Raw genomic sequence first — 144,179 nt, 5'->3', positions numbered from 1 at the left:
ACATGGGTTTGAAGGTGATGTGCTGAGATTTACAAGAGTGCACAGCAGATGCTTGGCTGAGAGAACTCAAAGAAACCAGCGCAAAATATCCCCACAGTTAATTCTGAGACCAAGATCCCAGCTGCCAAATTTGAGGTAGCAGAGGCAACGGTCAGTGAGGCATAGAGCTACGGATGATGGCACACGCTGAGTCTCAGGGATCTGGAGTGCGTTGTGGGATGTGGTGGGTCGAATCAAGAGAGCAAACCGAACTGTGTACCAATAATAAATCAACCACACTGGTCGCGCGGTTGCGATTACCGATATGTCCCATGGCCACACCCAGTACATCTGCAGGACCAGGGACCAATTGGGAATTTTGCCAATAGAGCACGTGTGGGGCTGAATCAGAGATATCGTGCATCTGGTCTGCGGGATCCAGGGGGCCTTGAATTTGAAATCAGAATGAAAAGCCTTAGGATATGCTACATTCATAACCTGGGCTGGGATTATGGTTTGGTTTGAGTCACAGGATGCGCAACAACTCTGTGGTTGCCTTCGTGCAACCGTGCCACAAGGATGAGAGGACAAGGAAGAGTGGTCCAAGTCCACAGCGCGAGAAGAGGAAGCATTCCCTTCAGCACTATCTCCCAAAAGCGGATGCTACATTTTGGATGGCACCGGCACGGTACGGCACCTAGGACAACAAGGAAGTTCTGCGGGATCATTCCAGCAGGCCCTGATATGTGACATCCATAGATATGCTTCCACTGGTGTTTCTGTAGACAGAGAAGCTCTGGAAAGAACTCATTTCATTGGGACATTCCCGTGGCAATAAAAAGCAGAAGAGCACTCTCAGTTTGCTGTTTTGGAAACACTCCAAAATGACATAGAGAAGAATGCAGAGCTGAGAACTTTTAGAAGCTTCATTTCCACAAGAGGAAGTGTCCTGTGCACTTTCAGAAGTGTGAGATAAGTATAATCAAAATGAAGTTATGCTAATCGAAGTAGAATGGGTTGTTCATCACAACTAATGCAACACCAGCAATTGGAGATATACCAAACAACACACACAGGTACAGGTTATGGCATCAATGCCTAGGAGAAATTGTCCTCACAGAAATCCCATGGAATTGCGTAGAGACAATAGTCTAAATTTTTCAATTAACAAAGCCCTAGAAGTCTACATTAGATACCTGATATTACCTGACCAGTAGAGATGAAGAAGAACAGTAAAAGAAACAGGAAGTACCATTTTCAGTTCCAAAGATATTGAAGGCGCAAAAGATAAGCTTTCAAACAACTAGTCTGCAAAACGCTATCCAGAACAAGTGTTGAAAATGAAGGTCAGGAAAACACTGAAGAACACCAGTGTCTCAGAATCACAAAAGGCAGAATACCAGAAAAGGGGAAGAGAAAGTCTCAACACGAGCCAAAAATATCAGGAAACTCAATGGTTGTCATAATATCAGGGCTAAAATTCAGTCCTTAGCAGACTAGATAATGCAGAGGGACGCGTGAATGACTGTGAAGACAGGGGAAGAGAAAAACCTCGGTCAGAAGCAGACATAGGAAAGCAAGTGCAAACAAATGAAAACATTGCAGTTGAACCCTGGGTTAAGACAGGGCATGAAAGAATAGAAATCATGAGTCCCAGATGGAAAAGCAAGAGATAAAGAAACAAAAAGTGTCTGAAAATTTATCTGTAGAAAAATCAGACTGAAACTTGCTGAAAGCCAAGAAAGAATCATCTATGCGAATTCAGGAATTACACAGCATCCGAAGGAGGTGGAATCCCAATAGAACTACCAGCAGCTGTATGATTCAAATCAACAAAGTTCACGAATACCCGAGTGATTTAAAATGCACCTGGAGGAAACAACATAGTCACAAGGAAACCTCCAGAGGGGTTTCAGCTGATATCTCGGCAGCAATATTGCAGGACAGGGAGGAGTGCCAGGACACAGACCATATCCTGAATGGCCAAATGCTGCCACCTAGGGTAGCCTATGCCACATGAACACCATTTCAAATAACGGCAGAGCTAGAGAATTCTACAGACCGGCAAATCTTAAAAGAATTCAGCAGTTCAAAAGTTTTTCTAAAAGAAAGGTTGAGAAAACTCCCCTGAATAGAAAAGCAGCAAGATGGAATGGAAAGAAGAAACCATTATTGGAAATGCAAGAAGAGCATATGTGGCAGAGAAGAAAGAAGAAGAACTTAAGGAGGACATCAAAACCCTAAAGATGGGAGAGGGAAGCAGGAAACCATAGGTGATTGGAAGCACTCTCTTAAGTGAATCAGCTTATTTGACTCTGTTTGAAGTGAAAGGAGAGATGCATGGCCTGACGTGTTTGCAAAACACGCAAGAAGAAGACCAACAAAGAATCAAACCAACAAACAAGCACCAAAATGGTATGGTTGGCTGACGTATACAAAGGGAACCATGATTATTCAAAAGAAAATACTCAAGGTGAGGTCAAGGGTCATTCAGAACGCATCGACCCAGTATCGTGGCTTGCATGTACTCAGCACACTTGTATTCGGAAATCAGATGCGTGCATTCATATTCGTAAATTTTGATTCATAAGAGCATATCGTGACCTAACACTAATGCCGATTTGGAATCAAATGGTTTCCTAGTCCGTGATGTAGACTTGTATGTCTTCCAACAGGATGAAGGAATGCCCTATTCTAGGCTACGTAGAGAAGAAATGTAAGAAGCCTATAACAAAGGCAAGTAGCTCTGCCAAAGTGTACTAAGTGCAAAAGAGACCGACAGCAAAGTGCACATTGGGGTTGGTTTCATTTCTTGGAATTTCAGCCCCCATGAATCCAATGGATCCATGTCCTGAGAGTGTGGGTGTTTCAGCAGAAATCAGGCGACGCATATGTATTCCGGGTGTACGGATCTTATAGGAACATAAGTCTCCTTTAGTGGGTCCCTGTGTACTGTGAACTGTTAGAAAGTTTAAAGACGTGTGAAACCATCAACTGAAAAGGGACACACTTCCCTCCATTGGTACGGTGCATAGAGCTCTGAACAAAAGGAAAGAGGGAAGAAGAAAGGCCCATGGGACGCTAGTGGGTAGAATCACATTTACCTTAGGAACCTCTCGTCGGATGCAGCCCCTCCCCCAACACTGACAAGATGCAGCAGCCATTGGGGATGGCAGTTAGCGGTTGGATTCCAGGTGGAATGTTGGTGTTGTCCGCGAGGCTTGTTGTGGCTGTTGGATCCTAGGTAACCGGGCAGAGTTCTGTGGGTGGATCAGTGTGATGGAGGGGCTGCCGCCCTCTGTGGAGCTTGGCTTAGGTGTTTGGTCCGGGAAGCTGTGTAAGTTCGAGATACTGCTGCTGCCCAAAGACCTGAGGTCACAGGTCAGTTTCCAGAACCTGAAAGGGCAGACAGTGGAAGATCTGCCTGTCATCAGCTTACTGGTCAGGCTCCGAGGTACTTTTAGACTTGCCCAGTCCTGGTGAAGTCGACTTTAGGGGAGACACGAAGAGAAGCTGGCCGATAAGCTGGCTGCAGGGATTGAGGAGAGATGCGAACACATGGATGAGAGATGTTCTGCTACAATGGAGAATACTGGCGTGGAGACAGCTGTAGAGGATACCAGGCTCAAAAGACATTCATGAGACATATTGAAACTCACTGATACAGGCAGAAACATACGGAGTGCCAACGTGGACTTGAGGAAGTTCCTCAATTCTCTTCTCCAAGAACGGGTCCAAGGTCCCTGACGTCTGAAGGAGAAGAAATGGCAGAGATGATCAAAACGCTCCTGTTCTTGGAAGAGGTCGTGAGAATCCACACGTCCCAAGGGGCATTCCCAAGCCATTCAGACCAAAATTCAACAAGCCCAGGTAAGCCTTTTCCCAGGTTTGGGCCTAGCTAGTGAGCACTTGCCCTTGCCTCCCCTCCACTCAGGCATCCATTTTGAAGGATCAGTACCTGAGCTGCAATGAAGCCATTACGAGAAGAGCAAGCCCCTCCTAGAATCAGAGTTCCTCCAGCTTCACTCTCTGTGAACAACAGTGAACACCTTAAAGGTCAAATAGTCTCGGCTGAAATAGATAAAATTGAATACTTAGCTCACACCTAGAAACGATGTCCTTCCGCTAGATTCAGCAAATGTTGTGTTTCTGTCTTCCCTGGGGTGAAGGGAGTGTGGTAAGTGAGGGGAATCTTTGACTGAACATGAATCTGTATTAGGCTTCAGTTTTTCAAGACAGTGAAGGTAAATAGTACAAGTCAGAAAGTGAACTGAACTGTAAAAGTCGCCAATGACATTAAAGACACAGCTTATGTGGATCGTCTTTCACTTGAGTCAAGCCCCCGGGGGCACTATATCATGGGGGTGCAGACTTGGTTGCGTTAAATGGCTTTAAACTACAGGATCGGATGATTAAGCGTTCTCAACACTGATAGAAAAACACCTGGTTCTCAATAGACTAGCATAACTGCAGCAGGATTCTCCTAGCTAGAATGCCTCTAGGTGCTTTTGGATTCAAACCTAAATGTATATATTTGGTTTGTTTCCTCTTGTATTTTCCTAGAGAGGGATGTTACCCCTTGAAATGCCAACATTGGCCAGTAGGTGTCATTGGGATACAGGGCACCACATGCACAAGTGTATCCAAGGTTGGGGGTTATTCCATGTTTCCAAAAGTTATTTCATGATTCCTGTTGGTTTCGGAGGCTTCAACCTTAAAGAGCTGACATGACCCCTTGAACAGTTTGGACTGCTAGTTTGCATTCTATCTGTCTAGCTTTTCCGTCGAGCTGACACAATGTTACCAAAATTGACAAGTCTGGCTTCTAGGTCGATTGAGTGTGTTTCAAAAAATAACTCCATTTTCGTATAACTCCCAAAACATGTAAATGAGTTCTGTTAAAATTCTTAAAGACTGCAAATGGGATATCAACACAATGTCAAAATAGTTGTCTTGGGACAATCCCTCCCACCACGGCTGTATAGAAACAAAGAGTTAAGCAAATATCACATTTCTGTGAAATGTATCTGGATAGTGTTGATTCATCGATGCCCAGTTGGCAGAGAAGAAGTGCAACCTGCACTCACTCGCTCCCATGTACAGAGCAATGGAAACATCCACTCACCCAGCCCTTAGCATAGGACACTGGCCGAAGCGAGGTCTGTTACTCCCAAAGACAGGATGAGGCCTCAGGACACCTGGAAGCAGGAGAATGCAAAGCAGGGAATGGAAACCAGTGCAGGTTCGGACCCCTGGTGATGGAGCAACAAGGGTGAAACTCTGTTTAACTTGGACGCACACTCTCAAGCGGACAGGAGACATGGGTTTGAAGGTGATGTGCTGAGATTTACAAGAGTGCACAGCAGATGCTTGGCTGAGAGAACTCAAAGAAACCAGCGCAAAATATCCCCACAGTTAATTCAGAGACCAAGATCCCAGCTGCCAAATTTGAGGTAGCAGAGGCAATGTTCAGTGAGGCATAGAGCTACGGATGATGGCACACGCTGAGTCTCAGGGATCTGGAGTGCGTTGTGGGATGTGGTGGGTCGAATCAAGAGAGCAAACCGAACTGTGTACCAATAATAAATCAACCACACTGGTCGCGCGGTTGCGATTACCGATATGTCCCATGGCCACACCCAGTACATCTGCAGGACCAGGGACCAATTGGGAATTTTGCCAATAGAGCACGTGTGGGGCTGAATCAGAGATAAAGTGCATCTGGTCTGAGGGATCCAGGGGGCCTTGAAATTGAAATCAGAATGAAAAGCCTTAGGATATGCTACATTCATAACCTGGGCTGGGATTATGGTTTGGTTTGAGTAACAGGATGCGCAACAACTCTGTGGTTGCCTTCGTGCACCCGTGCCACAAGGATGAGAGGACAACGAAGAGTGGTCCAAGTCCACAGCACAAGAAGAGGAAGCATTCCCTTCAGCACTATCTCCCAAAAGCGGATGCTACATTTTGGATGGCACCGGCATGGTACGGCACCTAGGACAACAAGGAAGGTCTGCGGGATCATTCCAGCAGGCCCTGATATGTGACATCCATAGATATGCTTCCACTGGTGTTTCTGTAGACAGAGAAGCTCTGGAAAGAACTGATTTCATTGGGACATTACCGTGGCAATAAAAAGCAGAAGAGCACTCTCAGTTTGCTGTTTTGGAAACACTCCAAAATGACATAGAGAAGAATGCAGAGCTGAGAACTTATAGAAGCTCCATTTCCACAGGAGGAAGTGTCCTGTGCACTTTCAGAAGTGTGAGATAAGTATAATCAAAATGAAGTTATGCTAATCGAAGTAGTATGGGTTGTTCATCACAACTAATGCAACACCAGCAATTGGAGATATAACAAACAACACACACAGGTACAGGTTATGGCATCAATGCCTAGGAGAAATTGTCCTCACAGAAATCCCATGGAATTGCGTAGAGACAAGAGTCTAAATTTTTCAATTAACAAAGCCCTAGAAGTCTACATTAGATACCTGATATTACCTGACCAGTAGAGATGAAGAAGAACAGTAAATGAAACAGGAAGTACCATTTTCAGTTCCAAAGATATTGAAGGTGCAAAAGATAAGCTTTCAAACAACTAGTCTGCAAAACGCTATCCAGAACAAGTGTTGAAAATGAAGGTCAGGAAAACACTGAAGAACACCAGTGTCTCAGAATCACAAAAGGCAGAATACCAGAAAAGGGGAAGAGAAAGTCTCAACACGAGCCAAAAATATCAGGAAACTCAATGGTTGTGATAATATCAGGGCTAAAATTCAGTCCTTAGCAGACTAGATAATGCAGAGGGACGCGTGAATGACTGTGAAGACAGGGGAAGAGAAAAACCTCGGTCAGAAGCAGACATAGGAAAGCAAGTGCAAACAAATGAAAACATTGCAGTTGAACCCTGGGTTAAGACAGGGCATGAAAGAATAGAAATCATGAGTCCCAGATGGAAAAGTAAGAGATAAAGAAACAAAAAGTGTCTGAAAATTTATCTGTAGAAAAATCAGACTGAAACTTGCTGAAAGCCAAGAAAGAATCATCTATGCGAATTCAGGAATTACACAGCATCCAAAGGAGGTGGAATCCCAATAGACCTACCAGCAGCTGTATGATTCAAATCAACAAAATTCACGAATATCCGAGTGATTTAAAATGCACCTGGAGGAAACAACATAGTCACAAGGAAACCTCCAGAGGGGTTTCAGCTGATATCTCGGCAGCAATATTGCAGGACAGGGAGGAGTGCCAGGACACAGACCATATCCTGAATGGCCAAATGCTGCCACCTAGGGTAGCCTATGCCACATGAACACCATTTCAAATAACGGCAGAGCTAGAGAATTCTACAGACCGGCAAATCTTAAAAGAATTCAGCAGTTCAAAAGTTTTTCTAAAAGAAAGGTTGAGAAAACTCCCCTGAATAGAAAAGCAGCAAGATGGAATGGAAAGAAGAAACCATTATTGGAAATGCAAGAAGAGCATGTGTGGCAGAGAAGAAAGAAGAAGAACTTAAGGAGGACATCAAAATCCTAAAGATGGGAGAGGGAAGCAGGAAATCATAGGTGATTGGAAGCACTCTCTTAAGTGAATCAGCTTATTTGACTCTGTTTGAAGCGAAAGGAGAGATGCATGGCCTGACGTGTTTGCAAAACAAGCGAGAAGAAGACCAACAAAGATTCAAACCAACAAACAAGCACCAAAATGGTATGGTTGGCTGACATATACAAAGGGAACCATGATTATTCAAAAGAAAATACTCAAGGTGAGGTCAAGGGTCATTCAGAACGCATCGACCCAGTATCATGGCTTGCATGTACTCAGCACACTTGTATTCGGAAATCAGAAGCGTCCATTCATATTCGTAAATTTTGATTAATAAGAGCATATCGTGACCTAACACTAATGCCGATTTGGAATCAAATGGTTTCCTAGTCCGTGATGTAGACTTGTATGTCTTCCAACAGGATGAAGGAATGCCATATTCTAGGCTACGTAGAGAAGAAATGTAAGAAGCCTATAACAAAGGCAAGTAGCTCTGCCAAAGTGTACTAAGTGCAAAAGAGACCGACAGCAAAGTGCACATTGGGGTTGGTTTCATTTCTTGGAATTTCAGCCCCCATGAATCCAATGGATCCATGTCCTGAGAGTGTGGGTGTTTCAGCAGAAATCAGGCGACGCATATGTATTCCGGGTGTACGGATCTTATAGGAACATAAGTCTCCTTTAGTGGGTCCCTGTGTACTGTGAACTGTTAGAAAGTTTAAAGACGTGTGAAACCATCAACTGAAAAGGGACACACTTCCCTCCATTGGTACGGTGCGTAGAGCTCTGAACAAAAGGAAAGAGGGAAGAAGAAAGGCCCATGGGACGCTAGTGGGTAGAATCACATTTACCTTAGGAACCTCTCGTCGGATGCAGCCCCTCCCCCAACACTGACAAGATGCAGCAGCCAATGGGGGCGGCAGTTAGCGGTTGGATTCCAGGTGGAATGTTGGTGTTGTCCGCGAGGCTTGTTGTGGCTGTTGGATCCTAGGTAACCGGGCAGAGTTCTGTGGGTGGATCAGTGTGATGGAGGGGCTGCCGCCCTCTGTGGAGCTTGGCTTAGGTGTTTGGTCCGGGAAGCTGTGTAAGTTCGAGATACTGCTGCTGCCCAAAGACCTGAGGTCACAGGTCAGTTTCCAGAACCTGAAAGGGCAGACAGTGGAAGATCTGCCTGTCATCAGCTTACTGGTCAGGCTCCGAGGTACTTTCAGACTTGCCCAGTCCTGGTGAAGTCGACTTTAGGGGAGACACGAAGAGAAGCTGGCCGATAAGCTGGCTGCACGGATTGAGGAGAGATGCGAACACATGGATGAGAGATGTTCTGCTACAATGGAGAATACTGGCGTGGAGACAGCTGTAGAGGATACCAGGCTCAAAAGACATTCATGAGACATATTGAAACTCACTGATACAGGCAGAAACATACGGAGTGCCAACGTGGACTTGAGGAAGTTCCTCAATTCTCTTCTCCAAGAACGGGTCCAAGGTCCCTGACGTCTGAAGGAGAAGAAATGGCAGAGATGATCAAAACGCTCCTGTTCTTGGAAGAGGTCGTGAGAATCCACACGTCCCAAGGGGCATTCCCAAGCCATTCAGACCAAAATTCAACAAGCCCAGGTAAGCCTTTTCCCAGGTTTGGGCCTAGCTAGTGAGCACTTGCCCTTGCCTCCCCTCCACTCAGGCATCCATTTTGAAGGATCAGTACCTGAGCTGCAATGAAGCCATTACGAGTAGAGCAAGCCCCTCCTAGAATCAGAGTTCCTCCAGCTTCACTCTCTGTGAACAACAGTGAACACCTTAAAGGTCAAATAGTCTCGGCTGAAATAGATAAAATTGAATACTTAGCTCACACCTAGAAACGATGTCCTTCCGCTAGATTCAGCAAATGTTGTGTTTCTGTCTTCCCTGGGGTGAAGGGAGTGTGGTAAGTGAGGGGAATCTTTGACTGAACATGAATCTGTATTAGGCTTCAGTTTTTCAAGACAGTGAAGGTAAATAGTACAAGTCAGAAAGTGAACTGAACTGTAAAAGTCGCCAATGACATTAAAGACACAGCTTATGTGGATCGTCTTTCACTTGAGTCAAGCCCCCGGGGGCACTATATCATGGGGGTGCAGACTTGGTTGCGTTAAATGGCTTTAAACTACAGGATCGGATGATTAAGCGTTCTCAACACTGATAGAAAAACACCTGGTTCTCAATAGACTAGCATAACTGCAGCAGGATTCTCCTAGCTAGAATGCCTCTAGGTGCTTTTGGATTCAAACCTAAATGTATATATTTGGTTTGTTTCCTCTTGTATTTTCCTAGAGAGGGATGTTACCCCTTGAAATGCCAACATTGGCCAGTAGGTGTCATTGGGATACAGGGCACCACATGCACAAGTGTATCCAAGGTTGGGGGTTATTCCATGTTTCCAAAAGTTATTTCATGGTTCCTGTTGGTTTCGGAGGCTTCAACCTTAAAGAGCTGACATGACCCCTTGAACAGTTTGGACTGCTAGTTTGCATTCTATCTGTCTAGCTTTTCCGTCGAGCTGACACAATGTTACCAAAATTGACAAGTCTGGCTTCTAGGTCGATTGAGTGTGTTTCAAAAAATAACTCCATTTTCGTATAACTCCCAAAACATGTAAATGAGTTCTGTTAAACTTCTTAAAGACTGCAAATGGGATATCAACACAATGTCAAAAGAGTTGTCTTCGGACAATCCCTCCCACCACGGCTGTATAGAAACCAAGAGCTAAGCAAATATCACATTTCTGTGAAATGTATCTGGATAGTGTTGATTCATCGATGCCCAGTTGGCAGAGAAGAAGTGCAACCTGCACTCACTCGCTCCCATGTACAGAGCAATGGAAACATCCACTCACCCAGCCCTTAGCATAGGACACTGGCCGAAGAGAGGTCTGTTACTCCCAAAGACAGGATGAGGCCTCAGGACACCTGGAAGCAGGAGAATGCACAGCAGGGAATGGAAACCAGTGCAGGTTCGGACCCCTGGTGATGGAGCAACAAGGGTGAAACTCTGTTTAACTTGGACGCACACTCTCAAGCGGACAGGAGACATGGGTTTGAAGGTGATGTGCTGAGATTTACAAGAGTGCACAGCAGATGCTTGGCTGAGAGAACTCAAAGAAACCAGCGCAAAATATCCCCACAGTTAATTCTGAGACCAAGATACCAGCTGCCAAATTTGAGGTAGCAGAGGCAACGGTCAGTGAGGCATAGAGCTACGGATGATGGCACACGCTGAGTCTCAGGGATCTGGAGTGCGTTGTGGGATGTGGTGGGTCGAATCAAGAGAGCAAACCGAACTGTGTACCAATAATAAATCAACCACACTGGTCGCGTGGTTGCGATTACCGATAAGTCCCATGGCCACACCCAGTACATCTGCAGGACCAGGGACCAATTGGGAATTTTGCCAATAGAGCACGTGTGGGGCTGAATCAGAGATATCGTGCATCTGGTCTGAGGGATCCAGGGGGCCTTGAATTTGAAATCAGAATGAAAAGCCTTAGGATATGCTACATTCATAACCTGGGCTGGGATTATGATTTGGTTTGAGTCACAGGATGCGCAACAACTCTGTGGTTGCCTTCGTGCACCCGTGCCACAAGGATGAGAGGACAAGGAAGAGTGGTCCAAGTCCACAGCGCGAGAAGAGGAAGCATTCCCTTCAGCACTATCTCCCAAAAGCGGATGCTACATTTTGGATGGCACCGGCACGGTACGGCACCTAGGACAACAAGGAAGGTCTGCGGGATCATTCCAGCAGGCCCTGATATGTGACATCCATAGATATGCTTCCACTGGTGTTTCTGTAGACAGAGAAGCTCTGGAAAGAACTCATTTCATTGGGACATTCCCGTGGCAATAAAAAGCAGAAGAGCACTCTCAGTTTGCTGTTTTGGAAACACTCCAAAATGACATAGAGAAGAATGCAGAGCTGAGAACATTTAGAAGCTTCATTTCCACAAGAGGAAGTGTCCTGTGCACTTTCAGAAGTGTGAGATAAGTATAATCAAAATGAAGTTATGCTAATCGAAGTAGAATGGGTTGTTCATCACAACTAATGCAACACCAGCAATTGGAGATATACCAAACAACACACACAGGTACAGGTTATGGCATCAATGCCTAGGAGAAATTGTCCTCACAGAAATCCCATGGAATTGCGTAGAGACAAGTGTCTAAATTTTTCAATTAACAAAGCCCTAGAAGTCTACATTAGATACCTGATATTACCTGACCAGTAGAGATGAAGAAGAACAGTAAAAGAAACAGGAAGTACCATTTTCAGTTCCAAAGATATTGAAGGCGCAAAAGATAAGCTTTCAAACAACTAGTCTGCAAAACGCTATCCAGAACAAGTGTTGAAAATGAAGGTCAGGAAAACACTGAAGAACACCAGTGTCTCAGAATCACAAAAGGCAGAATACCAGAAAAGGGGAAGAGAAAGTCTCAACACGAGCCAAAAATATCAGGAAACTCAATGGTTGTGATAATATCAGGGCTAAAATTCAGTCCTTAGCAGACTAGAAAATGCAGAGGGACGCGTGAATGACTGTGAAGACAGGGGAAGAGAAAAACCTCGGTCAGAAGCAGACATAGGAAAGCAAGTGCAAACAAATGAAAACATTGCAGTTGAACCCTGGGTTAAGACAGGGCATGAAAGAATAGAAATCATGAGTCCCAGATGGAAAAGCAAGGGATAAAGGAACAAAAAGTGTCTGAAAATTTTTCTGTAGAAAAATCAGACTGAAACTTGCTGAAAGCCAAGAAAGAATCATCTATGCGAATTCAGGAATTACACAGCATCCGAAGGAGGTGGAATCCCAATAGACCTACCAGCAGCTGTATGATTCAAATCAACAAAGTTCACGAATATCCGAGTGATTTAAAATGCACCTGGAGGAAACAACATAGTCACAAGGAAACCTCCAGAGGGGTTTCAGCTGATATCTCGGCAGCAATATTGCAGGAGAGGGAGGAGTGCCAGGACACAGACCATATCCTGAATGGCCAAATGCTGCCACCTAGGGTAGCCTATGCCACATGAACACCATTTCAAATAACGGCAGAGCTAGAGAATTCTACAGACCGGCAAATCTTAAAAGAATTCAGCAGTTCAAAAGTTTTTCTAAAAGAAAGGTTGAGAAAACTCCCCTGAATAGAAAAGCAGCAAGATGGAATGGAAAGAAGAAACCATTATTGGAAATGCAAGAAGAGCATGTGTGGCAGAGAAGAAAGAAGAAGAACTTAAGGAGGACATCAAAACCCTAAAGATGGGAGAGGGAAGCAGGAAACCATAGGTGATTGGAAGCACTCTCTTAAGTGAATCAGCTTATTTGACTCTGTTTGAAGCGAAAGGAGAGATGCATGGCCTGACGTGTTTGCAAAACAAGCGAGAAGAAGACCAACAAAGAATCAAACCAACAAACAAGCACCAAAATGGTATGGTTGGCTGACATATACAAAGGGAACCATGATTATTCAAAAGAAAATACTCAAGGTGAGGTCAAGGGTCATTCAGAACGCATCGACCCAGTATCGTGGCTTGCATGTACTCAGCACACTTGTATTCGGAAATCAGAAGCGTGCATTCATATTCGTAAATTTTGATTCATAAGAGCATATCGTGACCTAACACTAATGCCGATTTGGAATCAAATGGATTCCTAGTCCGTGATGTAGACTTGTATGTCTTCCAACAGGATGAAGGAATGCCATATTCTAGGCTACGTAGAGAAGAAATGTAAGAAGCCTATAACAAAGGCAAGTAGCTCTGCCAAAGTGTACTAAGTGCAAAAGAGACCGACAGCAAAGTGCACATTGGGGTTGGTTTCATTTCTTGGAATTTCAGCCCCCATGAATCCAATGGATCCATGTCCTGAGAGTGTGGGTGTTTCAGCAGAAATCAGGCGACGCATATGTATTCCGGGTGTACGGATCTTATAGGAACATAAGTCTCCTTTAGTGGGTCCCTGTGTACTGTGAACTGTTAGAAAGTTTAAAGACGTGTGAAACCATCAACTGAAAAGGGACACACTTCCCTCCATTGGTACGGTGCATAGAGCTCTGAACAAAAGGAAAGAGGGAAGAAGAAAGGCCCATGGGACGCTAGTGGGTAGAATCACATTTACCTTAGGAACCTCTCGTCGGATGCAGCCCCTCCCCCAACACTGACAAGATGCAGCAGCCATTGGGGATGGCAGTTAGCGGTTGGATTCCAGGTGGAATGTTGGTGTTTACCGCGAGGCTTGTTGTGGCTGGTGGATGCTAGGTAACCGGGCAGAGTTCTGTGGGTGGATCAGTGTGATGGAGGGGCTGCCGCCCTCTGTGGAGCTTGGCTTAGGTGTTTGGTCCGGGAAGCTGTGTAAGTTCGAGATACTGCTGCTGCCCAAAGACCTGAGGTCACAGGTCAGTTTCCAGAACCTGAAAGGGCAGACAGTGGAAGATCTGCCTGTCATCAGCTTACTGGTCAGGCTCCGAGGTACTTTCAGACTTGCCCAGTCCTGGTGAAGTCGACTTTAGGGGAGACACGAAGAGAAGCTGGCCGATAAGCTGGCTGCACGGATTGAGGAGAGATGCGAACACATGGATGAGAGATGTTCTGCTACAATGGAGAATACTGGCGTGGAGACAGCTGTAGAGGATACCAGGCTCAAAAGACATTCATGAGACATATTGAAACTCACTGATACAGGCAGAAACATACGGAGTGCCAACGTGGACTTGAGGAAGTTCCTCAATTCTCTTCTCCAAGAACGGGTCCAAGGTCCCTGACGTCTGAAGGAGAAGAAATGGCAGAGATGATCAAAACGCTCCTGTTCTTGGAAGAGGTCGTGAGAATCCACACGTCCCAAGGGGCCTTCCCAAGCCATTCAGACCAAAATTCAACAAGCCCAGGTAAGCCTTTTCCCAGGTTTGGGCCTAGCTAGTGAGCACTTGCCCTTGCCTCCCCTCCACTCAGGCATCCATTTTGAAGGATCAGTACCTGAGCTGCAATGAAGCCATTACGAGAAGAGAAAGCCCCTCCTAGAATCAGAATTCCTCCAGCTTCACTCTCTGTGAACAACAGTGAACACCTTAAAGGTCAAATAGTCTCGGCTGAAATAGATAAAATTGAATACTTAGCTCACACCTAGAAACGATGTCCTTCCGCTAGATTCAGCAAATGTTGTGTTTCTGTCTTCCCTGGGGTGAAGGGAGTGTGGTAAGTGAGGGGAATCTTTGACTGAACATGAATCTGTATTAGGCTTCAGTTTTTCAAGACAGTGAAGGTAAATAGTACAAGTCAGAAAGTGAACTGAACTGTAAAAGTCGCCAATGACATTAAAGACACAGCTTATGTGGATCGTCTTTCACTTGAGTCAAGCCCCCGGGGGCACTATATCATGGGGGTGCAGACTTGGTTGCGTTAAATGGCTTTAAACTACAGGATCGGATGATTAAGCGTTCTCAACACTGATAGAAAAACACCTGGTTCTCAATAGACTAGCATAACTGCAGCAGGATTCTCCTAGCTAGAATGCCTCTAGGTGCTTTTGGATTCAAACCTAAATGTATATATTTGGTTTGTTTCCTCTTGTATTTTCCTAGAGAGGGATGTTACCCCTTGAAATGCCAACATTGGCCAGTAGGTGTCATTGGGATACAGGGCACCACATGCACAAGTGTATCCAAGGTTGGGGGTTATTCCATGTTTCCAAAAGTTATTTCATGGTTCCTGTTGGTTTCGGAGGCTTCAACCTTAAAGAGCTGACATGACCCCTTGAACAGTTTGGACTGCTAGTTTGCATTCTATCTGTCTAGCTTTTCCGTCGAGCTGACACAATGTTACCAAAATTGACAAGTCTGGCTTCTAGGTCGATTGAGTGTGTTTCAAAAAATAACTCCATTTTCGTATAACTCCCAAAACATGTAAATGAGTTCTGTTAAACTTCTTAAAGACTGCAAATGGCATATCAACACAATGTCAAAAGAGTTGTCTTCTGACAATCCCTCCCACCACGGCTGTATAGAAACCAAGAGCTAAGCAAATATCACATTTCAGTGAAATGTATCTGGATAGTGTTGATTCATCGATGCCCAGTTGGCAGAGAAGAAGTGCAACCTGCACTCACTCGCTCCCATGTACAGAGCAATGGAAACATCCACTCACCCAGCCCTTAGCATAGGACACTGGCCGAAGAGAGGTCTGTTACTCCCAAAGACAGGATGAGGCCTCAGGACACCTGGAAGCAGGAGAATGCACAGCAGGGAATGGAAACCAGTGCAGGTTCGGACCCCTGGTGATGGAGCAACAAGGGTGAAACTCTGTTTAACTTGGACGCACACTCTCAAGCGGACAGGAGACATGGGTTTGAAGGTGATGTGCTGAGATTTACAAGAGTGCACAGCAGATGCTTGGCTGAGAGAACTCAAAGAAACCAGCGCAAAATATCCCCACAGTTAATTCTGAGACCAAGATCCCAGCTGCCAAATTTGAGGTAGCAGAGGCAACGGTCAGTGAGGCATAGAGCTACGGATGATGGCACACGCTGAGTCTCAGGGATCTGGAGTGCGTTGTGGGATGTGGTGGGTCGAATCAAGAGAGCAAACCGAACTGTGTACCAATAATAAATCAACCACACTTGTCGCGCGGTTGCGATTACCGATATGTCCCATGGCCACACCCAGTACATCTGCAGGACCAGGGACCAATTGGGAATTTTGCCAATAGAGCACGTGTGGGGCTGAATCAGAGATATCGTGCATCTGGTCTGCGGGATCCAGGGGGCCTTGAATTTGAAATCAGAATGAAAAGCCTTAGGATATGCTACATTCATAACCTGGGCTGGGATTATGGTTTGGTTTGAGTCACAGGATGCGCAACAACTCTGTGGTTGCCTTCGTGCAACCGTGCCACAAGGATGAGAGGACAAGGAAGAGTGGTCCAAGTCCACAGCGCGAGAAGAGGAAGCATTCCCTTCAGCACTATCTCCCAAAAGCGGATGCTACATTTTGGATGGCACCGGCACGGTACGGCACCTAGGAAAACAAGGAAGGTCTGCGGGATCATTCCAGCAGGCCCTGATATGTGACATCCATAGATATGCTTCCACTGGTGTTTCTGTAGACAGAGAAGCTCTGGAAAGAACTGATTTCATTGGGACATTCCCGTGGAAAGAAAAAGAAGAAGAGCACTCTCAGTTTGCTGTTTTGGAAACACTCCAAAATGACATAGAGAAGAATGCAGAGCTGAGAACTTTTAGAAGCTTCATTTCCACAAGAGGAAGTGTCCTGTGCACTTTCAGAAGTGTGAGATAAGTATAATCAAAATGAAGTTATGCTAATCGAAGTAGAATGGGTTGTTCATCACAACTAATGCAACACCAGCAATTGGAGATATACCAAACAACACACACAGGTACAGGTTATGGCATCAATGCCTAGGAGAAATTGTCCTCACAGAAATCCCATGGAATTGCGTAGAGACAATAGTCTAAATTTTTCAATTAACAAAGCCCTAGAAGTCTACATTAGATACCTGATATTACCTGACCAGTAGAGATGAAGAAGAACAGTAAAAGAAACAGGAAGTACCATTTTCAGTTCCAAAGATATTGAAGGCGCAAAAGATAAGCTTTCAAACAACTAGTCTGCAAAACGCTATCCAGAACAAGTGTTGAAAATGAAGGTCAGGAAAACACTGAAGAACACCAGTGTCTCAGAATCACAAAAGGCAGAATACCAGAAAAGGGGAAGAGAAAGTCTCAACACGAGCCAAAAATATCAGGAAACTCAATGGTTGTCATAATATCAGGGCTAAAATTCAGTCCTTAGCAGACTAGATAATGCAGAGGGACGCGTGAATGACTGTGAAGACAGGGGAAGAGAAAAACCTCGGTCAGAAGCAGACATAGGAAAGCAAGTGCAAACAAATGAAAACATTGCAGTTGAACCCTGGGTTAAGACAGGGCATGAAAGAATAGAAATCATGAGTCCCAGATGGAAAAGCAAGAGATAAAGAAACAAAAAGTGTCTGAAAATTTATCTGTAGAAAAATCAGACTGAAACTTGCTGAAAGCCAAGAAAGAATCATCTATGCGAATTCAGGAATTACACAGCATCCAAAGGAGGTGGAATCCCAATAGAACTACCAGCAGCTGTATGATTCAAATCAACAAAGTTCACGAATACCCGAGTGATTTAAAATGCACCTGGAGGAAACAACATAGTCACAAGGAAACCTCCAGAGGGGTTTCAGCTGATATCTCGGCAGCAATATTGCAGGAGAGGGAGGAGTGCCAGGACACAGACCATATCCTGAATGGCCAAATGCTGCCACCTAGGGTAGCCTATGCCACATGAACACCATTTCAAATAACGGCAGAGCTAGAGAATTCTACAGACCGGCAAATCTTAAAAGAATTCAGCAGTTCAAAAGTTTTTCTAAAAGAAAGGTTGAGAAAACTCCCCTGAATAGAAAAGCAGCAAGATGGAATGGAAAGAAGAAACCATTATTGGAAATGCAAGAAGAGCATATGTGGCAGAGAAGAAAGAAGAAGAACTTAAGGAGGACATCAAAACCCTAAAGATGGGAGAGGGAAGCAGGAAACCATAGGTGATTGGAAGCACTCTCTTAAGTGAATCAGCTTATTTGACTCTGTTTGAAGCGAAAGGAGAGATGCATGGCCTGACGTGTTTGCAAAACAAGCGAGAAGAAGACCAACAAAGAATCAAACCAACAAACAAGCACCAAAATGGTATGGTTGGCTGACGTATACAAAGGGAACCATGATTATTCAAAAGAAAATACTCAAGGTGAGGTCAAGGGTCATTCAGAACGCATCGACCCAGTATCGTGGCTTGCATGTACTCAGCACACTTGTATTCGGAAATCAGAAGCGTGCATTCATATTCGTAAATTTTGATTCATAAGAGCATATCGTGACCTAACACTAATGCCGATTTGGAATCAAATGGTTTCCTAGTCCGTGATGTAGACTTGTATGTCTTCCAACAGGATGAAGGAATGCCCTATTCTAGGCTACGTAGAGAAGAAATGTAAGAAGCCTATAACAAAGGCAAGTAGCTCTGCCAAAGTGTACTAAGTGCAAAAGAGACCGACAGCAAAGTGCACATTGGGGTTGGTTTCATTTCTTGGAATTTCAGCCCCCATGAATCCAATGGATCCATGTCCTGAGAGTGTGGGTGTTTCAGCAGAAATCAGGCGACGCATATGTATTCCGGGTGTACGGATCTTATAGGAACATAAGTCTCCTTTAGTGGGTCCCTGTGTACTGTGAACTGTTAGAAAGTTTAAAGACGTGTGAAACCATCAACTGAAAAGGGACACACTTCCCTCCATTGGTACGGTGCATAGAGCTCTGAACAAAAGGAAAGAGGGAAGAAGAAAGGCCCATGGGACGCTAGTGGGTAGAATCACATTTACCTTAGGAACCTCTCGTCGGATGCAGCCCCTCCCCCAACACTGACAAGATGCAGCAGCCATTGGGGATGGCAGTTAGCGGTTGGATTCCAGGTGGAATGTTGGTGTTTACCGCGAGGCTTGTTGTGGCTGTTGGATCCTAGGTAACCGGGCAGAGTTCTGTGGGTGGATCAGTGTGATGGAGGGGCTGCCGCCCTCTGTGGAGCTTGGCTTAGGTGTTTGGTCCGGGAAGCTGTGTAAGTTCGAGATACTGCTGCTGCCCAAAGACCTGAGGTCACAGGTCAGTTTCCAGAACCTGAAAGGGCAGACAGTGGAAGATCTGCCTGTCATCAGCTTACTGGTGAGGCTCCGAGGTACTTTCAGACTTGCCCAGTCCTGGTGAAGTCGACTTTAGGGGAGACACGAAGAGAAGCTGGCCGATAAGCTGGCTGCACGGATTGAGGAGAGATGCGAACACATGGATGAGAGATGTTCTGCTACAATGGAGAATACTGGCGTGGAGACAGCTGTAGAGGATACCAGGCTCAAAAGACATTCATGAGACATATTGAAACTCACTGATACAGGCAGAAACATACGGAGTGCCAACGTGGACTTGAGGAAGTTCCTCAATTCTCTTCTCCAAGAACGGGTCCAAGGTCCCTGACGTCTGAAGGAGAAGAAATGGCAGAGATGATCAAAACGCTCCTGTTCTTGGAAGAGGTCGTGAGAATCCACACGTCCCAAGGGGCATTCCCAAGCCATTCAGACCAAAATTCAACAAGCCCAGGTAAGCCTTTTCCCAGGTTTGGGCCTAGCTAGTGAGCACTTGCCCTTGCCTCCCCTCCACTCAGGCATCCATTTTGAAGGATCAGTACCTGAGCTGCAATGAAGCCATTACGAGAAGAGCAAGCCCCTCCTAGAATCAGAGTTCCTCCAGCTTCACTCTCTGTGAACAACAGTGAACACCTTAAAGGTCAAATAGTCTCGGCTGAAATAGATAAAATTGAATACTTAGCTCACACCTAGAAACGATGTCCTTCCGCTAGATTCAGCAAATGTTGTGTTTCTGTCTTCCCTGGGGTGAAGGGAGTGTGGTAAGTGAGGGGAATCTTTGACTGAACATGAATCTGTATTAGGCTTCAGTTTTTCAAGACAGTGAAGGTAAATAGTACAAGTCAGAAAGTGAACTGAACTGTAAAAGTCGCCAATGACATTAAAGACACAGCTTATGTGGATCGTCTTTCACTTGAGTCAAGCCCCCGGGGGCACTATATCATGGGGGTGCAGACTTGGTTGCGTTAAATGGCTTTAAACTACAGGATCGGATGATTAAGCGTTCTCAACACTGATAGAAAAACACCTGGTTCTCAATAGACTAGCATAACTGCAGCAGGATTCTCCTAGCTAGAATGCCTCTAGGTGCTTTTGGATTCAAACCTAAATGTATATATTTGGTTTGTTTCCTCTTGTATTTTCCTAGAGAGGGATGTTACCCCTTGAAATGCCAACATTGGCCAGTAGGTGTCATTGGGATACAGGGCACCACATGCACAAGTGTATCCAAGGTTGGGGGTTATTCCATGTTTCCAAAAGTTATTTCATGGTTCCTGTTGGTTTCGGAGGCTTCAACCTTAAAGAGCTGACATGACCCCTTGAACAGTTTGGACTGCTAGTTTGCATTCTATCTGTCTAGCTTTTCCGTCGAGCTGACACAATGTTACCAAAATTGACAAGTCTGGCTTCTAGGTCGATTGAGTGTGTTTCAAAAAATAACTCCATTTTCGTATAACTCCCAAAATATGTAAATGAGTTCTGTTAAACTTCTTAAAGACTGCAAATGGGATATCAACACAATGTCAAAAGAGTTGTCTTCGGACAATCCCTCCCACCACGGCTGTATAGAAACCAAGAGCTAAGCAAATATCACATTTCTGTGAAATATATCTGGATAGTGTTGATTCATCGATGCCCAGTTGGCAGAGAAGAAGTGCAACCTGCACTCACTCGCTCCCATGGACAGAGCAATGGAAACATCCACTCACCCAGCCCTTAACATAGGACACTGGCCGAAGAGAGGTCTGTTACTCCCAAAGACAGGATGAGGCCTCAGGACACCTGGAAGCAGGAGAATGCAAAGCAGGGAATGGAAACCAGTGCAGGTTCGGACCCCTGGTGATGGAGCAACAAGGGTGAAACTCTGTTTAACTTGGACGCACACTCTCAAGCGGACAGGAGACATGGGTTTGAAGGTGATGTGCTGAGATTTACAAGAGTGCACAGCAGATGCTTGGCTGAGAGAACTCAAAGAAACCAGCGCAAAATATCCCCACAGTTAATTCTGAGACCAAGATCCCAGCTGCCAAATTTGAGGTAGCAGAGGCAACGGTCAGTGAGGCATAGAGCTACGGATGATGGCACACGCTGAGTCTCAGGGATCTGGAGTGCGTTGTGGGATGTGGTGGGTCGAATCAAGAGAGCAAACCGAACTGTGTACCAATAATAAATCAACCACACTGGTCGCGCGGTTGCGATTACCGATATGTCCCATGGCCACACCCAGTACATCTGCAGGACCAGGGACCAATTGGGAATTTTGCCAATAGAGCACGTGTGGGGCTGAATCAGAGATATCGTGCATCTGGTCTGAGGGATCCAGGGGGCCTTGAATTTGAAATCAGAATGAAAAGCCTTAGGATATGCTACATTCATAACCTGGGCTGGGATTATGGTTTGGTTTGAGTCACAGGATGCGCAACAACTCTGTGGTTGCCTTCGTGCACCCATGCCACAAGGATGAGAGGACAAGGAAGAGTGGTCCAAGTCCACAGCGCGAGAAGAGGAAGCATTCCCTTCAGCACTATCTCCCAAAAGCGGATGCTACCTTTTGGATGGCACCGGCACGGTACGGAACCTAGGACAACAAGGAAGGTCTGCGGGATCATTCCAGCATGCCCTGATATGTGACATCCATAGATATGCTTCCACTGGTGTTTCTGTAGACAGAGAAGCTCTGGAAAGAACTGATTTCATTGGGACATTCCCGTGGCAATAAAAAGCAGAAGAGCACTCTCAGTTTGCTGTTTTGGAAACACTCCAAAATGACATAGAGAAGAATGCAGAGCTGAGAACTTTTAGAAGCTTCATTTCCACAAGAGGAAGTGTCCTGTGCACTTTCAGAAGTGTGAGATAAGTATAATCAAAATGAAGTTATGCTAATCGAAGTAGTATGGGTTGTTCATCACAACTAATGCAACACCAGCAATTGGAGATATACCAAACAACACACACAGGTAAAGGTTATGGCATCAATGCCTAGGAGAAATTGTCCTCACAGAAATCCCATGGAATTGCGTAGAGACAAGAGTCTAAATTTTTAAATTAACAAAGCCCTAGAAGTCTACATTAGATACCTGATATTACCTAACCAGTAGAGATGAAGAAGAACAGTAAAAGAAACAGGAAGTACCATTTTCAGTTCCAAAGATATTGAAGGCGCAAAAGATAAGCTTTCAAACAACTAGTCTGCAAAACGCTATCCAGAACAAGTGTTGAAAATGAAGGTCAGGAAAACACTGAAGAACACCAGTGTCTCAGAATCACAAAAGGCAGAATACCAGAAAAGGGGAAGAGAAAGTCTCAACACGAGCCAAAAATATCAGGAAACTCAATGGTTGTCATAATATCAGGGCTAAAATTCAGTCCTTAGCAGACTAGATAATGCAGAGGGACGCGTGAATGACTGTGAAGACAGGGGAAGAGAAAAACCTCGGTCAGAAGCAGACATAGGAAAGCAAGTGCAAACAAATGAAAACATTGCAGTTGAACCCTGGGTTAAGACAGGGCATGAAAGAATAGAAATCATGAGTCCCAGATGGAAAAGCAAGAGATAAAGAAACAAAAAGTGTCTGAAAATTTATCTGTAGAAAAATCAGACTGAAACTTGCTGAAAGCCAAGAAAGAATCATCTATGCGAATTCAGGAATTACACAGCATCCAAAGGAGGTGGAATCCCAATAGACCTACCAGCAGCTGTATGATTCAAATCAACAAAGTTCACGAATATCCGAGTGATTTAAAATGCACCTGGAGGAAACAACATAGTCACAAGGAAACCTCCAGAGGGGTTTCAGCTAATATCTCGGCAGCAATATTGCAGGAGAGGGAGGAGTGCCAGGACACAGACCATATCCTGAATGGCCAAATGCTGCCACCTAGGGTAGCCTATGCCACATGAACACCATTTCAAATAACGGCAGAGCTAGAGAATTCTACAGACCGGCAAATCTTAAAAGAATTCAGCAGTTCAAAAGTTTTTCTAAAAGAAAGGTTGAGAAAACTCCCCTGAATAGAAAAGCAGCAAGATGGAATGGAAAGAAGAAACCATTATTGGAAATGCAAGAAGAGCATGTGTGGCAGAGAAGAAAGAAGAAGAACTTAAGGAGGACATCAAAACCCTAAAGATGGGAGAGGGAAGCAGGAAATCATAGGTGATTGGAAGCACTCTCTTAAGTGAATCAGCTTATTTGACTCTGTTTGAAGCGAAAGGAGAGATGCATGGCCTGACGTGTTTGCAAAACAAGCGAGAAGAAGACCAACAAAGAATCAAACCAACAAACAAGCACCAAAATGGTATGGTTGGCTGACATATACAAAGGGAACCATGATTATTCAAAAGAAAATACTCAAGGTGAGGTCAAGGGTCATTCAGAACGCATCGACCCAGTATCGTGGCTTGCATGTACTCAGCACACTTGTATTCGGAAATCAGAAGCGTGCATTCATATTCGTAAATTTTGATTCATAAGAGCATATCGTGACCTAACACTAATGCCGATTTGGAATCAAATGGTTTCCTAGTCCGTGATGTAGACTTGTATGTCTTCCAACAGGATGAAGGAATGCCCTATTCTAGGCTACGTAGAGAAGAAATGTAAGAAGCCTATAACAAAGGCAAGTAGCTCTGCCAAAGTGTACTAAGTGCAAAAGAGACCGACAGCAAAGTGCACATTGGGGTTGGTTTCATTTCTTGGAATTTCAGCCCCCATGAATCCAATGGATCCATGTCCTGAGAGTGTGGGTGTTTCAGCAGAAATCAGGCGACGCATATGTATTCCGGGTGTACGGATCTTATAGGAACATAAGTCTCCTTTAGTGGGTCCCTGTGTACTGTGAACTGTTAGAAAGTTTAAAGACGTGTGAAACCATCAACTGAAAAGGGACACACTTCCCTCCATTGGTACGGTGCATAGAGCTCTGAACAAAAGGAAAGAGGGAAGAAGAAAGGCCCATGGGACGCTAGTGGGTAGAATCACATTTACCTTAGGAACCTCTCGTCGGATGCAGCCCCTCCCCCAACACTGACAAGATGCAGCAGCCATTGGGGATGGCAGTTAGCGGTTGGATTCCAGGTGGAATGTTGGTGTTTACCGCGAGGCTTGTTGTGGCTGTTGGATCCTAGGTAACCGGGCAGAGTTCTGTGGGTGGATCAGTGTGATGGAGGGGCTGCCGCCCTCTGTGGAGCTTGGCTTAGGTGTTTGGTCCGGGAAGCTGTGTAAGTTCGAGATACTGCTGCTGCCCAAAGACCTGAGGTCACAGGTCAGTTTCCAGAACCTGAAAGGGCAGACAGTGGAAGATCTGCCTGTCATCAGCTTACTGGTCAGGCTCCGAGGTACTTTCAGACTTGCCCAGTCCTGGTGAAGTCGACTTTAGGGGAGACACGAAGAGAAGCTGGCCGATAAGCTGGCTGCACGGATTGAGGAGAGATGCGAACACATGGATGAGAGATGTTCTGCTACAATGGAGAATACTGGCGTGGAGACAGCTGTAGAGGATACCAGGCTCAAAAGACATTCATGAGACATATTGAAACTCACTGATACAGGCAGAAACATACGGAGTGCCAACGTGGACTTGAGGAAGTTCCTCAATTCTCTTCTCCAAGAACGGGTCCAAGGTCCCTGACGTCTGAAGGAGAAGAAATGGCAGAGATGATCAAAACGCTCCTGTTCTTGGAAGAGGTCGTGAGAATCCACACGTCCCAAGGGGCATTCCCAAGCCATTCAGACCAAAATTCAACAAGCCCAGGTAAGCCTTTTCCCAGGTTTGGGCCTAGCTAGTGAGCACTTGCCCTTGCCTCCCCTCCACTCAGGCATCCATTTTGAAGGATCAGTACCTGAGCTGCAATGAAGCCATTACGAGAAGAGCAAGCCCCTCCTAGAATCAGAGTTCCTCCAGCTTCACTCTCTGTGAACAACAGTGAACACCTTAAAGGTCAAATAGTCTCGGCTGAAATAGATAAAATTGAATACTTAGCTCACACCTAGAAACGATGTCCTTCCGCTAGATTCAGCAAATGTTGTGTTTCTGTCTTCCCTGGGGTGAAGGGAGTGTGGTAAGTGAGGGGAATCTTTGACTGAACATGAATCTGTATTAGGCTTCAGTTTTTCAAGACAGTGAAGGTAAATAGTACAAGTCAGAAAGTGAACTGAACTGTAAAAGTCGCCAATGACATTAAAGACACAGCTTATGTGGATCGTCTTTCACTTGAGTCAAGCCCCCGGGGGCACTATATCATGGGGGTGCAGACTTGGTTGCGTTAAATGGCTTTAAACTACAGGATCGGATGATTAAGCGTTCTCAACACTGATAGAAAAACACCTGGTTCTCAATAGACTAGCATAACTGCAGCAGGATTCTCCTAGCTAGAATGCCTCTAGGTGCTTTTGGATTCAAACCTAAATGTATATATTTGGTTTGTTTCCTCTTGTATTTTCCTAGAGAGGGATGTTACCCCTTGAAATGCCAACATTGGCCAGTAGGTGTCATTGGGATACAGGGCACCACATGCACAAGTGTATCCAAGGTTGGGGGTTATTCCATGTTTCCAAAAGTTATTTCATGGTTCCTGTTGGTTTCGGAGGCTTCAACCTTAAAGAGCTGACATGACCCCTTGAACAGTTTGGACTGCTAGTTTGCATTCTATCTGTCTAGCTTTTCCGTCGAGCTGACACAATGTTACCAAAATTGACAAGTCTGGCTTCTAGGTCGATTGAGTGTGTTTCAAAAAATAACTCCATTTTCGTATAACTCCCAAAATATGTAAATGAGTTCTGTTAAACTTCTTAAAGACTGCAAATGGGATATCAACACAATGTCAAAAGAGTTGTCTTCGGACAATCCCTCCCACCACGGCTGTATAGAAACCAAGAGCTAAGCAAATATCACATTTCTGTGAAATATATCTGGATAGTGTTGATTCATCGATGCCCAGTTGGCAGAGAAGAAGTGCAACCTGCACTCACTCGCTCCCATGTACAGAGCAATGGAAACATCCACTCACCCAGCCCTTAACATAGGACACTGGCCGAAGAGAGGTCTGTTACTCCCAAAGACAGGATGAGGCCTCAGGACACCTGGAAGCAGGAGAATGCAAAGCAGGGAATGGAAACCAGTGCAGGTTCGGACCCCTGGTGATGGAGCAACAAGGGTGAAACTCTGTTTAACTTGGACGCACACTCTCAAGCGGACAGGAGACATGGGTTTGAAGGTGATGTGCTGAGATTTACAAGAGTGCACAGCAGATGCTTGGCTGAGAGAACTCAAAGAAACCAGCGCAAAATATCCCCACAGTTAATTCTGAGACCAAGATCCCAGCTGCCAAATTTGAGGTAGCAGAGGCAACGGTCAGTGAGGCATAGAGCTACGGATGATGGCACACGCTGAGTCTCAGGGATCTGGAGTGCGTTGTGGGATGTGGTGGGTCGAATCAAGAGAGCAAACCGAACTGTGTACCAATAATAAATCAACCACACTGGTCGCGCGGTTGCGATTACCGATATGTCCCATGGCCACACCCAGTACATCTGCAGGACCAGGGACCAATTGGGAATTTTGCCAATAGAGCACGTGTGGGGCTGAATCAGAGATATCGTGCATCTGGTCTGAGGGATCCAGGGGGCCTTGAATTTGAAATCAGAATGAAAAGCCTTAGGATATGCTACATTCATAACCTGGGCTGGGATTATGGTTTGGTTTGAGTCACAGGATGCGCAACAACTCTGTGGTTGCCTTCGTGCACCCATGCCACAAGGATGAGAGGACAAGGAAGAGTGGTCCAAGTCCACAGCGCGAGAAGAGGAAGCATTCCCTTCAGCACTATCTCCCAAAAGCGGATGCTACCTTTTGGATGGCACCGGCACGGTACGGAACCTAGGACAACAAGGAAGGTCTGCGGGATCATTCCAGCATGCCCTGATATGTGACATCCATAGATATGCTTCCACTGGTGTTTCTGTAGACAGAGAAGCTCTGGAAAGAACTGATTTCATTGGGACATTCCCGTGGCAATAAAAAGCAGAAGAGCACTCTCAGTTTGCTGTTTTGGAAACACTCCAAAATGACATAGAGAAGAATGCAGAGCTGAGAACTTTTAGAAGCTTCATTTCCACAAGAGGAAGTGTCCTGTGCACTTTCAGAAGTGTGAGATAAGTATAATCAAAATGAAGTTATGCTAATCGAAGTAGTATGGGTTGTTCATCACAACTAATGCAACACCAGCAATTGGAGATATACCAAACAACACACACAGGTAAAGGTTATGGCATCAATGCCTAGGAGAAATTGTCCTCACAGAAATCCCATGGAATTGCGTAGAGACAAGAGTCTAAATTTTTAAATTAACAAAGCCCTAGAAGTCTACATTAGATACCTGATATTACCTAACCAGTAGAGATGAAGAAGAACAGTAAAAGAAACAGGAAGTACCATTTTCAGTTCCAAAGATATTGAAGGCGCAAAAGATAAGCTTTCAAACAACTAGTCTGCAAAACGCTATCCAGAACAAGTGTTGAAAATGAAGGTCAGGAAAACACTGAAGAACACCAGTGTCTCAGAATCACAAAAGGCAGAATACCAGAAAAGGGGAAGAGAAAGTCTCAACACGAGCCAAAAATATCAGGAAACTCAATGGTTGTCATAATATCAGGGCTAAAATTCAGTCCTTAGCAGACTAGATAATGCAGAGGGACGCGTGAATGACTGTGAAGACAGGGGAAGAGAAAAACCTCGGTCAGAAGCAGACATAGGAAAGCAAGTGCAAACAAATGAAAACATTGCAGTTGAACCCTGGGTTAAGACAGGGCATGAAAGAATAGAAATCATGAGTCCCAGATGGAAAAGCAAGAGATAAAGAAACAAAAAGTGTCTGAAAATTTATCTGTAGAAAAATCAGACTGAAACTTGCTGAAAGCCAAGAAAGAATCATCTATGCGAATTCAGGAATTACACAGCATCCAAAGGAGGTGGAATCCCAATAGACCTACCAGCAGCTGTATGATTCAAATCAACAAAGTTCACGAATATCCGAGTGATTTAAAATGCACCTGGAGGAAACAACATAGTCACAAGGAAACCTCCAGAGGGGTTTCAGCTAATATCTCGGCAGCAATATTGCAGGAGAGGGAGGAGTGCCAGGACACAGACCATATCCTGAATGGCCAAATGCTGCCACCTAGGGTAGCCTATGCCACATGAACACCATTTCAAATAACGGCAGAGCTAGAGAATTCTACAGACCGGCAAATCTTAAAAGAATTCAGCAGTTCAAAAGTTTTTCTAAAAGAAAGGTTGAGAAAACTCCCCTGAATAGAAAAGCAGCAAGATGGAATGGAAAGAAGAAACCATTATTGGAAATGCAAGAAGAGCATGTGTGGCAGAGAAGAAAGAAGAAGAACTTAAGGAGGACATCAAAACCCTAAAGATGGGAGAGGGAAGCAGGAAATCATAGGTGATTGGAAGCACTCTCTTAAGTGAATCAGCTTATTTGACTCTGTTTGAAGCGAAAGGAGAGATGCATGGCCTGACGTGTTTGCAAAACAAGCGAGAAGAAGACCAACAAAGAATCAAACCAACAAACAAGCACCAAAATGGTATGGTTGGCTGACATATACAAAGGGAACCATGATTATTCAAAAGAAAATACTCAAGGTGAGGTCAAGGGTCATTCAGAACGCATCGACCCAGTATCGTGGCTTGCATGTACTCAGCACACTTGTATTCGGAAATCAGAAGCGTGCATTCATATTCGTAAATTTTGATTCATAAGAGCATATCGTGACCTAACACTAATGCCGATTTGGAATCAAATGGTTTCCTAGTCCGTGATGTAGACTTGTATGTCTTCCAACAGGATGAAGGAATGCCCTATTCTAGGCTACGTAGAGAAGAAATGTAAGAAGCCTATAACAAAGGCAAGTAGCTCTGCCAAAGTGTACTAAGTGCAAAAGAGACCGACAGCAAAGTGCACATTGGGGTTGGTTTCATTTCTTGGAATTTCAGCCCCCATGAATCCAATGGATCCATGTCCTGAGAGTGTGGGTGTTTCAGCAGAAATCAGGCGACGCATATGTATTCCGGGTGTACGGATCTTATAGGAACATAAGTCTCCTTTAGTGGGTCCCTGTGTACTGTGAACTGTTAGAAAGTTTAAAGACGTGTGAAACCATCAACTGAAAAGGGACACACTTCCCTCCATTGGTACGGTGCATAGAGCTCTGAACAAAAGGAAAGAGGGAAGAAGAAAGGCCCATGGGACGCTAGTGGGTAGAATCACATTTACCTTAGGAACCTCTCGTCGGATGCAGCCCCTCCCCCAACACTGACAAGATGCAGCAGCCATTGGGGATGGCAGTTAGCGGTTGGATTCCAGGTGGAATGTTGGTGTTTACCGCGAGGCTTGTTGTGGCTGTTGGATCCTAGGTAACCGGGCAGAGTTCTGTGGGTGGATCAGTGTGATGGAGGGGCTGCCGCCCTCTGTGGAGCTTGGCTTAGGTGTTTGGTCCGGGAAGCTGTGTAAGTTCGAGATACTGCTGCTGCCCAAAGACCTGAGGTCACAGGTCAGTTTCCAGAACCTGAAAGGGCAGACAGTGGAAGATCTGCCTGTCATCAGCTTACTGGTCAGGCTCCGAGGTACTTTCAGACTTGCCCAGTCCTGGTGAAGTCGACTTTAGGGGAGACACGAAGAGAAGCTGGCCGATAAGCTGGCTGCACGGATTGAGGAGAGATGCGAACACATGGATGAGAGATGTTCTGCTACAATGGAGAATACTGGCGTGGAGACAGCTGTAGAGGATACCAGGCTCAAAAGACATTCATGAGACATATTGAAACTCACTGATACAGGCAGAAACATACGGAGTGCCAACGTGGACTTGAGGAAGTTCCTCAATTCTCTTCTCCAAGAACGGGTCCAAGGTCCCTGACGTCTGAAGGAGAAGAAATGGCAGAGATGATCAAAACGCTCCTGTTCTTGGAAGAGGTCGTGAGAATCCACACGTCCCAAGGGGCATTCCCAAGCCATTCAGACCAAAATTCAACAAGCCCAGGTAAGCCTTTTCCCAGGTTTGGGCCTAGCTAGTGAGCACTTGCCCTTGCCTCCCCTCCACTCAGGCATCCATTTTGAAGGATCAGTACCTGAGCTGCAATGAAGCCATTACGAGAAGAGCAAGCCCCTCCTAGAATCAGAGTTCCTCCAGCTTCACTCTCTGTGAACAACAGTGAACACCTTAAAGGTCAAATAGTCTCGGCTGAAATAGATAAAATTGAATACTTAGCTCACACCTAGAAACGATGTCCTTCCGCTAGATTCAGCAAATGTTGTGTTTCTGTCTTCCCTGGGGTGAAGGGAGTGTGGTAAGTGAGGGGAATCTTTGACTGAACATGAATCTGTATTAGGCTTCAGTTTTTCAAGACAGTGAAGGTAAATAGTACAAGTCAGAAAGTGAACTGAACTGTAAAAGTCGCCAATGACATTAAAGACACAGCTTATGTGGATCGTCTTTCACTTGAGTCAAGCCCCCGGGGGCACTATATCATGGGGGTGCAGACTTGGTTGCGTTAAATGGCTTTAAACTACAGGATCGGATGATTAAGCGTTCTCAACACTGATAGAAAAACACCTGGTTCTCAATAGACTAGCATAACTGCAGCAGGATTCTCCTAGCTAGAATGCCTCTAGGTGCTTTTGGATTCAAACCTAAATGTATATATTTGGTTTGTTTCCTCTTGTATTTTCCTAGAGAGGGATGTTACCCCTTGAAATGCCAACATTGGCCAGTAGGTGTCATTGGGATACAGGGCACCACATGCACAAGTGTATCCAAGGTTGGGGGTTATTCCATGTTTCCAAAAGTTATTTCATGGTTCCTGTTGGTTTCGGAGGCTTCAACCTTAAAGAGCTGACATGACCCCTTGAACAGTTTGGACTGCTAGTTTGCATTCTATCTGTCTAGCTTTTCCGTCGAGCTGACACAATGTTACCAAAATTGACAAGTCTGGCTTCTAGGTCGATTGAGTGTGTTTCAAAAAATAACTCCATTTTCGTATAACTCCCAAAACATGTAAATGAGTTCTGTTAAACTTCTTAAAGACTGCAAATGGGATATCAACACAATGTCAAAATAGTTGTCTTGGGACAATCCCTCCCACCACGGCTGTATAGAAACAAAGAGTTAAGCAAATATCACATTTCTGTGAAATGTATCTGGATAGTGTTGATTCATCGATGCCCAGTTGGCAGAGAAGAAGTGCAACCTGCACTCACTCGCTCCCATGTACAGAGCAATGGAAACATCCACTCACCCAGCCCTTAGCATAGGACACTGGCCGAAGCGAGGTCTGTTACTCCCAAAGACAGGATGAGGCCTCAGGACACCTGGAAGCAGGAGAATGCAAAGCAGGGAATGGAAACCAGTGCAGGTTCGGACCCCTGGTGATGGAGCAACAAGGGTGAAACTCTGTTTAACTTGGACGCACACTCTCAAGCGGACAGGAGACATGGGTTTGAAGGTGATGTGCTGAGATTTACAAGAGTGCACAGCAGATGCTTGGCTGAGAGAACTCAAAGAAACCAGCGCAAAATATCCCCACAGTTAATTCAGAGACCAAGATCCCAGCTGCCAAATTTGAGGTAGCAGAGGCAATGTTCAGTGAGGCATAGAGCTACGGATGATGGCACACGCTGAGTCTCAGGGATCTGGAGTGCGTTGTGGGATGTGGTGGGTCGAATCAAGAGAGCAAACCGAACTGTGTACCAATAATAAATCAACCACACTGGTCGCGCGGTTGCGATTACCGATATGTCCCATGGCCACACCCAGTACATCTGCAGGACCAGGGACCAATTGGGAATTTTGCCAATAGAGCACGTGTGGGGCTGAATCAGAGATAAAGTGCATCTGGTCTGAGGGATCCAGGGGGCCTTGAAATTGAAATCAGAATGAAAAGCCTTAGGATATGCTACATTCATAACCTGGGCTGGGATTATGGTTTGGTTTGAGTAACAGGATGCGCAACAACTCTGTGGTTGCCTTCGTGCACCCGTGCCACAAGGATGAGAGGACAAGGAAGAGTGGTCCAAGTCCACAGCACGAGAAGAGGAAGCATTCCCTTCAGCACTATCTCCCAAAAGCGGATGCTACATTTTGGATGGCACCGGCATGGTACGGCACCTAGGACAACAAGGAAGGTCTGCGGGATCATTCCAGCAGGCCCTGATATGTGACATCCATAGATATGCTTCCACTGGTGTTTCTGTAGACAGAGAAGCTCTGGAAAGAACTGATTTCATTGGGACATTACCGTGGCAATAAAAAGCAGAAGAGCACTCTCAGTTTGCTGTTTTGGAAACACTCCAAAATGACATAGAGAAGAATGCAGAGCTGAGAACTTATAGAAGCTCCATTTCCACAGGAGGAAGTGTCCTGTGCACTTTCAGAAGTGTGAGATAAGTATAATCAAAATGAAGTTATGCTAATCGAAGTAGTATGGGTTGTTCATCACAACTAATGCAACACCAGCAATTGGAGATATAACAAACAACACACACAGGTACAGGTTATGGCATCAATGCCTAGGAGAAATTGTCCTCACAGAAATCCCATGGAATTGCGTAGAGACAAGAGTCTAAATTTTTCAATTAACAAAGCCCTAGAAGTCTACATTAGATACCTGATATTACCTGACCAGTAGAGATGAAGAAGAACAGTAAATGAAACAGGAAGTACCATTTTCAGTTCCAAAGATATTGAAGGTGCAAAAGATAAGCTTTCAAACAACTAGTCTGCAAAACGCTATCCAGAACAAGTGTTGAAAATGAAGGTCAGGAAAACACTGAAGAACACCAGTGTCTCAGAATCACAAAAGGCAGAATACCAGAAAAGGGGAAGAGAAAGTCTCAACACGAGCCAAAAATATCAGGAAACTCAATGGTTGTGATAATATCAGGGCTAAAATTCAGTCCTTAGCAGACTAGATAATGCAGAGGGACGCGTGAATGACTGTGAAGACAGGGGAAGAGAAAAACCTCGGTCAGAAGCAGACATAGGAAAGCAAGTGCAAACAAATGAAAACATTGCAGTTGAACCCTGGGTTAAGACAGGGCATGAAAGAATAGAAATCATGAGTCCCAGATGGAAAAGTAAGAGATAAAGAAACAAAAAGTGTCTGAAAATTTATCTGTAGAAAAATCAGACTGAAACTTGCTGAAAGCCAAGAAAGAATCATCTATGCGAATTCAGGAATTACACAGCATCCAAAGGAGGTGGAATCCCAATAGACCTACCAGCAGCTGTATGATTCAAATCAACAAAGTTCACGAATATCCGAGTGATTTAAAATGCACCTGGAGGAAACAACATAGTCACAAGGAAACCTCCAGAGGGGTTTCAGCTGATATCTCGGCAGCAATATTGCAGGAGAGGGAGGAGTGCCAGGACACAGACCATATCCTGAATGGCCAAATGCTGCCACCTAGGGTAGCCTATGCCACATGAACACCATTTCAAATAACGGCAGAGCTAGAGAATTCTACAGACCGGCAAATCTTAAAAGAATTCAGCAGTTCAAAAGTTTTTCTAAAAGAAAGGTTGAGAAAACTCCCCTGAATAGAAAAGCAGCAAGATGGAATGGAAAGAAGAAACCATTATTGGAAATGCAAGAAGAGCATGTGTGGCAGAGAAGAAAGAAGAAGAACTTAAGGAGGACATCAAAACCCTAAAGATGGGAGAGGGAAGCAGGAAATCATAGGTGATTGGAAGCACTCTCTTAAGTGAATCAGCTTATTTGACTCTGTTTGAAGCGAAAGGAGAGATGCATGGCCTGACGTGTTTGCAAAACAAGCGAGAAGAAGACCAACAAAGATTCAAACCAACAAACAAGCACCAAAATGGTATGGTTGGCTGACATATACAAAGGGAACCATGATTATTCAAAAGAAAATACTCAAGGTGAGGTCAAGGGTCATTCAGAACGCATCGACCCAGTATCATGGCTTGCATGTACTCAGCACACTTGTATTCGGAAATCAGAAGCGTGCATTCATATTCGTAAATTTTGATTAATAAGAGCATATCGTGACCTAACACTAATGCCGATTTGGAATCAAATGGTTTCCTAGTCCGTGATGTAGACTTGTATGTCTTCCAACAGGATGAAGGAATGCCATATTCTAGGCTACGTAGAGAAGAAATGTAAGAAGCCTATAACAAAGGCAAGTAGCTCTGCCAAAGTGTACTAAGTGCAAAAGAGACCGACAGCAAAGTGCACATTGGGGTTGGTTTCATTTCTTGGAATTTCAGCCCCCATGAATCCAATGGATCCATGTCCTGAGAGTGTGGGTGTTTCAGCAGAAATCAGGCGACGCATATGTATTCCGGGTGTACGGATCTTATAGGAACATAAGTCTCCTTTAGTGGGTCCCTGTGTACTGTGAACTGTTAGAAAGTTTAAAGACGTGTGAAACCATCAACTGAAAAGGGACACACTTCCCTCCATTGGTACGGTGCATAGAGCTCTGAACAAAAGGAAAGAGGGAAGAAGAAAGGCCCATGGGACGCTAGTGGGTAGAATCACATTTACCTTAGGAACCTCTCGTCGGATGCAGCCCCTCCCCCAACACTGACAAGATGCAGCAGCCAATGGGGGCGGCAGTTAGCGGTTGGATTCCAGGTGGAATGTTGGTGTTGTCCGCGAGGCTTGTTGTGGCTGGTGGATCCTAGGTAACCGGGCAGAGTTCTGTGGGTGGATCAGTGTGATGGAGGGGCTGCCGCCCTCTGTGGAGCTTGGCTTAGGTGTTTGGTCCGGGAAGCTGTGTAAGTTCGAGATACTGCTGCTGCCCAAAGACCTGAGGTCACAGGTCAGTTTCCAGAACCTGAAAGGGCAGACAGTGGAAGATCTGCCTGTCATCAGCTTACTGGTCAGGCTCCGAGGTACTTTCAGACTTGCCCAGTCCTGGTGAAGTCGACTTTAGGGGAGACACGAAGAGAAGCTGGCCGATAAGCTGGCTGCACGGATTGAGGAGAGATGCGAACACATGGATGAGAGATGTTCTGCTACAATGGAGAATACTGGCGTGGAGACAGCTGTAGAGGATACCAGGCTCAAAAGACATTCATGAGACATATTGAAACTCACTGATACAGGCAGAAACATACGGAGTGCCAACGTGGACTTGAGGAAGTTCCTCAATTCTCTTCTCCAAGAACGGGTCCAAGGTCCCTGACGTCTGAAGGAGAAGAAATGGCAGAGATGATCAAAACGCTCCTGTTCTTGGAAGAGGTCGTGAGAATCCACACGTCCCAAGGGGCATTCCCAAGCCATTCAGACCAAAATTCAACAAGCCCAGGTAAGCCTTTTCCCAGGTTTGGGCCTAGCTAGTGAGCACTTGCCCTTGCCTCCCCTCCACTCAGGCATCCATTTTGAAGGATCAGTACCTGAGCTGCAATGAAGCCATTACGAGTAGAGCAAGCCCCTCCTAGAATCAGAGTTCCTCCAGCTTCACTCTCTGTGAACAACAGTGAACACCTTAAAGGTCAAATAGTCTCGGCTGAAATAGATAAAATTGAATACTTAGCTCACACCTAGAAACGATGTCCTTCCGCTAGATTCAGCAAATGTTGTGTTTCTGTCTTCCCTGGGGTGAAGGGAGTGTGGTAAGTGAGGGGAATCTTTGACTGAACATGAATCTGTATTAGGCTTCAGTTTTTCAAGACAGTGAAGGTAAATAGTACAAGTCAGAAAGTGAACTGAACTGTAAAAGTCGCCAATGACATTAAAGACACAGCTTATGTGGATCGTCTTTCACTTGAGTCAAGCCCCCGGGGGCACTATATCATGGGGGTGCAGACTTGGTTGCGTTAAATGGCTTTAAACTACAGGATGGGATGATTAAGCGTTCTCAACACTGATAGAAAAACACCTGGTTCTCAATAGACTAGCATAACTGCAGCAGGATTCTCCTAGCTAGAATGCCTCTAGGTGCTTTTGGATTCAAACCTAAATGTATATATTTGGTTTGTTTCCTCTTGTATTTTCCTAGAGAGGGATGTTACCCCTTGAAATGCCAACATTGGCCAGTAGGTGTCATTGGGATACAGGGCACCACATGCACAAGTGTATCCAAGGTTGGGGGTTATTCCATGTTTCCAAAAGTTATTTCATGGTTCCTGTTGGTTTCGGAGGCTTCAACCTTAAAGAGCTGACATGACCCCTTGAACAGTTTGGACTGCTAGTTTGCATTCTATCAGTCTAGCTTTTCCGTCGAGCTGACACAATGTTACCAAAATTGACAAGTCTGGCTTCTAGGTCGATTGAGTGTGTTTCAAAAAATAACTCCATTTTCGTATAACTCCCAAAACATGTAAATGAGTTCTGTTAAACTTCTTAAAGACTGCAAATGGGATATCAACACAATGTCAAAAGAGTTGTCTTCGGACAATCCCTCCCACCACGGCTGTATAGAAACCAAGAGCTAAGCAAATATCACATTTCTGTGAAATGTATCTGGATAGTGTTGATTCATCGATGCCCAGTTGGCAGAGAAGAAGTGCAACCTGCACTCACTCGCTCCCATGTACAGAGCAATGGAAACATCCACTCACCCAGCCCTTAGCATAGGACACTGGCCGAAGAGAGGTCTGTTACTCCCAAAGACAGGATGAGGCCTCAGGACACCTGGAAGCAGGAGAATGCAAAGCAGGGAATGGAAACCAGTGCAGGTTCGGACCCCTGGTGATGGAGCAACAAGGGTGAAACTCTGTTTAACTTGGACGCACACTCTCAAGCGGACAGGAGACATGGGTTTGAAGGTGATGTGCTGAGATTTACAAGAGTGCACAGCAGATGCTTGGCTGAGAGAACTCAAAGAAACCAGCGCAAAATATCCCCACAGTTAATTCTGAGACCAAGATACCAGCTGCCAAATTTGAGGTAGCAGAGGCAACGGTCAGTGAGGCATAGAGCTACGGATGATGGCACACGCTGAGTCTCAGGGATCTGGAGTGCGTTGTGGGATGTGGTGGGTCGAATCAAGAGAGCAAACCGAACTGTGTACCAATAATAAATCAACCACACTGGTCGCGCGGTTGCGATTACCGATATGTCCCATGGCCACACCCAGTACATCTGCAGGACCAGGGACCAATTGGGAATTTTGCCAATAGAGCACGTGTAGGGCTGAATCAGAGATATCGTGCATCTGGTCTGAGGGATCCAGGGGGCCTTGAATTTGAAATCAGAATGAAAAGCCTTAGGATATGCTACATTCATAACCTGGGCTGGGATTATGATTTGGTTTGAGTCACAGGATGCGCAACAACTCTGTGGTTGCCTTTGTGCACCCGTGCCACAAGGATGAGAGGACAAGGAAGAGTGGTCCAAGTCCACAGCGCGAGAAGAGGAAGCATTCCCTTCAGCACTATCTCCCAAAAGCGGATGCTACATTTTGGATGGCACCGGCACGGTACGGCACCTAGGACAACAAGGAAGGTCTGCGGGATCATTCCAGCAGGCCCTGATATGTGACATCCATAGATATGCTTCCACTGGTGTTTCTGTAGACAGAGAAGCTCTGGAAAGAACTGATTTCATTGGGACATTCCCGTGGTAATAAAAAGCAGAAGAGCACTCTCAGTTTGCTCTTTTGGAAACACTCCAAAATGACATAGAGAAGAATGCAGAGCTGAGAACTTTTAGAAGCTTCATTTCCACAAGAGGAAGTGTCCTGTGCACTTTCAGAAGTGTGAGATAAGTATAATCAAAATGAAGTTATTCTAATCGAAGTAGAATGGGTTGTTCATCACAACTAATGCAACACCAGCAATTGGAGATATACCAAACAACACACACAGGTACAGGTTATGGCATCAATGCCTAGGAGAAATTGTCCTCACAGAAATCCCATGGAATTGCGTAGAGACAAGAGTCTAAATTTTTCAATTAACAAAGCCCTAGAAGTCTACATTAGATACCTGATATTACCTGACCAGTAGAGATGAAGAAGAACAGTAAAAGAAACAGGAAGTACCATTTTCAGTTCCAAAGATATTGAAGGCGCAAAAGATAAGCTTTCAAACAACTAGTCTGCAAAACGCTATCCAGAACAAGTGTTGAAAATGAAGGTCAGGAAAACACTGAAGAACACCAGTGTCTCAGAATCACAAAAGGCAGAATACCAGAAAAGGGGAAGAGAAAGTCTCAACACGAGCCAAAATTATCAGGAAACTCAATGGTTGTGATAATATCAGGGCTAAAATTCAGTCCTTAGCAGACTAGATAATGCAGAGGGACGCGTGAATGACTGTGAAGACAGGGGAAGAGAAAAACCTCGGTCAGAAGCAGACATAGGAAAGCAAGTGCAAACAAATGAAAACATTGCAGTTGAACCCTGGGTTAAGACAGGGCATGAAAGAATAGAAATCATGAGTCCCAGATGGAAAACAAGTGATAAAGAAACAAAAAGTGTCTGAAAATTTATCTGTAGAAAAATCAGACTGAAACTTGCTGAAAGCCAAGAAAGAATCATCTATGCGAATTCAGGAATTACACAGCATCCGAAGGAGGTGGAATCCCAATAGACCTACCAGCAGCTGTATGATTCAAATCAACAAAGTTCACGAATATCCGAGTGATTTAAAATGCACCTGGAGGAAACAACATAGTCACAAGGAAACCTCCAGAGGGGTTTCAGCTGATATCTCGGCAGCAATATTGCAGGACAGGGAGGAGTGCCAGGACACAGACCATATCCTGAATGGCCAAATGCTGCCACCTAGGGTAGCCTATGCCACATGAACACCATTTCAAATAACGGCAGAGCTAGAGAATTCTACAGACCGGCAAATCTTAAAAGAATTCAGCAGTTCAAAAGTTTTTCTAAAAGAAAGGTTGAGAAAACTCCCCTGAATAGAAAAGCAGCAAGATGGAATGGAAAGAAGAAAACATTATTGGAAATGCAAGAAGAGCATGTGTGGCAGAGAAGAAAGAAGAAGAATTAAGGAGGACATCAAAACCCTAAAGATGGGAGAGGGAAGCAGGAAACCATAGGTGATTGGAAGCACTCTCTTAAGTGAATCAGCTTATTTGACTCTGTTTGAAGTGAAAGGAGAGATGCATGGCCTGACGTGTTTGCAAAACAAGCGAGAAGAAGACCAACAAAGAATCAAACCAACAAACAAGCACCAAAATGGTATGGTTGGCTGACATATACAAAGGGAACCATGATTATTCAAAAGAAAATACTCAAGGTGAGGTCAAGGGTCATTCAGAACGCATCGACCCAGTATCGTGGCTTGCATGTACTCAGCACACTTGTATTCGGAAATCAGAAGCGTGCATTCATATTCGTAAATTTTGATTCATAAGAGCATATCGTGACCTAACACTAATGCCGATTTGGAATCAAATGGTTTCCTAGTCCGTGATGTAGACTTGTATGTCTTCCAACAGGATGAAGGAATGCCATATTCTAGGCTACGTAGAGAAGAAATGTAAGAAGCCTATAACAAAGGCAAGTAGCTCTGCCAAAGTGTACTAAGTGCAAAAGAGACCGACAGCAAAGTGCACATTGGGGTTGGTTTCATTTCTTGGAATTTCAGCCCCCATGAATCCAATGGATCCATGTCCTGAGAGTGTGGGTGTTTCAGCAGAAATCAGGCGACGCATATGTATTCCGGGTGTACGGATCTTATAGGAACATAAGTCTCCTTTAGTGGGTCCCTGTGTACTGTGAACTGTTAGAAAGTTTAAAGACGTGTGAAACCATCAACTGAAAAGGGACACACTTCCCTCCATTGGTACTGTGCATAGAGATCTGAACAAAAGGAAAGAGGGAAGAAGAAAGGCCCATGGGACGCTAGTGGGTAGAATCACATTTACCTTAGGAACCTCTCGTCGGATGCAGCCCCTCCCCCAACACTGACAAGATGCAGCAGCCATTGGGGATGGCAGTTAGCGGTTGGATTCCAGGTGGAATGTTGGTGTTTACCGCGAGGCTTGTTGTGGCTGTTGGATCCTAGGTAACCGGGCAGAGTTCTGTGGGTGGATCAGTGTGATGGAGGGGCTGCCGCCCTCTGTGGAGCTTGGCTTAGGTGTTTGGTCCGGGAAGCTGTGTAAGTTCGAGATACTGCTGCTGCCCAAACACCTGAGGTCACAGGTCAGTTTCCAGAACCTGAAAGGGCAGACAGTGGAAGATCTGCCTGTCATCAGCTTACTGGTCAGGCTCCGAGGTACTTTCAGACTTGCCCAGTCCTGGTGAAGTCGACTTTAGGGGAGACACGAAGAGAAGCTGGCCGATAAGCTGGCTGCACGGATTGAGGAGAGATGCGAACACATGGATGAGAGATGTTCTGCTACAATGGAGAATACTGGCGTGGAGACAGCTGTAGAGGATACCAGGCTCAAAAGACATTCATGAGACATATTGAAACTCACTGATACAGGCAGAAACATACGGAGTGCCAACGTGGACTTGAGGAAGTTCCTCAATTCTCTTCTCCAAGAACGGGTCCAAGGTCCCTGACGTCTGAAGGAGAAGAAATGGCAGAGATGATCAAAACGCTCCTGTTCTTGGAAGAGGTCGTGAGAATCCACACGTCCCAAGGGGCATTCCCAAGCCATTCAGACCAAAATTCAACAAGCCCAGGTAAGCCTTTTCCCAGGTTTGGGCCTAGCTAGTGAGCACTTGCCCTTGCCTCCCCTCCACTCAGGCATCCATTTTGAAGGATCAGTACCTGAGCTGCAATGAAGCCATTACGAGAAGAGCAAGCCCCTCCTAGAATCAGAGTTCCTCCAGCTTCACTCTCTGTGAACAACAGTGAACACCTTAAAGGTCAAATAGTCTCGGCTGAAATAGATAAAATTGAATACTTAGCTCACACCTAGAAACGATGTCCTTCCGCTAGATTCAGCAAATGTTGTGTTTATGTCTTCCCTGGGGTGAAGGGCGTGTGGTAAGTGAGGGGAATCTTTGACTGAACATGAATCTGTATTAGGCTTCAGTTTTTCAAGACAGTGAAGGTAAATAGTACAAGTCAGAAAGTGAACTGAACTGTAAAAGTCGCCAATGACATTAAAGACACAGCTTATGTGGATCGTCTTTCACTTGAGTCAAGCCCCCGGGGGCACTATATCATGGGGGTGCAGACTTGGTTGCGTTAAATGGCTTTAAACTACAGGATCGGATGATTAAGCGTTCTCAACACTGATAGAAAAACACCTGGTTCTCAATAGACTAGCATAACTGCAGCAGGATTCTCCTAGCTAGAATGCCTCTAGGTGCTTTTGGATTCAAACCTAAATGTATATATTTGGTTTGTTTCCTCTTGTATTTTCCTAGAGAGGGATGTTACCCCTTGAAATGCCAACATTGGCCAGTAGGTGTCATTGGGATACAGGGCACCACATGCACAAGTGTATCCAAGGTTGGGGGTTATTCCATGTTTCCAAAAGTTATTTCATGGTTCCTGTTGGTTTCGGAGGCTTCAACCTTAAAGAGCTGACATGACCCCTTGAACAGTTTGGACTGCTAGTTTGCATTCTATCTGTCTAGCTTTTCCGTCGAGCTGACACAATGTTACCAAAATTGACAAGTCTGGCTTCTAGGTCGATTGAGTGTGTTTCAAAAAATAACTCCATTTTCGTATAACTCCCAAAACATGTAAATGAGTTCTGTTAAACTTCTTAAAGACTGCAAATGGGATATCAACACAATGTCAAAATAGTTGTCTTCGGACAATCCCTCCCACCACGGCTGTATAGAAACCAAGAGCTAAGCAAATATCACATTTCTGTGAAATGTATCTGGATAGTGTTGATTCATCGATGCCCAGTTGGCAGAGAAGAAGTGCAACCTGCACTCACTCGCTCCCATGTACAGAGCAATGGAAACATCCACTCACCCAGCCCTTAGCATAGGACACTGGCCGAAGAGAGGTCTGTTACTCCCAAAGACAGGATGAGGCCTCAGGACACCTGGAAGCAGGAGAATGCACAGCAGGGAATGGAAACCAGTGCAGGTTCGGACCCCTGGTGATGGAGCAACAAGGGTGAAACTCTGTTTAACTTGGACGCACACTCTCAAGCGGACAGGAGACATGGGTTTGAAGGTGATGTGCTGAGATTTACAAGAGTGCACAGCAGATGCTTGGCTGAGAGAACTCAAAGAAACCAGCGCAAAATATCCCCACAGTTAATTCTGAGACCAAGATACCAGCTGCCAAATTTGAGGTAGCAGAGGCAACGGTCAGTGAGGCATAGAGCTACGGATGATGGCACACGCTGAGTCTCAGGGATCTGGAGTGCGTTGTGGGATGTGGTGGGTCGAATCAAGAGAGCAAACCGAACTGTGTACCAATAATAAATCAACCACACTGGTCGCGCGGTTGCGATTACCGATATGTCCCATGGCCACACCCAGTACATCTGCAGGACCAGGGACCAATTGGGAATTTTGCCAATAGAGCACGTGTGGGGCTGAATCAGAGATATCGTGCATCTGGTCTGAGGGATCCAGGGGGGCTTGAATTTGAAATCAGAATGAAAAGCCTTAGGATATGCTACATTCATAACCTGGGCTGGGATTATGATTTGGTTTGAGTCACAGGATGCGCAACAGCTCTGTGGTTGCCTTCGTGCACCCGTGCCACAAGGATGAGAGGACAAGGGAGAGTGGTCCAAGTCCACAGCGCGAGAAGAGGAAGCATTCCCTTCAGCACTATCTCCCAAAAGCGGATGCTACATTTTGGATGGCACCGGCACGGTACGGCACCTAGGACAACAAGGAAGGTCTGCGGGATCATTCCAGCAGGCCCTGATATGTGACATCCATAGATATGCTTCCACTGGTGTTTCTGTAGACAGAGAAGCTCTGGAAAGAACTGATTTCATTGGGAAATTCCCGTGGTAATAAAAAGCAGAAGAGCACTCTCAGTTTGCTGTTTTGGAAACATTCCAAAATGACATAGAGAAGAATGCAGAGCTGAGAACTTTTAGAAGCTTCATTTCCACAAGAGGAAGTGTCCTGTGCACTTTCAGAAGTGTGAGATAAGTATAATCAAAATGAAGTTATTCTAATCGAAATAGAATGGGTTGTTCATCACAACTAATGCAACACCAGCAATTGGAGATATACCAAACAACACACACAGGTACAGGTTATGGCATCAATGCCTAGGAGAAATTGTCCTCACAGAAATCCCATGGAATTGCGTAGAGACAAGAGTCTAAATTTTTCAATTAACAAAGCCCTAGAAGTCTACATTAGATACCTGATATTACCTGACCAGTAGAGATGAAGAAGAACAGTAAAAGAAACAGGAAGTACCATTTTCAGTTCCAAAGATATTGAAGGCGCAAAAGATAAGCTTTCAAACAACTAGTCTGCAAAACGCTATCCAGAACAAGTGTTGAAAATGAAGGTCAGGAAAACACTGAAGATCACCAGTGTCTCAGAATCACAAAAGGCAGAATACCAGAAAAGGGGAAGAGAAAGTCTCAACACGAGCCAAAATTATCAGGAAACTCAATGGTTGTGATAATATCAGGGCTAAAATTCAGTCCTTAGCAGACTAGATAATGCAGAGGGACGCGTGAATGACTGTGAAGACAGGGGAAGAGAAAAACCTCGGTCAGAAGCAGACATAGGAAAGCAAGTGCAAACAAATGAAAATATTGCAGTTGAACCCTGGGTTAAGACAGGGCATGAAAGAATAGAAATCATGAGTCCCAGATGGAAAAGCAAGGGATAAAGAAACAAAAAGTGTCTGAAAATTTATCTGTAGAAAAATCAGACTGAAACTTGCTGAAAGCCAAGAAAGAATCATCTATGCGAATTCAGGAATTACACAGCATCCGAAGGAGGTGGAATCCCAATAGACCTACCAGCAGCTGTATGATTCAAATCAACAAAGTTCACGAATATCCGAGTGATTTAAAATGCACCTGGAGGAAACAACATAGTCACAAGGAAACCTCCAGAGGGGTTTCAGCTGATATCTCGGCAGCAATATTGCAGGAGAGGGAGGAGTGCCAGGACACAGACCATATCCTGAATGGCCAAATGCTGCCACCTAGGGTAGCCTATGCCACATGAACACCATTTCAAATAACGGCAGAGCTAGAGAATTCTACAGACCGGCAAATCTTAAAAGAATTCAGCAGTTCAAAAGTTTTTCTAAAAGAAAGGTTGAGAAAACTCCCCTGAAAAGAAAAGCAGCAAGATGGAATGGAAAGAAGAAACCATTATTGGAAATGCAAGAAGAGCATGTGTGGCAGAGAAGAAAGAAGAAGAACTTAAGGAGGACATCAAAACCCAAAAGATGGGAGAGGGAAGCAGGAAACCATAGGTGATTGGAAGCACTCTCTTAAGTGAATCAGCTTATTTGACTCTGTTTGAAGCGAAAGGAGAGATGCATGGCCTGACGTGTTTGCAAAACAAGCGAGAAGAAGACCAACAAAGAATCAAACCAACAAACAAGCACCAAAATGGTATGGTTGGCTGACATATACAAAGGGAACCATGATTATTCAAAAGAAAATACTCAAGGTGAGGTCAAGGGTCATTCAGAACGCATCGACCCAGTATCGTGGCTTGCATGTACTCAGCACACTTGTATTCGGAAATCAGAAGCGTGCATTCATATTCGTAAATTTTGATTCATAAGAGCATATCGTGACCTAACACTAATGCCGATTTGGAATCAAATGGATTCCTAGTCCGTGATGTAGACTTGTATGTCTTCCAACAGGATGAAGGAATGCCATATTCTAGGCTACGTAGAGAAGAAATGTAAGAAGCCTATAACAAAGGCAAGTAGCTCTGCCAAAGTGTACTAAGTGCAAAAGAGACCGACAGCAAAGTGCACATTGGGGTTGGTTTCATTTCTTGGAATTTCAGCCCCCATGAATCCAATGGATCCATGTCCTGAGAGTGTGGGTGTTTCAGCAGAAATCAGGCGACGCATATGTATTCCGGGTGTACGGATCTTATAGGAACATAAGTCTCCTTTAATGGGTCCCTGTGTACTGTGAACTGTTAGAAAGTTTAAAGACGTGTGAAACCATCAACTGAAAAGGGACACACTTCCCTCCATTGGTACGGTGCATAGAGCTCTGAACAAAAGGAAAGAGGGAAGAAGAAAGGCCCATGGGACGCTAGTGGGTAGAATCACATTTATCTTAGGAACCTCTCGTCGGATGCAGCCCCTCCCCCAACACTGACAAGATGCAGCAGCCATTGGGGATGGCAGTTAGCGGTTGGATTCCAGGTGGAATGTTGGTGTTTACCGCGAGGCTTGTTGTGGCTGTTGGATCCTAGGTAACCGGGCAGAGTTCTGTGGGTGGATCAGTGTGATGGAGGGGCTGCCGCCCTCTGTGGAGCTTGGCTTAGGTGTTTGGTCCGGGAAGCTGTGTAAGTTCGAGATACTGCTGCTGCCCAAAGACCTGAGGTCACAGGTCAGTTTCCAGAACCTGAAAGGGCAGACAGTGGAAGATCTGCCTGTCATCAGCTTACTGGTCAGGCTCCGAGGTACTTTCAGACTTGCCCAGTCCTGGTGAAGTCGACTTTAGGGGAGACACGAAGAGAAGCTGGCCGATAAGCTGGCTGCACGGATTGAGGAGAGATGCGAACACATGGATGAGAGATGTTCTGCTACAATGGAGAATACTGGCGTGGAGACAGCTGTAGAGGATACCAGGCTCAAAAGACATTCATGAGACATATTGAAACTCACTGATACAGGCAGAAACATATGGAGTGCCAACGTGAATTGAGGAAGTTCCTCAATTCTCTTCTCCAATAACGGATCCAAGGTCCCTGACGTCGGCAAGAGAAGAGATGGCAGAGATGATCAAAACGCTCCTGTTCTTGGTCGTGAGAATCCACACGTCAAAATGGGCCTTCCCAAGCGACTCAGACCAGAATTCACCAAGCCCAGGTAAACCTTTTCCCAGGTTTGGGCCTAGCTAGCAAGCACTTGCCCTTCCCTCCCACCCACTCAGGCATCCATTTTGAAGGATCAGTACCTGAGCTGCAATGAAGCCGTTATGAGAGGAGCACGCCCCTCCAAGAATCAGATTTCCTCCCGCTTCACACTCTGTGAAAAACACTGAACTCTTTAAAGTCAAATAGTCTCAGCTGAACTAGATTGGAATTGAATACTTAGCTCACACCTAGAAACGATGTCCTTCCGCTAGATTCAGCAAATGTTGTGTTTATGTCTTCCCTGGGGTGAAGGGAGTGTGGTAAGTGAGGGGAATCTTTGACTGAACTTGAATCTGTATAAGGCCTCAGTTTTTCCAGACAGTATAGGTAAATAGTACAAGTCAGAAAGTGAACTGTACTGTAAAACTCGCCAATTATATTAAAGACACAGCTTATGTGGATCGTCTTTCACTTGAGTCAAGCCCCCGGGGGCACTATATCATGCGGTGCAGACTTGGTTGCGTTAAATGGCTTTACCCAACATGATGGGATGATTAAGCGTTCTCATCACTGATAGAAGAACACCTGGTTCTCAATAGACTAGCATAACTGCAGCAGGGTTCTCCTAGCTATAATACCTCTAGGTCCTTTTGGATTCAAACCTAAATGTATATATTTGGTTTGTTCCTTCTTGTATTTTCCTAGAGAGGGATGTTACCCCTTGAAATGCCAACATTGGCCAGTAGATGTCATCGGGACTAAAGGGCACCACATGCACAAGTGAATCCAAGCTTGGGGGTTATTTCATGTTTCCATTAGTTATTTCATGGTTCCTGTTGGTTTCGGAGGCTTCAACAGTAAAGAGCTGACATGACCCCTTTAACAGTTCGGACTGCTAGTTTGCATTCTATCTGTCTATTTTTTTCTTAGAGCTGACAAAATGTTACCGAAATTGACAAGTCTGGCTTCTAGGTCGATTTAGTATGTTTCAGAAACTAACTTCATTTTCGTATAACTCCCAAAACATTTATATCAATTCTATTAAATTTTTAAAGACTGCAAATGTGATATCAACACAATGTCAAAACTGTAGTCTTCGGACAAACCCTCCCACCACGGCTGTATAGAAACAAAGAGATAAAAAGAAATCACATTTCTGTGAAATGTATCTGGAAAGTGTTGATTCATCGATGCCCAGTTGACAGAGAAGCAGTGCAACCTGCGCTCACTCGCTCCCATGAACACAGCAATGGAAACATCCACTCACCCAGCCCTTGGCACAGGACACTTGCCGAAGAGAGGTCTGTTACTTCCAAAGACAGGATGAGGCCTCAGAACACCTGGAAGCAGGAGAAGGAAAAGCAGGGAATGGATACCAGTGCATGGTCTGAGCCCTGTTGATGGAGCAGTAAAGGTGAAACTCTCTTTAACTTGGACGCACACTCTCAAGCGGACAGGAGACATGGGATTGAAGGTGATGTGCTGAGTGTTAGAAGAGTGCACAGCAGATGCTTGGCTGACAGATCTCAAAGAATCCAGTGCAAAATATCCCCACAGTTGATTCTGAGACCAAGCTCCGAGCTGCCAAATTTGAGGTAGCAGAGGCAGCGTTCAGGGAGGGATAGGGCTACGGATGGTGGCACACGCTGAGTCTCAGGGATCCGGAGTGCGTTGTGGGATGTGGTGGGTCCTATCTAGAGAGCAAACCGACCTGGGACCCCAATGAGCAAGCAACCACCCTGGCGCGCGCAGTTGAAATTATCGATATGTCCCATGGCCACACCCAGTGCATCTGCAGGACCAGAGACCAATTTGGCATTTTGCCAATAGTGCATGTGTGGGGCTGAATCAGAGATATTGTGCATCGGGTCTGAGGGATCCAGGGGGCCTTGGGTTTGAATTCAGAATGAAAAGCCTTAGGATCTGCTACATTCATAACCTGGGCTGTGATTATGGTTTGGTTTGAGGCACAGGATGTGCAACAGCTCTGTGGTTGGCTTCGTGCACCCGTGCCACAAGGATGAGAGGACAAGGAAGTGTGGTCCAAGACCACAGCGTGAGAAGAGGAAGGATTTCCTTCAGTTTATCTCTCAAAAGCGGATGCTACATTTTGGATGGCACCGGCACGGTTCGGCAGCGAGGACACCAAGTTCGGGCTGTGGGATCATTCCAGCAGGCCCTGATGTGTGACATCCATAGATATGCTTCCACTGGTGTTTCTGTAGACAGAGAAGCTCTTGGAAGAACTGGTTTCAGTGGGACATTCCCGTGGCACTACAAAGCACAAGCGCACTCACACTCTGCTCTTCTGGAAACACTCCAAAATAACAGAGAGTAGAATGCAGAGCTGAGAACCTTTAGAAGCTCCATTTCCACCAGAGGAAGTGTCCTGTGCTCTTTCAGATTTGTGAGATAAGCGTAATCAAAATGAGGTTATCCTAATCGAAATAGTATGGGGGGTTCATCACAACAAAGGCAACACCAGCAATTGGAGATAGACCAGGCAACACACACAGGAACAGGACATGGCATCAATGTCTAGGAAAATTTGTCCTCACAGAAATCCCATGCAATTGTGTAGAGCCAAGTGTCTAAAGTTTTCACTTAACCAAGCCCTAGAAGTCTACATTAGATACCTGAAATTACCTGACCAGTAGAGATGAAGAAATACAGTAAAAGGAAAAGGAAGTACCATTTTCAGTTCCAAAGAGATTGAAGGCCCTAAAGATAAGCTTTCAGACAACTAGACTGCAAAACGCTCTCCAGAGCAAGTATTGAAAATGGAGGTGAGGGAAACACTGAAGAACAACAGTGTCTCAGAATCACAAAAGGCAGAATACCAGAAAAGGGGAAGAGAAAGCCTAAAGACGAGCCAAATAATATCAGAAAACTCAGTGGATGAGAAAATATCAGGGCTAACATTCCGTCCTAAGCAGACGAGATATTGCAGAGGGACGCGTGAATGACTTTGAAGACAGGGGAACAGAAATCCCTCGGTCAGAAGCACACATAGGAAAGCAAGTACAAACCAATGAAAACATTGCTGTTGAATCCTGGTTGAAGACAAGGCATGAAAGACTAAAATTCGAAAGAGTCCCAGATGGAAAAGCAAGAGATAAAGAAACAAACAATGTTTGAAAAGTTATGTGTAGAAAAATCAGACTGAAACTTGCTGAAAGCCAAGATAGAATCATCTAGGCGAATTCAGGAAGTACACAGCGTCCAAAAGAGGTGGAATCCCAATAGACTTAGCAGCAGCTGTATGATCCAAATCAACAAAGTTCATGAGCATCCCAGTGATTTAAAATGCGCCTGGAGGAAAGCAACATAGTCACAAGAGAACCTCCAGAGGGGTTTCAGCTGCTATCTCAGCAGCAATATTGCAGGACAGGGAGGAGTGCCAGGACATAGACCATAGCTTGAATGGCAAAATGCTGCCATCTAGGGTAGCCTATGCCACATGACCACCATTTCTAATAACAGCAGAGCTAGAGAATGCCACAGACCTGCAAATCTTAAAAGAATTCAGCAGTTCGAAACTTATCCTAAAAGAAAGGTTGAGGATTCTCCCCTGAAGGGATAAGCAGCAAGATGAAATGGAAAGAAGAAAACCCTTATTGGAAATGCAAGAAGAGCATGAGTGGAAAAGAAGAAACAAGAAGAAGGCAAGGAGGACATCAAAACCCTAAAGATGGGAGAGGGAAGCAGGAAATCATAGGGGATTGGAAGCACTCTCTTAAGGGAGTCAGCTTATATGACTCTCTGTTGGAAGCAAACGGAGAGATGCATGGCCTGACGTGTTTGCAAAGCAAACGAGAAGCAGACCAAGAAAGAATCAAACAAACAAACAACACAAAAAGGGTAGGGTAACATGAATATTCAAAAGAAATTACTCAAGGTGATGTCAAGGATCATTCAGTACGCATCGACCCAGTATCGCGGCTTGAATGTACTCAGCACACCTGTATTCGGAAATCAGAGGCGTGCATTTATATTCGTAAATATTGATTCATATGAGCATATCGTGACCTAACCCAAATGCCGATTTGGAATCCAATGGATTCCTAGTCCGTGATATAGACTTGCAAGTCTTCCAACAGGATGAATGAATGCCATATTCTACACTACGTCGAGAAGAAATGGCACAAGCCTATAACAAGGAAAAGTAGCTCCACAAAACTGTTCTAAGATCAAAAGAGACAGGCAGTAAAGTGTACACTGGGGATTGTATCATTCCTAGGAATTTCAGCCCCCTTGAAACAAATGGATAGATATCCCGTGAATGCGGGTGTTTCAGCAGAAATCAACCGACGGCTATGTATTGCGGGTGTGCCCATATTACAGGAACAAGAGTTTCCCTTAGTGGGTCTCTGTGTACTGTGAACTGTTAGAAAGTTTAAAGACGTGTGAAACATTCAACTGAAAATGGACACACTTGCCTCCGTTGCTACAGTGCATACAGATCTGAACAAAAGGAAAGAGGGAAGAACAAAGGCCCATGGGACGCTAGTGGGTAGAATCACATTTACCTTAGGAACCTCTCGTCGGATGCAGCCCCTCCCCCAGCACTGACAAGATGCAGCAGCCATTGGGGATGGCAGTTAGCGGTTGGATTCCAGGTGGAATGTTGGTGTGTACCGCGAGGCTTGTTGTGGCTGGTGGATCCTAGGTAACCGGGCAGAGTTCTGTGGGTGGATCAGTGCGATGGAGGGGCTGCCGCCCTCTGTGGAGCTTGGCTTAGGTCTTTGGTCCGGGAAGCTGTGTCAGTTCGAGATACTGCTGCTGCCCAAAGACCTGAGTTCACGGGTCAGTTTCCAGAACCTGAAAGGGCAGACAGTGGAAGATCTGCCTGTCTTCAGCTTACTGGAGAGGCTCCGAGGTCCTTTCAGACTTGCCCAGTCCTGTTGAAGTCGACTTTATGGGAGACACGAAGAGAAGCTGGCCGAAAACATGGCTGCACGGATTGAGGAGAGATGCGAACACATTGATGAGAGATGTTCTGCTACAATAGAGAATACTGGCCTGGAGACAGCTGTAGAGGATAGCAGGCTCGAAAGGCATTCATGAGACATATTGAACCTCGCTGATACTAGCAGAAACCTACGGAGGGCCACCGTGGACTGGAGGAAGTTCCTCAATTCTCTGCTCCAAGAACGGGTCCAAGATCCCTGACGTCTAAAGAGAAGAGATGGCAGAGATGATAAAAACGCTCATGTTCTTGAAAGAGGTCAGATAATCCACACGACCCAAGGGGCAATTCCAAGCCATTCAGATCAAAGTGCACCAAGCCCAGGTAAGCCTTTTCCCAGGTTTGGGCCTAGCTATCAAGCACTTGCTCTTCCCTCCCCTCCACTCAGGCATCCATTTTGAGGGATCAGTACCTGAGCTGCAATGAAGCCAGTAAGAGAAGAGCAAGCCCCTCCTAGAATCAGAGTTCCTCTAGCTTCATCCTCTGTGAACAACAGGGAACCCCATAAAGGTCAAATACTCTCGTATGAAATAGATAGGAATTGAATACTTAGCTCCCACAAAGAAACGATGGCCTTCCGCTAGATTCAGCAAATGCTGGGATTATGTCCTCTCTGGGGTGAAGGGAGTGTGGTAAGTGAGGGGAATCTTTGACTGAACTTGAATCTGTATTAGGCCTCCGTTTTTCAAGACAGTCTAGGTAAATATTAGAAGTCAGATAGTGAACGGAACTGTAAAAGTCGCCAATGACATGAAAGACACAGCTTATGTGGACCGTCTTTCAATTGAGTCAAGCCCCCGGGGGCAATCTATCATGGGGGTGCAGACTTGGTTGCATTCAAGTGCTTTACCCAACATGATCGGATGATTAAGCGTTCTCATCACTGATAGAAGAACACCTGGTTCTCAGTAGCCTAGCATAGCTGCAGCAGGGTTCTCATAGCTATAATGCCTCTAGGTTCTTTGGATTCAAAGCTAAATGTATATATTTAGTTCGTTTCCTCTTGTATTTTCCTTGAGAGGGATGTTACACCTTGAAATGCCAACAATGACCAGTAGGTGTCATCGGAAGTAAAGGGCACTACATGCACAAGGGAATCCAAGCTTGGGGGTTATTTCATGTTTCCATTAGTTATTTCATGGTTCCTGTTGGTTTCGGAGGCTTCAACAGTAAAGAGCTGACATGACCCCTTTAACAGTTCGGACTGCTAGTTTGCATTCTATCTGTCTATGTTTTCCTTAGAGCTGACAAAATGTTACCGAAATTGACAAGTCTGGCTTCTAGGTCGATTTAGTATGTTTCAGAAACTAACTTCATTTTCGTATAACTCCCAAAACATTTATATCAATTCTATTAAATTTTTAAAGACTGCAAATGAGATATCAACACAATGTCAAAACTGGAGTCTTCGGACAATCCCTCCCACCACGGCTGTATAGAAACAAAGAGATAAAAAGAAATCACATTTCTGTGAAATGTATCTGGAAAGTGTTGATTCATCGATGCCCAGTTGACAGAGAAGCAGTGCAACCTGCGCTCACTCGCTCCCATGAACACAGCAATGGAAACATCCACTCACCCAGCCCTTGGCACAGGACACTTGCCGAAGAGAGGTCTGTTACTTCCAAAGACAGAATGAGGCCTCAGAACACCTGGAAGCAGGAGAAGGAAAAGCAGGGAATGGATACTAGTGCATGGTCTGAGCCCTGTTGATGGAGCAGTAAAGGTGAAACTCTCTTTAACTTGGACGCACACCCACAAGCGGAGAACAGACATGGGATTGAAGGTGATGCGCTGAGTGTTAGAAGAGTGCACAGCAGATGCTTGGCTGACAGATCTCAAAGAATCCAGTGCAAAATATCCCCACAGTTGATTCTGAGACCAAGCTCCGAGCTGCCAAATTTGAGGTAGCAGAGGCAGCGTTCAGGGAGGGATAGGGCTACGGATGGTGGCACACGCTGAGTCTCAGGGATCTGGAGTGCGTTGTGGGATGTGGTGGGTCCTATCAAGAGAGCAAACCGACCTGTGGCCCCAATGAGCAAGCAACCACCCTGGCGCGCGCAGTTGAAATTATCGATATGTCCCATGGCCACACCCAGTGCATCTGCAGGACCAGAGACCAATTTGGCATTTTGCCAATAGAGCATGTGTGGGGCTGAATCAGAGATATTGTGCATCGGGTCTGAGGGATCCAGGGGGCCTTGGGTTTGAATTCAGAATGAAAAGCCTTAGGATCTTCTACATTCATAACCTGGGCTGTGATTATGGTTTGGTTTGAGGCACCGGATGTGCAACAGCTCTGTGGTTGGCTTCGTGAACCCGTTCCACAAGGATGAGAGGACAAGGAAGTGTGGTCCAAGACCACAGCGTGAGAAGAGGAAGGATTTCCTTCAGTTTATCTCTCAAAAGCGGATGCTACATTTTGGATGGCACCGGCACGGTTCGGCAGTGAGGACACCAAGTTCGGGCTGTGGGATCATTCCAGCAGGCCCTGATGTGTGACATCCATAGATATGCTTCCACTGGTGTTTCTGTAGACAGAGAAGCTCTTGGAAGAACTGGTTTCAGTGGGACATTCCCGTGGCACTTCAAAGCACAAGCGCACTCACACTCTGCTCTTCTGGAAACACTCCAAAATAACAGAGAGTAGAATGCAGAGCTGAGAACCTTTAGAAGCTCCATTTCCACCAGAGGAAGTGTCCTGTGCTCTTTCAGATTTGTGAGATAAGCGTAATCAAAATGAGGTTATCCTAATCGAAATAGTATGGGGGGTTCATCACAACAAAGGCAACACCAGCAATTGGAGATAGACCAGACAACACACACAGGAACAGGACATGGCATCAATGTCTAGGAAAATTTGTCCTCACAGAAATCCCATGCAATTGTGTAGAGCCAAGTGTCTAAAGTTTTCACTTAACCAAGCCCTAGAAGTCTACATTAGATACCTGAAATTACCTGACCAGTAGAGATGAAGAAATACAGTAAAAGGAAAAGGAAGTACCATTTTCAGTTCCAAAGAGATTGAAGGCCCTAAAGATAAGCTTTCAGACAACTAGACTGCAAAACGCTCTCCAGAGCAAGTATTGAAAATGGAGGTGAGGGAAACACTGAAGAACAAAAGTGTCTCAGAATCACAAAAGGCAGAATACCAGAAAAGGGGAAGAGAAAGCCTAAAGACGAGCCAAATAATATCAGAAAACTCAGTGGATGAGAAAATATCAGGGCTAACATTCCGTCCTAAGCAGACGAGATATTGCAGAGGGACGCGTGAATGACTTTGAAGACAGGGGAACAGAAATCCCTCGGTCAGAAGCACACATAGGAAAGCAAGTACAAACCAATGAAAACATTGCTGTTGAATCCTGGTTGAAGACAAGGCATGAAAGACTAAAATTCGAAAGAGTCCCAGATGGAAAAGCAAGAGATAAAGAAACAAACAATGTTTGAAAAGTTATGTGTAGAAAAATCAGACTGAAACTTGCTGAAAGCCAAGATAGAATCATCTAGGCGAATTCAGGAAGTACACAGCGTCCAAAAGAGGTGGAATCCCAATAGACTTAGCAGCAGCTGTATGATCCAAATCAACAAAGTTCATGAGCATCCCAGTGATTTAAAATGCGCCTGGAGGAAAGCAACATAGTCACAAGAGAACCTCCAGAGGGGTTTCAGCTGCTATCTCAGCAGCAATATTGCAGGACAGGGAGGAGTGCCAGGACATAGACCATAGCTTGAATGGCAAAATGCTGCCATCTAGGGTAGCCTATGCCACATGACCACCATTTCTAATAACAGCAGAGCTAGAGAATGCCACAGACCTGCAAATCTTAAAAGAATTCAGCAGTTCGAAACTTATCCTAAAAGAAAGGTTGAGGATTCTCCCCTGAAGGGATAAGCAGCAAGATGAAATGGAAAGAAGAAAACCCTTATTGGAAATGCAAGAAGAGCATGAGTGGAAAAGAAGAAACAAGAAGAAGGCAAGGAGGACATCAAAACCCTAAAGATGGGAGAGGGAAGCAGGAAATCATAGGGGATTGGAAGCACTCTCTTAAGGGAGTCAGCTTATATGACTCTCTGTTGGAAGCAAACGGAGAGATGCATGGCCTGACGTGTTTGCAAAGCAAACGAGAAGCAGACCAAGAAAGAATCAAACAAACAAACAACACAAAAAGGGTAGGGTAACATGAATATTCAAAAGAAATTACTCAAGGTGATGTCAAGGATCATTCAGTACGCATCGACCCAGTATCGCGGCTTGAATGTACTCAGCACACCTGTATTCGGAAATCAGAGGCGTGCATTTATATTCGTAAATATTGATTCATATGAGCATATCGTGACCTAACCCAAATGCCGATTTGGAATCCAATGGATTCCTAGTCCGTGATATAGACTTGCAAGTCTTCCAACAGGATGAATGAATGCCATATTCTACACTACGTCGAGAAGAAATGGCACAAGCCTATAACAAGGAAAAGTAGCTCCGCAAAAGTGTACTAAGATCAAAAGAGACAGGCAGTAAAGTGCACATTGGGGATTGTATCATTCCTAGGAATTTCAGCCCCCTTGAAACAAATGGATAGATGTCCCGTGAATGCGGGTGTTTCAGCAGAAATCAACCGACGGCTATGTATTGCGGGTGTGCCCATATTACAGGAACAAGAGTTTCCCTTAGTGGGTCTCTGTGTACTGTGAACTGTTAGAAAGTTTAAAGACGTGTGAAACTTTCAACTGAAAATGGACACACTTGCCTCCGTTGCTACAGTGCATACAGATCTGAACAAAAGGAAAGAGGGAAGAACAAAGGCCCATGGGACGCTAGTGGGTAGAATCACATTTACCTTAGGAACCTCTCGTCGGATGCAGCCCCTCCCCCAGCACTGACAAGATGCAGCAGCCATTGGGGATGGCAGTTAGCGGTTGGATTCCAGGTGGAATGTTGGTGTGTACCGCGAGGCTTGTTGTGGCTGGTGGATCCTAGGTAACCGGGCAGAGTTCTGTGGGTGGATCAGTGCGATGGAGGGGCTGCCGCCCTCTGTGGAGCTTGGCTTAGGTCTTTGGTCCGGGAAGCTGTGTCAGTTCGAGATACTGCTGCTGCCCAAAGACCTGAGTTCACGGGTCAGTTTCCAGAACCTGAAAGGGCAGACAGTGGAAGATCTGCCTGTCTTCAGCTTACTGGAGAGGCTCCGAGGTCCTTTCAGACTTGCCCAGTCCTGTTGAAGTCGACTTTATGGGAGACACGAAGAGAAGCTGGCCGAAAACATGGCTGCACGGATTGAGGAGAGATGCGAACACATTGATGAGAGATGTTCTGCTACAATAGAGAATACTGGCCTGGAGACAGCTGTAGAGGATAGCAGGCTCGAAAGGCATTCATGAGACATATTGAACCTCGCTGATACTAGCAGAAACCTACGGAGGGCCACCGTGGACTGGAGGAAGTTCCTCAATTCTCTGCTCCAAGAACGGGTCCAAGATCCCTGACGTCTAAAGAGAAGAGATGGCAGAGATGATAAAAACGCTCATGTTCTTGAAAGAGGTCAGATAATCCACACGACCCAAGGGGCAATTCCAAGCCATTCAGATCAAAGTGCACCAAGCCCAGGTAAGCCTTTTCCCAGGTTTGGGCCTAGCTATCAAGCACTTGCTCTTCCCTCCCCTCCACTCAGGCATCCATTTTGAGGGATCAGTACCTGAGCTGCAATGAAGCCAGTAAGAGAAGAGCAAGCCCCTCCTAGAATCAGAGTTCCTCTAGCTTCATCCTCTGTGAACAACAGGGAACCCCATAAAGGTCAAATACTCTCGTATGAAATAGATAGGAATTGAATACTTAGCTCCCACAAAGAAACGATGGCCTTCCGCTAGATTCAGCAAATGCTGGGATTATGTCCTCTCTGGGGTGAAGGGAGTGTGGTAAGTGAGGGGAATCTTTGACTGAACTTGAATCTGTATTAGGCCTCCGTTTTTCAAGACAGTCTAGGTAAATATTAGAAGTCAGATAGTGAACGGAACTGTAAAAGTCGCCAATGACATGAAAGACACAGCTTATGTGGACCGTCTTTCAATTGAGTCAAGCCCCCGGGGGCAATCTATCATGGGGGTGCAGACTTGGTTGCATTCAAGTGCTTTACCCAACATGATCGGATGATTAAGCGTTCTCATCACTGATAGAAGAACACCTGGTTCTCAGTAGCCTAGCATAGCTGCAGCAGGGTTCTCATAGCTATAATGCCTCTAGGTTCTTTGGATTCAAAGCTAAATGTATATATTTAGTTCGTTTCCTCTTGTATTTTCCTTGAGAGGGATGTTACACCTTGAAATGCCAACATTGACCAGTAGGTGTCATCGGGACTAAAGGGCACCACATGCACAAGGGAATCCAAGCTTGGGGGTTATTTCATGTTTCCATTAGTTATTTCATGGTTCCTGTTGGTTTCGGAGGCTTCAACAGTAAAGAGCTGACATGACCCCTTTAACAGTTCGGACTGCTAGTTTGCATTCTATCTGTCTATGTTTTCCTTAGAGCTGACAAAATGTTACCGAAATTGACAAGTCTGGCTTCTAGGTCGATTTAGTATGTTTCAGAAACTAACTTCATTTTCGTATAACTCCCAATACATTTATATCAATTCTATTAAATTTTTAAAGACTGCAAATGAGATATCAACACAATGTCAAAACTGGAGTCTTCGGACAATCCCTCCCACCACGGCTGTATAGAAACAAAGAGATAAAAAGAAATCACATTTCTGTGAAATGTATCTGGAAAGTGTTGATTCATTGATGCCCAGTTGACAGAGAAGCAGTGCAACCTGCGCTCACTCGCTCCCATGAACACAGCAATGGAAACATCCACTCACCCAGCCCTTGGCACAGGACACTTGCCGAAGAGAGGTCTGTTACTTCCAAAGACAGGATGAGGCCTCAGAACACCTGGAAGCAGGAGAAGGAAAAGCAGGGAATGGATACCAGTGCATGGTCTGAGCCCTGTTGATGGAGCAGTAAAGGTGAAACTCTCTTTAACTTGGACGCACACCCACAAGCGGAGAACAGACATGGGATTGAAGGTGATGCGCTGAGTGTTAGAAGAGTGCACAGCAGATGCTTGGCTGACAGAACTCAAAGAATACAGTGCAAAATATCCCCACAGTTGATTCTGAGACCAAGCTCCGAGCTGCCAAATTTGAGGTAGCAGAGGCAGCGTTCAGGGAGGGATAGGGCTACGGATGGTAGCACACGCTGAGTCTCAGGGATCTGGAGTGCGTTGTGGGATGTGGTGGGTCCTATCAAGAGAGCAAACCGACCTGTGGCCCCAATGAGCAAGCAACCACCCTGGCGCGCGCAGTTGAAATTATCGATATGTCCCATGGCCACACCCAGTGCATCTGCAGGACCAGAGACCAATTTGGCATTTTGCCAATAGAGCATGTGTGGGGCTGAATCAGAGATATTGTGCATCGGGTCTGAGGGATCCAGGGGGCCTTGGGTTTGAATTCAGAATGAAAAGCCTTAGGATCTGCTACATTCATAACCTGGGCTGTGATTATGGTTTGGTTTGAGGCACAGGATGTGCAACAGCTCTGTGGTTGGCTTCGTGCACCCGTGCCACAAGGATGAGAGGACAAGGAAGTGTGGTCCAAGACCACAGCGTGAGAAGAGGAAGGATTTCCTTCAGTTTATCTCTCAAAAGCGGATGCTACATTTTGGATGGCACCGGCACGGTTCGGCAGTGAGGACACCAAGTTCGGGCTGTGGGATCATTCCAGCAGGCCCTGATGTGTGACATCCATAGATATGCTTCCACTGGTGTTTCTGTAGACAGAGAAGCTCTTGGAAGAACTGGTTTCAGTGGGACATTCCCGTGGCACTACAAAGCACAAGCGCACTCACACTCTGCTCTTCTGGAAACACTCCAAAATAACAGAGAGTAGAATGCAGAGCTGAGAACCTTTAGAAGCTCCATTTCCACCAGAGGAAGTGTCCTGTGCTCTTTCAGATTTGTGAGATAAGCGTAATCAAAATGAGGTTATCCTAATCGAAATAGTATGGGGGGTTCATCACAACAAAGGCAACACCAGCAATTGGAGATAGACCAGACAACACACACAGGAACAGGACATGGCATCAATGTCTAGGAAAATTTGTCCTCACAGAAATCCCATGCAATTGTGTAGAGCCAAGTGTCTAAAGTTTTCACTTAACCAAGCCCTAGAAGTCTACATTAGATACCTGAAATTACCTGACCAGTAGAGATGAAGAAATACAGTAAAAGGAAAAGGAAGTACCATTTTCAGTTCCAAAGAGATTGAAGGCCCTAAAGATAAGCTTTCAGACAACTAGACTGCAAAACGCTCTCCAGAGCAAGTATTGAAAATGGAGGTGAGGGAAACACTGAAGAACAAAAGTGTCTCAGAATCACAAAAGGCAGAATACCAGAAAAGGGGAAGAGAAAGCCTAAAGACGAGCCAAATAATATCAGAAAACTCAGTGGATGAGAAAATATCAGGGCTAACATTCCGTCCTAAGCAGACGAGATATTGCAGAGGGACGCGTGAATGACTTTGAAGACAGGGGAACAGAAATCCCTCGGTCAGAAGCACACATAGGAAAGCAAGTGCAAACCAATGAAAACATTGCTGTTGAATCCTGGTTGAAGACAAGGCATGAAAGACTAAAATTCGAAAGAGTCCCAGATGGAAAAGCAAGAGATAAAGAAACAAACAATGTTTGAAAAGTTATGTGTAGAAAAATCAGACTGAAACTTGCTGAAAGCCAAGATAGAATCATCTAGGCGAATTCAGGAAGTACACAGCGTCCAAAAGAGGTGGAATCCCAATAGACTTAGCAGCAGCTGTATGATCCAAATCAACAAAGTTCATGAGCATCCCAGTGATTTAAAATGCGCCTGGAGGAAAGCAACATAGTCACAAGAGAACCTCCAGAGGGGTTTCAGCTGCTATCTCAGCAGCAATATTGCAGGACAGGGAGGAGTGCCAGGACATAGACCATAGCTTGAATGGCAAAATGCTGCCATCTAGGGTAGCCTATGCCACATGACCACCATTTCTAATAACAGCAGAGCTAGAGAATGCCACAGACCTGCAAATCTTAAAAGAATTCAGCAGTTCGAAACTTATCCTAAAAGAAAGGTTGAGGATTCTCCCCTGAAGGGATAAGCAGCAAGATGAAATGGAAAGAAGAAAACCCTTATTGGAAATGCAAGAAGAGCATGAGTGGAAAAGAAGAAACAAGAAGAAGGCAAGGAGGACATCAAAACCCTAAAGATGGGAGAGGGAAGCAGGAAATCATAGGGGATTGGAAGCACTCTCTTAAGGGAGTCAGCTTATATGACTCTCTGTTGGAAGCAAACGGAGAGATGCATGGCCTGACGTGTTTGCAAAGCAAACGAGAAGCAGACCAAGAAAGAATCAAACAAACAAACAACACAAAAAGGGTAGGGTAACATGAATATTCAAAAGAAATTACTCAAGGTGATGTCAAGGATCATTCAGTACGCATCGACCCAGTATCGCGGCTTGAATGTACTCAGCACACCTGTATTCGGAAATCAGAGGCGTGCATTTATATTCGTAAATATTGATTCATATGAGCATATCGTGACCTAACCCAAATGCCGATTTGGAATCCAATGGATTCCTAGTCCGTGATATAGACTTGCAAGTCTTCCAACAGGATGAATGAATGCCATATTCTACACTACGTCGAGAAGAAATGGCACAAGCCTATAACAAGGAAAAGTAGCTCCGCAAAAGTGTACTAAGATCAAAAGAGACAGGCAGTAAAGTGCACATTGGGGATTGTATCATTCCTAGGAATTTCAGCCCCCTTGAAACAAATGGATAGATGTCCCGTGAATGCGGGTGTTTCAGCAGAAATCAACCGACGGCTATGTATTGCGGGTGTGCCCATATTACAGGAACAAGAGTTTCCCTTAGTGGGTCTCTGTGTACTGTGAACTGTTAGAAAGTTTAAAGACGTGTGAAACATTCAACTGAAAATGGACACACTTGCCTCCGTTGCTACAGTGCATACAGATCTGAACAAAAGGAAAGAGGGAAGAACAAAGGCCCATGGGACGCTAGTGGGTAGAATCACATTTACCTTAGGAACCTCTCGTCGGATGCAGCCCCTCCCCCAGCACTGACAAGATGCAGCAGCCATTGGGGATGGCAGTTAGCGGTTGGATTCCAGGTGGAATGTTGGTGTGTACCGCGAGGCTTGTTGTGGCTGGTGGATCCTAGGTAACCGGGCAGAGTTCTGTGGGTGGATCAGTGCGATGGAGGGGCTGCCGCCCTCTGTGGAGCTTGGCTTAGGTCTTTGGTCCGGGAAGCTGTGTCAGTTCGAGATACTGCTGCTGCCCAAAGACCTGAGTTCACGGGTCAGTTTCCAGAACCTGAAAGGGCAGACAGTGGAAGATCTGCCTGTCTTCAGCTTACTGGAGAGGCTCCGAGGTCCTTTCAGACTTGCCCAGTCCTGTTGAAGTCGACTTTATGGGAGACACGAAGAGAAGCTGGCCGAAAACATGGCTGCACGGATTGAGGAGAGATGCGAACACATTGATGAGAGATGTTCTGCTACAATAGAGAATACTGGCCTGGAGACAGCTGTAGAGGATAGCAGGCTCGAAAGGCATTCATGAGACATATTGAACCTCGCTGATACTAGCAGAAACCTACGGAGGGCCACCGTGGACTGGAGGAAGTTCCTCAATTCTCTGCTCCAAGAACGGGTCCAAGATCCCTGACGTCTAAAGAGAAGAGATGGCAGAGATGATAAAAACGCTCATGTTCTTGAAAGAGGTCAGATAATCCACACGACCCAAGGGGCAATTCCAAGCCATTCAGATCAAAGTGCACCAAGCCCAGGTAAGCCTTTTCCCAGGTTTGGGCCTAGCTATCAAGCACTTGCTCTTCCCTCCCCTCCACTCAGGCATCCATTTTGAGGGATCAGTACCTGAGCTGCAATGAAGCCAGTAAGAGAAGAGCAAGCCCCTCCTAGAATCAGAGTTCCTCTAGCTTCATCCTCTGTGAACAACAGGGAACCCCATAAAGGTCAAATACTCTCGTATGAAATAGATAGGAATTGAATACTTAGCTCCCACAAAGAAACGATGGCCTTCCGCTAGATTCAGCAAATGCTGGGATTATGTCCTCTCTGGGGTGAAGGGAGTGTGGTAAGTGAGGGGAATCTTTGACTGAACTTGAATCTGTATTAGGCCTCCGTTTTTCAAGACAGTCTAGGTAAATATTAGAAGTCAGATAGTGAACGGAACTGTAAAAGTCGCCAATGACATGAAAGACACAGCTTATGTGGACCGTCTTTCAATTGAGTCAAGCCCCCGGGGGCAATCTATCATGGGGGTGCAGACTTGGTTGCATTCAAGTGCTTTACCCAACATGATCGGATGATTAAGCGTTCTCATCACTGATAGAAGAACACCTGGTTCTCAGTAGCCTAGCATAGCTGCAGCAGGGTTCTCATAGCTATAATGCCTCTAGGTTCTTTGGATTCAAAGCTAAATGTATATATTTAGTTCGTTTCCTCTTGTATTTTCCTTGAGAGGGATGTTACACCTTGAAATGCCAACATTGACCAGTAGGTGTCATCGGGACTAAAGGGCACCACATGCACAAGGGAATCCAAGCTTGGGGGTTATTTCATGTTTCCATTAGTTATTTCATGGTTCCTGTTGGTTTCGGAGGCTTCAACAGTAAAGAGCTGACATGACCCCTTTAACAGTTCGGACTGCTAGTTTGCATTCTATCTGTCTATGTTTTCCTTAGAGCTGACAAAATGTTACCGAAATTGACAAGTCTGGCTTCTAGGTCGATTTAGTATGTTTCAGAAACTAACTTCATTTTCGTATAACTCCCAAAACATTTATATCAATTCTATTAAATTTTTAAAGACTGCAAATGAGATATCAACACAATGTCAAAACTGGAGTCTTCGGACAATCCCTCCCACCACGGCTGTATAGAAACAAAGAGATAAAAAGAAATCACATTTCTGTGAAATGTATCTGGAAAGTGTTGATTCATCGATGCCCAGTTGACAGAGAAGCAGTGCAACCTGCGCTCACTCGCTCCCATGAACACAGCAATGGAAACATCCACTCACCCAGCCCTTGGCACAGGACACTTGCCGAAGAGAGGTCTGTTACTTCCAAAGACAGAATGAGGCCTCAGAACACCTGGAAGCAGGAGAAGGAAAAGCAGGGAATGGATACTAGTGCATGGTCTGAGCCCTGTTGATGGAGCAGTAAAGGTGAAACTCTCTTTAACTTGGACGCACACCCACAAGCGGAGAACAGACATGGGATTGAAGGTGATGCGCTGAGTGTTAGAAGAGTGCACAGCAGATGCTTGGCTGACAGATCTCAAAGAATCCAGTGCAAAATATCCCCACAGTTGATTCTGAGACCAAGCTCCGAGCTGCCAAATTTGAGGTAGCAGAGGCAGCGTTCAGGGAGGGATAGGGCTACGGATGGTGGCACACGCTGAGTCTCAGGGATCTGGAGTGCGTTGTGGGATGTGGTGGGTCCTATCAAGAGAGCAAACCGACCTGTGGCCCCAATGAGCAAGCAACCACCCTGGCGCGCGCAGTTGAAATTATCGATATGTCCCATGGCCACACCCAGTGCATCTGCAGGACCAGAGACCAATTTGGCATTTTGCCAATAGAGCATGTGTGGGGCTGAATCAGAGATATTGTGCATCGGGTCTGAGGGATCCAGGGGGCCTTGGGTTTGAATTCAGAATGAAAAGCCTTAGGATCTTCTACATTCATAACCTGGGCTGTGATTATGGTTTGGTTTGAGGCACCGGATGTGCAACAGCTCTGTGGTTGGCTTCGTGAACCCGTTCCACAAGGATGAGAGGACAAGGAAGTGTGGTCCAAGACCACAGCGTGAGAAGAGGAAGGATTTCCTTCAGTTTATCTCTCAAAAGCGGATGCTACATTTTGGATGGCACCGGCACGGTTCGGCAGTGAGGATACCAAGTTCGGGCTGTGGGATCATTCCAGCAGGCCCTGATGTGTGACATCCATAGATATGCTTCCACTGGTGTTTCTGTAGACAGAGAAGCTCTTGGAAGAACTGGTTTCAGTGGGACATTCCCGTGGCACTTCAAAGCACAAGCGCACTCACACTCTGCTCTTCTGGAAACACTCCAAAATAACAGAGAGTAGAATGCAGAGCTGAGAACCTTTAGAAGCTCCATTTCCACCAGAGGAAGTGTCCTGTGCTCTTTCAGATTTGTGAGATAAGCGTAATCAAAATGAGGTTATCCTAATCGAAATAGTATGGGGGGTTCATCACAACAAAGGCAACACCAGCAATTGGAGATAGACCAGACAACACACACAGGAACAGGACATGGCATCAATGTCTAGGAAAATTTGTCCTCACAGAAATCCCATGCAATTGTGTAGAGCCAAGTGTCTAAAGTTTTCACTTAACCAAGCCCTAGAAGTCTACATTAGATACCTGAAATTACCTGACCAGTAGAGATGAAGAAATACAGTAAAAGGAAAAGGAAGTACCATTTTCAGTTCCAAAGAGATTGAAGGCCCTAAAGATAAGCTTTCAGACAACTAGACTGCAAAACGCTCTCCAGAGCAAGTATTGAAAATGGAGGTGAGGGAAACACTGAAGAACAAAAGTGTCTCAGAATCACAAAAGGCAGAATACCAGAAAAGGGGAAGAGAAAGCCTAAAGACGAGCCAAATAATATCAGAAAACTCAGTGGATGAGAAAATATCAGGGCTAACATTCCGTCCTAAGCAGACGAGATATTGCAGAGGGACGCGTGAATGACTTTGAAGACAGGGGAACAGAAATCCCTCGGTCAGAAGCACACATAGGAAAGCAAGTACAAACCAATGAAAACATTGCTGTTGAATCCTGGTTGAAGACAAGGCATGAAAGACTAAAATTCGAAAGAGTCCCAGATGGAAAAGCAAGAGATAAAGAAACAAACAATGTTTGAAAAGTTATGTGTAGAAAAATCAGACTGAAACTTGCTGAAAGCCAAGATAGAATCATCTAGGCGAATTCAGGAAGTACACAGCGTCCAAAAGAGGTGGAATCCCAATAGACTTAGCAGCAGCTGTATGATCCAAATCAACAAAGTTCATGAGCATCCCAGTGATTTAAAATGCGCCTGGAGGAAAGCAACATAGTCACAAGAGAACCTCCAGAGGGGTTTCAGCTGCTATCTCAGCAGCAATATTGCAGGACAGGGAGGAGTGCCAGGACATAGACCATAGCTTGAATGGCAAAATGCTGCCATCTAGGGTAGCCTATGCCACATGACCACCATTTCTAATAACAGCAGAGCTAGAGAATGCCACAGACCTGCAAATCTTAAAAGAATTCAGCAGTTCGAAACTTATCCTAAAAGAAAGGTTGAGGATTCTCCCCTGAAGGGATAAGCAGCAAGATGAAATGGAAAGAAGAAAACCCTTATTGGAAATGCAAGAAGAGCATGAGTGGAAAAGAAGAAACAAGAAGAAGGCAAGGAGGACATCAAAACCCTAAAGATGGGAGAGGGAAGCAGGAAATCATAGGGGATTGGAAGCACTCTCTTAAGGGAGTCAGCTTATATGACTCTCTGTTGGAAGCAAACGGAGAGATGCATGGCCTGACGTGTTTGCAAAGCAAACGAGAAGCAGACCAAGAAAGAATCAAACAAACAAACAACACAAAAAGGGTAGGGTAACATGAATATTCAAAAGAAATTACTCAAGGTGATGTCAAGGATCATTCAGTACGCATCGACCCAGTATCGCGGCTTGAATGTACTCAGCACACCTGTATTCGGAAATCAGAGGCGTGCATTTATATTCGTAAATATTGATTCATATGAGCATATCGTGACCTAACCCAAATGCCGATTTGGAATCCAATGGATTCCTAGTCCGTGATATAGACTTGCAAGTCTTCCAACAGGATGAATGAATGCCATATTCTACACTACGTCGAGAAGAAATGGCACAAGCCTATAACAAGGAAAAGTAGCTCCGCAAAAGTGTACTAAGATCAAAAGAGACAGGCAGTAAAGTGCACATTGGGGATTGTATCATTCCTAGGAATTTCAGCCCCCTTGAAACAAATGGATAGATGTCCCGTGAATGCGGGTGTTTCAGCAGAAATCAACCGACGGCTATGTATTGCGGGTGTGCCCATATTACAGGAACAAGAGTTTCCCTTAGTGGGTCTCTGTGTACTGTGAACTGTTAGAAAGTTTAAAGACGTGTGAAACATTCAACTGAAAATGGACACACTTGCCTCCGTTGCTACAGTGCATACAGATCTGAACAAAAGGAAAGAGGGAAGAACAAAGGCCCATGGGACGCTAGTGGGTAGAATCACATTTACCTTAGGAACCTCTCGTCGGATGCAGCCCCTCCCCCAGCACTGACAAGATGCAGCAGCCATTGGGGATGGCAGTTAGCGGTTGGATTCCAGGTGGAATGTTGGTGTGTACCGCGAGGCTTGTTGTGGCTGGTGGATCCTAGGTAACCGGGCAGAGTTCTGTGGGTGGATCAGTGCGATGGAGGGGCTGCCGCCCTCTGTGGAGCTTGGCTTAGGTCTTTGGTCCGGGAAGCTGTGTCAGTTCGAGATACTGCTGCTGCCCAAAGACCTGAGTTCACGGGTCAGTTTCCAGAACCTGAAAGGGCAGACAGTGGAAGATCTGCCTGTCTTCAGCTTACTGGAGAGGCTCCGAGGTCCTTTCAGACTTGCCCAGTCCTGTTGAAGTCGACTTTATGGGAGACACGAAGAGAAGCTGGCCGAAAACATGGCTGCACGGATTGAGGAGAGATGCGAACACATTGATGAGAGATGTTCTGCTACAATAGAGAATACTGGCCTGGAGACAGCTGTAGAGGATAGCAGGCTCGAAAGGCATTCATGAGACATATTGAACCTCGCTGATACTAGCAGAAACCTACGGAGGGCCACCGTGGACTGGAGGAAGTTCCTCAATTCTCTGCTCCAAGAACGGGTCCAAGATCCCTGACGTCTAAAGAGAAGAGATGGCAGAGATGATAAAAACGCTCATGTTCTTGAAAGAGGTCAGATAATCCACACGACCCAAGGGGCAATTCCAAGCCATTCAGATCAAAGTGCACCAAGCCCAGGTAAGCCTTTTCCCAGGTTTGGGCCTAGCTATCAAGCACTTGCTCTTCCCTCCCCTCCACTCAGGCATCCATTTTGAGGGATCAGTACCTGAGCTGCAATGAAGCCAGTAAGAGAAGAGCAAGCCCCTCCTAGAATCAGAGTTCCTCTAGCTTCATCCTCTGTGAACAACAGGGAACCCCATAAAGGTCAAATACTCTCGTATGAAATAGATAGGAATTGAATACTTAGCTCCCACAAAGAAACGATGGCCTTCCGCTAGATTCAGCAAATGCTGGGATTATGTCCTCTCTGGGGTGAAGGGAGTGTGGTAAGTGAGGGGAATCTTTGACTGAACTTGAATCTGTATTAGGCCTCCGTTTTTCAAGACAGTCTAGGTAAATATTAGAAGTCAGATAGTGAACGGAACTGTAAAAGTCGCCAATGACATGAAAGACACAGCTTATGTGGACCGTCTTTCAATTGAGTCAAGCCCCCGGGGGCAATCTATCATGGGGGTGCAGACTTGGTTGCATTCAAGTGCTTTACCCAACATGATCGGATGATTAAGCGTTCTCATCACTGATAGAAGAACACCTGGTTCTCAGTAGCCTAGCATAGCTGCAGCAGGGTTCTCATAGCTATAATGCCTCTAGGTTCTTTGGATTCAAAGCTAAATGTATATATTTAGTTCGTTTCCTCTTGTATTTTCCTTGAGAGGGATGTTACACCTTGAAATGCCAACATTGACCAGTAGGTGTCATCGGGACTAAAGGGCACCACATGCACAAGGGAATCCAAGCTTGGGGGTTATTTCATGTTTCCATTAGTTATTTCATGGTTCCTGTTGGTTTCGGAGGCTTCAACAGTAAAGAGCTGACATGACCCCTTTAACAGTTCGGACTGCTAGTTTGCATTCTATCTGTCTATGTTTTCCTTAGAGCTGACAAAATGTTACCGAAATTGACAAGTCTGGCTTCTAGGTCGATTTAGTATGTTTCAGAAACTAACTTCATTTTCGTATAACTCCCAAAACATTTATATCAATTCTATTAAATTTTTAAAGACTGCAAATGAGATATCAACACAATGTCAAAACTGGAGTCTTCGGACAATCCCTCCCACCACGGCTGTATAGAAACAAAGAGATAAAAAGAAATCACATTTCTGTGAAATGTATCTGGAAAGTGTTGATTCATCGATGCCCAGTTGACAGAGAAGCAGTGCAACCTGCGCTCACTCGCTCCCATGAACACAGCAATGGAAACATCCACTCACCCAGCCCTTGGCACAGGACACTTGCCGAAGAGAGGTCTGTTACTTCCAAAGACAGGATGAGGCCTCAGAACACCTGGAAGCAGGAGAAGGAAAAGCAGGGAATGGATACCAGTGCATGGTCTGAGCCCTGTTGATGGAGCAGTAAAGGTGAAACTCTCTTTAACTTGGACGCACACCCACAAGCGGAGAACAGACATGGGATTGAAGGTGATGCGCTGAGTGTTAGAAGAGTGCACAGCAGATGCTTGGCTGACAGAACTCAAAGAATACAGTGCAAAATATCCCCACAGTTGATTCTGAGACCAAGCTCCGAGCTGCCAAATTTGAGGTAGCAGAGGCAGCGTTCAGGGAGGGATAGGGCTACGGATGGTGGCACACGCTGAGTCTCAGGGATCTGGAGTGCGTTGTGGGATGTGGTGGGTCCTATCAAGAGAGCAAACCGACCTGTGGCCCCAATGAGCAAGCAACCACCCTGGCGCGCGCAGTTGAAATTATCGATATGTCCCATGGCCACACCCAGTGCATCTGCAGGACCAGAGACCAATTTGGCATTTTGCCAATAGAGCATGTGTGGGGCTGAATCAGAGATATTGTGCATCGGGTCTGAGGGATCCAGGGGGCCTTGGGTTTGAATTCAGAATGAAAAGCCTTAGGATCTGCTACATTCATAACCTGGGCTGTGATTATGGTTTGGTTTGAGGCACAGGATGTGCAACAGCTCTGTGGTTGGCTTCGTGCACCCGTGCCACAAGGATGAGAGGACAAGGAAGTGTGGTCCAAGACCACAGCGTGAGAAGAGGAAGGATTTCCTTCAGTTTATCTCTCAAAAGCGGATGCTACATTTTGGATGGCACCGGCACGGTTCGGCAGCGAGGACACCAAGTTCGGGCTGCGGGATCATTCCAGCAGGCCCTGATGTGTGACATCCATAGATATGCTTCCACTGGTGTTTCTGTAGACAGAGAAGCTCTTGGAAGAACTGGTTTCAGTGGGACATTCCCGTGGCACTACAAAGCACAAGCGCACTCACACTCTGCTCTTCTGGAAACACTCCAAAATAACAGAGAGTAGAATGCAGAGCTGAGAACCTTTAGAAGCTCCATTTCCACCAGAGGAAGTGTCCTGTGCTCTTTCAGATTTGTGAGATAAGCGTAATCAAAATGAGGTTATCCTAATCGAAATAGTATGGGGGGTTCATCACAACAAAGGCAACACCAGCAATTGGAGATAGACCAGACAACACACACAGGAACAGGACATGGCATCAATGTCTAGGAAAATTTGTCCTCACAGAAATCCCATGCAATTGTGTAGAGCCAAGTGTCTAAAGTTTTCACTTAACCAAGCCCTAGAAGTCTACATTAGATACCTGAAATTACCTGACCAGTAGAGATGAAGAAATACAGTAAAAGGAAAAGGAAGTACCATTTTCAGTTCCAAAGAGATTGAAGGCCCTAAAGATAAGCTTTCAGACAACTAGACTGCAAAACGCTCTCCAGAGCAAGTATTGAAAATGGAGGTGAGGGAAACACTGAAGAACAACAGTGTCTCAGAATCACAAAAGGCAGAATACCAGAAAAGGGGAAGAGAAAGCCTAAAGACGAGCCAAATAATATCAGAAAACTCAGTGGATGAGAAAATATCAGGGCTAACATTCCGTCCTAAGCAGACGAGATATTGCAGAGGGACGCGTGAATGACTTTGAAGACAGGGGAACAGAAATCCCTCGGTCAGAAGCACACATAGGAAAGCAAGTGCAAACCAATGAAAACATTGCTGTTGAATCCTGGTTGAAGACAAGGCATGAAAGACTAAAATTCGAAAGAGTCCCAGATGGAAAAGCAAGAGATAAAGAAACAAACAATGTTTGAAAAGTTATGTGTAGAAAAATCAGACTGAAACTTGCTGAAAGCCAAGATAGAATCATCTAGGCGAATTCAGGAAGTACACAGCGTCCAAAAGAGGTGGAATCCCAATAGACTTAGCAGCAGCTGTATGATCCAAATCAACAAAGTTCATGAGCATCCCAGTGATTTAAAATGCGCCTGGAGGAAAGCAACATAGTCACAAGAGAACCTCCAGAGGGGTTTCAGCTGCTATCTCAGCAGCAATATTGCAGGACAGGGAGGAGTGCCAGGACATAGACCATAGCTTGAATGGCAAAATGCTGCCATCTAGGGTAGCCTATGCCACATGACCACCATTTCTAATAACAGCAGAGCTAGAGAATGCCACAGACCTGCAAATCTTAAAAGAATTCAGCAGTTCGAAACTTATCCTAAAAGAAAGGTTGAGGATTCTCCCCTGAAGGGATAAGCAGCAAGATGAAATGGAAAGAAGAAAACCCTTATTGGAAATGCAAGAAGAGCATGAGTGGAAAAGAAGAAACAAGAAGAAGGCAAGGAGGACATCAAAACCCTAAAGATGGGAGAGGGAAGCAGGAAATCATAGGGGATTGGAAGCACTCTCTTAAGGGAGTCAGCTTATATGACTCTCTGTTGGAAGCAAACGGAGAGATGCATGGCCTGACGTGTTTGCAAAGCAAACGAGAAGCAGACCAAGAAAGAATCAAACAAACAAACAACACAAAAAGGGTAGGGTAACATGAATATTCAAAAGAAATTACTCAAGGTGATGTCAAGGATCATTCAGTACGCATCGACCCAGTATCGCGGCTTGAATGTACTCAGCACACCTGTATTCGGAAATCAGAGGCGTGCATTTATATTCGTAAATATTGATTCATATGAGCATATCGTGACCTAACCCAAATGCCGATTTGGAATCCAATGGATTCCTAGTCCGTGATATAGACTTGCAAGTCTTCCAACAGGATGAATGAATGCCATATTCTACACTACGTCGAGAAGAAATGGCACAAGCCTATAACAAGGAAAAGTAGCTCCGCAAAAGTGTACTAAGATCAAAAGAGACAGGCAGTAAAGTGCACATTGGGGATTGTATCATTCCTAGGAATTTCAGCCCCCTTGAAACAAATGGATAGATGTCCCGTGAATGCGGGTGTTTCAGCAGAAATCAACCGACGGCTATGTATTGCGGGTGTGCCCATATTACAGGAACAAGAGTTTCCCTTAGTGGGTCTCTGTGTACTGTGAACTGTTAGAAAGTTTAAAGACGTGTGAAACTTTCAACTGAAAATGGACACACTTGCCTCCGTTGCTACAGTGCATACAGATCTGAACAAAAGGAAAGAGGGAAGAACAAAGGCCCATGGGACGCTAGTGGGTAGAATCACATTTACCTTAGGAACCTCTCGTCGGATGCAGCCCCTCCCCCAGCACTGACAAGATGCAGCAGCCATTGGGGATGGCAGTTAGCGGTTGGATTCCAGGTGGAATGTTGGTGTGTACCGCGAGGCTTGTTGTGGCTGGTGGATCCTAGGTAACCGGGCAGAGTTCTGTGGGTGGATCAGTGCGATGGAGGGGCTGCCGCCCTCTGTGGAGCTTGGCTTAGGTCTTTGGTCCGGGAAGCTGTGTCAGTTCGAGATACTGCTGCTGCCCAAAGACCTGAGTTCACGGGTCAGTTTCCAGAACCTGAAAGGGCAGACAGTGGAAGATCTGCCTGTCTTCAGCTTACTGGAGAGGCTCCGAGGTCCTTTCAGACTTGCCCAGTCCTGTTGAAGTCGACTTTATGGGAGACACGAAGAGAAGCTGGCCGAAAACATGGCTGCACGGATTGAGGAGAGATGCGAACACATTGATGAGAGATGTTCTGCTACAATAGAGAATACTGGCCTGGAGACAGCTGTAGAGGATAGCAGGCTCGAAAGGCATTCATGAGACATATTGAACCTCGCTGATACTAGCAGAAACCTACGGAGGGCCACCGTGGACTGGAGGAAGTTCCTCAATTCTCTGCTCCAAGAACGGGTCCAAGATCCCTGACGTCTAAAGAGAAGAGATGGCAGAGATGATAAAAACGCTCATGTTCTTGAAAGAGGTCAGATAATCCACACGACCCAAGGGGCAATTCCAAGCCATTCAGATCAAAGTGCACCAAGCCCAGGTAAGCCTTTTCCCAGGTTTGGGCCTAGCTATCAAGCACTTGCTCTTCCCTCCCCTCCACTCAGGCATCCATTTTGAGGGATCAGTACCTGAGCTGCAATGAAGCCAGTAAGAGAAGAGCAAGCCCCTCCTAGAATCAGAGTTCCTCTAGCTTCATCCTCTGTGAACAACAGGGAACCCCATAAAGGTCAAATACTCTCGTATGAAATAGATAGGAATTGAATACTTAGCTCCCACAAAGAAACGATGGCCTTCCGCTAGATTCAGCAAATGCTGGGATTATGTCCTCTCTGGGGTGAAGGGAGTGTGGTAAGTGAGGGGAATCTTTGACTGAACTTGAATCTGTATTAGGCCTCCGTTTTTCAAGACAGTCTAGGTAAATATTAGAAGTCAGATAGTGAACGGAACTGTAAAAGTCGCCAATGACATGAAAGACACAGCTTATGTGGACCGTCTTTCAATTGAGTCAAGCCCCCGGGGGCAATCTATCATGGGGGTGCAGACTTGGTTGCATTCAAGTGCTTTACCCAACATGATCGGATGATTAAGCGTTCTCATCACTGATAGAAGAACACCTGGTTCTCAGTAGCCTAGCATAGCTGCAGCAGGGTTCTCATAGCTATAATGCCTCTAGGTTCTTTGGATTCAAAGCTAAATGTATATATTTAGTTCGTTTCCTCTTGTATTTTCCTTGAGAGGGATGTTACACCTTGAAATGCCAACATTGACCAGTAGGTGTCATCGGGACTAAAGGGCACCACATGCACAAGGGAATCCAAGCTTGGGGGTTATTTCATGTTTCCATTAGTTATTTCATGGTTCCTGTTGGTTTCGGAGGCTTCAACAGTAAAGAGCTGACATGACCCCTTTAACAGTTCGGACTGCTAGTTTGCATTCTATCTGTCTATGTTTTCCTTAGAGCTGACAAAATGTTACCGAAATTGACAAGTCTGGCTTCTAGGTCGATTTAGTATGTTTCAGAAACTAACTTCATTTTCGTATAACTCCCAAAACATTTATATCAATTCTATTAAATTTTTAAAGACTGCAAATGAGATATCAACACAATGTCAAAACTGGAGTCTTCGGACAATCCCTCCCACCACGGCTGTATAGAAACAAAGAGATAAAAAGAAATCACATTTCTGTGAAATGTATCTGGAAAGTGTTGATTCATCGATGCCCAGTTGACAGAGAAGCAGTGCAACCTGCGCTCACTCGCTCCCATGAACACAGCAATGGAAACATCCACTCACCCAGCCCTTGGCACAGGACACTTGCCGAAGAGAGGTCTGTTACTTCCAAAGACAGGATGAGGCCTCAGAACACCTGGAAGCAGGAGAAGGAAAAGCAGGGAATGGATACCAGTGCATGGTCTGAGCCCTGTTGATGGAGCAGTAAAGGTGAAACTCTCTTTAACTTGGACGCACACTCTCAAGCGGACAGGAGACATGGGATTGAAGGTGATGCGCTGAGTGTTAGAAGAGTGCACAGCAGATGCTTGGCTGACAGATCTCAAAGAATCCAGTGCAAAATATCCCCACAGTTGATTCTGAGACCAAGCTCCGAGCTGCCAAATTTGAGGTAGCAGAGGCAGCGTTCAGGGAGGGATAGGGCTACGGATGGTGGCACACGCTGAGTCTCAGGGATCCGGAGTGCGTTGTGGGATGTGGTGGGTCCTATCAAGAGAGCAAACCGACCTGGGACCCCAATGAGCAAGCAACCAGCCTGGCGCGCGCAGTTGAAATTATCGATATGTCCCATGGCCACACCCAGTGCATCTGCAGGACCAGAGACCAATTTGGCATTTTGCCAATAGAGCATGTGTGGGGCTGAATCAGAGATATTGTGCATCGGGTCTGAGGGATCCAGGGGGCCTTGGGTTTGAATTCAGAATGAAAAGCCTTAGGATCTGCTACATTCATAACCTGGGCTGTGATTATGGTTTGGTTTGAGGCACAGGATGTGCAACAGCTCTGTGGTTGGCTTCGTGCACCCGTGCCACAAGGATGAGAGGACAAGGAAGTGTGGTCCAAGACCACAGCGTGAGAAGAGGAAGGATTTCCTTCAGTTTATCTCTCAAAAGCGGATGCTACATTTTGGATGGCACCGGCACGGTTCGGCAGCGAGGACACCAAGTTCGGGCTGCGGGATCATTCCAGCAGGCCCTGATGTGTGACATCCATAGATATGCTTCCACTGGTGTTTCTGTAGACAGAGAAGCTCTTGGAAGAACTGGTTTCAGTGGGACATTCCCGTGGCACTACAAAGCACAAGCGCACTCACACTCTGCTCTTCTGGAAACACTCCAAAATAACAGAGAGTAGAATGCAGAGCTGAGAACCTTTAGAAGCTCCATTTCCACCAGAGGAAGTGTCCTGTGCTCTTTCAGATTTGTGAGATAAGCGTAATCAAAATGAGGTTATCCTAATCGAAATAGTATGGGGGGTTCATCACAACAAAGGCAACACCAGCAATTGGAGATAGACCAGACAACACACACAGGAACAGGACATGGCATCAATGTCTAGGAAAATTTGTCCTCACAGAAATCCCATGCAATTGTGTAGAGCCAAGTGTCTAAAGTTTTCACTTAACCAAGCCCTAGAAGTCTACATTAGATACCTGAAATTACCTGACCAGTAGAGATGAAGAAATACAGTAAAAGGAAAAGGAAGTACCATTTTCAGTTCCAAAGAGATTGAAGGCCCTAAAGATAAGCTTTCAGACAACTAGACTGCAAAACGCTCTCCAGAGCAAGTATTGAAAATGGAGGTGAGGGAAACACTGAAGAACAACAGTGTCTCAGAATCACAAAAGGCAGAATACCAGAAAAGGGGAAGAGAAAGCCTAAAGACGAGCCAAATAATATCAGAAAACTCAGTGGATGAGAAAATATCAGGGCTAACATTCCGTCCTAAGCAGACGAGATATTGCAGAGGGACGCGTGAATGACTTTGAAGACAGGGGAACAGAAATCCCTCGGTCAGAAGCACACATAGGAAAGCAAGTGCAAACCAATGAAAACATTGCTGTTGAATCCTGGTTGAAGACAAGGCATGAAAGACTAAAATTCGAAAGAGTCCCAGATGGAAAAGCAAGAGATAAAGAAACAAACAATGTTTGAAAAGTTATGTGTAGAAAAATCAGACTGAAACTTGCTGAAAGCCAAGATAGAATCATCTAGGCGAATTCAGGAAGTACACAGCGTCCAAAAGAGGTGGAATCCCAATAGACTTAGCAGCAGCTGTATGATCCAAATCAACAAAGTTCATGAGCATCCCAGTGATTTAAAATGCGCCTGGAGGAAAGCAACATAGTCACAAGAGAACCTCCAGAGGGGTTTCAGCTGCTATCTCAGCAGCAATATTGCAGGACAGGGAGGAGTGCCAGGACATAGACCATAGCTTGAATGGCAAAATGCTGCCATCTAGGGTAGCCTATGCCACATGACCACCATTTCTAATAACAGCAGAGCTAGAGAATGCCACAGACCTGCAAATCTTAAAAGAATTCAGCAGTTCGAAACTTATCCTAAAAGAAAGGTTGAGGATACTCCCCTGAAGGGATAAGCAGCAAGATGAAATGGAAAGAAGAAAACCCTTATTGGAAATGCAAGAAGAGCATGAGTGGAAAAGAAGAAACAAGAAGAAGGCAAGGAGGACATCAAAACCCTAAAGATGGGAGAGGGAAGCAGGAAATCATAGGGGATTGGAAGCACTCTCTTAAGGGAGTCAGCTTATATGACTCTCTGTTGGAAGCAAACGGAGAGATGCATGGCCTGACGTGTTTGCAAAGCAAACGAGAAGCAGACCAAGAAAGAATCAAACAAACAAACAACACAAAAAGGGTAGGGTAACATGAATATTCAAAAGAAATTACTCAAGGTGATGTCAAGGATCATTCAGTACGCATCGACCCAGTATCGCGGCTTGAATGTACTCAGCACACCTGTATTCGGAAATCAGAGGCGTGCATTTATATTCGTAAATATTGATTCATATGAGCATATCGTGACCTAACCCAAATGCCGATTTGGAATCCAATGGATTCCTAGTCCGTGATATAGACTTGCAAGTCTTCCAACAGGATGAATGAATGCCATATTCTACACTACGTCGAGAAGAAATGGCACAAGCCTATAACAAGGAAAAGTAGCTCCACAAAAGTGTTCTAAGATCAAAAGAGACAGGCAGTAAAGTGCACACTGGGGATTGTATCATTCCTAGGAATTTCAGCCCCCTTGAAACAAATGGATAGATGTCCCGTGAATGCGGGTGTTTCAGCAGAAATCAACCGACGGCTATGTATTGCGGGTGTGCCCATATTACAGGAACAAGAGTTTCCCTTAGTGGGTCTCTGTGTACTGTGAACTGTTAGAAAGTTTAAAGACGTGTGAAACATTCAACTGAAAATGGACACACTTGCCTCCGTTGCTACAGTGCATACAGATCTGAACAAAAGGAAAGAGGAAAGAACAAAGGCCCATGGGACGCTAGTGGGTAGAATCACATTTACCTTAGGAACCTCTCGTCGGATGCAGCCCCTCCCCCAACACTGACAAGATGCAGCAGCCATTGGGGATGGCAGTTAGCGGTTGGATTCCAGGTGGAATGTTGGTGTGTACCGCGAGGCTTGTTGTGGCTGGTGGATCCTAGGTAACCGGGCAGAGTTCTGTGGGTGGATCAGTGCGATGGAGGGGCTGCCGCCCTCTGTGGAGCTTGGCTTAGGTCTTTGGTCCGGGAAGCTGTGTCAGTTCGAGATACTGCTGCTGCCCAAAGACCTGAGTTCACGGGTCAGTTTCCAGAACCTGAAAGGGCAGACAGTGGAAGATCTGCCTGTCTTCAGCTTACTGGAGAGGCTCCGAGGTCCTTTCAGACTTGCCCAGTCCTGTTGAAGTCGACTTTATGGGAGACACGAAGAGAAGCTGGCCGAAAACATGGCTGCACGGATTGAGGAGAGATGCGAACACATTGATGAGAGATGTTCTGCTACAATAGAGAATACTGGCCTGGAGACAGCTGTAGAGGATAGCAGGCTCGAAAGGCATTCATGAGACATATTGAACCTCGCTGATACTAGCAGAAACCTACGGAGGGCCACCGTGGACTGGAGGAAGTTCCTCAATTCTCTGCTCCAAGAACGGGTCCAAGATCCCTGACGTCTAAAGAGAAGAGATGGCAGAGATGATAAAAACGCTCATGTTCTTGAAAGAGGTCAGATAATCCACACGACCCAAGGGGCAATTCCAAGCCATTCAGATCAAAGTGCACCAAGCCCAGGTAAGCCTTTTCCCAGGTTTGGGCCTAGCTATCAAGCACTTGCTCTTCCCTCCCCTCCACTCAGGCATCCATTTTGAGGGATCAGTACCTGAGCTGCAATGAAGCCAGTAAGAGAAGAGCAAGCCCCTCCTAGAATCAGAGTTCCTCTAGCTTCATCCTCTGTGAACAACAGGGAACCCCATAAAGGTCAAATACTCTCGTATGAAATAGATAGGAATTGAATACTTAGCTCCCACAAAGAAACGATGGCCTTCCGCTAGATTCAGCAAATGCTGGGATTATGTCCTCTCTGGGGTGAAGGGAGTGTGGTAAGTGAGGGGAATCTTTGACTGAACTTGAATCTGTATTAGGCCTCCGTTTTTCAAGACAGTCTAGGTAAATATTAGAAGTCAGATAGTGAACGGAACTGTAAAAGTCGCCAATGACATGAAAGACACAGCTTATGTGGACCGTCTTTCAATTGAGTCAAGCCCCCGGGGGCAATCTATCATGGGGGTGCAGACTTGGTTGCATTCAAGTGCTTTACCCAACATGATCGGATGATTAAGCGTTCTCATCACTGATAGAAGAACACCTGGTTCTCAGTAGCCTAGCATAGCTGCAGCAGGGTTCTCATAGCTATAATGCCTCTAGGTTCTTTGGATTCAAAGCTAAATGTATATATTTAGTTCGTTTCCTCTTGTATTTTCCTTGAGAGGGATGTTACACCTTGAAATGCCAACATTGACCAGTAGGTGTCATCGGGACTAAAGGGCACCACATGCACAAGGGAATCCAAGCTTGGGGGTTATTTCATGTTTCCATTAGTTATTTCATGGTTCCTGTTGGTTTCGGAGGCTTCAACAGTAAAGAGCTGACATGACCCCTTTAACAGTTCGGACTGCTAGTTTGCATTCTATCTGTCTATGTTTTCCTTAGAGCTGACAAAATGTTACCGAAATTGACAAGTCTGGCTTCTAGGTCGATTTAGTATGTTTCAGAAACTAACTTCATTTTCGTATAACTCCCAAAACATTTATATCAATTCTATTAAATTTTTAAAGACTGCAAATGAGATATCAACACAATGTCAAAACTGGAGTCTTCGGACAATCCCTCCCACCACGGCTGTATAGAAACAAAGAGATAAAAAGAAATCACATTTCTGTGAAATGTATCTGGAAAGTGTTGATTCATCGATGCCCAGTTGACAGAGAAGCAGTGCAACCTGCGCTCACTCGCTCCCATGAACACAGCAATGGAAACATCCACTCACCCAGCCCTTGGCACAGGACACTTGCCGAAGAGAGGTCTGTTACTTCCAAAGACAGGATGAGGCCTCAGAACACCTGGAAGCAGGAGAAGGAAAAGCAGGGAATGGATACCAGTGCATGGTCTGAGCCCTGTTGATGGAGCAGTAAAGGTGAAACTCTCTTTAACTTGGACGCACACTCTCAAGCGGACAGGAGACATGGGATTGAAGGTGATGCGCTGAGTGTTAGAAGAGTGCACAGCAGATGCTTGGCTGACAGATCTCAAAGAATCCAGTGCAAAATATCCCCACAGTTGATTCTGAGACCAAGCTCCGAGCTGCCAAATTTGAGGTAGCAGAGGCAGCGTTCAGGGAGGGATAGGGCTACGGATGGTGGCACACGCTGAGTCTCAGGGATCCGGAGTGCGTTGTGGGATGTGGTGGGTCCTATCAAGAGAGCAAACCGACCTGGGACCCCAATGAGCAAGCAACCAGCCTGGCGCGCGCAGTTGAAATTATCGATATGTCCCATGGCCACACCCAGTGCATCTGCAGGACCAGAGACCAATTTGGCATTTTGCCAATAGAGCATGTGTGGGGCTGAATCAGAGATATTGTGCATCGGGTCTGAGGGATCCAGGGGGCCTTGGGTTTGAATTCAGAATGAAAAGCCTTAGGATCTGCTACATTCATAACCTGGGCTGTGATTATGGTTTGGTTTGAGGCACAGGATGTGCAACAGCTCTGTGGTTGGCTTCGTGCACCCGTGCCACAAGGATGAGAGGACAAGGAAGTGTGGTCCAAGACCACAGCGTGAGAAGAGGAAGGATTTCCTTCAGTTTATCTCTCAAAAGCGGATGCTACATTTTGGATGGCACCGGCACGGTTCGGCAGCGAGGACACCAAGTTCGGGCTGCGGGATCATTCCAGCAGGCCCTGATGTGTGACATCCATAGATATGCTTCCACTGGTGTTTCTGTAGACAGAGAAGCTCTTGGAAGAACTGGTTTCAGTGGGACATTCCCGTGGCACTACAAAGCACAAGCGCACTCACACTCTGCTCTTCTGGAAACACTCCAAAATAACAGAGAGTAGAATGCAGAGCTGAGAACCTTTAGAAGCTCCATTTCCACCAGAGGAAGTGTCCTGTGCTCTTTCAGATTTGTGAGATAAGCGTAATCAAAATGAGGTTATCCTAATCGAAATAGTATGGGGGGTTCATCACAACAAAGGCAACACCAGCAATTGGAGATAGACCAGACAACACACACAGGAACAGGACATGGCATCAATGTCTAGGAAAATTTGTCCTCACAGAAATCCCATGCAATTGTGTAGAGCCAAGTGTCTAAAGTTTTCACTTAACCAAGCCCTAGAAGTCTACATTAGATACCTGAAATTACCTGACCAGTAGAGATGAAGAAATACAGTAAAAGGAAAAGGAAGTACCATTTTCAGTTCCAAAGAGATTGAAGGCCCTAAAGATAAGCTTTCAGACAACTAGACTGCAAAACGCTCTCCAGAGCAAGTATTGAAAATGGAGGTGAGGGAAACACTGAAGAACAACAGTGTCTCAGAATCACAAAAGGCAGAATACCAGAAAAGGGGAAGAGAAAGCCTAAAGACGAGCCAAATAATATCAGAAAACTCAGTGGATGAGAAAATATCAGGGCTAACATTCCGTCCTAAGCAGACGAGATATTGCAGAGGGACGCGTGAATGACTTTGAAGACAGGGGAACAGAAATCCCTCGGTCAGAAGCACACATAGGAAAGCAAGTGCAAACCAATGAAAACATTGCTGTTGAATCCTGGTTGAAGACAAGGCATGAAAGACTAAAATTCGAAAGAGTCCCAGATGGAAAAGCAAGAGATAAAGAAACAAACAATGTTTGAAAAGTTATGTGTAGAAAAATCAGACTGAAACTTGCTGAAAGCCAAGATAGAATCATCTAGGCGAATTCAGGAAGTACACAGCGTCCAAAAGAGGTGGAATCCCAATAGACTTAGCAGCAGCTGTATGATCCAAATCAACAAAGTTCATGAGCATCCCAGTGATTTAAAATGCGCCTGGAGGAAAGCAACATAGTCACAAGAGAACCTCCAGAGGGGTTTCAGCTGCTATCTCAGCAGCAATATTGCAGGACAGGGAGGAGTGCCAGGACATAGACCATAGCTTGAATGGCAAAATGCTGCCATCTAGGGTAGCCTATGCCACATGACCACCATTTCTAATAACAGCAGAGCTAGAGAATGCCACAGACCTGCAAATCTTAAAAGAATTCAGCAGTTCGAAACTTATCCTAAAAGAAAGGTTGAGGATTCTCCCCTGAAGGGATAAGCAGCAAGATGAAATGGAAAGAAGAAAACCCTTATTGGAAATGCAAGAAGAGCATGAGTGGAAAAGAAGAAACAAGAAGAAGGCAAGGAGGACATCAAAACCCTAAAGATGGGAGAGGGAAGCAGGAAATCATAGGGGATTGGAAGCACTCTCTTAAGGGAGTCAGCTTATATGACTCTCTGTTGGAAGCAAACGGAGAGATGCATGGCCTGACGTGTTTGCAAAGCAAACGAGAAGCAGACCAAGAAAGAATCAAACAAACAAACAACACAAAAAGGGTAGGGTAACATGAATATTCAAAAGAAATTACTCAAGGTGATGTCAAGGATCATTCAGTACGCATCGACCCAGTATCGCGGCTTGAATGTACTCAGCACACCTGTATTCGGAAATCAGAGGCGTGCATTTATATTCGTAAATATTGATTCATATGAGCATATCGTGACCTAACCCAAATGCCGATTTGGAATCCAATGGATTCCTAGTCCGTGATATAGACTTGCAAGTCTTCCAACAGGATGAATGAATGCCATATTCTACACTACGTCGAGAAGAAATGGCACAAGCCTATAACAAGGAAAAGTAGCTCCACAAAAGTGTTCTAAGATCAAAAGAGACAGGCAGTAAAGTGCACATTGGGGATTGTATCATTCCTAGGAATTTCAGCCCCCTTGAAACAAATGGATAGATGTCCCGTGAATGCGGGTGTTTCAGCAGAAATCAACCGACGGCTATGTATTGCGGGTGTGCCCATATTACAGGAACAAGAGTTTCCCTTAGTGGGTCTCTGTGTACTGTGAACTGTTAGAAAGTTTAAAGACGTGTGAAACATTCAACTGAAAATGGACACACTTGCCTCCGTTGCTACAGTGCATACAGATCTGAACAAAAGGAAAGAGGAAAGAACAAAGGCCCATGGGACGCTAGTGGGTAGAATCACATTTACCTTAGGAACCTCTCGTCGGATGCAGCCCCTCCCCCAACACTGACAAGATGCAGCAGCCATTGGGGATGGCAGTTAGCGGTTGGATTCCAGGTGGAATGTTGGTGTGTACCGCGAGGCTTGTTGTGGCTGGTGGATCCTAGGTAACCGGGCAGAGTTCTGTGGGTGGATCAGTGCGATGGAGGGGCTGCCGCCCTCTGTGGAGCTTGGCTTAGGTCTTTGGTCCGGGAAGCTGTGTCAGTTCGAGATACTGCTGCTGCCCAAAGACCTGAGTTCACGGGTCAGTTTCCAGAACCTGAAAGGGCAGACAGTGGAAGATCTGCCTGTCTTCAGCTTACTGGAGAGGCTCCGAGGTCCTTTCAGACTTGCCCAGTCCTGTTGAAGTCGACTTTATGGGAGACACGAAGAGAAGCTGGCCGAAAACATGGCTGCACGGATTGAGGAGAGATGCGAACACATTGATGAGAGATGTTCTGCTACAATAGAGAATACTGGCCTGGAGACAGCTGTAGAGGATAGCAGGCTCGAAAGGCATTCATGAGACATATTGAACCTCGCTGATACTAGCAGAAACCTACGGAGGGCCACCGTGGACTGGAGGAAGTTCCTCAATTCTCTGCTCCAAGAACGGGTCCAAGATCCCTGACGTCTAAAGAGAAGAGATGGCAGAGATGATAAAAACGCTCATGTTCTTGAAAGAGGTCAGATAATCCACACGACCCAAGGGGCAATTCCAAGCCATTCAGATCAAAGTGCACCAAGCCCAGGTAAGCCTTTTCCCAGGTTTGGGCCTAGCTATCAAGCACTTGCTCTTCCCTCCCCTCCACTCAGGCATCCATTTTGAGGGATCAGTACCTGAGCTGCAATGAAGCCAGTAAGAGAAGAGCAAGCCCCTCCTAGAATCAGAGTTCCTCTAGCTTCATCCTCTGTGAACAACAGGGAACCCCATAAAGGTCAAATACTCTCGTATGAAATAGATAGGAATTGAATACTTAGCTCCCACAAAGAAACGATGGCCTTCCGCTAGATTCAGCAAATGCTGGGATTATGTCCTCTCTGGGGTGAAGGGAGTGTGGTAAGTGAGGGGAATCTTTGACTGAACTTGAATCTGTATTAGGCCTCCGTTTTTCAAGACAGTCTAGGTAAATATTAGAAGTCAGATAGTGAACGGAACTGTAAAAGTCGCCAATGACATGAAAGACACAGCTTATGTGGACCGTCTTTCAATTGAGTCAAGCCCCCGGGGGCAATCTATCATGGGGGTGCAGACTTGGTTGCATTCAAGTGCTTTACCCAACATGATCGGATGATTAAGCGTTCTCATCACTGATAGAAGAACACCTGGTTCTCAGTAGCCTAGCATAGCTGCAGCAGGGTTCTCATAGCTATAATGCCTCTAGGTTCTTTGGATTCAAAGCTAAATGTATATATTTAGTTCGTTTCCTCTTGTATTTTCCTTGAGAGGGATGTTACACCTTGAAATGCCAACAATGACCAGTAGGTGTCATCGGGAGTAAAGGGCACTACATGCACAAGGGAATCCAAGCTTGGGGGTTATTTCATGTTTCCATTAGTTATTTCATGGTTCCTGTTGGTTTCGGAGGCTTCAACAGTAAAGAGCTGACATGACCCCTTTAACAGTTCGGACTGCTAGTTTGCATTCTATCTGTCTATGTTTTCCTTAGAGCTGACAAAATGTTACCGAAATTGACAAGTCTGGCTTCTAGGTCGATTTAGTATGTTTCAGAAACTAACTTCATTTTCGTATAACTCCCAAAACATTTATATCAATTCTATTAAATTTTTAAAGACTGCAAATGAGATATCAACACAATGTCAAAACTGGAGTCTTCGGACAACCCCTCCCACCACGGCTGTATAGAAACAAAGAGATAAAAAGAAATCACATTTCTGTGAAATGTATCTGGAAAGTGTTGATTCATCGATGCCCAGTTGACAGAGAAGCAGTGCAACCTGCGCTCACTCGCTCCCATGAACACAGCAATGGAAACATCCACTCACCCAGCCCTTGGCACAGGACACTTGCCGAAGAGAGGTCTGTTACTTCCAAAGACAGGATGAGGCCTCAGAACACCTGGAAGCAGGAGAAGGAAAAGCAGGGAATGGATACCAGTGCATGGTCTGAGCCCTGTTGATGGAGCAGTAAAGGTGAAACTCTCTTTAACTTGGACGCACACTCTCAAGCGGACAGGAGACATGGGATTGAAGGTGATGCGCTGAGTGTTAGAAGAGTGCACAGCAGATGCTTGGCTGACAGATCTCAAAGAATCCAGTGCAAAATATCCCCACAGTTGATTCTGAGACCAAGCTCCGAGCTGCCAAATTTGAGGTAGCAGAGGCAGCGTTCAGGGAGGGATAGGGCTACGGATGGTGGCACACGCTGAGTCTCAGGGATCCGGAGTGCGTTGTGGGATGTGGTGGGTCCTATCAAGAGAGCAAACCGACCTGGGACCCCAATGAGCAAGCAACCACCCTGGCGCGCGCAGTTGAAATTATCGATATGTCCCATGGCCACACCCAGTGCATCTGCAGGACCAGAGACCAATTTGGCATTTTGCCAATAGAGCATGTGTGGGGCTGAATCAGAGATATTGTGCATCGGGTCTGAGGGATCCAGGGGGCCTTGGGTTTGAATTCAGAATGAAAAGCCTTAGGATCTGCTACATTCATAACCTGGGCTGTGATTATGGTTTGGTTTGAGGCACCGGATGTGCAACAGCTCTGTGGTTGGCTTCGTGCACCCGTTCCACAAGGATGAGAGGACAAGGAAGTGTGGTCCAAGACCACAGCGTGAGAAGAGGAAGGATTTCCTTCAGTTTATCTCTCAAAAGCGGATGCTACATTTTGGATGGCACCGGCACGGTTCGGCAGCGAGGACACCAAGTTCGGGCTGCGGGATCATTCCAGCAGGCCCTGATGTGTGACATCCATAGATATGCTTCCACTGGTGTTTCTGTAGACAGAGAAGCTCTTGGAAGAACTGGTTTCAGTGGGACATTCCCGTGGCACTACAAAGCACAAGCGCACTCACACTCTGCTCTTCTGGAAACACTCCAAAATAACAGAGAGTAGAATGCAGAGCTGAGAACCTTTAGAAGCTCCATTTCCACCAGAGGAAGTGTCCTGTGCTCTTTCAGATTTGTGAGATAAGCGTAATCAAAATGAGGTTATCCTAATCGAAATAGTATGGGGGGTTCATCACAACAAAGGCAACACCAGCAATTGGAGATAGACCAGACAACACACACAGGAACAGGACATGGCATCAATGTCTAGGAAAATTTGTCCTCACAGAAATCCCATGCAATTGTGTAGAGCCAAGTGTCTAAAGTTTTCACTTAACCAAGCCCTAGAAGTCTACATTAGATACCTGAAATTACCTGACCAGTAGAGATGAAGAAATACAGTAAAAGGAAAAGGAAGTACCATTTTCAGTTCCAAAGAGATTGAAGGCCCTAAAGATAAGCTTTCAGACAACTAGACTGCAAAACGCTCTCCAGAGCAAGTATTGAAAATGGAGGTGAGGGAAACACTGAAGAACAACAGTGTCTCAGAATCACAAAAGGCAGAATACCAGAAAAGGGGAAGAGAAAGCCTAAAGACGAGCCAAATAATATCAGAAAACTCAGTGGATGAGAAAATATCAGGGCTAACATTCCGTCCTAAGCAGATGAGATATTGCAGAGGGACGCGTGAATGACTTTGAAGACAGGGGAACAGAAATCCCTCGGTCAGAAGCACACATAGGAAAGCAAGTGCAAACCAATGAAAACATTGCTGTTGAATCCTGGTTGAAGACAAGGCATGAAAGACTAAAATTCGAAAGAGTCCCAGATGGAAAAGCAAGAGATAAAGAAACAAACAATGTTTGAAAAGTTATGTGTAGAAAAATCAGACTGAAACTTGCTGAAAGCCAAGATAGAATCATCTAGGCGAATTCAGGAAGTACACAGCGTCCAAAAGAGGTGGAATCCCAATAGACTTAGCAGCAGCTGTATGATCCAAATCAACAAAGTTCATGAGCATCCCAGTGATTTAAAATGCGCCTGGAGGAAAGCAACATAGTCACAAGAGAACCTCCAGAGGGGTTTCAGCTGCTATCTCAGCAGCAATATTGCAGGACAGGGAGGAGTGCCAGGACATAGACCATAGCTTGAATGGCAAAATGCTGCCATCTAGGGTAGCCTATGCCACATGACCACCATTTCTAATAACAGCAGAGCTAGAGAATGCCACAGACCTGCAAATCTTAAAAGAATTCAGCAGTTCGAAACTTATCCTAAAAGAAAGGTTGAGGATTCTCCCCTGAAGGGATAAGCAGCAAGATGAAATGGAAAGAAGAAAACCCTTATTGGAAATGCAAGAAGAGCATGAGTGGAAAAGAAGAAACAAGAAGAAGGCAAGGAGGACATCAAAACCCTAAAGATGGGAGAGGGAAGCAGGAAATCATAGGGGATTGGAAGCACTCTCTTAAGGGAGTCAGCTTATATGACTCTCTGTTGGAAGCAAACGGAGAGATGCATTGCCTGACGTGTTTGCAAAGCAAACGAGAAGCAGACCAAGAAAGAATCAAACAAACAAACAACACAAAAAGGGTAGGGTAACATGAATATTCAAAAGAAATTACTCAAGGTGATGTCAAGGATCATTCAGTACGCATCGACCCAGTATCGCGGCTTGAATGTACTCAGCACACCTGTATTCGGAAATCAGAGGCGTGCATTTATATTCGTAAATATTGATTCATATGAGCATATCGTGACCTAACCCAAATGCCGATTTGGAATCCAATGGATTCCTAGTCCGTGATATAGACTTGCAAGTCTTCCAACAGGATGAATGAATGCCATATTCTACACTACGTCGAGAAGAAATGGCACAAGCCTATAACAAGGAAAAGTAGCTCCACAAAAGTGTACTAAGATCAAAAGAGACAGGCAGTAAAGTGCACATTGGGGATTGTATCATTCCTAGGAATTTCAGCCCCCTTGAAACAAATGGATAGATGTCCCGTGAATGCGGGTGTTTCAGCAGAAATCAACCGACGGCTATGTATTGCGGGTGTGCCCATATTACAGGAACAATAGTTTCCCTTAGTGGGTCTCTGTGTACTGTGAACTGTTAGAAAGTTTAAAGACGTGTGAAACATTCAACTGAAAATGGACACACTTCCCTCCGTTGCTAGAGTGCATACAGATCTGAACAAAAGGAAAGAGGGAAGAACAAAGGCCCATGGGACGTTAGTGGGTAGAATCACATTTACCTTAGGAACCTCTCGTCGGATGCAGCCCCTCCCCCAGCACTGACAAGATGCAGCAGCCATTGGGGATGGCAGTTAGCGGTTGGATTCCAGGTGGAATGTTGGTGTGTACCGCGAGGCTTGTTGTGGCTGGTGGATCCTAGGTAACCGGGCAGAGTTCTGTGGGTGGATCAGTGCGATGGAGGGGCTGCCGCCCTCTGTGGAGCTTGGCTTAGATCTTTGGTCCGGGAAGCTGTGTCAGTTCGAGATACTGCTGCTGCCCAAAGACCTGAGTTCACGGGTCAGTTTCCAGAACCTGAAAGGGCAGACAGTGGAAGATCTGCCTGTCTTCAGCTTACTGGAGAGGCTCCGAGGTCCTTTCAGACTTGCCCAGTCCTGTTGAAGTCGACTTTATGGGAGACACGAAGAGAAGCTGGCCGAAAACATGGCTGCACGGATTGAGGAGAGATGCGAACACATTGATGAGAGATGTTCTGCTACAATAGAGAATACTGGCCTGGAGACAGCTGTAGAGGATAGCAGGCTCGAAAGGCATTCATGAGACATATTGAACCTCGCTGATACTAGCAGAAACCTACGGAGGGCCACCGTGGACTGGAGGAAGTTCCTCAATTCTCTGCTCCAAGAACGGGTCCAAGATCCCTGACGTCTAAAGAGAAGAGATGGCAGAGATGATAAAAACGCTCATGTTCTTGAAAGAGGTCAGATAATCCACACGACCCAAGGGGCAATTCCAAGCCATTCAGATCAAAGTGCACCAAGCCCAGGTAAGCCTTTTCCCAGGTTTGGGCCTAGCTATCAAGCACTTGCTCTTCCCTCCCCTCCACTCAGGCATCCATTTTGAGGGATCAGTACCTGAGCTGCAATGAAGCCAGTAAGAGAAGAGCAAGCCCCTCCTAGAATCAGAGTTCCTCTAGCTTCATCCTCTGTGAACAACAGGGAACCCCATAAAGGTCAAATACTCTCGTATGAAATAGATAGGAATTGAATACTTAGCTCCCACAAAGAAACGATGGCCTTCCGCTAGATTCAGCAAATGCTGGGATTATGTCCTCTCTGGGGTGAAGGGAGTGTGGTAAGTGAGGGGAATCTTTGACTGAACTTGAATCTGTATTAGGCCTCCGTTTTTCAAGACAGTCTAGGTAAATATTAGAAGTCAGATAGTGAACGGAACTGTAAAAGTCGCCAATGACATGAAAGACACAGCTTATGTGGACCGTCTTTCAATTGAGTCAAGCCCCCGGGGGCAATCTATCATGGGGGTGCAGACTTGGTTGCATTCAAGTGCTTTACCCAACATGATCGGATGATTAAGCGTTCTCATCACTGATAGAAGAACACCTGGTTCTCAGTAGCCTAGCATAGCTGCAGCAGGGTTCTCATAGCTATAATGCCTCTAGGTTCTTTGGATTCAAAGCTAAATGTATATATTTAGTTCGTTTCCTCTTGTATTTTCCTTGAGAGGGATGTTACACCTTGAAATGCCAACATTGACCAGTAGGTGTCATCGGGACTAAAGGGCACCACATGCACAAGGGAATCCAAGCTTGGGGGTTATTTCATGTTTCCATTAGTTATTTCATGGTTCCTGTTGGTTTCGGAGGCTTCAACAGTAAAGAGCTGACATGACCCCTTTAACAGTTCGGACTGCTAGTTTGCATTCTATCTGTCTATGTTTTCCTTAGAGCTGACAAAATGTTACCGAAATTGACAAGTCTGGCTTCTAGGTCGATTTAGTATGTTTCAGAAACTAACTTCATTTTCGTATAACTCCCAAAACATTTATATCAATTCTATTAAATTTTTAAAGACTGCAAATGAGATATCAACACAATGTCAAAACTGGAGTCTTCGGACAATCCCTCCCACCACGGCTGTATAGAAACAAAGAGATAAAAAGAAATCACATTTCTGTGAAATGTATCTGGAAAGTGTTGATTCATCGATGCCCAGTTGACAGAGAAGCAGTGCAACCTGCGCTCACTCGCTCCCATGAACACAGCAATGGAAACATCCACTCACCCAGCCCTTGGCACAGGACACTTGCCGAAGAGAGGTCTGTTACTTCCAAAGACAGGATGAGGCCTCAGAACACCTGGAAGCAGGAGAAGGAAAAGCAGGGAATGGATACCAGTGCATGGTCTGAGCCCTGTTGATGGAGCAGTAAAAGTGAAACTCTCTTTAACTTGGACGCACACTCTCAAGCGGACAGGAGACATGGGATTGAAGGTGATGCGCTGAGTGTTAGAAGAGTGCACAGCAGATGCTTGGCTGACAGATCTCAAAGAATCCAGTGCAAAATATCCCCACAGTTGATTCTGAGACCAAGCTCCGAGCTGCCAAATTTGAGGTAGCAGAGGCAGCGTTCAGGGAGGGATAGGGCTACGGATGGTGGCACACGCTGAGTCTCAGGGATCCGGAGTGCGTTGTGGGATGTGGTGGGTCCTATCAAGAGAGCAAACCGACCTGGGACCCCAATGAGCAAGCAACCAGCCTGGCGCGCGCAGTTGAAATTATCGATATGTCCCATGGCCACACCCAGTGCATCTGCAGGACCAGAGACCAATTTGGCATTTTGCCAATAGAGCATGTGTGGGGCTGAATCAGAGATATTGTGCATCGGGTCTGAGGGATCCAGGGGGCCTTGGGTTTGAATTCAGAATGAAAAGCCTTAGGATCTGCTACATTCATAACCTGGGCTGTGATTATGGTTTGGTTTGAGGCACAGGATGTGCAACAGCTCTGTGGTTGGCTTCGTGCACCCGTGCCACAAGGATGAGAGGACAAGGAAGTGTGGTCCAAGACCACAGCGTGAGAAGAGGAAGGATTTCCTTCAGTTTATCTCTCAAAAGCGGATGCTACATTTTGGATGGCACCGGCACGGTTCGGCAGCGAGGACACCAAGTTCGGGCTGCGGGATCATTCCAGCAGGCCCTGATGTGTGACATCCATAGATATGCTTCCACTGGTGTTTCTGTAGACAGAGAAGCTCTTGGAAGAACTGGTTTCAGTGGGACATTCCCGTGGCACTACAAAGCACAAGCGCACTCACACTCTGCTCTTCTGGAAACACTCCAAAATAACAGAGAGTAGAATGCAGAGCTGAGAACCTTTAGAAGCTCCATTTCCACCAGAGGAAGTGTCCTGTGCTCTTTCAGATTTGTGAGATAAGCGTAATCAAAATGAGGTTATCCTAATCGAAATAGTATGGGGGGTTCATCACAACAAAGGCAACACCAGCAATTGGAGATAGACCAGACAACACACACAGGAACAGGACATGGCATCAATGTCTAGGAAAATTTGTCCTCACAGAAATCCCATGCAATTGTGTAGAGCCAAGTGTCTAAAGTTTTCACTTAACCAAGCCCTAGAAGTCTACATTAGATACCTGAAATTACCTGACCAGTAGAGATGAAGAAATACAGTAAAAGGAAAAGGAAGTACCATTTTCAGTTCCAAAGAGATTGAAGGCCCTAAAGATAAGCTTTCAGACAACTAGACTGCAAAACGCTCTCCAGAGCAAGTATTGAAAATGGAGGTGAGGGAAACACTGAAGAACAACAGTGTCTCAGAATCACAAAAGGCAGAATACCAGAAAAGGGGAAGAGAAAGCCTAAAGACGAGCCAAATAATATCAGAAAACTCAGTGGATGAGAAAATATCAGGGCTAACATTCCGTCCTAAGCAGACGAGATATTGCAGAGGGACGCGTGAATGACTTTGAAGACAGGGGAACAGAAATCCCTCGGTCAGAAGCACACATAGGAAAGCAAGTGCAAACCAATGAAAACATTGCTGTTGAATCCTGGTTGAAGACAAGGCATGAAAGACTAAAATTCGAAAGAGTCCCAGATGGAAAAGCAAGAGATAAAGAAACAAACAATGTTTGAAAAGTTATGTGTAGAAAAATCAGACTGAAACTTGCTGAAAGCCAAGATAGAATCATCTAGGTGAATTCAGGAAGTACACAGCGTCCAAAAGAGGTGGAATCCCAATAGACTTAGCAGCAGCTGTATGATCCAAATCAACAAAGTTCATGAGCATCCCAGTGATTTAAAATGCGCCTGGAGGAAAGCAACATAGTCACAAGAGAACCTCCAGAGGGGTTTCAGCTGCTATCTCAGCAGCAATATTGCAGGACAGGGAGGAGTGCCAGGACATAGACCATAGCTTGAATGGCAAAATGCTGCCATCTAGGGTAGCCTATGCCACATGACCACCATTTCTAATAACAGCAGAGCTAGAGAATGCCACAGACCTGCAAATCTTAAAAGAATTCAGCAGTTCGAAACTTATCCTAAAAGAAAGGTTGAGAATTCTCCCCTGAAGGGATAAGCAGCAAGATGAAATGGAAAGAAGAAAACCCTTATTGGAAATGCAAGAAGAGCATGAGTGGAAAAGAAGAAACAAGAAGAAGGCAAGGAGGACATCAAAACCCTAAAGATGGGAGAGGGAAGCAGGAAATCATAGGGGATTGGAAGCACTCTCTTAAGGGAGTCAGCTTATATGACTCTCTGTTGGAAGCAAACGGAGAGATGCATGGCCTGACGTGTTTGCAAAGCAAACGAGAAGCAGACCAAGAAAGAATCAAACAAACAAACAACACAAAAAGGGTAGGGTAACATGAATATTCAAAAGAAATTACTCAAGGTGATGTCAAGGATCATTCAGTACGCATCGACCCAGTATCGCGGCTTGAATGTACTCAGCACACCTGTATTCGGAAATCAGAGGCGTGCATTTATATTCGTAAATATTGATTCATATGAGCATATCGTGACCTAACCCAAATGCCGATTTGGAATCCAATGGATTCCTAGTCCGTGATATAGACTTGCAAGTCTTCCAACAGGATGAATGAATGCCATATTCTACACTACGTCGAGAAGAAATGGCACAAGCCTATAACAAGGAAAAGTAGCTCCACAAAAGTGTACTAAGATCAAAAGAGACAGGCAGTAAAGTGCACATTGGGGATTGTATCATTCCTAGGAATTTCAGCCCCCTTGAAACAAATGGATAGATGTCCCGTGAATGCGGGTGTTTCAGCAGAAATCAACCGACGGCTATGTATTGCGGGTGTGCCCATATTACAGGAACAAGAGTTTCCCTTAGTGGGTCTCTGTGTACTGTGAACTGTTAGAAAGTTTAAAGACGTGTGAAACATTCAACTGAAAATGGACACACTTCCCTCCGTTGCTACAGTGCATACAGATCTGAACAAAAGGAAAGAGGGAAGAACAAAGGCCCATGGGACGCTAGTGGGTAGAATCACATTTACCTTAGGAACCTCTCGTCGGATGCAGCCCCTCCCCCAGCACTGACAAGATGCAGCAGCCATTGGGGATGGCAGTTAGCGGTTGGATTCCAGGTGGAATGTTGGTGTGTACCGCGAGGCTTGTTGTGGCTGGTGGATCCTAGGTAACCGGGCAGAGTTCTGTGGGTGGATCAGTGCGATGGAGGGGCTGCCGCCCTCTGTGGAGCTTGGCTTAGGTCTTTGGTCCGGGAAGCTGTGTCAGTTCGAGATACTGCTGCTGCCCAAAGACCTGAGTTCACGGGTCAGTTTCCAGAACCTGAAAGGGCAGACAGTGGAAGATCTGCCTGTCTTCAGCTTACTGGAGAGGCTCCGAGGTCCTTTCAGACTTGCCCAGTCCTGTTGAAGTCGACTTTATGGGAGACACGAAGAGAAGCTGGCCGAAAACATGGCTGCACGGATTGAGGAGAGATGCGAACACATTGATGAGAGATGTTCTGCTACAATAGAGAATACTGGCCTGGAGACAGCTGTAGAGGATAGCAGGCTCGAAAGGCATTCATGAGACATATTGAACCTCGCTGATACTAGCAGAAACCTACGGAGGGCCACCGTGGACTGGAGGAAGTTCCTCAATTCTCTGCTCCAAGAACGGGTCCAAGATCCCTGACGTCTAAAGAGAAGAGATGGCAGAGATGATAAAAACGCTCATGTTCTTGAAAGAGGTCAGATAATCCACACGACCCAAGGGGCAATTCCAAGCCATTCAGATCAAAGTGCACCAAGCCCAGGTAAGCCTTTTCCCAGGTTTGGGCCTAGCTATCAAGCACTTGCTCTTCCCTCCCCTCCACTCAGGCATCCATTTTGAGGGATCAGTACCTGAGCTGCAATGAAGCCAGTAAGAGAAGAGCAAGCCCCTCCTAGAATCAGAGTTCCTCTAGCTTCATCCTCTGTGAACAACAGGGAACCCCATAAAGGTCAAATACTCTCGTATGAAATAGATAGGAATTGAATACTTAGCTCCCACAAAGAAACGATGGCCTTCCGCTAGATTCAGCAAATGCTGGGATTATGTCCTCTCTGGGGTGAAGGGAGTGTGGTAAGTGAGGGGAATCTTTGACTGAACTTGAATCTGTATTAGGCCTCCGTTTTTCAAGACAGTCTAGGTAAATATTAGAAGTCAGATAGTGAACGGAACTGTAAAAGTCGCCAATGACATGAAAGACACAGCTTATGTGGACCGTCTTTCAATTGAGTCAAGCCCCCGGGGGCAATCTATCATGGGGGTGCAGACTTGGTTGCATTCAAGTGCTTTACCCAACATGATCGGATGATTAAGCGTTCTCATCACTGATAGAAGAACACCTGGTTCTCAGTAGCCTAGCATAGCTGCAGCAGGGTTCTCATAGCTATAATGCCTCTAGGTTCTTTGGATTCAAAGCTAAATGTATATATTTAGTTCGTTTCCTCTTGTATTTTCCTTGAGAGGGATGTTACACCTTGAAATGCCAACATTGACCAGTAGGTGTCATCGGGACTAAAGGGCACCACATGCACAAGGGAATCCAAGCTTGGGGGTTATTTCATGTTTCCATTAGTTATTTCATGGTTCCTGTTGGTTTCGGAGGCTTCAACAGTAAAGAGCTGACATGACCCCTTTAACAGTTCGGACTGCTAGTTTGCATTCTATCTGTCTATGTTTTCCTTAGAGCTGACAAAATGTTACCGAAATTGACAAGTCTGGCTTCTAGGTCGATTTAGTATGTTTCAGAAACTAACTTCATTTTCGTATAACTCCCAAAACATTTATATCAATTCTATTAAATTTTTAAAGACTGCAAATGAGATATCAACACAATGTCAAAACTGGAGTCTTCGGACAATCCCTCCCACCACGGCTGTATAGAAACAAAGAGATAAAAAGAAATCACATTTCTGTGAAATGTATCTGGAAAGTGTTGATTCATCGATGCCCAGTTGACAGAGAAGCAGTGCAACCTGCGCTCACTCGCTCCCATGAACACAGCAATGGAAACATCCACTCACCCAGCCCTTGGCACAGGACACTTGCCGAAGAGAGGTCTGTTACTTCCAAAGACAGGATGAGGCCTCAGAACACCTGGAAGCAGGAGAAGGAAAAGCAGGGAATGGATACCAGTGCATGGTCTGAGCCCTGTTGATGGAGCAGTAAAGGTGAAACTCTCTTTAACTTGGACGCACACTCTCAAGCGGACAGGAGACATGGGATTGAAGGTGATGCGCTGAGTGTTAGAAGAGTGCACAGCAGATGCTTGGCTGACAGATCTCAAAGAATCCAGTGCAAAATATCCCCACAGTTGATTCTGAGACCAAGCTCCGAGCTGCCAAATTTGAGGTAGCAGAGGCAGCGTTCAGGGAGGGATAGGGCTACGGATGGTGGCACACGCTGAGTCTCAGGGATCCGGAGTGCGTTGTGGGATGTGGTGGGTCCTATCAAGAGAGCAAACCGACCTGGGACCCCAATGAGCAAGCAACCACCCTGGCGCGCGCAGTTGAAATTATCGATATGTCCCATGGCCACACCCAGTGCATCTGCAGGACCAGAGACCAATTTGGCATTTTGCCAATAGAGCATGTGTGGGGCTGAATCAGAGATATTGTGCATCGGGTCTGAGGGATCCAGGGGACCTTGGGTTTGAATTCAGAATGAAAAGCCTTAGGATCTGCTACATTCATAACCTGGGCTGTGATTATGGTTTGGTTTGAGGCACAGGATGTGCAACAGCTCTGTGGTTGGCTTCGTGCACCCGTGCCACAAGGATGAGAGGACAAGGAAGTGTGGTCCAAGACCACAGCGTGAGAAGAGGAAGGATTTCCTTCAGTTTATCTCTCAAAAGCGGATGCTACATTTTGGATGGCACCGGCACGGTTCGGCAGCGAGGACACCAAGTTCGGGCTGCGGGATCATTCCAGCAGGCCCTGATGTGTGACATCCATAGATATGCTTCCACTGGTGTTTCTGTAGACAGAGAAGCTCTTGGAAGAACTGGTTTCAGTGGGACATTCCCGTGGCACTACAAAGCACAAGCGCACTCACACTCTGCTCTTCTGGAAACACTCCAAAATAACAGAGAGTAGAATGCAGAGCTGAGAACCTTTAGAAGCTCCATTTCCACCAGAGGAAGTGTCCTGTGCTCTTTCAGATTTGTGAGATAAGCGTAATCAAAATGAGGTTATCCTAATCGAAATAGTATGGGGGGTTCATCACAACAAAGGCAACACCAGCAATTGGAGATAGACCAGACAACACACACAGGAACAGGACATGGCATCAATGTCTAGGAAAATTTGTCCTCACAGAAATCCCATGCAATTGTGTAGAGCCAAGTGTCTAAAGTTTTCACTTAACCAAGCCCTAGAAGTCTACATTAGATACCTGAAATTACCTGACCAGTAGAGATGAAGAAATACAGTAAAAGGAAAAGGAAGTACCATTTTCAGTTCCAAAGAGATTGAAGGCCCTAAAGATAAGCTTTCAGACAACTAGACTGCAAAACGCTCTCCAGAGCAAGTATTGAAAATGGAGGTGAGGGAAACACTGAAGAACAACAGTGTCTCAGAATCACAAAAGGCAGAATACCAGAAAAGGGGAAGAGAAAGCCTAAAGACGAGCCAAATAATATCAGAAAACTCAGTGGATGAGAAAATATCAGGGCTAACATTCCGTCCTAAGCAGACGAGATATTGCAGAGGGACGCGTGAATGACTTTGAAGACAGGGGAACAGAAATCCCTCGGTCAGAAGCACACATAGGAAAGCAAGTGCAAACCAATGAAAACATTGCTGTTGAATCCTGGTTGAAGACAAGGCATGAAAGACTAAAATTCGAAAGAGTCCCAGATGGAAAAGCAAGAGATAAAGAAACAAACAATGTTTGAAAAGTTATGTGTAGAAAAATCAGACTGAAACTTGCTGAAAGCCAAGATAGAATCATCTAGGCGAATTCAGGAAGTACACAGCGTCCAAAAGAGGTGGAATCCCAATAGACTTAGCAGCAGCTGTATGATCCAAATCAACAAAGTTCATGAGCATCCCAGTGATTTAAAATGCGCCTGGAGGAAAGCAACATAGTCACAAGAGAACCTCCAGAGGGGTTTCAGCTGCTATCTCAGCAGCAATATTGCAGGACAGGGAGGAGTGCCAGGACATAGACCATAGCTTGAATGGCAAAATGCTGCCATCTAGGGTAGCCTATGCCACATGACCACCATTTCTAATAACAGCAGAGCTAGAGAATGCCACAGACCTGCAAATCTTAAAAGAATTCAGCAGTTCGAAACTTATCCTAAAAGAAAGGTTGAGGATTCTCCCCTGAAGGGATAAGCAGCAAGATGAAATGGAAAGAAGAAAACCCTTATTGGAAATGCAAGAAGAGCATGAGTGGAAAAGAAGAAACAAGAAGAAGGCAAGGAGGACATCAAAACCCTAAAGATGGGAGAGGGAAGCAGGAAATCATAGGGGATTGGAAGCACTCTCTTAAGGGAGTCAGCTTATATGACTCTCTGTTGGAAGCAAACGGAGAGATGCATGGCCTGACGTGTTTGCAAAGCAAACGAGAAGCAGACCAAGAAAGAATCAAACAAACAAACAACACAAAAAGGGTAGGGTAACATGAATATTCAAAAGAAATTACTCAAGGTGATGTCAAGGATCATTCAGTACGCATCGACCCAGTATCGCGGCTTGAATGTACTCAGCACACCTGTATTCGGAAATCAGAGGCGTGCATTTATATTCGTAAATATTGATTCATATGAGCATATCGTGACCTAACCCAAATGCCGATTTGGAATCCAATGGATTCCTAGTCCGTGATATAGACTTGCAAGTCTTCCAACAGGATGAATGAATGCCATATTCTACACTACGTCGAGAAGAAATGGCACAAGCCTATAACAAGGAAAAGTAGCTCCGCAAAAGTGTACTAAGATCAAAAGAGACAGGCAGTAAAGTGCACATTGGGGATTGTATCATTCCTAGGAATTTCAGCCCCCTTGAAACAAATGGATAGATGTCCCGTGAATGCGGGTGTTTCAGCAGAAATCAACCGACGGCTATGTATTGCGGGTGTGCCCATATTACAGGAACAAGAGTTTCCCTTAGTGGGTCTCTGTGTACTGTGAACTGTTAGAAAGTTTAAAGACGTGTGAAACATTCAACTGAAAATGGACACACTTCCCTCCGTTGCTACAGTGCATACAGATCTGAACAAAAGGAAAGAGGGAAGAACAAAGGCCCATGGGACGCTAGTGGGTAGAATCACATTTACCTTAGGAACCTCTCGTCGGATGCAGCCCCTCCCCCAGCACTGACAAGATGCAGCAGCCATTGGGGATGGCAGTTAGCGGTTGGATTCCAGGTGGAATGTTGGTGTGTACCGCGAGGCTTGTTGTGGCTGGTGGATCCTAGGTAACCGGGCAGAGTTCTGTGGGTGGATCAGTGCGATGGAGGGGCTGCCGCCCTCTGTGGAGCTTGGCTTAGGTCTTTGGTCCGGGAAGCTGTGTCAGTTCGAGATACTGCTGCTGCCCAAAGACCTGAGTTCACGGGTCAGTTTCCAGAACCTGAAAGGGCAGACAGTGGAAGATCTGCCTGTCTTCAGCTTACTGGAGAGGCTCCGAGGTCCTTTCAGACTTGCCCAGTCCTGTTGAAGTCGACTTTATGGGAGACACGAAGAGAAGCTGGCCGAAAACATGGCTGCACGGATTGAGGAGAGATGCGAACACATTGATGAGAGATGTTCTGCTACAATAGAGAATACTGGCCTGGAGACAGCTGTAGAGGATAGCAGGCTCGAAAGGCATTCATGAGACATATTGAACCTCGCTGATACTAGCAGAAACCTACGGAGGGCCACCGTGGACTGGAGGAAGTTCCTCAATTCTCTGCTCCAAGAACGGGTCCAAGATCCCTGACGTCTAAAGAGAAGAGATGGCAGAGATGATAAAAACGCTCATGTTCTTGAAAGAGGTCAGATAATCCACACGACCCAAGGGGCAATTCCAAGCCATTCAGATCAAAGTGCACCAAGCCCAGGTAAGCCTTTTCCCAGGTTTGGGCCTAGCTATCAAGCACTTGCTCTTCCCTCCCCTCCACTCAGGCATCCATTTTGAGGGATCAGTACCTGAGCTGCAATGAAGCCAGTAAGAGAAGAGCAAGCCCCTCCTAGAATCAGAGTTCCTCTAGCTTCATCCTCTGTGAACAACAGGGAACCCCATAAAGGTCAAATACTCTCGTATGAAATAGATAGGAATTGAATACTTAGCTCCCACAAAGAAACGATGGCCTTCCGCTAGATTCAGCAAATGCTGGGATTATGTCCTCTCTGGGGTGAAGGGAGTGTGGTAAGTGAGGGGAATCTTTGACTGAACTTGAATCTGTATTAGGCCTCCGTTTTTCAAGACAGTCTAGGTAAATATTAGAAGTCAGATAGTGAACGGAACTGTAAAAGTCGCCAATGACATGAAAGACACAGCTTATGTGGACCGTCTTTCAATTGAGTCAAGCCCCCGGGGGCAATCTATCATGGGGGTGCAGACTTGGTTGCATTCAAGTGCTTTACCCAACATGATCGGATGATTAAGCGTTCTCATCACTGATAGAAGAACACCTGGTTCTCAGTAGCCTAGCATAGCTGCAGCAGGGTTCTCATAGCTATAATGCCTCTAGGTTCTTTGGATTCAAAGCTAAATGTATATATTTAGTTCGTTTCCTCTTGTATTTTCCTTGAGAGGGATGTTACACCTTGAAATGCCAACATTGACCAGTAGGTGTCATCGGGACTAAAGGGCACCACATGCACAAGGGAATCCAAGCTTGGGGGTTATTTCATGTTTCCATTAGTTATTTCATGGTTCCTGTTGGTTTCGGAGGCTTCAACAGTAAAGAGCTGACATGACCCCTTTAACAGTTCGGACTGCTAGTTTGCATTCTATCTGTCTATGTTTTCCTTAGAGCTGACAAAATGTTACCGAAATTGACAAGTCTGGCTTCTAGGTCGATTTAGTATGTTTCAGAAACTAACTTCATTTTCGTATAACTCCCAAAACATTTATATCAATTCTATTAAATTTTTAAAGACTGCAAATGAGATATCAACACAATGTCAAAACTGGAGTCTTCGGACAATCCCTCCCACCACGGCTGTATAGAAACAAAGAGATAAAAAGAAATCACATTTCTGTGAAATGTATCTGGAAAGTGTTGATTCATCGATGCCCAGTTGACAGAGAAGCAGTGCAACCTGCGCTCACTCGCTCCCATGAACACAGCAATGGAAACATCCACTCACCCAGCCCTTGGCACAGGACACTTGCCGAAGAGAGGTCTGTTACTTCCAAAGACAGGATGAGGCCTCAGAACACCTGGAAGCAGGAGAAGGAAAAGCAGGGAATGGATACCAGTGCATGGTCTGAGCCCTGTTGATGGAGCAGTAAAGGTGAAACTCTCTTTAACTTGGACGCACACTCTCAAGCGGACAGGAGACATGGGATTGAAGGTGATGCGCTGAGTGTTAGAAGAGTGCACAGCAGATGCTTGGCTGACAGATCTCAAAGAATCCAGTGCAAAATATCCCCACAGTTGATTCTGAGACCAAGCTCCGAGCTGCCAAATTTGAGGTAGCAGAGGCAGCGTTCAGGGAGGGATAGGGCTACGGATGGTGGCACACGCTGAGTCTCAGGGATCCGGAGTGCGTTGTGGGATGTGGTGGGTCCTATCAAGAGAGCAAACCGACCTGGGACCCCAATGAGCAAGCAACCACCCTGGCGCGCGCAGTTGAAATTATCGATATGTCCCATGGCCACACCCAGTGCATCTGCAGGACCAGAGACCAATTTGGCATTTTGCCAATAGAGCATGTGTGGGGCTGAATCAGAGATATTGTGCATCGGGTCTGAGGGATCCAGGGGACCTTGGGTTTGAATTCAGAATGAAAAGCCTTAGGATCTGCTACATTCATAACCTGGGCTGTGATTATGGTTTGGTTTGAGGCACAGGATGTGCAACAGCTCTGTGGTTGGCTTCGTGCACCCGTGCCACAAGGATGAGAGGACAAGGAAGTGTGGTCCAAGACCACAGCGTGAGAAGAGGAAGGATTTCCTTCAGTTTATCTCTCAAAAGCGGATGCTACATTTTGGATGGCACCGGCACGGTTCGGCAGCGAGGACACCAAGTTCGGGCTGCGGGATCATTCCAGCAGGCCCTGATGTGTGACATCCATAGATATGCTTCCACTGGTGTTTCTGTAGACAGAGAAGCTCTTGGAAGAACTGGTTTCAGTGGGACATTCCCGTGGCACTACAAAGCACAAGCGCACTCACACTCTGCTCTTCTGGAAACACTCCAAAATAACAGAGAGTAGAATGCAGAGCTGAGAACCTTTAGAAGCTCCATTTCCACCAGAGGAAGTGTCCTGTGCTCTTTCAGATTTGTGAGATAAGCGTAATCAAAATGAGGTTATCCTAATCGAAATAGTATGGGGGGTTCATCACAACAAAGGCAACACCAGCAATTGGAGATAGACCAGACAACACACACAGGAACAGGACATGGCATCAATGTCTAGGAAAATTTGTCCTCACAGAAATCCCATGCAATTGTGTAGAGCCAAGTGTCTAAAGTTTTCACTTAACCAAGCCCTAGAAGTCTACATTAGATACCTGAAATTACCTGACCAGTAGAGATGAAGAAATACAGTAAAAGGAAAAGGAAGTACCATTTTCAGTTCCAAAGAGATTGAAGGCCCTAAAGATAAGCTTTCAGACAACTAGACTGCAAAACGCTCTCCAGAGCAAGTATTGAAAATGGAGGTGAGGGAAACACTGAAGAACAACAGTGTCTCAGAATCACAAAAGGCAGAATACCAGAAAAGGGGAAGAGAAAGCCTAAAGACGAGCCAAATAATATCAGAAAACTCAGTGGATGAGAAAATATCAGGGCTAACATTCCGTCCTAAGCAGACGAGATATTGCAGAGGGACGCGTGAATGACTTTGAAGACAGGGGAACAGAAATCCCTCGGTCAGAAGCACACATAGGAAAGCAAGTGCAAACCAATGAAAACATTGCTGTTGAATCCTGGTTGAAGACAAGGCATGAAAGACTAAAATTCGAAAGAGTCCCAGATGGAAAAGCAAGAGATAAAGAAACAAACAATGTTTGAAAAGTTATGTGTAGAAAAATCAGACTGAAACTTGCTGAAAGCCAAGATAGAATCATCTAGGCGAATTCAGGAAGTACACAGCGTCCAAAAGAGGTGGAATCCCAATAGACTTAGCAGCAGCTGTATGATCCAAATCAACAAAGTTCATGAGCATCCCAGTGATTTAAAATGCGCCTGGAGGAAAGCAACATAGTCACAAGAGAACCTCCAGAGGGGTTTCAGCTGCTATCTCAGCAGCAATATTGCAGGACAGGGAGGAGTGCCAGGACATAGACCATAGCTTGAATGGCAAAATGCTGCCATCTAGGGTAGCCTATGCCACATGACCACCATTTCTAATAACAGCAGAGCTAGAGAATGCCACAGACCTGCAAATCTTAAAAGAATTCAGCAGTTCGAAACTTATCCTAAAAGAAAGGTTGAGGATTCTCCCCTGAAGGGATAAGCAGCAAGATGAAATGGAAAGAAGAAAACCCTTATTGGAAATGCAAGAAGAGCATGAGTGGAAAAGAAGAAACAAGAAGAAGGCAAGGAGGACATCAAAACCCTAAAGATGGGAGAGGGAAGCAGGAAATCATAGGGGATTGGAAGCACTCTCTTAAGGGAGTCAGCTTATATGACTCTCTGTTGGAAGCAAACGGAGAGATGCATGGCCTGACGTGTTTGCAAAGCAAACGAGAAGCAGACCAAGAAAGAATCAAACAAACAAACAACACAAAAAGGGTAGGGTAACATGAATATTCAAAAGAAATTACTCAAGGTGATGTCAAGGATCATTCAGTACGCATCGACCCAGTATCGCGGCTTGAATGTACTCAGCACACCTGTATTCGGAAATCAGAGGCGTGCATTTATATTCGTAAATATTGATTCATATGAGCATATCGTGACCTAACCCAAATGCCGATTTGGAATCCAATGGATTCCTAGTCCGTGATATAGACTTGCAAGTCTTCCAACAGGATGAATGAATGCCATATTCTACACTACGTCGAGAAGAAATGGCACAAGCCTATAACAAGGAAAAGTAGCTCCGCAAAAGTGTTCTAAGATCAAAAGAGACAGGCAGTAAAGTGCACACTGGGGATTGTATCATTCCTAGGAATTTCAGCCCCCTTGAAACAAATGGATAGATGTCCCGTGAATGCGGGTGTTTCAGCAGAAATCAACCGACGGCTATGTATTGCGGGTGTGCCCATATTACAGGAACAATAGTTTCCCTTAGTGGGTCTCTGTGTACTGTGAACTGTTAGAAAGTTTAAAGACGTGTGAAACATTCAACTGAAAATGGACACACTTCCCTCCGTTGCTAGAGTGCATACAGATCTGAACAAAAGGAAAGAGGGAAGAACAAAGGCCCATGGGACGCTAGTGGGTAGAATCACATTTACCTTAGGAACCTCTCGTCGGATGCAGCCCCTCCCCCAGCACTGACAAGATGCAGCAGCCATTGGGGATGGCAGTTAGCGGTTGGATTCCAGGTGGAATGTTGGTGTGTACCGCGAGGCTTGTTGTGGCTGGTGGATCCTAGGTAACCGGGCAGAGTTCTGTGGGTGGATCAGTGCGATGGAGGGGCTGCCGCCCTCTGTGGAGCTTGGCTTAGGTCTTTGGTCCGGGAAGCTGTGTCAGTTCGAGATACTGCTGCTGCCCAAAGACCTGAGTTCACGGGTCAGTTTCCAGAACCTGAAAGGGCAGACAGTGGAAGATCTGCCTGTCTTCAGCTTACTGGAGAGGCTCCGAGGTCCTTTCAGACTTGCCCAGTCCTGTTGAAGTCGACTTTATGGGAGACACGAAGAGAAGCTGGCCGAAAACATGGCTGCACGGATTGAGGAGAGATGCGAACACATTGATGAGAGATGTTCTGCTACAATAGAGAATACTGGCCTGGAGACAGCTGTAGAGGATAGCAGGCTCGAAAGGCATTCATGAGACATATTGAACCTCGCTGATACTAGCAGAAACCTACGGAGGGCCACCGTGGACTGGAGGAAGTTCCTCAATTCTCTGCTCCAAGAACGGGTCCAAGATCCCTGACGTCTAAAGAGAAGAGATGGCAGAGATGATAAAAACGCTCATGTTCTTGAAAGAGGTCAGATAATCCACACGACCCAAGGGGCAATTCCAAGCCATTCAGATCAAAGTGCACCAAGCCCAGGTAAGCCTTTTCCCAGGTTTGGGCCTAGCTATCAAGCACTTGCTCTTCCCTCCCCTCCACTCAGGCATCCATTTTGAGGGATCAGTACCTGAGCTGCAATGAAGCCAGTAAGAGAAGAGCAAGCCCCTCCTAGAATCAGAGTTCCTCTAGCTTCATCCTCTGTGAACAACAGGGAACCCCATAAAGGTCAAATACTCTCGTATGATATAGATAGGAATTGAATACTTAGCTCCCACAAAGAAACGATGGCCTTCCGCTAGATTCAGCAAATGCTGGGATTATGTCCTCTCTGGGGTGAAGGGAGTGTGGTAAGTGAGGGGAATCTTTGACTGAACTTGAATCTGTATTAGGCCTCCGTTTTTCAAGACAGTCTAGGTAAATATTAGAAGTCAGATAGTGAACGGAACTGTAAAAGTCGCCAATGACATGAAAGACACAGCTTATGTGGACCGTCTTTCAATTGAGTCAAGCCCCCGGGGGCAATCTATCATGGGGGTGCAGACTTGGTTGCATTCAAGTGCTTTACCCAACATGATCGGATGATTAAGCGTTCTCATCACTGATAGAAGAACACCTGGTTCTCAGTAGCCTAGCATAGCTGCAGCAGGGTTCTCATAGCTATAATGCCTCTAGGTTCTTTGGATTCAAAGCTAAATGTATATATTTAGTTCGTTTCCTCTTGTATTTTCCTTGAGAGGGATGTTACACCTTGAAATGCCAACATTGACCAGTAGGTGTCATCGGGACTAAAGGGCACCACATGCACAAGGGAATCCAAGCTTGGGGGTTATTTCATGTTTCCATTAGTTATTTCATGGTTCCTGTTGGTTTCGGAGGCTTCAACAGTAAAGAGCTGACATGACCCCTTTAACAGTTCGGACTGCTAGTTTGCATTCTATCTGTCTATGTTTTCCTTAGAGCTGACAAAATGTTACCGAAATTGACAAGTCTGGCTTCTAGGTCGATTTAGTATGTTTCAGAAACTAACTTCATTTTCGTATAACTCCCAAAACATTTATATCAATTCTATTAAATTTTTAAAGACTGCAAATGAGATATCAACACAATGTCAAAACTGGAGTCTTCGGACAATCCCTCCCACCACGGCTGTATAGAAACAAAGAGATAAAAAGAAATCACATTTCTGTGAAATGTATCTGGAAAGTGTTGATTCATCGATGCCCAGTTGACAGAGAAGCAGTGCAACCTGCGCTCACTCGCTCCCATGAACACAGCAATGGAAACATCCACTCACCCAGCCCTTGGCACAGGACACTTGCCGAAGAGAGGTCTGTTACTTCCAAAGACAGGATGAGGCCTCAGAACACCTGGAAGCAGGAGAAGGAAAAGCAGGGAATGGATACCAGTGCATGGTCTGAGCCCTGTTGATGGAGCAGTAAAGGTGAAACTCTCTTTAACTTGGACGCACACTCTCAAGCGGACAGGAGACATGGGATTGAAGGTGATGCGCTGAGTGTTAGAAGAGTGCACAGCAGATGCTTGGCTGACAGATCTCAAAGAATCCAGTGCAAAATATCCCCACAGTTGATTCTGAGACCAAGCTCCGAGCTGCCAAATTTGAGGTAGCAGAGGCAGCGTTCAGGGAGGGATAGGGCTACGGATGGTGGCACACGCTGAGTCTCAGGGATCCGGAGTGCGTTGTGGGATGTGGTGGGTCCTATCAAGAGAGCAAACCGACCTGGGACCCCAATGAGCAAGCAACCACCCTGGCGCGCGCAGTTGAAATTATCGATATGTCCCATGGCCACACCCAGTGCATCTGCAGGACCAGAGACCAATTTGGCATTTTGCCAATAGAGCATGTGTGGGGCTGAATCAGAGATATTGTGCATCGGGTCTGAGGGATCCAGGGGACCTTGGGTTTGAATTCAGAATGAAAAGCCTTAGGATCTGCTACATTCATAACCTGGGCTGTGATTATGGTTTGGTTTGAGGCACAGGATGTGCAACAGCTCTGTGGTTGGCTTCGTGCACCCGTGCCACAAGGATGAGAGGACAAGGAAGTGTGGTCCAAGACCACAGCGTGAGAAGAGGAAGGATTTCCTTCAGTTTATCTCTCAAAAGCGGATGCTACATTTTGGATGGCACCGGCACGGTTCGGCAGCGAGGACACCAAGTTCGGGCTGCGGGATCATTCCAGCAGGCCCTGATGTGTGACATCCATAGATATGCTTCCACTGGTGTTTCTGTAGACAGAGAAGCTCTTGGAAGAACTGGTTTCAGTGGGACATTCCCGTGGCACTACAAAGCACAAGCGCACTCACACTCTGCTCTTCTGGAAACACTCCAAAATAACAGAGAGTAGAATGCAGAGCTGAGAACCTTTAGAAGCTCCATTTCCACCAGAGGAAGTGTCCTGTGCTCTTTCAGATTTGTGAGATAAGCGTAATCAAAATGAGGTTATCCTAATCGAAATAGTATGGGGGGTTCATCACAACAAAGGCAACACCAGCAATTGGAGATAGACCAGACAACACACACAGGAACAGGACATGGCATCAATGTCTAGGAAAATTTGTCCTCACAGAAATCCCATGCAATTGTGTAGAGCCAAGTGTCTAAAGTTTTCACTTAACCAAGCCCTAGAAGTCTACATTAGATACCTGAAATTACCTGACCAGTAGAGATGAAGAAATACAGTAAAAGGAAAAGGAAGTACCATTTTCAGTTCCAAAGAGATTGAAGGCCCTAAAGATAAGCTTTCAGACAACTAGACTGCAAAACGCTCTCCAGAGCAAGTATTGAAAATGGAGGTGAGGGAAACACTGAAGAACAACAGTGTCTCAGAATCACAAAAGGCAGAATACCAGAAAAGGGGAAGAGAAAGCCTAAAGACGAGCCAAATAATATCAGAAAACTCAGTGGATGAGAAAATATCAGGGCTAACATTCCGTCCTAAGCAGACGAGATATTGCAGAGGGACGCGTGAATGACTTTGAAGACAGGGGAACAGAAATCCCTCGGTCAGAAGCACACATAGGAAAGCAAGTGCAAACCAATGAAAACATTGCTGTTGAATCCTGGTTGAAGACAAGGCATGAAAGACTAAAATTCGAAAGAGTCCCAGATGGAAAAGCAAGAGATAAAGAAACAAACAATGTTTGAAAAGTTATGTGTAGAAAAATCAGACTGAAACTTGCTGAAAGCCAAGATAGAATCATCTAGGCGAATTCAGGAAGTACACAGCGTCCAAAAGAGGTGGAATCCCAATAGACTTAGCAGCAGCTGTATGATCCAAATCAACAAAGTTCATGAGCATCCCAGTGATTTAAAATGCGCCTGGAGGAAAGCAACATAGTCACAAGAGAACCTCCAGAGGGGTTTCAGCTGCTATCTCAGCAGCAATATTGCAGGACAGGGAGGAGTGCCAGGACATAGACCATAGCTTGAATGGCAAAATGCTGCCATCTAGGGTAGCCTATGCCACATGACCACCATTTCTAATAACAGCAGAGCTAGAGAATGCCACAGACCTGCAAATCTTAAAAGAATTCAGCAGTTCGAAACTTATCCTAAAAGAAAGGTTGAGAATTCTCCCCTGAAGGGATAAGCAGCAAGATGAAATGGAAAGAAGAAAACCCTTATTGGAAATGCAAGAAGAGCATGAGTGGAAAAGAAGAAACAAGAAGAAGGCAAGGAGGACATCAAAACCCTAAAGATGGGAGAGGGAAGCAGGAAATCATAGGGGATTGGAAGCACTCTCTTAAGGGAGTCAGCTTATATGACTCTCTGTTGGAAGCAAACGGAGAGATGCATGGCCTGACGTGTTTGCAAAGCAAACGAGAAGCAGACCAAGAAAGAATCAAACAAACAAACAACACAAAAAGGGTAGGGTAACATGAATATTCAAAAGAAATTACTCAAGGTGATGTCAAGGATCATTCAGTACGCATCGACCCAGTATCGCGGCTTGAATGTACTCAGCACACCTGTATTCGGAAATCAGAGGCGTGCATTTATATTCGTAAATATTGATTCATATGAGCATATCGTGACCTAACCCAAATGCCGATTTGGAATCCAATGGATTCCTAGTCCGTGATATAGACTTGCAAGTCTTCCAACAGGATGAATGAATGCCATATTCTACACTACGTCGAGAAGAAATGGCACAAGCCTATAACAAGGAAAAGTAGCTCCGCAAAAGTGTTCTAAGATCAAAAGAGACAGGAAGTAAAGTGCACACTGGGGATTGTATCATTCCTAGGAATTTCAGCCCCCTTGAAACAAATGGATAGATGTCCCGTGAATGCGGGTGTTTCAGCAGAAATCAACCGACGGCTATGTATTGCGGGTGTGCCCATATTACAGGAACAAGAGTTTCCCTTAGTGGGTCTCTGTGTACTGTGAACTGTTAGAAAGTTTAAAGACGTGTGAAACATTCAACTGAAAATGGACACACTTCCCTCCGTTGCTACAGTGCATACAGATCTGAACAAAAGGAAAGAGGGAAGAACAAAGGCCCATGGGACGCTAGTGGGTAGAATCACATTTACCTTAGGAACCTCTCGTCGGATGCAGCCCCTCCCCCAGCACTGACAAGATGCAGCAGCCATTGGGGATGGCAGTTAGCGGTTGGATTCCAGGTGGAATGTTGGTGTGTACCGCGAGGCTTGTTGTGGCTGGTGGATCCTAGGTAACCGGGCAGAGTTCTGTGGGTGGATCAGTGCGATGGAGGGGCTGCCGCCCTCTGTGGAGCTTGGCTTAGGTCTTTGGTCCGGGAAGCTGTGTCAGTTCGAGATACTGCTGCTGCCCAAAGACCTGAGTTCACGGGTCAGTTTCCAGAACCTGAAAGGGCAGACAGTGGAAGATCTGCCTGTCTTCAGCTTACTGGAGAGGCTCCGAGGTCCTTTCAGACTTGCCCAGTCCTGTTGAAGTCGACTTTATGGGAGACACGAAGAGAAGCTGGCCGAAAACATGGCTGCACGGATTGAGGAGAGATGCGAACACATTGATGAGAGATGTTCTGCTACAATAGAGAATACTGGCCTGGAGACAGCTGTAGAGGATAGCAGGCTCGAAAGGCATTCATGAGACATATTGAACCTCGCTGATACTAGCAGAAACCTACGGAGGGCCACCGTGGACTGGAGGAAGTTCCTCAATTCTCTGCTCCAAGAACGGGTCCAAGATCCCTGACGTCTAAAGAGAAGAGATGGCAGAGATGATAAAAACGCTCATGTTCTTGAAAGAGGTCAGATAATCCACACGACCCAAGGGGCAATTCCAAGCCATTCAGATCAAAGTGCACCAAGCCCAGGTAAGCCTTTTCCCAGGTTTGGGCCTAGCTATCAAGCACTTGCTCTTCCCTCCCCTCCACTCAGGCATCCATTTTGAGGGATCAGTACCTGAGCTGCAATGAAGCCAGTAAGAGAAGAGCAAGCCCCTCCTAGAATCAGAGTTCCTCTAGCTTCATCCTCTGTGAACAACAGGGAACCCCATAAAGGTCAAATACTCTCGTATGAAATAGATAGGAATTGAATACTTAGCTCCCACAAAGAAACGATGGCCTTCCGCTAGATTCAGCAAATGCTGGGATTATGTCCTCTCTGGGGTGAAGGGAGTGTGGTAAGTGAGGGGAATCTTTGACTGAACTTGAATCTGTATTAGGCCTCCGTTTTTCAAGACAGTCTAGGTAAATATTAGAAGTCAGATAGTGAACGGAACTGTAAAAGTCGCCAATGACATGAAAGACACAGCTTATGTGGACCGTCTTTCAATTGAGTCAAGCCCCCGGGGGCAATCTATCATGGGGGTGCAGACTTGGTTGCATTCAAGTGCTTTACCCAACATGATCGGATGATTAAGCGTTCTCATCACTGATAGAAGAACACCTGGTTCTCAGTAGCCTAGCATAGCTGCAGCAGGGTTCTCATAGCTATAATGCCTCTAGGTTCTTTGGATTCAAAGCTAAATGTATATATTTAGTTCGTTTCCTCTTGTATTTTCCTTGAGAGGGATGTTACACCTTGAAATGCCAACATTGACCAGTAGGTGTCATCGGGACTAAAGGGCACCACATGCACAAGGGAATCCAAGCTTGGGGGTTATTTCATGTTTCCATTAGTTATTTCATGGTTCCTGTTGGTTTCGGAGGCTTCAACAGTAAAGAGCTGACATGACCCCTTTAAAAGTTCGGACTGCTAGTTTGCATTCTATCTGTCTATGTTTTCCTTAGAGCTGACAAAATGTTACCGAAATTGACAAGTCTGGCTTCTAGGTCGATTTAGTATGTTTCAGAAACTAACTTCATTTTCGTATAACTCCCAAAACATTTATATCAATTCTATTAAATTTTTAAAGACTGCAAATGAGATATCAACACAATGTCAAAACTGGAGTCTTCGGACAATCCCTCCCACCACGGCTGTATAGAAACAAAGAGATAAAAAGAAATCACATTTCTGTGAAATGTATCTGGAAAGTGTTGATTCATCGATGCCCAGTTGACAGAGAAGCAGTGCAACCTGCGCTCACTCGCTCCCATGAACACAGCAATAGAAACATCCACTCACCCAGCCCTTGGCACAGGACACTTGCCGAAGAGAGGTCTGTTACTTCCAAAGACAGGATGAGGCCTCAGAACACCTGGAAGCAGGAGAAGGAAAAGCAGGGAATGGATACCAGTGCATGGTCTGAGCCCTGTTGATGGAGCAGTAAAGGTGAAACTCTCTTTAACTTGGACGCACACTCTCAAGCGGACAGGAGACATGGGATTGAAGGTGATGCGCTGAGTGTTAGAAGAGTGCACAGCAGATGCTTGGCTGACAGATCTCAAAGAATCCAGTGCAAAATATCCCCACAGTTGATTCTGAGACCAAGCTCCGAGCTGCCAAATTTGAGGTAGCAGAGGCAGCGTTCAGGGAGGGATAGGGCTACGGATGGTGGCACACGCTGAGTCTCAGGGATCCGGAGTGCGTTGTGGGATGTGGTGGGTCCTATCAAGAGAGCAAACCGACCTGGGACCCCAATGAGCAAGCAACCACCCTGGCGCGCGCAGTTGAAATTATCGATATGTCCCATGGCCACACCCAGTGCATCTGCAGGACCAGAGACCAATTTGGCATTTTGCCAATAGAGCATGTGTGGGGCTGAATCAGAGATATTGTGCATCGGGTCTGAGGGATCCAGGGGACCTTGGGTTTGAATTCAGAATGAAAAGCCTTAGGATCTGCTACATTCATAACCTGGGCTGTGATTATGGTTTGGTTTGAGGCACAGGATGTGCAACAGCTCTGTGGTTGGCTTCGTGCACCCGTGCCACAAGGATGAGAGGACAAGGAAGTGTGGTCCAAGACCACAGCGTGAGAAGAGGAAGGATTTCCTTCAGTTTATCTCTCAAAAGCGGATGCTACATTTTGGATGGCACCGGCACGGTTCGGCAGCGAGGACACCAAGTTCGGGCTGCGGGATCATTCCAGCAGGCCCTGATGTGTGACATCCATAGATATGCTTCCACTGGTGTTTCTGTAGACAGAGAAGCTCTTGGAAGAACTGGTTTCAGTGGGACATTCCCGTGGCACTACAAAGCACAAGCGCACTCACACTCTGCTCTTCTGGAAACACTCCAAAATAACAGAGAGTAGAATGCAGAGCTGAGAACCTTTAGAAGCTCCATTTCCACCAGAGGAAGTGTCCTGTGCTCTTTCAGATTTGTGAGATAAGCGTAATCAAAATGAGGTTATCCTAATCGAAATAGTATGGGGGGTTCATCACAACAAAGGCAACACCAGCAATTGGAGATAGACCAGACAACACACACAGGAACAGGACATGGCATCAATGTCTAGGAAAATTTGTCCTCACAGAAATCCCATGCAATTGTGTAGAGCCAAGTGTCTAAAGTTTTCACTTAACCAAGCCCTAGAAGTCTACATTAGATACCTGAAATTACCTGACCAGTAGAGATGAAGAAATACAGTAAAAGGAAAAGGAAGTACCATTTTCAGTTCCAAAGAGATTGAAGGCCCTAAAGATAAGCTTTCAGACAACTAGACTGCAAAACGCTCTCCAGAGCAAGTATTGAAAATGGAGGTGAGGGAAACACTGAAGAACAACAGTGTCTCAGAATCACAAAAGGCAGAATACCAGAAAAGGGGAAGAGAAAGCCTAAAGACGAGCCAAATAATATCAGAAAACTCAGTGGATGAGAAAATATCAGGGCTAACATTCCGTCCTAAGCAGACGAGATATTGCAGAGGGACGCGTGAATGACTTTGAAGACAGGGGAACAGAAATCCCTCGGTCAGAAGCACACATAGGAAAGCAAGTGCAAACCAATGAAAACATTGCTGTTGAATCCTGGTTGAAGACAAGGCATGAAAGACTAAAATTCGAAAGAGTCCCAGATGGAAAAGCAAGAGATAAAGAAACAAACAATGTTTGAAAAGTTATGTGTAGAAAAATCAGACTGAAACTTGCTGAAAGCCAAGATAGAATCATCTAGGCGAATTCAGGAAGTACACAGCGTCCAAAAGAGGTGGAATCCCAATAGACTTAGCAGCAGCTGTATGATCCAAATCAACAAAGTTCATGAGCATCCCAGTGATTTAAAATGCGCCTGGAGGAAAGCAACATAGTCACAAGAGAACCTCCAGAGGGGTTTCAGCTGCTATCTCAGCAGCAATATTGCAGGACAGGGAGGAGTGCCAGGACATAGACCATAGCTTGAATGGCAAAATGCTGCCATCTAGGGTAGCCTATGCCACATGACCACCATTTCTAATAACAGCAGAGCTAGAGAATGCCACAGACCTGCAAATCTTAAAAGAATTCAGCAGTTCGAAACTTATCCTAAAAGAAAGGTTGAGAATTCTCCCCTGAAGGGATAAGCAGCAAGATGAAATGGAAAGAAGAAAACCCTTATTGGAAATGCAAGAAGAGCATGAGTGGAAAAGAAGAAACAAGAAGAAGGCAAGGAGGACATCAAAACCCTAAAGATGGGAGAGGGAAGCAGGAAATCATAGGGGATTGGAAGCACTCTCTTAAGGGAGTCAGCTTATATGACTCTCTGTTGGAAGCAAACGGAGAGATGCATGGCCTGACGTGTTTGCAAAGCAAACGAGAAGCAGACCAAGAAAGAATCAAACAAACAAACAACACAAAAAGGGTAGGGTAACATGAATATTCAAAAGAAATTACTCAAGGTGATGTCAAGGATCATTCAGTACGCATCGACCCAGTATCGCGGCTTGAATGTACTCAGCACACCTGTATTCGGAAATCAGAGGCGTGCATTTATATTCGTAAATATTGATTCATATGAGCATATCGTGACCTAACCCAAATGCCGATTTGGAATCCAATGGATTCCTAGTCCGTGATATAGACTTGCAAGTCTTCCAACAGGATGAATGAATGCCATATTCTACACTACGTCGAGAAGAAATGGCACAAGCCTATAACGAGGAAAAGTAGCTCCGCAAAAGTGTACTAAGATCAAAAGAGACAGGCAGTAAAGTGCACATTGGGGATTGTATCATTCCTAGGAATTTCAGCCCCCTTGAAACAAATGGATAGATGTCCCGTGAATGCGGGTGTTTCAGCAGAAATCAACCGACGGCTATGTATTGCGGGTGTGCCCATATTACAGGAACAATAGTTTCCCTTAGTGGGTCTCTGTGTACTGTGAACTGTTAGAAAGTTTAAAGACGTGTGAAACATTCAACTGAAAATGGACACACTTCCCTCCGTTGCTACAGTGCATACAGATCTGAACAAAAGGAAAGAGGGAAGAACAAAGGCCCATGGGACGCTAGTGGGTAGAATCACATTTACCTTAGGAACCTCTCGTCGGATGCAGCCCCTCCCCCAGCACTGACAAGATGCAGCAGCCATTGGGGATGGCAGTTAGCGGTTGGATTCCAGGTGGAATGTTGGTGTGTACCGCGAGGCTTGTTGTGGCTGGTGGATCCTAGGTAACCGGGCAGAGTTCTGTGGGTGGATCAGTGCGATGGAGGGGCTGCCGCCCTCTGTGGAGCTTGGCTTAGGTCTTTGGTCCGGGAAGCTGTGTCAGTTCGAGATACTGCTGCTGCCCAAAGACCTGAGTTCACGGGTCAGTTTCCAGAACCTGAAAGGGCAGACAGTGGAAGATCTGCCTGTCTTCAGCTTACTGGAGAGGCTCCGAGGTCCTTTCAGACTTGCCCAGTCCTGTTGAAGTCGACTTTATGGGAGACACGAAGAGAAGCTGGCCGAAAACATGGCTGCACGGATTGAGGAGAGATGCGAACACATTGATGAGAGATGTTCTGCTACAATAGAGAATACTGGCCTGGAGACAGCTGTAGAGGATAGCAGGCTCGAAAGGCATTCATGAGACATATTGAACCTCGCTGATACTAGCAGAAACCTACGGAGGGCCACCGTGGACTGGAGGAAGTTCCTCAATTCTCTGCTCCAAGAACGGGTCCAAGATCCCTGACGTCTAAAGAGAAGAGATGGCAGAGATGATAAAAACGCTCATGTTCTTGAAAGAGGTCAGATAATCCACACGACCCAAGGGGCAATTCCAAGCCATTCAGATCAAAGTGCACCAAGCCCAGGTAAGCCTTTTCCCAGGTTTGGGCCTAGCTATCAAGCACTTGCTCTTCCCTCCCCTCCACTCAGGCATCCATTTTGAGGGATCAGTACCTGAGCTGCAATGAAGCCAGTAAGAGAAGAGCAAGCCCCTCCTAGAATCAGAGTTCCTCTAGCTTCATCCTCTGTGAACAACAGGGAACCCCATAAAGGTCAAATACTCTCGTATGAAATAGATAGGAATTGAATACTTAGCTCCCACAAAGAAACGATGGCCTTCCGCTAGATTCAGCAAATGCTGGGATTATGTCCTCTCTGGGGTGAAGGGAGTGTGGTAAGTGAGGGGAATCTTTGACTGAACTTGAATCTGTATTAGGCCTCCGTTTTTCAAGACAGTCTAGGTAAATATTAGAAGTCAGATAGTGAACGGAACTGTAAAAGTCGCCAATGACATGAAAGACACAGCTTATGTGGACCGTCTTTCAATTGAGTCAAGCCCCCGGGGGCAATCTATCATGGGGGTGCAGACTTGGTTGCATTCAAGTGCTTTACCCAACATGATCGGATGATTAAGCGTTCTCATCACTGATAGAAGAACACCTGGTTCTCAGTAGCCTAGCATAGCTGCAGCAGGGTTCTCATAGCTATAATGCCTCTAGGTTCTTTGGATTCAAAGCTAAATGTATATATTTAGTTCGTTTCCTCTTGTATTTTCCTTGAGAGGGATGTTACACCTTGAAATGCCAACATTGACCAGTAGGTGTCATCGGGACTAAAGGGCACCACATGCACAAGGGAATCCAAGCTTGGGGGTTATTTCATGTTTCCATTAGTTATTTCATGGTTCCTGTTGGTTTCGGAGGCTTCAACAGTAAAGAGCTGACATGACCCCTTTAACAGTTCGGACTGCTAGTTTGCATTCTATCTGTCTATGTTTTCCTTAGAGCTGACAAAATGTTACCGAAATTGACAAGTCTGGCTTCTAGGTCGATTTAGTATGTTTCAGAAACTAACTTCATTTTCGTATAACTCCCAAAACATTTATATCAATTCTATTAAATTTTTAAAGACTGCAAATGAGATATCAACACAATGTCAAAACTGGAGTCTTCGGACAATCCCTCCCACCACGGCTGTATAGAAACCAAGAGATAAAAAGAAATCACATTTCTGTGAAATGTATCTGGAAAGTGTTGATTCATCGATGCCCAGTTGACAGAGAAGCAGTGCAACATGCGCTCACTCGCTCCCATGAACACAGCAATGGAAACATCCACTCACCCAGCCCTTGGCACAGGACACTTGCCGAAGAGAGGTCTGTTACATCCAAAGACAGGATGAGGCCTCAGAACACCTGGAAGCAGGAGAAGGAAAAGCAGGGAATGGATACCAGTGCATGGTCTGAGCCCTGTTGATGGAGCAGTAAAGGTGAAACTCTCTTTAACTTGGACGCACACTCACAAGCGGACAGGAGACATGGGATTGAAGGTAATGCGCTGAGTGTTAGAAGAGTGCACAGCAGATGCTTGGCTGACAGAACTCAAAGAATACAGTGCAAAATATCCCCACAGTTGATTCTGAGACCAAGCTCCGAGCTGCCAAATTTGAGGTAGCAGAGGCAGCGTTCAGGGAGGGATAGGGCTACGGATGGTGGCACACGCTGAGTCTCAGGGATCTGGAGTGCGTTGTGGGATGTGGTGGGTCCTATCAAGAGAGCAAACCGACCTGTGGCCCCAATGAGCAAGCAACCGCCCTGGCGCGCGCAGTTGAATTTATCGATATGTCCCATGGCCACACCCAGTGCATCTGCAGGACCAGAGACCAATTTGGCATTTTGCCAATAGAGCATGTGTGGGGCTGAATCAGAGATATTGTGCATCGGGTCTGAGGGATCCAGGGGACCTTGGGTTTGAATTCAGAATGAAAAGCCTTAGGATCTGCTACATTCATAACCTGGGCTGTGATTATGGTTTGGTTTGAGGCACAGGATGTGCAACAGCTCTGTGGTTGGCTTCGTGCACCCGTGCCACAAGGATGAGAGGACAAGGAAGTGTGGTCCAAGACCACAGCGTGAGAAGAGGAAGGATTTCCTTCAGTTTATCTCTCAAAAGCGGATGCTACATTTTGGATGGCACCGGCACGGTTCGGCAGCGAGGACACCAAGTTCGGGCTGCGGGATCATTCCAGCAGGCCCTGATGTGTGACATCCATAGATATGCTTCCACTGGTGTTTCTGTAGACAGAGAAGCTCTTGGAAGAACTGGTTTCAGTGGGACATTCCCGTGGCACTACAAAGCACAAGCGCACTCACACTCTGCTCTTCTGGAAACACTCCAAAATAACAGAGAGTAGAATGCAGAGCTGAGAACCTTTAGAAGCTCCATTTCCACCAGAGGAAGTGTCCTGTGCTCTTTCAGATTTGTGAGATAAGCGTAATCAAAATGAGGTTATCCTAATCGAAATAGTATGGGGGGTTCATCACAACAAAGGCAACACCAGCAATTGGAGATAGACCAGACAACACACACAGGAACAGGACATGGCATCAATGTCTAGGAAAATTTGTCCTCACAGAAATCCCATGCAATTGTGTAGAGCCAAGTGTCTAAAGTTTTCACTTAACCAAGCCCTAGAAGTCTACATTAGATACCTGAAATTACCTGACCAGTAGAGATGAAGAAATACAGTAAAAGGAAAAGGAAGTACCATTTTCAGTTCCAAAGAGATTGAAGGCCCTAAAGATAAGCTTTCAGACAACTAGACTGCAAAACGCTCTCCAGAGCAAGTATTGAAAATGGAGGTGAGGGAAACACTGAAGAACAACAGTGTCTCAGAATCACAAAAGGCAGAATACCAGAAAAGGGGAAGAGAAAGCCTAAAGACGAGCCAAATAATATCAGAAAACTCAGTGGATGAGAAAATATCAGGGCTAACATTCCGTCCTAAGCAGACGAGATATTGCAGAGGGACGCGTGAATGACTTTGAAGACAGGGGAACAGAAATCCCTCGGTCAGAAGCACACATAGGAAAGCAAGTGCAAACCAATGAAAACATTGCTGTTGAATCCTGGTTGAAGACAAGGCATGAAAGACTAAAATTCGAAAGAGTCCCAGATGGAAAAGCAAGAGATAAAGAAACAAACAATGTTTGAAAAGTTATGTGTAGAAAAATCAGACTGAAACTTGCTGAAAGCCAAGATAGAATCATCTAGGCGAATTCAGGAAGTACACAGCGTCCAAAAGAGGTGGAATCCCAATAGACTTAGCAGCAGCTGTATGATCCAAATCAACAAAGTTCATGAGCATCCCAGTGATTTAAAATGCGCCTGGAGGAAAGCAACATAGTCACAAGAGAACCTCCAGAGGGGTTTCAGCTGCTATCTCAGCAGCAATATTGCAGGACAGGGAGGAGTGCCAGGACATAGACCATAGCTTGAATGGCAAAATGCTGCCATCTAGGGTAGCCTATGCCACATGACCACCATTTCTAATAACAGCAGAGCTAGAGAATGCCACAGACCTGCAAATCTTAAAAGAATTCAGCAGTTCGAAACTTATCCTAAAAGAAAGGTTGAGAATTCTCCCCTGAAGGGATAAGCAGCAAGATGAAATGGAAAGAAGAAAACCCTTATTGGAAATGCAAGAAGAGCATGAGTGGAAAAGAAGAAACAAGAAGAAGGCAAGGAGGACATCAAAACCCTAAAGATGGGAGAGGGAAGCAGGAAATCATAGGGGATTGGAAGCACTCTCTTAAGGGAGTCAGCTTATATGACTCTCTGTTGGAAGCAAACGGAGAGATGCATGGCCTGACGTGTTTGCAAAGCAAACGAGAAGCAGACCAAGAAAGAATCAAACAAACAAACAACACAAAAAGGGTAGGGTAACATGAATATTCAAAAGAAATTACTCAAGGTGATGTCAAGGATCATTCAGTACGCATCGACCCAGTATCGCGGCTTGAATGTACTCAGCACACCTGTATTCGGAAATCAGAGGCGTGCATTTATATTCGTAAATATTGATTCATATGAGCATATCGTGACCTAACCCAAATGCCGATTTGGAATCCAATGGATTCCTAGTCCGTGATATAGACTTGCAAGTCTTCCAACAGGATGAATGAATGCCATATTCTACACTACGTCGAGAAGAAATGGCACAAGCCTATAACAAGGAAAAGTAGCTCCACAAAAGTGTACTAAGATCAAAAGAGACAGGCAGTAAAGTGCACATTGGGGATTGTATCATTCCTAGGAATTTCAGCCCCCTTGAAACAAATGGATAGATGTCCCGTGAATGCGGGTGTTTCAGCAGAAATCAACCGACGGCTATGTATTGCGGGTGTGCCCATATTACAGGAACAATAGTTTCCCTTAGTGGGTCTCTGTGTACTGTGAACTGTTAGAAAGTTTAAAGACGTGTGAAACATTCAACTGAAAATGGACACACTTCCCTCCGTTGCTACAGTGCATACAGATCTGAACAAAAGGAAAGAGGGAAGAACAAAGGCCCATGGGACGCTAGTGGGTAGAATCACATTTACCTTAGGAACCTCTCGTCGGATGCAGCCCCTCCCCCAGCACTGACAAGATGCAGCAGCCATTGGGGATGGCAGTTAGCGGTTGGATTCCAGGTGGAATGTTGGTGTGTACCGCGAGGCTTGTTGTGGCTGGTGGATCCTAGGTAACCGGGCAGAGTTCTGTGGGTGGATCAGTGCGATGGAGGGGCTGCCGCCCTCTGTGGAGCTTGGCTTAGGTCTTTGGTCCGGGAAGCTGTGTCAGTTCGAGATACTGCTGCTGCCCAAAGACCTGAGTTCACGGGTCAGTTTCCAGAACCTGAAAGGGCAGACAGTGGAAGATCTGCCTGTCTTCAGCTTACTGGAGAGGCTCCGAGGTCCTTTCAGACTTGCCCAGTCCTGTTGAAGTCGACTTTATGGGAGACACGAAGAGAAGCTGGCCGAAAACATGGCTGCACGGATTGAGGAGAGATGCGAACACATTGATGAGAGATGTTCTGCTACAATAGAGAATACTGGCCTGGAGACAGCTGTAGAGGATAGCAGGCTCGAAAGGCATTCATGAGACATATTGAACCTCGCTGATACTAGCAGAAACCTACGGAGGGCCACCGTGGACTGGAGGAAGTTCCTCAATTCTCTGCTCCAAGAACGGGTCCAAGATCCCTGACGTCTAAAGAGAAGAGATGGCAGAGATGATAAAAACGCTCATGTTCTTGAAAGAGGTCAGATAATCCACACGACCCAAGGGGCAATTCCAAGCCATTCAGATCAAAGTGCACCAAGCCCAGGTAAGCCTTTTCCCAGGTTTGGGCCTAGCTATCAAGCACTTGCTCTTCCCTCCCCTCCACTCAGGCATCCATTTTGAGGGATCAGTACCTGAGCTGCAATGAAGCCAGTAAGAGAAGAGCAAGCCCCTCCTAGAATCAGAGTTCCTCTAGCTTCATCCTCTGTGAACAACAGGGAACCCCATAAAGGTCAAATACTCTCGTATGAAATAGATAGGAATTGAATACTTAGCTCCCACAAAGAAACGATGGCCTTCCGCTAGATTCAGCAAATGCTGGGTTTATGTCTTCTCTGGGGTGAAGGGAGTGTGGTAAGTGAGTGGATTCTTTGCCTGAATTTGAATATTTTTTTATCCTCAGTTTTTCAAAACATTATTTGTAACTATTATAATTCTCTTATTGAATTGAAGTGTAATTGTTGGCATAGATATGTAGTGACAAATTTTTTGTGGACCATTTTTCCCTTCAGGCATATACCGGGTGCAAATATGTGGTTGCCATATTTGTCGGGTTTAATTGTGTTCCTCAACATAATTGGATGATTAAACATTCTCATCTTTCATAGAAGAGTACATGATTCTCAATAGCCTAGCAAAACTTTTGCAGTGTTCTCGTCTCTTTAATGTCTCTAAGTGCTATTGAAACCAAGCCTATATAAAAATACATTGTTTTGATTTCTTTGTGCTTTCCTAAATAGTAATGTTGCCCCTTGAATCGCCAACATTGACCAGTATGTGCCATTATTAGGAAAGGGCACCACATGAACAATGGAAACCCATGGTTGTGGTTGTTAATGATTCTAAGAATTATTTCATTTTTTTTCTTAGTGTTGGAAGCACCAAGAGAAAAGTGTTGACCTGCCTCCTTCATGAATTTTGGCTGCTAACTAGTATTTTCTGTGTATTTTTCTTATTTGGGTATTTCAAGCTGATACCTAAATATGGCAACTCTGTCTTGTAGTTAGATTTAGTATATTTCTAAAACTATCTTTATTTTGATACACTTCCCATAGTATGTAATTCAATTCTGTTAACTATTTGAAAGTCTGCAATGTAGGTATGTACACATTGTCAGACTTGGAATCTTCGAACACATCCTTCCACAATTGATATAGAGAAAAATAGCTAAACAAGGATCAAGTGTCTGTGAGTTATATCTAAATTGTGTTAATTTATCCATGCCAAACTGGCAGAGTACCAGTGCAAACTTCGCTCACTCTCTCCCATGTATACAGCAAGATAAACATCCACTCTCCCGGCCCTTGGCTCAGGATCCCTGCTGAATAATGGCCAAACATCTCTTACTTCAAAAGTCAGAAAGAATTCTCACATAACCTGGAAAGAGTAGAAGGCAAAGTAGAGAATGGAAATCAGTGCAGGACCTGACCTTTGGTGAAGGAGCAGTAAAGGGGAAACTGTGTTTTACTGGGATGCACACTCTAAAGTGGACAGGTCATTTAAGATGGAAGACGATGCGCTGAGGGTTAAAAGAGTGCATAGTGGACGTTTGATTGACATAACTGAAAGCAATAATCACAAAATTTCTCTGCAATTGATTCCCAGACCAAGACTGCATCTGCCAGTTTTGAGCTAGGAGTGCCTGTGGAATCTGTGTGTTAGGGGTGTGGCTGATGTCACAAATTTATTCCCAGGGGTTTGGAGATTGTTTTGGGCTGTGGTTGGTACTATCTAGAGAACAGATCTGCCTGGGTCCTCTCTTAATATTAAATCTGCTGGCATATGTGTTGTGGATTAGCTTAGTAACCCAGGGCCTTAGTCACAGCATTTTCACATCCACATTATAATTGCTCATTTTCTCCATAAAGGAGAAATGGTCTCAATCAGAGCCATCTTTATCTGGTTTCTAGAATCCAGGGCAATTTAGTGTTGAAATAAGATTCTATAGCCAAAAGATCTGCAACTTTCATAGGCAGGATTGAAATTTCTTATTGTCCAGTGCAGAGGTTTTTGAAATGCTCCATGCTTGCCTTTGAGTTCCCATGCCTTATTGACAACAGTTCTTGGAGCAGAGATCTGAGGAAAAATAGGAGAATTTGAAGCTTTTCCATCAACCTTGCCTACCACATGCTAATGCAACTATAGTTGTGGTGCTGACCCAGTACTACACTTAGGACCCAATTGTGGCACTGCAGGATTGTTTCAGCAGTTTCTAATGTGTGACATCATTAAATTTGTTTCCACTTTTGTCTTTGTTTGCAGAGAACCTGAGGGAACCCATTATAAAATTTTGACTTTTCCGTGGCAACAGTGAGGACGAATGCACTTTCATGAGTGTGTATTGGAACAATTCCCTCTCCACATATCCAGCCTGCAGCCCAGAAACCATTTGGAAACCTCTATTCCAGCAAAAATTAGTAGTCCCAGCACTGTCAGAGCTATGATAAACATTTAACCAAAATGACACTCTGCTAACTTTACTAGAATAGGTTATATTCACCACAACAAAAACCGCAGTAGCAATCATAGATATAACAGGCAACAGACACAGAAGGAATGCATGGCATCATTACATACCAAAAACAATCCTCACAGCATTAAAACTAAATGTGCACAGAAATGATTTCACTTACAAAAGCCGTTCAACTCTATAATAGATAACTGATAATCCTTAACCCATAGCGATAGAGAGATATAATAAAGTTAAAAGAACTATTCCAAATTTTCAAAAGACAGGAGTCTCCTGAAAGAACATCCAATGTATTAGACCCCCAAAATTTACTAGAACATGACTTGAAAAGGGAGGACATAAAACACTGAAGGAAATCTTGAGTCTATGAATACAAATGCAGGCTAGTATAAATGGAAAGAGAAACACTTTAGATGAGCCAAATATAATCAGAAAACTCAATGGTGAGAATAGCTAAGCTAAAGACAGTCCAAATCGGACTAGATAATGCACAGGAACAAATAAATGACTTAGAAAACAGGATAATCACAATCACTCAGTCAGAACACGACATAGAAAAGCTAGTGAAAAGCAATGCAAGCAATGCAACTGAAACCTGGGATAAGAGAAAACATACCAGTGTATGACTCATAGGGATCCCACATGGAAAAGAATAAAGACAAATGATTTGAAAAGGTATTTGAAGAAATCAGACTGAAATTTTCTTAAACCAAAGATAGAACCGGCTATCTCAACACAGCAAGCACAGAGCGTCCAAGCATAATGAACCCCAGTAGGCCTAGAACAATATGTATTCTAATTTAAATGGCCAAAATTGATAATAAGGAAATGATTCTAAATGCACCAAAATAGAAACAAGTGCATTGCAAGAGAACTTTTTAATGTCTTCAGCTGATTTCTCAACAGATAGATTGGTATTTTTTTCTTCCCTCTTTCCTTTTGTGTTGATCTCTATTCCAAGAACTGATGAAAGGCAGATTCCTTCAGTCTAAACAAGATGAATGGGCAGAGATTCTAAAAGTGTTCAAGTTCTTGGAAGAGGTCATCAGAATCAACACATCTCAAGGGTCTTTTTCAGAGAATACAAGAGACCATGCACCAAGCCCTGTTTATCCTTTTCCCAGGAGTGGGCCAATGTATTAAGACTTGCTGTTCCTTCACACTCAACCAGCCATGCAGGTATAACCTCAGTCTGCTACTGCAGGAGAATTAGAGCCAGGTCCAATTTTACCAATACTGTAGGGAGAACCTGAGCCTGCTACTGCAGGAGAGACAGCACTGTGTCCCATTTCACCAATCTTTCAAGGAGACCCTAAGCCTACTCCTGCTGGAGACTCAGAGCCGAATCACATTCCACCAGCTGTGTAGGAAGACCATCATGCCTTCACTTGCAATGGATCCAGGAATGTGTCCAATTACACTAGCCTTGTAGGGAGACCTTGAGCCTGTTCCTGCAGGAGAAACAGATCTCTGTCGTATTCCACCATCCCTCCAGGAAGATGCAGGGCCTCCTCCTGCAGGAGACTCAGGAATTGGTCCAATTTCACCAGTCCTGCAGGAAGACTCTGAGCCAATTCCTGCAGGAGACCCAGGACTGGGTCCCATTCCATCAATCATGCACTAAGACCTTGAAGTGGGTCCAATTCCACTAGCCTTGCTGGGTGACCCACAAGCCTGATCCTGCAGGAAAATTAGAGATATGTCATATTCCAGAAGCCCTGCAGGAAGACTGAAAGCCTGCTTCTGCAGGAGACCCAGGAATAGGTCCAAATACGCCAGCCTTGCTGGGAGAGCACAAACCTGATCCTGCAGGTGATACACAGTGAGGTACAATTCCAACAGCCCTGCAGGGATATCCTGAGGCCACTTCGGCAGGAAACACATGACTAGGTCACATTCCAATACCCCAGAAGGGAGACCGTGAGCCTGCTACTCCAGGAAACCCAGAACTTCGTCCCATTCCACCAAACCTGCAGTCAAACACTAAGACTGCATCTGCAGAAAACACAGTGCGGGTCACATAACACCAGCCCTGTAGTGAGACTACAAACCTGCTCCTGGGGGAGACCAAGCCATTCACAGAGAATATGAGCCAGCTCCTGCAGAAGAACAAGAGTTATGTGACATTCTACCAGCTCTGCAGGTAATCCATAGGCTTGCTCCTGCAGGAGACAGACATCCCAGTCCAATTCCATCAGCCTCTCCAGGGAGAACCCCAGCCTCCTCCTGCAGGAGAGCCAGAACTAGATCCCATTCCACCAACCCTGCATGGAAACACTGAGCTTGCTCCTGCAGCATACCCACAGCCAAGTCATATTCAACAAACCCTCCAGGGAGACACTGAGCCTGCAATTGTAAGAGACCCAGGACTGGGACCAATTCCAACAGCTCTCCAGGGAATCCCTCACCTGCTCCCATAGGAGACTAAGAGCCATCAGTTCTGGTGGGGTCCCTGAGCCTGCATCTGCAAAAGAACCACAGGGTGGAGTCACATTCCACCAGCCCTGCAAAGAGAACAGAACCTGCTACTGCAGGAGACACAGGACTATGTCCCATCCCACCAACCTTGCAGGGATACCCTGAGCCTTGGACCAAGGAATGGGACAAATTCTGCTAACCTTCTAGGGAGACCATGAGCTTCTCCTGCAAGAGAACCAGAGATGGGTCATATTACAGTATTCTTCCAGGAAGAACCAAGGCCTGCTCCTGCAGGAGATGCAAGAACAGGCCCAATTCCACCAGCCTGAAGGCAGAGTCCAAATCTGTTCTGGCAGGTGACCTAGAGAAGGGGCCCATTCCACCAGCCCTGCAGGGAGACTCTGAGCCTACTACTACAGGAGACCCAGGAATGGGTCCCACTAAACCAACCCTGAAGGGAGACACAGAATCTACACTTGCAGGAACCACAGAGCCAGGACACATTTCATCAGCCCTGTAGTGACCCCTGAGCTGGGTCCAATTACACTATCCTTGCAAGGAGACTCTGTGCCTACTCCTGAAGCAGAACCAGTGATGGGTCATGTTCCAACAGCCCTGCAGGAAGACCTGGAGCTGCTTCTGCAGAAGACTCAGGACAGGGTCTGATTCCACCATCCCAGCAGTGAGAAAACTAGCCTGCTCCTGCAAGTGACCAAGGTCTGAGTCATATTCAACTAGCCATGCAGGAAGGACATAAGCCTGCTGTTGCAGGAAACTCAGAACCATGTGCCATTCCAGCAACACTGCAAGGAGACTCTGAGCCTGCCCCTGCAGGAAACAGAAACCCAGTCACATTCCACAAGCCCTACAGGGATACCAAAGCCTGTACATGCAGGAGACCCAGGCCTGGGACCAATTCTACCAACCCTGTGGAAAGACCCTGAATCAGCTCTAGCATTAGACTAAGAGCCATGTCACATTCCACCAGCCCTACAGGTAATTTATCAGCCTGCAACCTACACCTTCAAAAGACCCAAGAATTGGACCAATTCCAATGGCACTGCAGGGAGACCATGAGCCATGTCCAATTCCACTAGCCCTTCAGGAAGGCCCCAAGCCTACTCCTGCAGGAGAACCTGAGATTGGTCATGTTGCAACATGAGCCTGCTCCTCCAGGAGACCCAGGACTATGTCCCATCCACCAGCCCTGCAGGGAAACCCTGAGACTGTCCCTTCAGGAGAACCACAACTGGGTCACATTTCACTAGCAATGCAGGGAGACTTAGAGCCTACACCTTCAAGACACCCAAGAATTGGAACAATTCCAGCAGCACTGCAGGGACACCATTAGCCAGGTCCAATTCCACTAGCCCTGCATGTAGACCCCGAGCATGCTCCTGTAAGAGACCCAGCAATGGGTCTCATTCCACAAGTCTTGCAGGGAGAAATTCTGCCTGTTTCTGCAAGAGACCAACAGCTGAGTCACATTTCACCAGCCCTGAAGGGAGACCCCAGTCCTGCACCTGCAAAGGACCTAAGACTGGAACAAAATCGACTAGCCCTGTAGGGGGACCCTGAGCCTGCTTCTGAAAGAGAATCAGAGATGGGTCATATTCCAACAACCCAGCAGGGACAGTCCAAGCCTGCTCCTGCAGGAGTTATAGAGCAGGGTGAAATTGCAAAACCTTGCAGGGACACCCTGAATCTGCTGCTGCAGGAGAAAAATGATGGGGTCTCATTCCACAAGCATTACAAGGATACCCTGAGCCTGGTCTTGCATGAGATACTGAGCTGGCTCCTTCAGGAGACCCAGGACTGTGTCCCATTCTAACAACCCTGCTGGGGAACCCGAGCCTGCACCTGCAAAACACACAGGACCGTGTCACATCCCACCAGCTTTGCAGACTGTAAGACTAGCCCTACAGGAGACCTAGAACCAGGTTACATTACCAGTCCTGCAGGGAGACCCTGAGCCTGATTTTGTAGCTCCCCCTGCACCTACACACATACTTCTATGAGACCCAGAGCCAATTGAGGCATCACCACCCCTACGGGCTGAGATGTCTCTGCAACCACCAACACTGTCATCTAATTCTAAGAATCAACCCACTCTCAGACCCGAACTTTACTTCCCTTCTCCTGGCATCATTTTTGTTTCTTTTTTCTGTCATTTCCTTGTTTTCTTTCATGTCATTTAGAGTACCATCTATTTTTATGTTTTAAGTTTACCATAATAAAATTTAGATGTTTTTCCATTTTAAATTGTGCAATTCAGGAGCATTAAGTGCATTCACAATGCTGTGTAACCATCGTCACTGTCTAGTTTCAGACTGTTTCTTTCCTCAAAATAAAACCCCGTATCCAAAGCACACATTCTCTTTTCTCCCTCCCCCAACCCCTGACAAGCCCTAATCCTCTTTCTCTCTGTGTGTCTTTCCCTACACTGGATGTTCCCTATCAATGAAATCATACAAAAGATGGCTGTTTGTGTCTGCTCTCATATTTTAACAAGGGATTGGTGTTTTTTTTTTACTTGAAGTAGCATTTTGGTTATTTCAAAGGGAAATCCAGGTGGATTAAATATGAGATATACAAAATGAATATTTTTAGAAACTATGTGCATAATCTCGAGATAGGCACTGCTATTCTATGTGTGAAACCAGAGCCAGGAGGGAGATGCTTAGCTCTTCCTGTGGCAAAACATAACCTAACAAAATAAAAAAAAATAATAATCAAAATCCATGAAAGACAAACCACAACATGGAAATATCATTTTTCATAACCTAAAGTCAGAGAAAGGTTTCACATCCCTGTGGTCCAAAAATATCTTGAAACACTGTGTTCTAAACAGAAACAGAACAAACACATGCAATTCCAACAAGAGGCAATGCAGGTGGCCAGTGTATATTAGAGATGCTCGACCTCTCAAGTGAGAATGCAAGATGTTCACACTTCGGAGACAGCATTGGTCAACATCACACTGGCAGGCCTTTAGCCTGGTGACAACCAGCTCTAGTGACAACATGAGGAGACAGAGGCCACAGTAGATCCCCTGGAGGGAAGAGTGAGCAGACTCTCCTCTCTGGGAGAACAGTATGCAGGATGCATCACAGTTCCACAAGTGCACCACTTTTCGAGCAGTGCTAATGCTTACCGTTGATCATACTAAAATTCTTGCACAATTGTTCAAAGATGTCTTTTCAAGGATGTTCATCACAGTCCTGCTTAAACTACTAGGGAAATGGAAGCAACACTAATGTTCATGGAGAGGGGGCGGGATTCATCAGTTCTGGTTCAGATGGAGGAATGATTGTTGTGCAGCTGGAAAAATGAGTGCTAGGTCTTTACCTGATGTCAAGGAAGCCCTCAGTTTGGATGCCTGTTAATCCATCATCTACATCCAAGATGCCATCTCTATGACCACATATGTGTCAAATCATCATAGATGTAAATGAATCTTGTGGTGTGTGAGAGACAGAGGCAGAGAGAATGAGAGAGATAGAGACTGAGAGATGTTCACCAAACCATTAATGACGGTCACTTCTGGGAGTGGGATTTGCAAATCTCTGCACTTTTCCTTTAGGCAACATTTCAAGCGTTTATAATGTATCTATATTGCTTTACTAATTCTAAGGTATTAAAAGCATATGTTACTTGAGATTCATTCATATTTCATCTATAGAATAAAGTTTATTATTTTTATTTTAAAATATTTGTTACAAGTACAATCAGCATTTATGAGAGTAAAATGATAAATTCTAAAGAATTAAGAATCAGATAAAGAACAAAACTTTTTGGTGACTCAGACACAGGCCAGCTATTTGGCAGTAAATGGCAGGGTGGGACAGGTTTCTCCAGAAGGTTGTGTATGTTCTGAATCAGCATCCAATAGAGGCAAGGAAAAATTACAAGACATGTACGCTGAAAACTACAACAGCTTGTTAAGAGTAATTAAGAAAGACCTAGCCCTATTTTAAAATTTGAAGGAGCCAAAATGGCAGAGTAGACAGACTCACAGCTTGACCTCTCCCACAAATACGCAAAGAATTACATCTACAAAAACATTGAATTGCACAGAAACCTCCTGAACTCTGGTAGAGTGTCTTTTATTTTGAAATACAGGAAGATTCTCACAAAATATGGTAAGGAATAAAAAGAGAAAAGAAAAATTCAGTGCAGAACTGATCCTGCAGGGAAAGAGTAGCATAGGAAGAAAGGCACACTCACACTGGGACACAACCTCTCTAGCTGGGAGATCAGCTAGGAAAGAAGCAGAGCTTCCAAGGTTTGGAGGAGACAGTGGCAACTGCATGGCAGGCAGAACTGGAGAAAACTGACACAGAGGGTCCCTGTGATGACCAGCCCTAGACATGAGCTAGAAGGGATGAGCCAGAACTGGCTACTGGAGTCAGTGAAGAGCCCAGGCAGAGGGCTGGGTCACACTGCAGACAGGCAGCCTCAGGAAACTAGAGGGCAGTGTGAGCTCTGGCTGTGTGTGTGTGTGTGGAACAGAACAGACTGAAACTCTCATAAAAAAGCACCGATGTTGGTATAATGGGGGAGGAATGAAACACAGCTGTGCCAAAGTCACTTTCTCCACTTGGCTCCATTGTTGGTGTGTTCTCATGAGAAGAGAAATGGGGCTTGGTGATAGGCAACACTTCTGCACAAAGGCAGAGCTGAATGTTGACTCCATACCCTGTGCCATTGCAACTTCACAGGCAGGAATGAGATTTGTTTACAGCCCCAGGCAGAGAGGGTGGATTTGCTGTATCTGGTCACTTTGTGGATCCACACCTCTGAGACTTACAGGCAGTGAGTGGAGTTCTGACTCAAGAAGGGTGGCCAGTGAGGGTATTTACAACAGGGTGGTGTATGGTTCCATATGTGGGTGCGGGATTAGGGTTTGAGCTGAACCTGTAGTGGACCACAAATTCATGTGTGTGACTGCACACTTGCTAAGGCAGGTCCAAGGGACTGACACTGCTGGATCTGCACTGATGTTTCCTGGGGCTCAGAACCTGAGGGGCACCAGAGTAGGTGGCTGACATTCCCATAGCTAAGGCAGGGATAAAGCCAACATCAACAAATAGTACTTTGTAAGTCTGCATAACAAGTGACAGGCAACACCACAGAGAGAACTCCCCAGTGAACATCTTCTGCCTATTCTTCTTCACAACTGAATTGCTCCAACCCTGCCTACTACATATCACAGCTCAGAAATGGGTCTAAAAGAAATACATAGAGCCAGAGAAATATAAGTAAAATAAAGAAGCCGAGGAACCACTTTCAATTAAAAGAACAAGAGAAATCCCCTGAAAGAACAATCAGTAAAATAGACTTTGATAGTCTACTAGACTTCAAAAAGGAAATGATCAACTCACTGAAAGAAATAAAAGAGACTATCAATAGAGACAGAAAACTTTAAAAAGAAAATTTAAACTATAAAGAAGAGCTAGTTAAAAATAGAAAATTCAACTACAGGCAATCAAAAGAAGACTAGATAATGCAGAGGAATGAATAAATGGCTTAGGAGACAAGATAAAAGAAATAACCCAAAAAGAACAGCAGACAGAAAAGTCAATAAAAACCAATTAAAGCAAGATAATATAAAGTGTGCCAGCCTATGCATAATGGTGAGTCCCAGAAGGAGAAGAAAGTGAAAGGGGGATTGAAAAGTTAGTTAAAGAAATCATGACTGAAAACTTTCCAAACCTTAAGAAGGAAAGAATTATCTAACTACAGGAGGCACACAGGGTCCCAAACAAGGAGAAACCAAACAGACCTACACCAAGACATATTATAGTTAAAATGGTTAAAGTAAAATAAAATATTCTAAAGGCAGTGAGAGAAAAACAAAGTGTTTGTTACAAGGGAGTCCCATAAGCATTCAGCAGATTTCACTACCTAAAATCTTCTGGCCAGAAGGGAGTGGCAAGATGTATTCAAAGTCCTGAATAAGAAAAAGGCTGCAAACTAGGATATTCTATCTAGAAAGACTATCCTTTAGAACAGAAAGAGAGAAAGATTTTCATAGACAAGCAAAAACTAAAAGAATTCAGCAGTACTAAATCTATGCTAAAAAACAATTTGAAAGTTCTAATCTAAATAAAAAATAAACAGGAAGCTATAGAAATTAAGAAACCATAATTGGAAATGCGATAAATACAGTGAGTTGCAAGGGAAAACATGAGGATATAAATAAGTCAGTAAGTCAATAAAGAAAACAAGAAGGCAAACAAGAAAGAGAGAATAGCAAAATCATGAAAGGTGGAAGAGGAGAGCAAGAGAATATATATTTTTTTCTCTTTTTTTTCTTTTTTCTCTTTGTCTTCTTTCTTTTTAGGATGCACTTGAGCCCACATGACTATCAACTAAAACCAAACAGATGAAGTAAGGGGTTATCATACTTGAATGACAAGATAACCACAAATCAGAAGTATATAATAGAGTCATAAAACCCAAAAAGAAACCAAGCTAATAGAAAAGGAATTTATCAAACCACAAAAATAAAAATAATTAAAAGAAAGAAACAAATAATTACCAAAATCAACTGGAAAACAAATTTCAAAATAGCAATAAACCCACATCTATAAAATAGCTACTATAAATGTCAATGGACTAAATGTTCCAATCAAAAGAAAAAGAGTGAAGGAGGAGGAAAGATGGTGGAGTAAAAAAGATGCTCAGAGCTCACCCTCTCCCACAAATTCACCAAGAGTGACATCAACAGACACACCCACCACCCAGAACACCTGCTGAACTTTGACAGAATATTGGCTTCTTCAAAAGATAAAATTTTCCACAAATCTGGTGGGAGAACAGGAGAAAAGGAGAAAAAGGAAAATAGTTCTGGACCATTCCAATGGGGAGGGAGCTGCAAAGGAGGAATAGCATTAATACACTGGGTCTCTCCAACTCCAATGGCCAGTTCAGCAGGATGGAGATGGAACCTCAGAGGCTCAGATCTGTATAGAATAGACTTTGACTGACAGAACTAAGTTAATGGGGCACAAAGGGTCCCAACGATCCCCAGCCCTAGAAGCAAACCAGCAGGGGTGGGATGGGACAGGCTCTCTGAGTTGAGCAGAGGACTTGGGCTGACTCTACAGAGGAAACTTTGGGGGACTGCAATGTTCTGTGTGCCATGGCTGGGAGAGTATACAGAACAGCCTGGGTCCCCCATAAAATACAAAAAAAAAAAGGCAGAAAACACTGCTGGTGTGCCCTGGGGGGAAGGGTAGCCATAGCCTTTGTGTCCGCAGACCCACAGTGCCATTATTGGAGACTTCTTGGGAGAAGAGAGTCAAGGCTCAGCCATAGCCACTATATTTTCTGGTGCATGGTTCCCAGATAGAGGAGGGGTCAAAACCCAAATCCCTACCTAGGGGCTCCACAACCTCATAGGTGGGAATGAGATTTGTTTACAGTCCCAAGAAGAAGGGACCATTACACACCGATGCCTCTCTGAGTTGGCTCTTCTAAGACAAATGCACAAGAAGCAGTGTTCTGGAACAGAGCAGGGGTGAGGGCTAGTGTAGCTGTTTCCTCTGAGTCCACCTACAAAGCATGGACCTAATGCGGCAGGGGAGCTACCTGCCAACTACCTTGCACAAGTGTGGTCCTGGGACCAGGCATCTGGTGGGGGGTGCAGACCACCCATTTACAGATGCTGGGACACAGACCAGGGGCACGACTAGACGGCCTCTGGAACCAGCAAGTGGAGTTTTCACAGCAGGATATGGGCAGGAGTGTGACAACCACAGGAAAAAAGGAGCTCCTGCTCAATAGCCAGGGCAGATTCAGGCCACCAGAACACCAGCCACACCACCAAAAAAGGGGATAACAGGCAAAAGGCGTAGAAGGAAGACTTGGCAACCACCCATAGTTAAAAATAACCTTATGACAAAATTATTAAGAGTGTATATTCTTGGAGAAAGGCCAAGATATTGGAGTAGAAGGATGCTTGTATCTTATCCTCTCCAATAAATTCACCAAGACTGACATTCACAGACACACCCATCCACTCAGGACATCTGCTGAACTTTGATAAAACATTGCCATCTTCAAAAGACAAAATGTGCCACCAATCTGCTAGGAGAAAAGGAAAAAAGAAGGAAGAAAATGCAAAATGGCTTGGGTTGGTCCTTTGAAGAGGGAGCAGCAAAGGAGGGATAGTGCTGGTTGACTGGGTCTCCCTCTTTCCAATGGAGAGGTCAGCAGGATGGACAGGGAACCTCTGAGGCCCAGATGTGTACGGAACCACCCTTGACTGACAGAATTAAGTTAAATGGGCACAAAGTGTGACAACAACCCCCAAACCTAGAAGTGAATCAGGGATGGGAAGGGACAGGCTGCTGGATCCAGGCAGACTCTGGATGACTGTACATAGGTAACCCTAGGGGACTGCAGTGTGCTGTGGACATCTGCTTGGATTGTATACAGGTCAGAACAGCCTGGGCCTCCCATAAAATAAGAAAAAAAATAAAGCAAAGCAATATTGCTGGCTTGCCTGGGGGAAGGGGTGTTTCGTCCTTTGTTTCTGCTGACTCATGGCAACATAACTGGTGATTTCTCAGAATAAGAGAGATGAGGCTCAGCCACAGCCATCATACCTACCCAGGCAGACATGGGGTTGAAACCTGAATATGTACCTGGCAGTTCTGCAACCTCATAGGTGAGACTGAGACTTGTTTACATCCCCAGACATATAGGAAGTTTCTGTCCTGGTGCCTCTACGAACTCACACCTCTAAGACAAATGAACAAGGAGCAAAGTTCTGGCAAAGAGCAGGGACTAGGGCTGGTGTGGCCATTTGCCTCAAGCCCACCCACAGAGTGTGGAACAGATGTGGAGTGGGGAGTTGCACTGAATATGGGAGCAACCAACCCAACTATTGTGGAGGACTGCTGCACCTGGACACGGCATTGGGAAGGGGCACAACCTGCGCACCTACCATGCAGGAGTGCAGCACCAAGATGCAGCACTGGGAGGAGATGTGACATGTCTACCTACAGGCACTGGGAGCAGCACAGACCAAGAGTGTGACCAGAGGGTCTCTGGAAACAACGAGCTGAGTTCATGAAGCAAGGCAAGGGCAGGAGCTGTGACAACCACAAAACAAAGAGGAGTCCCCATTCAATAGCCAGGGTAGGCTCTGGTTAACAGGTTAATGGCCACATCATTAACCAAAGGGATAACAGACAAAAGGCACAGAAGTAAGACTTGGTAACCACACATATTTAAGAAGGACCTCTTGATAAAATTACTAAGGGCACACAATCTCCACGGGAACATACTCTTTTCTTTTTCTGTTCCATTTTCTTTTACTTTTTAAATGTTACTTCTTAAATAATTTTTATATTTATATTTTTAATCCCTTTTAAAATTTTCTTTTAAAATACTTTTATTATTATCTTTCAATTGGTCTAATTTCATTTTTATCCTTGTTTTTTTTCTTCTGTTGTGATTATACTCTGTTGTCAAATATTTTTTCTTCCTTTAATATTTTAAAAATTCATCCCAACTCAATTGTTATCTTGTTTCAATATGTTCTTCTGTTATTGATTATACTGCTTTTAAAACTAATTTCTTTGTGCTTAGTTTTATTTCTGCATCCATTTTATATAAATAAGTAAACTCTTAAAAGACCACAGTAGATAATTGATACTCCATAAGCCATAGTGCCAGAGAGATATAAGCAAGATAAAAAAGCAGAGCAACCTGTCTCAATTAAAAGAACAAGATAAACCCCCTGAAAGAACAATCAATGAAATAGACATTGATAGTCTACTAGATGATTTCAAAAAAGGAGTGATCAAAGTACTGAAGAAACTAAAAGAGATTGTGTATAGAGACAGAGAATATGTCAAATAACGAAATTGAAACTCTAAAGAGGAGCCAGTGAAAATTGGAAAACTCATTTGCTGAGATGAGAGTTGAGGTAAAGGATGTAAAATGTAGGCTGGATAATTGAGAGGAATGAATATGTGACTTAGAAGACAGGACAACAAAACAGCTGAGAGACAACAAATAAAAACCAATGAAAGCAATATAAGGGACCTATGGAATAACATAAAGCATGCCAACCTACTCATAATGGGGGTCTCAGAAGGAGAAGAAAGAACAAAGGAGATTGAAAAGATATTTGAAGGAATCATGACTGAAAACTTCCCAAACCTAAAGAAGGAATCAGATATCCAAGTACAGGAAACACAGAGCGTCCCAAACAAGGAGGACCCAAACAGACCCACACCAAGACATATTACAATCAGGATGACCAGGGTTGAGAATGGGAAATGATTCTAAAGGCAGCAAGAGAAAAACAAAGAATGAGATACAAGGGAACCCCCATAAGACTTTCAGCTGATTTCTCTACAAAAACAGTAAAGGCCAGAAGGGAGAAGCAAGGTATATTCAAAGTCCTGAATGAAAAAATGATGCAGCCTAGGATACTTTATCCAGCAAGGGTATCCTTTAGAATAGAAGGAGAGATAAAGAACTTCACAGACAAGCAAAAACTAAAAGAAGTTAGCAACACTAAACCTATGCTAAAGGAAATATTGAAAGACCTACTCTAAATAGAAAAGAAGCAGGATGCTACAAAAAGGAGAAAACCATAATTGGAAAGGTGATTGCTACAATGAATTACAACAGAATAAACATGAAATCATAAAAGAGGGCATCTAAATCATTAAGGGTGGGAGAGGCGAGCAAGAAAATATACAGGTTTCTCTCTCTCTCTCTTTCTCTCTGTCTCTCTCTCTTTTTTGTTCTTGGTAGGATGGGTTTGAGCTTATATTACTATCTGTTTAAAACAAACAGATATAGTAATGGGTTAATATATGTACAAAGTAGGTTAACCACAAGCCAAAAAGTTACAATAGAGTCACAAAACTAAAAAGACACCAAGATAATAAAAAGGAAAATTATCAAACCACAAAAAGAAAAAGTAAGGAACAAAGAGGAAATACAAAATGAACTGCAAAACAAAGTTCAAAGTGTAATAAACACATTTCTATCAATAATTAATATAAATGTCAGTGGACAAAATGCTTTAATCAAAGGACATAGAGTGCAGAGTGGATAATAAAGCAAGTATCTACAATACGCTGTATAGAAGAGACCCACGTTAGGGAGAAGGACACACATAGATTGAAAGTGAGAGGATTGAAAAAGATATTCCACACAAATGGAAATGACCAGAAAGCAGGAATATCAACAGTGATTTCAAATAAAATAGACTTTAAAACAAAGATTATAAAGAAAGATTAAGAAGGATATTTTATAATGATTACAGGAGTCATAGATGAAGATATTTCACTCATTAACATATATGAACACAACATAGGAGCACCTAAATACATAACAGATAACAAGAAAATACTAACAGATAAAAAGGGAAAATTTGATCGGAACACAATCACAGTAGAAGACTTTAACAATCCATTAACATCACTGGACAGATATTCCATACATAAAATTAATAAGACAACATAGAAATTAAATGATACAATAGAACAATTTGTCTTGGGTAATATTTTCAGAACATTATATTTCCCTAAAATAGAACATACATTCTTCTCAAGTGCACATACCACATTTTCTAGGATAGATCATATACTTTGTCACAAAAGAAGTATTAACAATTTGAAGAAGATAGAAAATATTTGAAGCAACTTTTTCTGACCACAATACCATGAAACTAGAAATGAACTACAGAAAAATAAAGGAGAAATAAATGACAGTATGGAGGTTAAACAACATACTACTTTAAAAAAAAATGGGTGGATGATGAAATCAAAGAAGAAATAAAAAACACATTCAGACAAATGATGATGAAAACACAACCATACAGAACCTATGGGATCCAGAAAAGGCAGTGCTTAGAGGGAAGTTTATAGCGAGAGAATCAGGTCTACCTCAAAAACGAGGAACAACTGCAATAAACAATCAAACTTACCACCTAAAAGATTTAGAAAAAGAAGAGCAAAAATAACAAAAGTAAGCAGAAGGAAGGAAATAATAAAGATCAGGGAGGAAAAAAATAAAATAGAGATATAAGGAACATTTGAAAAAATCAAGCCAAGAGATGGTTTCTTGAAAGAGTAAACACAATTGACAAAATTATGTTCTATGCTGGAAATTGACACAACAATGCAAACTGACTATAACTCAATAAAATAAAAATTAAAAAAATAAATATATTAACAAAAGAAAAAAGAAAAGGTAGTTTCTACTCACCAGACTGGAGGAGGGGACTGCAACCCATGCGGGGTCACACCCCATGGGAAAGCCTGGGGTCAGGATCGGAGGAGCAGGGTGCTGTGGACATGATCTGTCACAGGGTTTCTGCAGGAGGGGAGTGTGAGGCATGTGAGCAGGCTGAGGACTGGCCATTTGAGTAAGTTCATGGGCTCTGTGGTGGAGGGGCTCCCCCAAGTTTCTGGACTTGACTCTGGGTGAGTTGGGCAGGTGGACAGTGGCTCAGTGTGAGTCCAAGTCCAGTGGAGGAGGTAGTGAGTTAGATCTAGAAGGACTCCTTCTGGGGTGGGAGGGCCCACAAGGGAGGCAGGAGGCCAAGTCCAGGTGACTGAGAACAGGGTGTGTCCTGCACAGGGCTGCAGGGCAGATGAAAGCATCCAGTCTACAGAAGGTGGAAACACGGTCCATACAAGGGCTCAGCTCAGATGTCACCTCCTCAGAGGAGCCTTCTCTGCCTGCACAGTCTACAGGGACAGCCTCCTCCAAGCACATCTCCCCAGCAGACACCTTCTCCATTTCCTGCATAGCATTCAGGACACGGGCCCCTGCTCCGTACCCAGCCATGGTTCCGCTGCCCTGAGGAAAAGCCCTCACAGGAGCCATAAAGCCCTACACGACCTGGGCCCCACCTCTCTGTCTCCTCTGGCACCACTGTCTCCACCTGGCCCTCTTCTCCTCCACTCCTGCACTCCTGACTTCCCCCAGCCTTATGTGCTCTCCAGAGCACAGGTCCCTCCTAACATGCTGTGTGTGCTCACTGTGTCTAATCCACTGCATGCCTCCCACCCAGGTCAGTAACCAGCACACAGTAGGGCTCAGTAAGTAGAGTATGAATGACTCTTACCATGACTGCTGGGAAGGCTTTTGTCTGTGGCCTACAGTGATCACACACCCGTCACACAATCTCTGAGGTCCTACTGTGTTGGGTGGGTTCCAGATACCGGGCACAGCAGGTAGTGAAGCAGTCAGGTCTCCATCCACATGCAGCAGACAGCCTGGTGGGGGACACAGAGAAAATTAAGTAAAATATATACAATGTCCGGAGGTGATATGTTCCATGGAGAAAAATAAGGTCAGGGAGGACATTTGAGCAGATTCCTGGAGGTGTTTAAGAAGCAGGGGGAGAGAGAGCCTGGCTGAAAGAGCAGCCATCCCAAAGGCCCTAAGGGCAAAGTGGAATGTATGTGGAGGGTCTTAGTTATCCGTGTGAGTTCTTAGTCCTGCCTTGAGTATGTATGTTGCTTTCATTTGTAAACCTTGATTTCACCTTTATAGCAAATTAACCTGCATCATCAGTCTGCATAATTTAGTCAACTCTGTTTCAGGTGTTGTGGGCACAATGGCAGGCTAATTACTTGGGTTGGTAAAGAATTACCAGCGTCTGAGAAGGGTTTAGGAAAGTTCAATAGGGACACTGCTATAGGCAACATCAGGCCACACAGGCAAGAGGTGCCTACACGAGAGCCAATGTTGAGTGTGTGGGGTCTGTTATTGGGGGGGTGCTGTGCACACAAGGAGGAGGGGGCTGCATGATCAATTCATGCACAGGTACCTTGTTGGTTGTGAGATCTGTCAGGGGCTTCTCTGAACAAAAGGCTTTACCACTTTAATAAGGGAAGGATGTGAGTTCTCTCTTCCTGGGGCAATGAGGTTTCATAGGGTAAACACACAGCAAGAGAAGATGTTTTATAGCTTGTGGAAATGCAGGTGTGCAAAGGGTCCTGCAGTGGGGAGTGGGAGGTAAGGGGCCACTGGGCTCTAGGCACACAGAGAGCCCATGGGTGAGGGTGTATGACTCTGAAGAGTGCCTGCTGGCTTCACACCAGGGACTTTATGTGGAAAGAGGAGAATCTAGGTTATCGGCACGTGTCTACTCAGTGACCTCCCTAAGCCTAACTCTGTCAGGCACCAGGTGGCTATGAAATGAACATGAAGGTCCCCACCCTGAGGACCCCAATGAATGAACATCTTGATATCCTCAAGCCCCTTCCCCTGCACCACAGCCCCACCACATCTGGGTCTCAGGCTTTGACCCTGACATCAGTGGCATCTTCGTTCCCTACATCCAGCACCTCTGGACATCTCTGTGATGAGCTGTTCCATGTCAGCAAGCCCCAAACTGAGCTCTGCCTTTACCCCATGTTTGCTTCCTTCCTGTGAAGCCCCTCGTGAAGGAGCCACCACTAGCAGGATCCTACAGCTCTGAGGCTCTGCCTTCCCCACCCCTCCGATGTCTCCCAGCCCATGATCCCCTATGGAGGTCCCTATTATCCTCTCCCTCCCACTTCATTCTTGGGATGCACACCAAATCCCTCTTCACAATCTCCCACAAGACAGGTCCAGGTCCACTTGGGGACACTGAGGTGACACAGGCGGATGTTGCTGGGAATGAAGAGCAGGATACTTTAGCAGAGGAGAGGAAAGGGCTCTAAATCCACCAGAACACACGCTAAAGTGGTGGCAAGACACCCATAAAGGGTGAGGCAGGCATCACACTGCAGCCCCGCCCTCTGCTCCCCCAGGGTGCCCTGTGTTTCCTGCTTTGGCCTAGGGGACTCCCCCCTCACTCTCTGTTAGAGGGGTGCCCATCCATTCATTCACACCCTCATTAACCATGTACATGGGTCCTGCTCAATGCTAGGCCTCAGCTAGATGACAGCTCATCCTTGGGGACACAGCTCAGATCTTACCTCCTCCATGAAGCATTTCTGGATTCCCACCCCCCCTGAAGCTCCTCTGGCCTCAATTGAGACCACTAGGGCTGTGACCACACTCTGATTACATCCCAAGTCTGTGATCTCTGTGAAAGCCCTGGGCCCAATGTAGAAAGAGACTCAGAAAAATGGGGCCAAAACGGGCTAAGAAAAATGTTACTAGTTCTCTATTACAGAGAAGGGCACTGAGCAGAGAGAGGGCAGTGTCCAACCAAAGCCACAGAGGAGGGTCTCAGTGAGCCCTCCCATGGCCCTGTTACTAGTTCTCTGTTACAGATGAGGACACTGAGCCACAGAGAGGGAGCAGAGCCCTGCTATAGCCTTGGCCCCACGACCTGTGTCCTTTATGACTAGCTCCATGCTGCCAGCAGGGGTGTGGGCCTGGAATGGACGTTGAAAGCAGCCTGACCCCCAGGCCCCCTTCATACACAAAGTCAGTCTCAGGAACACCCCTCAAGACCTACCCTATACCCCTGGGATTCGGACCTGATTGCTGTTCCTGGAAGCTGTCTGGGCTTCCCTGTGAATTGCCCCAGGAGGTGCTTGGGACAGCCACAGGGCCCCTGAGGCTTCCTGTCCCCAGCTGAGCAGCTCTGGTCCCCTTGACTGTCCCTGGCCCAGGCCTGATTACACAACGTTTTGGCCGGGTAGCCAGCTGTGGAGATGAGGAAATGGGGGCAACATGCAGATACACGCAGAGGTTCAGGTATTCACTCAACAATCACTGATTCAGGCTTTGCAGTGTGGCTGGCCTGGGCCCAGGCCTGGGTGTCCAGTAGTGAATACAGTCAACCCCTTGAGCCTTCTGGGAAAGCAGTCCTCAGAGAAACGGGCCCTCAGTGCAACCACCCTGCTCCCCATGAACAATCACACTGAGATGAGGCTGCGGCCATGGGTCCCAGTGGAGGATGAAGGGAGGAGGAAAACCCAGAATGGGCACTTACCATGAGCCTGGACACTGGAACCAGATGACCTGGGCTCTGTAATCTGGGGTGGTCACCTCAGCTGTTCTCTCTGCGCCTCAGTTACTTCTGCAGAAATGGGTGATAATGCCTGTCCCTGCCCCACAGATTTTCATGAGGAGTCAGTAAGCTTCTCTAAGGTGTGTAGGACAGTGCCTGGCTATGGGTCAGGATCCTGCTCACCTCACAAGAGTCTGTCCCACTTTAAAGATGATAAAGTCAAATCTAAGGGGGTTATGAGACCAGCCTGGGCTAGCCCCCTTCTCATGGTCTGCTGTCCATGTCTCCTGCTTTTACATCATACCTCTGCCCCCATATCCACCCAGCAAAGTAGGTGCTGAGAATCTGAGCAAATCAGAGTATGAATGGAGGCACACCCTCTCCCCATCTTGGGCACCTGGTGTGGTGGGCAGGTTGGGGATATCGGGCTCCTCCAGACTGTCCAGGAGGCCCAGCATGTCGGTCACCTCATTTCCACTCAACACGGAGTAGGTGTGTGGCCAAGGGCCAGAGGGCGCTGGAGTAACCCAGGGTGGGTGGATGCTAGGTAGGTGTGGGAGGCACAGAGTGGCCCCTGGAAGACAGTGCCCAGGCAGCCAAGGTGCAATGAATGAGGGTCCCCAAAAGGGGCAGAGGACAGAGTCCAGCCTGGACACCACCCCCTGCTGGACCCTGATCTGGGGTGAGAATTGGGACAAGCCAGTGCCCCTCTGGGACTCTACATCCAGCAAAGAGGTGAGGAAAAGTTAAGGAGACCGTGCTCCCTGTGTGAGGGCGCTGCTTCCAGGATCCTGGAGGTTCCATAGACCCTTGTGAAGTGGCTGCTGTTTGCAGCCCCATGTGGGCAGAAGAACTGAGGCAGGGAGGACAGAGTGACTCAGGACAGAGCTAGGATTCATCCAGGAGTGTGTGCTGAGCCTCATGCTAAGAGCAGCCTCTGGGCATCATGGACTCAGGAAGTGTCTTGTCGTCCCTCTTAAGGCTCCTGGCATGTTAGGCAGGAAAGGTCCCAGTGCCCATACCTGGGCCTCTCTGGGTGATTCTGACATGTGGGATCATGATGGTCCTGAGAAAGGAGAGAGAATGTGGGCTGGGCGTCAGGTCTGCATCAGACCCTAATGATGCCCCTAATGTTGTGTGACTTGGAAACTCCCTGACCTCTCTGTGCCTGGCTTTCCAGCCCTGACTCAGAGGACTGCTGTGATTGGCACACAGTAGGACCTCAATCAGAGGAAAAAGCCAGCCCTTCCCCAGGAACCTCTCCTCTTACATTCCCAAAGCTAAGCCCATGTTCCACACATCACCAGAGCTGAAACTTGACAAACAGGGCAAGTGAAATCCAGCAACTCCTCCCTCCTGCCTGAGGCCCTTCCCTCCTCAGTGACAGTGGCTCTGAGCAGGTCTCTGCATCCCAGAAGTCTGAACTGAGCCTTGTGACCTGGAGGAGTCCCTGTTCCACACAACTTTGTTTCCAGGTCCTTCCAACAAGACACAAGATCACCTGGTCAGTGTCTTAGCTACAAGGTCCTCCCTTTGCAAATTGCCCCATCACACCCGGGCTAGATGATGTGAGTTCCAGAGCACATGACCATCCAAATGATGACTTCAGGGAAACATCCCTGCCCACACTGCACTCTTCAGAGCCCACCTTCTAAACTAAGGGGTAGTGACCCACGGTTGTGCACACTTTTATCAGAACACAGCCCTCACCCACCCACCATTGGAAACACGTGAGAAGCAGAGATTCCCAAGTGCCTGGACCCCTGTCATCCAGAAAGCAGAGGGTAGGATAACAGACAGAAGGGGAGAAAGTACTTTCAGACTATATATCTGATAAGGGGTTAACACCCAAAACATATAAAAAACTCTTACAATTCAACAGCAAAAAACAAGCAATCTGATTTAAAAAGTGGGCAGAGGAACTGAATAGACATTTTTCCAAAGAAGGCACACAGATGTCTATCAGGTACATGAAAAGGTGCTCAACATCACTCACCATCAGGGAAATGCAAATCAAAACCCCAGTGAGATACCCCCTCTCACCTGTCAGGGTGGGTGTCATCAAAATACAAGAGATAACAAGTGATGGTGGTGGTGTGAAGTAAAGGGAAACTTGTGCAATGTTGGTGGGAATGTAAATTGGTGCTATCACTCGGGAAAAGAGTAAGAAGGCTCCCCCAAAATTTAAAATTAGAACTTCCATATGACCCAGCAAGTCCACTGCAGGAAATATATCCAAAGGAAATGAAATCACTATGTCAATGAGACAACTGCACCCTCATGTTCACTGTATCATTATTTACAATAACCAAGATATGTAAACAACCTAAGTGTCCATCAGCAGATGAATGGGTACAGAAAACGTGATGCATATATATGTATATAAAATGGAATCTTATTCAGACATTAAAAAAGTGAAATACTGCCATTTGTGACAACTTGGGTGGACCTTCAGGGTATTATGCTAAGTGAAATAAATAAGACAGAAAGACAAATACCTATGATCTCATTTATATGTGGAATCTACAAAATAAACCGAAACACATAGAAACAGAGATCAGGTTGGTGGTTGCCAGAGGTGAGTCAGGGGGTGATTGAAATTCGGGAAGATAATCAAAATGTACAAACTTCCAGTTAGAAGATAAACAAGTCCTGGGGACATAATGTACTGCAAGGTGACTGTAGTTAACAGCACTGCGTTGTGCATTTGTTAGTTAAGAGAGTACCTCTTAAAATTTCTCATCACAAGGAAAATAGTGTGTCACTATGGGTGATGACAGACGTCAAGTAAAGTTAATGAACTGATCATTTCACAATATGCACATGTAACAAGTCATTATGCTGCACACCTAAAGCCAACAAAGTTATGTGAAAATTGTATCTCAGGAATACTTATGTCAGGAAGCGGGGGTGCGAGCCTGGACTACCTACTGCAGGAGCTGCCTTTGCCCTCCAACAGCAGAGGGTGGTAGTTGTGACAGAGACTGTAGGTCCCTCAAAGCCTAGAATGTTTACTGTCTGGACCTTCACAGGGAACGAGTGCAGACCCTGCCCTGGAAGACAGTGGTCATGGCAGCAACAAAGGCCTGCCTGTATGCAGGCTCAGCCCAGACAGCTCCTGTGCTCTGCTGTCACCGCATTTACTTCCCTCCACACCCTCAGAGGGAGAGGCTTCAAAGTTCTCATTTTACACGTGAGAAAACTGAGGCTGATTTGCTCTGAATTATTGACAAAGTGGTGGGGGAAGC

The 144,179-nt window shown here is 45.4% G+C and overlaps 9 long non-coding RNA genes across 9 annotated transcripts; all 9 read right to left on the bottom strand.

Annotated features, from left to right (window-relative positions):
• Positions 1–56,485: 56,485 nt before the first annotated feature.
• Positions 56,486–61,421, bottom strand: LOC140695277 (uncharacterized). The gene is made up of 3 exons (XR_012070967.1): positions 61,295–61,421; positions 58,033–58,105; positions 56,486–56,659 (listed from the first exon to the last, which is right to left on the bottom strand). It is a non-coding gene; the product is annotated as an uncharacterized lncRNA (long non-coding RNA).
• A 5,626-nt stretch (positions 61,422–67,047) lies between these two features.
• Positions 67,048–71,985, bottom strand: LOC140695274 (uncharacterized). Its single transcript, XR_012070964.1, has 3 exons — positions 71,857–71,985; positions 68,595–68,667; positions 67,048–67,221 (listed from the first exon to the last, which is right to left on the bottom strand). It is a non-coding gene; the product is annotated as an uncharacterized lncRNA (long non-coding RNA).
• Positions 71,986–82,890: 10,905 nt separating this feature from the next.
• LOC140695279 (uncharacterized) lies at positions 82,891–87,828 on the bottom strand. Its single transcript, XR_012070969.1, has 3 exons — positions 87,700–87,828; positions 84,438–84,510; positions 82,891–83,064 (listed from the first exon to the last, which is right to left on the bottom strand). It is a non-coding gene; the product is annotated as an uncharacterized lncRNA (long non-coding RNA).
• A 343-nt stretch (positions 87,829–88,171) lies between these two features.
• LOC140695275 (uncharacterized) lies at positions 88,172–93,107 on the bottom strand. Its single transcript, XR_012070965.1, has 3 exons — positions 92,981–93,107; positions 89,719–89,791; positions 88,172–88,345 (listed from the first exon to the last, which is right to left on the bottom strand). It is a non-coding gene; the product is annotated as an uncharacterized lncRNA (long non-coding RNA).
• A 345-nt stretch (positions 93,108–93,452) lies between these two features.
• Positions 93,453–98,390, bottom strand: LOC140695276 (uncharacterized). The gene is made up of 3 exons (XR_012070966.1): positions 98,262–98,390; positions 95,000–95,072; positions 93,453–93,626 (listed from the first exon to the last, which is right to left on the bottom strand). It is a non-coding gene; the product is annotated as an uncharacterized lncRNA (long non-coding RNA).
• A 345-nt stretch (positions 98,391–98,735) lies between these two features.
• Positions 98,736–103,669, bottom strand: LOC140695278 (uncharacterized). Its single transcript, XR_012070968.1, has 3 exons — positions 103,543–103,669; positions 100,281–100,353; positions 98,736–98,907 (listed from the first exon to the last, which is right to left on the bottom strand). It is a non-coding gene; the product is annotated as an uncharacterized lncRNA (long non-coding RNA).
• A 345-nt stretch (positions 103,670–104,014) lies between these two features.
• Positions 104,015–108,950, bottom strand: LOC140695280 (uncharacterized). The gene is made up of 3 exons (XR_012070970.1): positions 108,824–108,950; positions 105,562–105,634; positions 104,015–104,188 (listed from the first exon to the last, which is right to left on the bottom strand). It is a non-coding gene; the product is annotated as an uncharacterized lncRNA (long non-coding RNA).
• Positions 108,951–109,197: 247 nt separating this feature from the next.
• On the bottom strand, positions 109,198–141,188 carry LOC140695273 (uncharacterized). The gene is made up of 4 exons (XR_012070963.1): positions 140,914–141,188; positions 138,100–138,250; positions 137,235–137,342; positions 109,198–109,469 (listed from the first exon to the last, which is right to left on the bottom strand). It is a non-coding gene; the product is annotated as an uncharacterized lncRNA (long non-coding RNA).
• Positions 114,507–119,623, bottom strand: LOC140695283 (uncharacterized). Its single transcript, XR_012070974.1, has 3 exons — positions 119,386–119,623; positions 116,124–116,196; positions 114,507–114,750 (listed from the first exon to the last, which is right to left on the bottom strand). It is a non-coding gene; the product is annotated as an uncharacterized lncRNA (long non-coding RNA).
• Positions 141,189–144,179: the final 2,991 nt, after the last annotated feature.

The sequence above is a fragment of the Vicugna pacos genome, unplaced genomic scaffold, assembly GCF_048564905.1.
Source record: "Vicugna pacos unplaced genomic scaffold, VicPac4 scaffold_193, whole genome shotgun sequence".
NCBI lineage: Eukaryota > Metazoa > Chordata > Mammalia > Artiodactyla > Camelidae > Vicugna > Vicugna pacos.
The sequence above is the reverse complement of the archived record's forward strand: the minus strand, read 5'-3'. Positions and strand labels throughout refer to the sequence as shown.